Raw genomic sequence first — 137,243 nt, 5'->3', positions numbered from 1 at the left:
GGCGAAATGTCGCGTCCAAAGTCTTTGAACGAATATTAAAATAAAAATTACTATTTTTCGCCGGGGAGGTTGAAACTAATCCCCCAATAACCACCCTCGATTCAACACTGACAAGGACTATTGAATATTAAGCTGTAGCCAGAGGCGGATTTAACGACGGGCGCGCGCCCTGGGCCCCGACTTATTAAGGGCCCACGCAAAACCCCAACAAATTAGTTGAACATTAGTTCAAAACTTTGTGATTATTATTATGCTATTATTAATTATATTATACATATATCATATTCAAATTTTATTGGAAATAAAACATCAATAGTACACAATATTTTTTATTTATTTTAAAAAATGGTTAACATGTATTTTTATTTTCCCTGTCTCTCTTTTTTTTAAGGGGCCCAATATTTTCTTCTGCGCCCGGGGCCTCGACCGATCTTAATCCTCTCCTGGCTGTAGCTATCAAACTACTTTACAAATTTCAATTCAATACAGATACAATACTTTAGCTAGTGAAATTAAACTTAAGCTACCCAACAAAAGTTACGAAGTTTCCGCCAAAATATCGATAGTAAAGGCTATCCGAATTTCAGGCTGTCGTCTTTTGAGTGTGCTGGGCCACCATAACAAATTGAAAACACCTGCAAAATTGATGGATATAGCTGGCCAGCAAATAATTTTCCTGAATGGTGCATATGGTTCATGGTATCTTTGGTTGAACACAGAGGTGTATTGCTAAAAAAAGTAGTACCGGAACGCTCGTTGTCCAGAAGACTATATGATAACGCCACATCGACTGTACAGTAACTGAATCTGACTTTAGACTCACGGTTCATAGAACCAGTTTTAGCTTTCAGCTCATGGCAAATCAAAATGCAGCATTCGCACGCATCACAGTATATCTCATTCATTGGATCTCTTTATCTAACACATTGTACTTTAGTAAGAAACGTTCAAGTTTCATTGCGAAATTTATATTTTTGTTTTTAAATACATCTATTAATATTAAAGATTATTATTAATATATATTTTTAGTAGCAATGGGTAAAATAGATATTTCTCATTCCCCTTTGATTATACCATTGTTTCATAATATTAGGTGTATAAATTTAATGATTTTCTATTATGACATTTAGAAAAAAAGTACCGGAACGTTGTTCTAGCCCAAACACACCACTGGTTGAACATCCAGACTTGAAGCCAAATTGTGTGTCCGGATGGCATTCAGTGTGCTTCTAGGTGAAATACTATTAGTCTAATACCTTGCCCAATACTGGTACCAATGGGTTTGTATGAGTTTGCATCCATAGGCAGTTTTCCAGAATCAGCTTTAGACTAGCATGTTTCAAGATGTGAGCCACCATGAGGTATATGAAATCAGTTTTCAAAGTTGCAATAGAGCTATCTGTTGAGGGAGCGCTTAGTCCTGAAACAGACTGCCATAGCAGTTCTCTTTTAAGAAATAGTCATTAAACTTTTAGCAACGCCATCTGTTAAAAAGTAGTGCAATACCAGTGCAACTTGTTACAAGGGCAAGTTTGTTCTTCTGTGAGAATTAAGGCCATTGCATTATCAATGCAATTTAAATCCTGCAAGCTGCAAAAATAGATGTAAGCACAAGATAATCTTGCTAATATCTTATTTCTCTGAGGCCATATAGCTTTAGCTATAATTTTGAACATCTTTTAGTGCTATCTCTTACCCAACTTATAATCCCTTCCATAAAACCGCAACTTACTGACAAGCACAGAATAGATTTAATTTGGCATGCACAACCAAATTTTTCTGCTGCCACTGCCACATCATACAGCTCCTAAGTACTTAACTAAGACAGGGATTAAAATAACAGGTAGCTCAAAGTCTTGCATTTGTCTTCCCACTTTGTATTAACACTATTGAAAAGAAGGCTTGGTGAGTGACATTGAGTCATCCATTAGGCCTTCTAAGTAACTAGGGGTCAGTGGTGTTCCACAGCCCTCACAGGCTACGTGGCCAGATGAACAATGGACTAACATACTCCACACAAACCAACACTAATGGCCTTCAGAGTACTGCTCACTCCACATTTGTTACTTTTGTATACAGTACTCCAGAAGAGTAACAAATGTGGAGTTAGTATTAGCATTAGCCACAAGGAAGCCTATGGCTTATGGTGCACCACCCAAAAAAAAAATATATATTATAATAAATAAATAAAATAAAATAAAAATAATAAATAAATAACAAATATCAACAGGACAATGCTCTGTGTCTTACTGCTCCTGTCGTGAGACTTGTTTAGGGACATAAGCATCGAAAAGGTGGACTGGACAGCCACCTTTTCGATGCTTATGTCCTGAAATCTCTGGAGCCCTGACCTCAATCCTACAGAGAACCATCTCTGGGTTAATTGGATTGTCGAGTAGATGTGAGAAAACATCTCTCAAAAAAACAGCTGAATTGGGCCACCGCTTTAAAAGTCAAATAGCAAAAAATATCAGAGGACATTTACAAAAAAACTGGTGGACAGTGTTCCACTAAGACTAGTGACTGTCATGAAGGCTAAAGATTTCAGTACACATATTTGGTTCTGTAAAGATTATTTGAAGATATGCAAGTTGATGATATGTAGTGGAGTTTATTATTATTATTAGCCATCATATGAATTTCTCCTGTCCTTACCTTTCTACCCTTTTGGGAGAGGTCAGATCATTTCCATTTGATGCGAGAGAAGCACAGCTATTCATAAGGTAAAATGGGTTGTAGTAAAAATAAACTTTGGGAACCACTAAGAACTGGTTCGGAAGAATAACATAGCACGGTATAGTATGCGCTTTTTACCCATCACGTGAGTGGCTGCCATCCATGAAAAGCACCAATTAAAAATTTTATGAAAAATTGACTGAACACAGGAAAACACTTTTCGTGTTTTGTACCCCCTACGAGGAAGGGTAGAGTGGCAGCCCAAAGCAATGAGATAGTTTTCTCCAGGACCAGTTCTGGCTTTCGACACTCCTGATTGTGGTTTGTAGCCCGTTTAAATAAAAAGGGGGGGGGGGAGATTGTTGATATTGGTGAAGGGTACTTATTAAAAAACTAACTTTATGTATACGTTTCAGAAAGTAATTTTAAAAAAAAGTTTTTGTTTATACTCATGGACAGCCATTATATTATTATTTCTCCCTGATTGGGGGATTCCACTCCGTGACGGGTACTGCTACCAAGTACACAGGGTGGTTGTAATGTCTGGTGTTACTGTTGGTCGAGGAAATCTCTGGACTATCCTACAGGTGTTCAGGATTGTGACTTTCTGGAGTTCCTTGTGTTATCTGGGAGACCTATTGCTGCTAGGCTGCTATGTAGTCTTTGGCACCATACCAGTGGTTGACATGATAATCGGGATGGTTGATACTTGAGAGAAACCTAAGGAGCCACTTGACCCATTACTCTATACGACCTTCTAACGTAATTATCAAATATCACATATTTATTGCATAATTTGAATTACACACACTTCACTAGTGATATCTTTATAAACTGTGCATATTCGCTTTAAAAGATATTTTGTAAATTTAAAACTAATGTAAAATTTTATAAATAAAAAAAAAATACAAAATTTCATGTTGCCAAACATGAAAAAAATCCAATCAAAAAATTTTGATTGGATTTTTTGATTTCCCAATTATCTCTGATTATATCGTTGTAGGTGCATCGGCAACTTAGGTTATATTGTGGAATCTGTGGGCAATTTCCTGTTTGCTGGATGAATATACCAACTGTGCTACACAAGAGGGCAATCATGATGTCATTATTATATAGTGCACTAGTATCTGAGGCATTCTCAAGCTGAAACTGAAAAAGACCATGAATAAGGTTTTCCCTAGATGATTGGATGTAGAAAATATTACAAACGATTATATGCTTGAAACAGGCAATTGTTTTCAAGCTCTATTAGAACTAGATTAGAACTGCCTGAGGAAATGTGGGAAAATACAAAAAGCATTATTAAGGATTCAGCAAATACACATTAGAGAAAAGTCAAAGATCAGGAAGCCTTGGATTACAGAAGACACTTTTTAAACCTACTGAACAGAGAACTGCAAAAGTCCAGGGTGTACAAGAAAACGAAGAGTATCAGGAACTTAGCAAAGTCATCAAGCGCTGTTTAAGCCAGGACAAACAGGATTACATCAATCGAAAGTGTAAAGAAATCGAATACCACAACAAACAAAACACTAAAAAGATGTATGATGTAATTAAGTCCTTAAGACAAAAGTTCCGACCAAAACTTAATGTAATTAAGGACTCCGTAGGGGAAATTTTAACAGAGAACACAATCAAAGGAAGGTGGAAAGAATACTGAGCAGCTCTTCCGAGCACCTGCTGGCACTAATGACCTGCCATTCCCTTTTCAAGAGTGTGATCATGAACCAGTACCACTGAAGGAAGAAGTCGAAAAAGCCATCAGAGAACTAATGTTTGGCAAGTCACCTGGAATTGATGAAATCCCTGCAGAATTGATTAAAGCTACAGATGTGAAGGGAGCAGTTTTTTCATAAAATGATTGTAAAAATTTGGGAAATGGGACAGTGGTCATCAGATTGGAAGAAATCAATTTTCATTCCCCTTACCAAAAAAAATCTGAAAATTTTCTCAAATTACAGGACTAAGCCTAATTTCTCACACTAGAAAGATTCTTCTTAAAATCATATTATGGGTTTCCCAATCCACATAATTCAGCTGACTAAGCTACTGTACCAGGAACAGTGAGAACGAACATGGGCAAAATGGCCTTTTTCACAATTGGCAGTGTCGGGCAGGGCTGTATTTCGTCACACCTTTTTAATCTTTATGCTGAAGATATCATGCGTGAGGCTTTGGAAGATTTAGTGACTGGCATCAAAACTGGAGGACTGAAGATAAACAACCTTCGTTATGCAGATGGATACTGTGCTAATTTGTAATTCTAAGGATCATATTAAAGAAACTATGAGGAGAGTATGTGAAGCATGTAAGAAAAAAAGGATCGTTTCTGAATGTGTGCAAAACTAAAATTATGATTATCTCAGTTCCAGTAAAGTGAAGGTTAATGGGCCAGATATCGAAGAAGTTGACGAATTTGATTACTTAGGGTCAAGAATAAATAAATATAGTGACTGCTCAAAACAATGTAAAGAGATGACAAGGCAATTGCTAAAACGTTGGTTGCTGATCTGATAAAATTATGGAGAGATCATGATCTGCCCCTAAAGACGAAACTGAGAACCATTGATTCGTTAATTTTTCCAGTTGCCACTTACGGATGTGAAGGATGGAACCTGAAAAGAGCTGACAGGAAGAAAATTGAGGCATTTTAAATGTGGTGTTACAGGAGAATACTGCATATTTCTTACTTGTATCAAAGAACAAATGAGTGGGTATTGATTAAATTGGCAGGCCTAAAATTCTTCTTCATAGCATCAAAAGAAAACTCAAGTTTTTTGGTCATACAGTAAGAAGGGAAAACTTTCTGTTGAATATAATGGAAGGAAAAACTGAGGGGAAAAGGTGCAGAGGAAGACCTGCAACTAGGTAGAAGGATGGGATCAGTGAACTTCTGGGCATGACACTTTGCGATGCTGCTCATATAGCACACGATTGATGCAGTTGGAGGAATTTGTTGGTGCCCACAAGCTCCTCAGTGAGCTATGTGATCTGAGGCCCTGTTGCACTTCCAATTATGAAGTTTTTAATAAGTCTTGCAAAATTAGAAATTGAATCAAAACTAAAAAAAAAAATTCAGTACAAAACTGAGTTTTTTAAATGCAGCTTAAAAGAACACTTTGTAGTGCATTTTCTTCAATGGATATTTAAATTATTGTATAATTTAAGAAGCTTACCCATAGATACAAAATTGTCTGCATTTTCATTGTTTACTGTTTATTAAAATTATTTTTACATAGTGTATATTCACATACAGTCCCCTTCAAGGCAATAGATATATTTGTTAATCATATTTAGCAGTCATGCAGTTTTGAACTATGGTTCACTCAAACATGTGTACATTACTGCACTTTCATGACTGACCATGCTATGTCTGGTCACAGATTTCTAATATGAATATAAAAGATTTGCCCTGAATTTTTATGGAGTATGGGTACTTAGACCACCACAAAGTGCCAAGTCCAAGAATAGAAATGTGAGATATATGAAGATATAAAATAGAGTACATAATCAAGAAATATAACAGAGTATATTAAGAAAAAAAAAAAAAAAAAAATCAGTCATATTATAGTCACATGAGAATTATATCCATTTATCTGTAACTTGCATGTGTTTGCTGGCTGATTTGCCTATTTTCTAAATGAAAAAATATCAGTTTTGCAGGGAAAAAATTTGCTATGCTTGCCTGAAAATGACTTACACAATCACAGAGGGGAAGGAAAAAAAAAAGCCGATAAAAGGGTCTAGCAACGTTGACGAATTTAGAACCCAGGAAAAGGCCCTAGTAGGCAGACAGCGATTATAACCACTATTCTGACAGCCAAGACATATTAAGAATATAATTAACAAAAAATAATGGAGTATAAATTAAGAAATTGAATATTTGGGGTTTGAAATCGGGGACTGGAAATTGGGTGGTTACACCCAAGTGAACATAGCCCCCTATTGTGAATTACAACTGTAGCTTTGGCCAATCTGTGTAAATTATACATCATCCAGATCAATGTGGCAGGTAATATTTAGGGTATTAGTTTTCATCTAACTTTTGTCAAGTTTATGCTTCCCCTCTGTTGGAGAGTGAGAGGGATTTAATTCTTGCCATTTCTGCTGACAAGTACAGCAAGCAAAAGGGTATTTTAATCCAATAATACAGCTAAACCCATAAATTACTGATGTCCTACATCTGCACAGCAACTTACCAAAAAATTAATTATATTATGAATGTTCTATTTTTTTTTTCCAATTTGTTTTTTTTTATTTTTCACATTATATATTATAGGTGGTTGGTTGACTTATTTTAATTTAAAGCTAAATTATTACAATTATTTAATTGTAAATAATTTTAAATAACTTTAAATAATTATTACAATTATTTAAAGCTAACCATTATTACAAATTTTCTTAAAACTTTTTTGCTGGTATAAATAATGCAGGTCAGGTTCAGTTCTTGTTACTGTGGGTGCAGTTCTAATACAGAGGACTGCAAAAACTCTAATCCATAGTCCATAGGGAGCTGTGCAATATATATTTTCATAGCAGAACTGGTGCAGCTTATAAGCTCATTACACGATGCATGCCAAATGCAATTCTAGTTCCATTTTTCATGGAACAGTGGAAATAGGTTCTTATGAAGTGACACACTGCATTACAAACTTCAGATCAGATGATCGAGTAGGGGTATGGAGAATGCTAGAAATGTCATTTACTGCAATATACTGTGCCCACAATAAAGTTTATGTAGGTTCATTGTGTATAGCAGTTTTTGGTGCAGATTTTGTTGGTTGTAGTGTCAAAAACTATCAATGCCAAGTTACAGTATCTTGGACAATTCTACTGTTCACTGACAGTTCTTTTAAGACTTCCATGTTCTCTGTGGCATAATAATCTCTATATGGTGAACAGTGCAAAAACCTGGTTTGGGAAAAAGGAAGCCCAACAATTTGCCTGGTTGATCGAGATGATCTTTAGGATGAATCAGATTGCTGGATGAGGACTTGGCTAAAGTGATGACTGCAACGGAGGAGGAATAGGCACATATTCCTACTGCCTGCAACAAGGAACAGATTGAAAGTACTCCATGAGGGATTGTCACTATTACTGGAGTCAAAGGTGAATACATGTTGAGACCAACAAGTCAGGTCTCAACATGTCTATTCACATCTAGTCACGGCTATATCTGCTAGTCAAAAAGGAAGTAGTACACAATGTGTACATGGAATGCACGCATTTCTAAGAAAACAATTCTTACTGCTTGGAAAAAGACTGTGATAGGTAAAGACAGGATTTTTATAATTAGCATTAAAAATACACCCAGGAACACCATGAATTTTGGAAACACCAAAATCTATGGAGACCAATGTTATTAAAATACATAAAGGATTAACTCTCAACTATATACTACATTTCTGCTTTTTTATATTAAAAAACAGTAAAAGAAAACTAACAACAGTGAAGGATAATTATTGAAATTCAACTTAGCAGAATATCAGATTATGTTTATAATCAGTGTTTCAATGTCAGTCTTAGACAGGCAATAAATTATTCTTCCTGTACAAATTATACTTTTGTGATAGTTATTTATGGATAATAACAAAATTCAGATATAATGAAATAAAATTTTATTCCTTTAAATTTTTATTATAATGAATTTATACTGTACCTGAAATATGAATATATAAAATGTGTATAAACTGTAAACTATGATTTCTGGTTGTTCATTGGAAAAACAAAATTATAAAAAAAAAAAAAAAAAGCAGTGCATCACTAGTTTAATACTATAGGAAATAAAATGTCTTCATGTTACAATTTTCCACTTCAGATAAAATATGCAAACTTCAGTATTTTATACACATTAATACACAATCATATTAAACAAAGAGCTTATTTACAAATACAGAAAATGATATACCAGAGTGATATTTTGCTGGTGAGAAAAAAACAGAAGAAATTTCATTCAAGAAAATACAAATTTCACTGTATCTGTGTATATATAAAGAATTTCATTTACATTTTACCTGTAAAATACTAGTATCCACCAACAATCTGAATTACACATAAACTCAGTTTCATGTTTGAGAATCAAGAAACCACAAGGATATACAAATATTCATTGAGCATTAAATTTGACAGACCAAATAATAAGGAAACAGTCTGTCATGTACAACTACATAATGCTGACCAAAGATATATCTCTGTTGCTGCTTCTACTTTTTTTGCTTTCAGTGCGAGTGTAGAGGTATTAAATTCTATGCATAAGCATTAAAATAAATTCATAATATTTAAATAATGTAGTAGTATTACTGAGGTTCTGTGCCATGAAAGTAATGTTTTCAATGCTATCTTTTTGGGAGAATTTGATGTGTAATACTTCATTAATGCATTGCATCTTATTGGACATTCTAAGATACTCTGTAACATGCTTCATTTATATTTCATTGAGAAACATTCAATACTGCACAACAGCAAGATACACTTTAATTTTATAAGTAACCAACCATGGGGGAAGGGGATGAACCCCCTTCTTCAGATGGAAAAGAAGGTATAGCACCAGCCTGTCAATATCAATAACTTTTAACTGGAAGAAACATTACACACAAACACAAACCACAGGAAAATTCAGAGTGTCTAATTATAAAGTAAACCTGAATGATTTGTAATAGCATATAACTGGCTAGTTTATGATGTTTGGTCATAACCATACTCTTTAGTTGTGCATGTGTGTGTGTGTGTTTTCTATTATTTATTTATGTATTTTTATAAAGTTTGCATAGTATTCAGTTAATTTCTAAATGCGGGCAATTCAGGATTGTTCAGAATTCTCTCATAAAAAAATGTAATTCATATTGGTCAAAATTGCTTGTTTTGGTACGAAACAAACAATTTTTTTAATTCTATTCCTGAGCTAAGAATTAAAGATATCTGTGTAAAAAATACTACTACTAATAATAATAATTAATAAAACTAAATGTTATTTGGACATAATGAAAGAGAAACAAATATCAAGATCAAATAAAGCTATTAAAGCCACAAAGTGTAAATTTAAAACTTAATATATATACAGTATATAACTTTCATTATCTGACCAGCAGATTGCAGTTTAAGTGCAGAAAGAGAGAGATCAATTAGGAACATGTATTTTGTGTTCAGCATTAATTTAAAAAAAACAAAACAAAAAGAGCTTTTGAAAATTTATACCAATATAACTGCTGATCACTTCTAGGACAACTTAGAATTTTAAATTTTATATTTTTATAACTGCAAGATAATTCAAATTTAATTAAACAGAATGCATAAGTTCTAACTGTTTAAGTATACTCTCTTACCATTATTAGAACAAATATAAAATTATAAGACTGAAATTAAAATATAAAATCCAAAATTAAATTATTATGCAAACTACTTCCCTAAAAAGGTAAAACCGTGGTCCTCAAGCAGTTTAAAGGAATCATATGAAATCTATATCACAAATGATAAAGAAGGCATGTTGTCTTTCTATCGTATTATATCGCTTTTATATTTTAATTTTATTTATATTTTTCCTATTTTATTTTCTTTTATATTTCATTTATACTTAGTTTCGGAAGTAAAGAGTTCCAGTTTATTTTGCTTCTATCAAAAACTACGATTGTAAAGAAAAATTATGTTTATCAGGTGAATAATTCTGATTGTATTTTATGTATTAGAATTTAACTATGTACACAAAGTTCAACATCAGAATTATTCATTGAAAGACCAGCAGGTGAATCTATATAAAAGAATATTTTGAATCTACAGATTACTCAAAATTAACAACATTTTTAAAAATCAAAATAGTTGGTAGAAGACAAAACAAAACAGACCTTTGCTTCTGAAGTTTTAACAAGTAATTACTATCATATGAAGGCATTGTGTGCTATTCAGCACTGCATACATCTCCAAAGTGAATACCTTTAATTTCCTAGTACTTAGTTCCTATTTGAAATCTACTTAAGGCAAAAAAAAAAAAAATTTTTTTATTACCTTAGTAGGAGTTTGTAAATATGATTTTTGTTAGCATATGCTTATTTCTGCATTCCAATACTTTCACTTTTTGATTCCATTATTTAACCAAACAATATTTCTGATCTTTACTTCTGCAGTTCAGAGTAACATAAAATAAAGTGGAACAAAAAAAAAAGTTTGACTTAATTTTAAAGATTTTTTTCTTGAACAGTATATGTATATTTTTATGATATATTTCAGTTTCCCCTTTCTTTAACTGCTTGAGAATAAGAACTGTTCCCCTTTAGTTAATTAAAGTGTTCATTATACTTTAATCTTCAATTTTGTTTTAATTTTTAACTTATAAGTTCATATTATTTGCAATAGCTTGTGAGAAAGTGCTCTACATAAATGAATCCACTAACTTTAATCACCGAGGCAGCTTAATCTCTAAACTTCTGTAGGAAATAAAACAGGTTAAAATCAACATAGCATTTACAAATATCAACATGAAGAAGCCTCCATATATAATAATAATCTGAATAATAACTTAACTTTTCATAACATTAAAATATATGTCTATATCCCAATGTGAAAATATGAAGTAAAATAAGGAAAAGAACCGCTATTCAAGATGCAGTACAAAATGCCTTCCAATACATTTAAATATTAATTACTGATCAATCAATCAAAAATCTTACAATAAAAGGTGAATCTGAAAGGACAGAAATTTGGCACTATGATACTGACTTTTCAAATTGTATATTTTGTTGAAGCAGCAAGCTACATGAAATATTATAAGAATGTATAGGGATAAATGAGAGGGGAAGAAAGACAGAGAGAGAGAGAATGTATTAGGGGTATATATCGCATAACTGACATTACTTTTAATTTTGTACTACAAAAGGTGGAACTTAAAAGGAACCTTCACAATGCAAAAGCCTAACATCAAGTACTTTTTTGCTATTAAATCAAAATAAGAAGATTAAAAGTGATTTTAAAAATCCTAAAATTATACAAGTAAGAAAAAATAATTTTAAATTATCACACCAATGCAAATAATCTTAATATGTACATGCCAAAACAAAACTAGCATTCTCTTCCACACCATGACTGAAATAAAACCTAAATGTCAACCACCTTACATTTGTATATTAAATTACCAAGCTTTTCAGTTATCTGCAATCTGAAGATAACTCTCATAGAATACCATATTGACTAATGGCATTATATATATCTGTCACATGCAGGAAAGGTTATGAAAGATAGAGAGTCCTCTTTGTATCACTGTTTCACCAAAATGTTGACTTCTTGGTACAACATATTTTACAGAACATGATTAAAAGCATCAAAAAGATGTCATGCACATGATGGGAATGAAATATGACATTGTGGGCAGAGGATAGAGAAAATTAGTGTAGGGAAGTGGAAATATGGAATGTGAGAGGTATTAAACAAAGAGAAAGTGCCTTACAGAAAGATCAGAAGCAACAATAGCCCTACATGGATAAAGTCTAATCATAAGTTACTATTTGTTACATTTATAACTTGAAAAATTTCTTGTTATTTTCAATAAATAAAGTTAAAATTACTACTCTCAGTTTCTAACATTAAGATTAAATTTAAAAATTAAAATTCCTCAGGAGAGTGAAGAAAAAGAAAAAAAAAAAAATTCCATATACAGAGTATAAGCCTAGTCATCCATCATTTATGGAGATGGGGGTGCAGATGTTGGCTGCCGGTTGCACGAGCATTACTCTTATAACCAGTGATAAAACTACAATACTGCTAGGTCAGCCACTATGGGAGGAGGGGGGGGGGGTGTCAGAGGGTCCTGTGACTATACAATGAAAACTATAATGTGTGAAAAAGAAGTGCTTAAAATAACTTATTTCCTGACAGACACCACTTTTTTTTTCTTTTTTAAATTCTGGGAATAAAATCAAATCTTGAAATATACCTTCTCCCAACAATATTCTCTAAATGATAATACAGTACTTTCAATTTTCATTTCAATTTACTCAAGTTTATAAGAGGCTAACTGTTTGTTTGAAATGTGACACAATATACGGCCAAATGTATTTTATGTTTTCAAAATTACCATCAGTGTACAAACAATGCTCATCCAGCAACCTTAATTTGTCCCACCAACATTTGGAGAGCGAATGACGTATGAATTATAGGTAATATAAACAGTGAAAAGCGGGATAAATTATTACACTGGTATAGAATTATAATTTTATTATTATCATCATATTGAAAAGTTTTTAATAAAAATACAATTTTTATTAAAAAAAAAAAAAAGTGCTTTTCACCATTTTGTCAAGTGCTACATAAGCAACTGTTTCTCCATTTAGAGGTGCGAGTGGTTAAGGGTTAAAACTGAAAAATGATCACTGATTGTGCTTTCATATCAGAAATTATTGCAGAGCCAAGATAATACTCCATAAGGTACACTATGATTTTCACCTTTTTCTAGTCTTATATAAATATGCAGTTTCCATTTTAAGTTTAACCAAATGCATCTGTATTTTAAACAAACTTTTTAATCTTTTTAGGGATATGAATAAACTTTGAAGTAACCGATACTTAATGGTGACATCAAGGTGAAGGACAGACTTCCAGTGCCTTTGGTGGTCACTTTTTGATGTAATGTAAACAGCATTTTCCAACTTTCGAAAAAAAAAAAAAAAAATTATTTTTTAATATAAATTTAACAGTACTGCATTTATCATATTTTTCATACGTGCCAGCTGGATGAATAGTTGGACTTTACTGTATAATGTGAAATTATTTATTCTCAAGTGCTATAAAACAAAAATATAAAAGCTCTATCAAATCAAGATTCCGAATTCGTTTACATTTTTAGCTTTATTTATCTTGTTGTTCTCTCTCTCTCTCTCTCTCTCTCTCTCTCTCTCTCTCTCTCTCTCTCTCTCTCTCTCTCTCGCATGCACACACAGAGTATCACATCAACATCTTGTTTGGTGATAAAAACTTACATAACAATATTCATTACACTCCTAATAAGGAAATCATTTAATCATTTTCAAGAGACTCATCAATAAAAAAAAAATGCGACTTTTTTATAATATATGAGATAATAGTAGAAACACACACACAATGTATACATCAGTATGTCAAGTAAATTATTCTTAATGTGTGGATTAATTCTTAACCTCTTTAGGTGTTAGTTTGTGTGTATGTGCACACTATTCCCTCCTATATACAGCCAAACAAATACACACATTCTAGAAATATGTTTTAAGATTATAAAATAACAATAAAATTCTTCAGCATTCAATGGTTTTGCAATTATTCAATTATTCGATTATTCAATGGTTTTCTGTTTTTCTTTTCTTAACAGAATGATACCCAGTGCAGATTTTGTATACTAAAATCACTCCAAAAGATTTTAGAGTGATTTTAGTATATAACATATATCATGTTTAATGATGATCTGTAAGCAAGTTAAAAGTTATTCTAATTTTGAATTATGTTTTGGAAGTAAAGGTAACCCTACATTTTGGTTGAACAGAATTTAGTGATTTAGATTTTTTTTTTTTTTTTTTTTTTTTTTTTTTGCATAATCTAATGTAATGGAAGCTACTATGCATCCTTCTTTGGAGGCAGAAATAAAATTTAAACTTTCTAAGCTATAAACTACATTTGGACCAAACCATACTATACAAAAAATAAAATTGAAATATATATATACTTGCTTATATATATTACAGCTATAGCAGAAAAGGAACATAAGCCTACTGTCCATACTCTTGATTTGCAAAGGAACAGAACAAAAGAACTGCTGGCTTACAAATTCCCTTGTAAGGATAGTAGGCATTTCCACTTTACTTTACTGACTAGTATATTTAAGAGCCAAATGTAGCTCATAGTTTAACTTTATTTCTACCTCTGAAGAAGGTAGTGGACGTAACTTCCATCATGTTATGCTATTTACAAAAAAAAAAAAAAAAAGTGTGAATTCTAAATCAAATTTTGTTCAGCCAGAATGTGAATGTAAAGTTGTCTTTAATTCCTATATAATACTTGTGTTGTCTCAGAAAAATATCCTTTATTCATTATACCAAAAGAATTATGTTTACATGCTACACAGAAGATCAGAGTTGCTTAGGCTTAGATTTTTGTAACAAAAAAATCTACAAATGCTTAGGTTATTTTTGAAAAAACACTTTTCAGAAGGCCAAGATACCACACACAGTGCAACCATTTAATAATAACCAACAATCATTGCAAAATAGCCAACAAATTTCTTTACGTATTCTTCAATGAGGATATGAAACACCAAGTCTAATCCTCTCTGCCAATTCCAAGTGACATTTTATACAGGAAAAGGTGTTAGCATTACTGCAAATTTCATATATCTTTACCAAGGAATCGGTTAAATTACTAAAAGCTTTTAGCATTAAACTTGCTCTACTAGATAAACCTCTTTAAATGCTACTGCTCTGGAAATACTTATAATGATATATAATCTTAATAAATCTTAATGACTAAAAAATTAGTTACATTATTTTACTATTGCAAAACAAAATTCTAACCTGAAATGTTTCAACTGTCTGATTGTCAACTAAATTTATCTGTAAAGTATTATGCCATGTTTGTCTCACATAGCAAGCAAGCCAGAATTTTTTTAAATTAAAGATACAAGTAAATGTTAAAATATTTAAAATAAATTAACAGTACCGATAACAACCACTGATGTATGGAACAATGTTTATTCAAATCCTGCACTCTAAATTCTAATGCATATATAATACGACATTAGGGATGATGTTGAAACAAGGTTTGAATGATTATAGAGGATCTATATGGATTCATTTATGAAAATAACATGATGTCATGCTATTAGTTGCAGGATAAATTTTAAAAATTTTACCCATGTAATATTTAAAGTATTTCATCCACATAAAAAATTATGATTTTTGTCACCAAAGTTGATGACAGTTGAGATTGAAACAGCTTAAACACAAAGGTGTATGCATGCATACACTTCAAAAAGAAAGGGTGGAAAAACATCACTAGTTTGTAAGAATACCAGTTTCCAATGCTTGCACTATGGCATACTGGCAGGTAGGAGATAACCACTGTTTTGGTAACATTTGGACCTCATTCTCAAGGGCTACATGAAGCTTGTCCCAAAGGTGCCAACGCATCATTGCTTTGGTTGCCTCCATTGCCTACAAAAAATAGACAAAAATGTACACCACTGAGGAAAAAAAAATTACCATAATTACGAAACTAATGGTTAAGTAAACTAATAAAACTACATTAGTATGGATAGAATAATTTTATTGTATGTGAAGTTCAAAGGTGAGATTGGAACTATCACAATGGTACCTTAAATAAATGACTACTTTGATGGTCTATGTTGAATCTCATCACCAAGCAGGCCTGACAGTCTTGGTCACATCACTCTGAACCTTTCATCAGTGTTGAGTCTCTCACATCCGATGAGAAGACTCTATACAGAATCCTGAAACGCTGCTAAAATTGTTAGCTTGGGCGGGAGGGGGTTACATTAGCAGTGGTTAAAAGCACAGGTAGATCAGATTCTTGAACAAGTACAGTCTGCTGGAGATTCTTATAACACTAATATAGTATTGATTAATATTTATTAGTTAAAGCAGTCCCAGCCAACCAATGGCAACCCCACTAATATAGTGAGAAACTAATGGAAATTACTGAATAGTTGTGCAAAGTCCCAAGTTAATCTAATAATCTAATGGAAAATTCTTCAAGAAAGCACTGCCATGAGCAACTACATGAGATATATTATATACAAAAAAAAAAAAAAAAAAAAAAAAGAAAGAACCCCATACACAAGACTCTACATGTTTGCATGCTAAGAATAGAGTTAATATATCTGAGGTTATATACTGGTTGTCAAATTTGAATATGGTAAATGAAATGTGTACGTAAGAGACACATAAGATAAAAGTGGTTAGTCATTCTGGAGTGACAAAATGATTAAGTTATAGATGTTTGTGATTTTTACAGACAAATAGAGTGAACCAGAAAATCAGAATGTCTTATTACAGATGAATTTAATGTTTTCCAAAGATTGTCTGGAACTTGTGGGTTCGTCACACAGTTAGCACTTGTAGAAAGACATTTTTTGGATTTGCTAGATACTCTTTTCTTCATCAGCATGATAGAGAAGCTACAAAGGAAATAAATATTCTCAATCTAGTAATCAGTACCATTTCATCAGATGTTAAGAATCATCAAATAAAGGAATCAGTGTTCACAATGTATTAATGTCGGGTCTAATTAAAATAAAATAACCATTGTCAAAATAAAAGGGAAGGGTTTTTTAGTTTTTACAAGGGGAACTGCAATGGTCTCGGAAGCCATCCAAGTTCTTTTCAGTGGAAGAAAGAAAAAAAAAAAAAAAAAAAAAAAATGGTACTTTTAACAAATACAAATAATAAATGGGAAATATTCAAGGAAGTTATTCTGTTAGATATCTGAAGATTTTTATACCAGTAAAAAGGTACCTTTTTCAAGTACCTTTTAACTGGTATAAAGTGAATACAGTAGAACGTCGGTTATCTGGAACATCAGTTATCCGGAATAATTTGAAGGACAATCTTTCTTCTTTTTTTTAATTAACAGTAGTACAGTAAGCTCCGGTTATAGTGATCACGTTTGTAAATTGAATTTTGATAATAATAAGCAAAAGATCAAGTTTACTACCTGTTTATAACAGATTGTACAAAACAAAAAAAAAGCCCAATAAACTGAAAACTGCAAATTGTTTTATGGTTGTGACCTCTAGAATTTTATGTGACCTTCAGAAATATTTGTTTGTTATTTGGTTTTTTTTTTTTAGGAGCATTAGCAACTAAGGCCATATTGCTCCGGGATATACAGTGATCATTTCCTGACCTTTCCGCATGCTCCGTATTTGGAGGTGACGGGCTCGAACCCCAATTTAATCAAGAAGCGTGTGCTACACACTGCTGCTCCTTCCCACCTGGCTACGGAGGCGCCTTTCAGAAATGTGCTTTATAAAAATATCACAAGAGACTACTGGGTTTTCACGGAAACCATGAGTGAATTTCAGATTTGTATATAAAAAAAAAACGGAAATTATTAATAGAATTAGAAAAGGTGAAAATTTAGGAAATCTCCCAAAAGAGTTTAATGTGGGAACTTCAACAATTTATGACATTGAGAAAAATTCCAATGCTATAACAGAATATGTGTCGATTATGGATAGTGAAGGAGGGTCTAGAAGGGAAAAAAATGTTGAAACCTGAAAATGTTGCTTTAGAGAGTGCACCCACTATTTTTTTGTTTTCTTAGAGTGAAGTTTAGGTGAACCAGTGTCTGGCCCAACATTGTGTGAAAAAGCATTACTTATTAATTTTCAATTAAAATCCAATGACGATTTTAAGGCAAGCACAGGTTGGCTGAAAAACATTAAACTGAGACACGGTATACATATAGATATTGAAGCCAAGATACTTTCTGCAGATGAATCGGCAGCAGAAAAGTAAGTTTGCTTCAGTTATAGCAAATTACGAGAAAGAAAACATTTATAATGTTGATGAATCGGGCTTATTACAGAAAGCATTACAGAGAAAAATCCTAGCCACTAAAAGAGAAATGTCTGTACCAGTTTTTAAGATGAGAAAAGAGCAACTTACAATTGCTATGTGTGCAAGTGCTACTAGGACGCACAGATTGTCCGTGCTCATTATCGGTAAGTTGATAAAACCAAGAGCATTTAAAAATATTTCTAATTTTTCTGTTTTGTATAAAAATCATAAAAATGTCTGGATGGATGTTTCTGTTTTCCAAGACTGGTTTATAATTTTTATTTACTTAATTAATCTTATGTAATTTATTTAATCTTACTGGAAAATTTTCCAGTTCGATTGTCCAGAAAATTTTGCTATCCAGAAGAGGTCTGACATCAGTTATTCTGGATAACTGACTCTACTGTATTAAAAGAAGCAATGACCTTAGTGATAGAGAAGAAAAGACACATGAAATGATTATAAATTATCAGGGAACCCTGAACCATACAATAAATATAAATATTCTTCGATTCACACAAAGTCCCTATAATAAAGTTAGTTAGGCATTAGGCATTATGAGAAGTTCTTAGCTAAGAATGCAAAGAACAGTAGCAAGGAAACTTCTTTGCTTGTGTTAGCAGTAAAAGGAAAGTGATCAACCACACTGATTCCCTTTATATTAGTTCAGAATCGTCGATACTGCTATCATGTATGTATTACAGTAACAGCAATAATGATCCTGAACTGGTTGCTGATAAGCTCAATAAATATTTTGCATCCTCATTCACACATGAAGTTTTTATACTTGAGTATACCAGTGGCCTAGCTAATACTGACAGCTGAATGAATGATATTATAATAACTAAATAGAAGCTCATGGAATCTATCCACTTATACTGAAAGAAGCAGCCAAAGAGATAAACTTTTAGATAAAGAGTATACTTGGAAATGCAAAAATGCCTCTCCTATTCACAAATGCAAGTGAAACGAGAAATTACTTGGGGACTCAAATGAACATTATGGAATAAGAATAGAATTATAACAGAATCAGAGCTTAATTCTGTTAAGTGGAGTCGTGCCTGTCTAATTTAATTAATATAATTACCTATTATGAGGTTGTCATCACTTCTGAATGCAGTCCCACATGAACACAACTTTCTATAGCTTGAAGCATTTAACTGTTCTTAGTATAACAAGTTACTAAGTTAACAAGTTCTTAGTAGTAAGAATAATTAAATGGCTACTACCCTGCACAGATTAATGTCACGAATGGAGGTCCTAAAGGGTTTCGTACTACACCCTTTACTGTTACTAATTAACAATAATAATGTAGGCATTTCAAGTTTAATATCTTTTAATATCTCAGTTTGCTGATAATACAAAAGTGGACATGGCAGTTAATGACAATAATTAGTATGCTATTTCAACAAGGACTGCATAAATTATTTGGATCAGTTGAAAAACAGCACCTGAGAAATAACTAAAAAATGCAAGGTACCACTGGGGGGGGAACAATGCAAGGATGGCAAATGTACGACTTTGGCAGCATTCCACTCAAGATAGTATAATGAAAAGAATTTGGGAGTAATTATAGTCTAATATTAAATTATCTGTTATCTTATATACTACAGATAAGCTCTTAGGATTGTGCTGATGATACACAGTAACTTGCCAGTAGAGACAAATAGGTGATATATTTCATTATATAAAGCAATGATTAAACATCTTAAATAATGCATGAAGGCTTAGAAAATACATTTTAGGAAAGATGTGGACCTATTGAAAGGGCATAGAGAAGAGTGAAAAATTGGTTAAGGGCACAAATACAATATTCTAAAGATGCTGTAGTTGAAAGTTTTAATATAATTTCTGTAAACAAAGTTATGAATAAGTCCAGTTTTAACTGGCCTTATTCCTAACCTTGACAATTAAAACGAATGGTCCCATTTTTGAAAGAATATGGGAGAATATTTTTAGGGGAGTAACTTAGTGCTATAATGCATAGGCTAAGGGCAAAGAGCAATATATAGCAGAATCTGTGGTCACTGTAGTAAAAGTGGTCATTCTTATAGTAATCCTCCTTGGTGAGCGAGTCTCTTCTTGTTTTAACTGCAAAAATAAGAAATTTATTGCTACACATTCAGCTGGAGATATGAAGGATCCCCAATATAGCACAACTCTAGAAAATATTTAAAAAAGGATTAGCTATGCTTATTATCTTAAAAAGATTACAGTTAAATGCTCAATGTGCAAAGAATGTAACTGTGCAGTCAAATATGGCAGTGGAGGAAAAAGCTATACATTTTGCACTTTTTCAGGAACCTTATTCCATTGTAAAAAATGTTAGAGGGTACACGAGCAGTTACAGGGTCATTAGTGAGGGCAATAATCTACAAGGTTGAATTGTGGTTAAAAATAGAGATTTGGTGGTCACCAAAGTGGCTTCTCTTTGCAACACATATGGAGTTTGCTTCAAATTTTTCTGCAGTATTGGAACAATATATTTTGTGGCCTAGTACTGCCAGTACAGTGATCCTATTATACCATATGCGCAATATATGGAAAAGGTATATTAAGTGCTAGGTTCTCAGAATATAATTACTGGTATGGATTCAAATGTGACCAGTCCACTCTGGAGAGGTGTGTGATGATAAATGCAGTGAAACTGGACTTTTCTGCTATTGGTTTGGGGGGGGGGGTTAATTAAGTAACCTTAATTATTTAATTAAAGGTTACTTAACAGCTTATTCTTCCATCCATGGGGGATTCATACATAAACCTGACAGCAACTACAGATTTTTGTTTCATGCAGTTAAGAACTAAAATGTAAGGGAAGAATGGATTAAAAGAAACCACAGATGCATCACCCGTAATCTAATAGCAGTACAATCTAAAAGGAATATACAGGCAACCCCCATATAACATGGTAATTCTACAACACAGAGAATTTCGGTAAACCTTGCATAATGGTATTTTTGAGCTTTTGTGTGGGGGAAATCCTGCTATTATGTTGGATGTAATTTTTCAACATTTCCACTCTTTTTGAATCCCCCGCTGTTCACTCACTAGTCAAAAAAAAAAAAAAATAAAATATTGAGAAATCCCTGCATTTTATTTTGTTGGGAAATTCCTGTGTGACATTCTGTGCTATTGAACTTGTACTTGTTGAACTTGTGGAAAAATCTAGATTTCAAAATGTTATTACTATTGGATAGCACACAAGGCCATCCAAAAGATTTGTCATCCAAATGTTGAAATTATGTTCCTACTGCCACAGTTGTACTGGGTTAATACAACTTCTTTCATTCAGCTGTTAGATCAAGGTTTATCTACCTTTAAAACTCATTCCATCAGAAAATCGTTACAATCGACTTTGGAAAAAATTGATTCCGAATCTATTGAAGTAATGGAGGCATGGAAACATTTCTCAACTGTGGACTGTATTAGAATCATAGCTTTATTGTTGAAAGAAGTAAAACTGTCAACGTTAAATGCATGTGGAAAAATGTATGGATAGAGTCAGTTCATTCAGGAAATATCATCGAACGGGCAGAAAATGGAATTGGTGCGATAGTAGAACTTGCTACGTCGGTAGGAGGGGAAAGTTTTGATGATATGACTACTGAAGCCCTCGTGGGTAGCATAGTTCATAGAATCGCCCTCCTCCCCACACTGGCTGGAAAAGACCAGAGTTCAAATCCTGTCGATGAAGGGAGGAATTTTTATGGATTTTTTTCACAACGTGGCTGAGTTAGTCAGGCTCCGGTAGCATGGTTTATTCTCCTGGAAGCTTGGGTTTTTCTTCCAGCAGAACAGAAAATCGACCTCAGGACACGCACAATTTACAGATAATATACACAGAGTAACATGGCCTTAGTCGTCGATGCTCCTAAAAAAATAAAAAAGATATGATTACTGAAGGCAGTCATGAATTACTGGTAGAAAAAGAAGCCAGTGTAGCAGATTTGGTGAAAATGGCATCGGAGGTAAAATAAATTCAGATGATGATATCGCAGATAAATTCTAAACTTCCAAATTTTACACTAAAAAGCATAGGGGAAGGCATAAAGTTAGCAGAGCAATTAGAATCTTATTTTTTGAATGCAGATTCTTGAATTAAATTAGCCCAAAGTTCAAAAGGGAGCTTCCAAAATGCTTAGTTCCATATGATGAAATTCACAAAGATTTATCGAGCAAAAGCAAACAAACCAGATTACTGATTTTTTAAAGAACAGAAGATACACGAAATCTAGAATGGTGTATTTTTGTTAACATTTTGTTAATGAAATAGTGCATTTTTGTTAGCTTTTGGAACGTAACCCCCCTTTGTACTTTTTCTTAGTCCTGTATAACACAGTTTCGCACAACACATTTTACAGGAACCTAATAACCATGTTATATGAGGGTTACCTGTATATATATTTATTAAACTGTTAGATATATTGTCAAGTCTGCCAGGTGTGATCAGTTATTAATAGTTTCTCTGATTTAACTCTGGGAATTTCATAATGCATCACAAAAGACTGAATTTGTGCAAAATGTTTTAAAGGATGCTTGTTTGATATTACTATAAGACACCAACAAGCTCTACAATGGAGCAGAAGGATCTACCATATGTCAACGTAACTAATAAGGCAAGGATGAATGCTTGGCAAGAATATGTTAGAGATAATGGAAATGTAGGCCCTTGGAATTAAATCTTTTATAATAATAAGAGAAATACAGAGATGAAAATGTTAACTTTAGAGCAAATAGTGGTTCCGAGAAAACTAAGCTGACTTCACTCTGTGAATGCTAAACCGAGTTGTGCCCTCAAAATCAAAGGGAAACAATAATGAGAAACAAGAAAGAACACCTGTGAAGAATCAGAGTCACAATGCTGAAGAGAGTAGACTGAGCTCCCTTTACCTCTGCTGAGCTGTCTGAGGCTGTGGGCCTGGTCACAGATGAAAAAAAATAAATAAATAAAAATAAATAAAAATACTGGACTGCACTTTTAGAAGCTCAGGTTGATAAAAGATTTTGTCAAATTAACCTGAAGTAGCTCTTGATGTTTTTAACTCATGTTTACAAGGGATTTTCCGTCATATGTGTAAATGTGCCCTGCTAAAGGTTATTTGGAAGAGTCCTGATATGCCTTCAAACTCATATCAACTAACTGCTTACTGCCAATTTTAGCAAGCGTATATAAGCACCTCTTTATAAAGAGATTTTTGAGCAGATACAATGAGAAAAATCGCTCATCTAGAAAGCAAAATAGGTTTAAAAAAAAAAGGAAAATCTGCTAAGGATGCCATATGCAATGTAATGAAATATGTTGATTATCAGAGCCGTATGTGCTAGGATTGTTTGCTGACATTAGAGCGTTTGACCCAATATATTGGGATGAATTTAAAGAGGATTCATGAAGTAGAATGTTCCAGAAATTTATACAATGTTTTCAAGAGCTACATCAGTAGCTCTTGAAAACATTGTATAAATTTCTGGAATAGGAACATTAACTTTAGAATATTTGCTGATGCTATCGAGGCAGTGTTAGGTGGTTAGAAAAACACTAGCTTTGGTGGTAGTGAGGGGATGCACAGACTAATACATTAACAGCTGCCACATGCAAAGGTGAAAGTAACTCTTGTGCTGTTTCTAGTAGGACACACAACAACATGGAAAGCAAGATGTCAGGGATTACAAAGCCTGCTTGTGAGTTTTCGTGGTAGAAGCAAATAAATGGGCTGTGTTAGGATTATCAAGAGTATAAACGTGCATGCATATTGCATATACACCAATGCTAGAGTATAGTAAACAATTTGATGAATTTGAAGTACTTGTTAAGTCATCAAATGCAGGCACTGTAGGGATATCATGGTTCCTGGGATGTGACCTATACCACTGTATGCCTTTATATCAAATAAATAGCCATTTTGTTATTAAATACATATGATGTTTACTGTACACACATATTTTTGCTAGTCAAACACGTTGATTAACAATATAGTGTAACTAAAACTTACATGTGAAGGATGTTTCGTTAGGGCCTGCACCTTAGGTAATAACTGTTCCAATAATTGCTTATTTCCTAAAACTTCTGATACAAGTCCATGGCTTTGAGCCTGCCTTGCTGTTAATTTACGACCTCTTAAAAGCATGTCTGTTGCCTACAAAGGATGATTAAATTATCACATGATAATGAAATTAAAAAAAAACATTGAATTTATGAGAGCATTTGTAAATAATGTACACTGAAAATGAATCCCAACCATTCATGGTGGTATTTGATTTAGTCTCATAAAAATAGTCTGATATTTTGAACTATTCATCATATAAAGTGAAAAAAGGTCTTTAAAAATATTAATTATAATACAATATTTATTAATTTGAAAATAGAGTTAAAAGAAAAAATTACCTATCTAACACGACATCATGTATTATCTTACATGAGCTGGTAAGTGCATAAAAATTAAATTGATACTTTTAAACTAATACGAAACAAATATAAATAAAAAAACTGATCTTCCATTATAATATGAAACATAAAAAGTAAACAACCCATGAAACTCGACTTGAATGAACTTGTGAGTAACATATGTTTTTAAAACGTTTTGCAATATTTACTCTGTAGAAAGTGTTTATTGCATCACAGAATTGAACATAATTTACTAAGGGTTCGGCTTAATAAAAGCAGGTTTATTCTATACTAGATGCTACACAAACAAGCAGCTTACTTTAAGTGATTTCTAACAAAGAACATAAAGGAAATAGAGCACAGAATGTCAAGCTAAAATCCTAGTTCTTGTACTAGGAACTTTGGGTGGGGTAAAGTTATGTTGGTTTCTGTGAATTCTCTTCTACTCTGTTAAGTGTCACTGGAGAAGTGGGTGCCTCCGTAGCCAGGTGGGCAGGAGCAGCAGTGCATAGCACACACTTCTTGAATTAGACCGGGGTTCGAGCTCGTGACCACCAAATATGGAGGATGTGGAAAGGTCAGGGAATGACCACCGCATATCCCCTGGAGCAATATGGCCTTAGTTGCTAATGCTCCTAAGAACCAAATAACAACAACAACTGGAGTTTTCATCAGAGCCAGCCTCCTGCTGATCCCTATGAGTGTACAGTAAACTGTAAAATCTGGCTCTTCACAATCCAAATTCTTTAAAATCCAGAAATATGAAAAAAGCAATCCAGCAGCAACAATTGCATTTGTCTTAAAGAATTCATGCAAAAAGGCAACATTTTATAGAGGATGCTTGCAGGATTACCTTGTCCTTTAAATTGTTTTTGCAGCCAACAAGATTTAAACTGCACAGATACACCAAAGTCTTAATTCTCACAATAGAACAAACCTACTTTTCCAATGAGTTGCACTGGTATTATGCTACTTTCAAACAGATGACAGGTTAATCAGCCATTTGTTTAAAAGATCAGATTGCTATGACATTAGATGGTCTCTAGTTAAAATGTAGACACAATTGTAGAGAAGTTGTTAAATGTGAATTATCATGAGGCAGACGAAATCAGATTTCAAAGTTGTGTAAATTAAGGCCAATGCATTATCCATGCAGTTTAATCCTGCTGCCTGCAAAAACAGGTACAGTAAACCCCCGCTATTCGCGGTATCTGTATTCGCGGTTTCGCGTATTCGCGATCGCCGATTTAATATAAAATGAAACCTAAAAAAATGTGAATTTTAAAGCGCTGTGAATATTTTCCGCCATAAAAAACATGGGCGTGGCTAAAATTATCTTTCCCGGTCAAAACAGCACTCAGTGGGTGGGGGAGAGGGGTGACAAAATCGCGAGCGTGGATGTTTCTCGCTAATCCTTGTTCAGTATGTGTTATGCGTTTATCATAGAAGGTTTCGTCGTTTGCTTTTAATTTATATGTTTATAAATCGAATAAATTTATCAATTTATAAATTGATATGCTTACAAAAATGATAAATCTACCGTTTTGCAGTGTAAAACCGACTTTTTCGAGTGTGTTAATGGAAGAAAGTGACTTTATTGTGGACAAGTTCTTTCTAACCCCTACAAAAATATGGCTACGAATAAAAAGAGAAATGTGAAAATATCAAAGAAGGTGATGACATTAGCGAATAAAATTGAGTTATTAGACAAAATTTCTAATGGTGAAAGTGTCTCCTCAGTGGCAAAACATTATAAAATCAATGAGTCAACGGTACGATCAATCAAAAAATCGGAAGAAAAAATCCGCCGTAGTTTCCGTGAAAACGCGCTAATTGCTTCAAAAATTTGCTCTGTAACTCGTGATGTTAAATTATAAAAAAGGAAAAAGCTTTAAATCTGTGGACAGAAGACCGAACTCAAAATAAAATTCCGTTAAGTTCACTCATCATTCGCGAAAAGGCAAAACTCCTTTATCAACACGTTAGCGAAACTAGTTGATAGCACTGGCGTGATGTTTTTTTTTTTGCTAGCAAGCAAAGGCGCTGGTTTGAAAGATTTGTTTGAAATTTCTAATAAATATTACATTTAATATTAAATTGTTTCTTATTTTCATTTCGATGCCATATGCTTGCATTTCACATAGTCATATTATGAAGGTACATATAATACATACATAGACAAAATTTTAGACTAGTTTTTCTTATATATTTCATACTTTGGAACGGAACCCCTTTATTACTATGGGAGCCATAACTCAGTATTCGCGTTTTCGGTATTCGCGACATTTCTCAGGAACGTAACCCCCGCGAATAGCGGGGGTTTACTGTAATTGTTATTGTTATTTGGTTTTTAGGAGCATTAGCAACTAAGGCCATATTGCTCCGGGGATATACGGTGGTCATTCCCTGACCTTTCCGCCTCCTCCGTATTTGGTGGACACGGGCTCGAACCCCGGTCTAATCAAGAAGCGTGTGCTACGCACTGCTGCTCCTGCCCACCTGGCTACGGAGGCGCCAAAAAAAAAAAAAAAAAAAACAGGTAAAAGGAGATGATAGTCAATATAAATGTTTATAGATGTAAATAAATTCAGTTGTTTCTGTTTAATATTTTTTTGAAATGTGCTTCTCTGAAACTGCCTGCTCAACCACTAAGAATATCTTTCGAAAATCCGACACCTCTTAATCCCCAATGGTGCACATCTCTCCTACAAATGAAAATACACTTTTTTTTTAATAAAGATTTTTTTACCTTCTTTACTTATAAAGTATAACTTGTTCCGTGTTCATGCATGAGAAAAACATTTCTCCAATTAACAGTTGGAAGGTTAAATGAAATTAATACAGATTTTTCTGAAGTCTGAAGCCATTAAGACTTATTGTTGTTTTTAGAATTTAACTGATTTTTTTTTTTGTTGTTTCTAAAAGTACTGTAGAGTTTCAGTCAGGATATCTTATTTTCATAGCTGCCAACTTCTGACTGTCAAAAAGTCAGAAGTTGGCAGCCAGTGTGCCTTCCAAAAAACAGGAGAAAAACAGATTTTTTGGGAAAAGGAGGTTTTTCTTAAAGTCCACTTAAACTTTATCTAATAGTCCACTATAAATTAAATTTCACTGGAAAAATGCACATTTTATATTACAATATAGCTATAGAATTGTTTATCCAATATAATATACTTTTAAACAATAGCTAACCCAACATTTTTCTGTCTGTGGGTTTCTGTTTGGATATTGTATTAGACAAACTTATTTTGATTGCTTCAAGAAATATATACTGTTACAGACTTTGCCTTCTTCAGAAATGTTGAGTCAAAGTTTTCTTCAGAACAATGGCACTGCTGTTCAGACTTAACTGTTATCAGCATTTCAAAAGCTTCACCAGGAAGAGATGAACTGCATTTAATTATTTTTTTCAGTTAAATATTCTCTCTCACTCAGTACTACTATGAGGAATTGTTAAAATGCCAAATATGACATGGCATAATTCGTTATATATTGTAAGCTTCCTTCCTTGTGTACTTGCCAGTTCCCAACCAAGGACCACTTTACATCTATTCTCTCTTCTATCATAATAGAGTCTGGATCATTCTCAGTGAAACTGACAGAACTGATGCTGCAAAACATCTATTGCTTCATTTATTGTTATTTTTAACAACACCAAGAAGTAGTAGAATCTATTCCACAAAAAATTTCAAATTTAAAAATGATACCCTGCCAACTGATGGAAATCTGTACACCATGTAATTACATGCAGCTATAAGGTACTTCCTCACTGAGCAAAAGAGCAGAATCTTTTCCTCTTGCTTTAGACTCTCCATGATCTCGGCAGCAGAAATGCCAATGACTAAGTTAGAGCCATCCTTCTGTTTAGTCTACTTTGTAAGCAATTTCCAAAATGGAAGTGGATGATTTGAAAGCTGTGTTTCAAATAACTATCCAGTTGGCCTTTGAATTTATTTAAACTGTCAGCCTCAATTACCTGTGAAGGCAACCTGTTCCAGCAATCAGTAACTTGCTGGCTAAAATAAAATTTCCTACAATCTAGTCTAAACCTCTTCCCCTATAATTTGAATATATGCCCACTAGTTCTGGAATTCTTTATAACAGTGACAATTCACATTCACTCATTTTACTAACCCCTCTCAGAGCCTTATAAGCCTCAATCAGGTCACCTCTGAGGTTCGGTGCCTGGTTGCCAAGCTCTGTAGCCCACATAATCAGAGTCTTTCCTCGTATTATAGTCATCCTTTTGCCATTCCCACAATACAAGTTGCCCATCTTTGGGCAATTTCAAGAAGCTCAATGTCTTTTTTTTTTTTTCAAATGACTTGTTGATAAATCATCGATAGGACACCACAGGCTTTCCCAGCTGCCTGATTATAATGCACAAAAAAGTTAATATCTACCTGCATTATAACTCCCAGATCCTGTCTTCCTTTATTGTTTTTAATTCAACCCCACCAAGTGTATAATTTATTTTGGAGTTGCTGTTTCCCAAGTGTAAGACCTTGCATTTTGCTGCATTAAAACATAGCTGCCGCTTTTCCAACCATTCTTGCAGCCTGTTCAAGTCTTCCTGAAGAAGTGCTGCCTAGTACTGATTATTAACTCTCTACCAATCTTTACACTGTCTGCAAATTTTGACATCATACCTTCAATCCTTTCGTTGATGTTGTTTATGAAAATCAGAAACAATAGTCATCCAAGAACCAATCCTTGACCCCACTTTTGACTTTACAGCAATCTGAAGAATATTCATTAATCATAACCTCTGCCTTCTGTCCTGCAGCCACCCAGCAATCCATCTTAGAATATTTCCAGTAATCCCAACATCTTCCAGCTTATATAGTAACTTCTCATGAGAAACCAAGTCAAATGCCTCACTAAAATCCAAAAAAAAACTATGTTGAAATTGTTCCCTACATCCAGCTCATGAGTCACTGTGTCAAAATAGCCTACTAAATTAGTTAAACCTGATTTACCCTTAAAAAAAAAAAAAAAAAAAAAAAAAAAACTGTTGTGTGTTATTCAGAATGCTTTATCTATCTAAATGTTCCTGGATTGCAATCTTAATCATTACCTCTAAGATTTTCCCTACCACTGAAGTTAGACACTGGTCTGTAGTTACCAAATTCACTCTTAGAACTGCCTTTTAAGTAGCAAGAGTATTGAAAGAGGAGATTGAGCTCTTGGTGGTAATAGGCTATCCTTGTTATCTTATTAATTTGTTTGCTGAAAAGCAAGGATTGATGTCTTCCTGTGAAAGTGAACGAATACTTAGTGGAAATTTACTACTATTTAGAAAGAAGTGCTAAAAGAAAAGATAGATTTAGAAAGTTTAACTGATGCACACCACTGAAAGTAAAAAAGATTCTGAAGCCTATGTCTACATGCTGGCTCTCTTTGGTTAACCAGACTGCTACAACACTGGCAAACTTCAACAAGTCTATTTTAAAGAAGAGGCTAGAAGTGGTGAGAAAAGCAATATGAGCACAGTTCAGGTGAGTGGCACTGACTTTTTTGCAATCCAATTCACAATCTAAAAGTTTTGAAAGAAGACAACTAATGAACTCAAGAAATAGAACTTTCAAATTGCAAACTTCTGGTAAAAGCAAACCTAACCAGACCAAGCAAGCTGATAATTCTACATGTTATCATCTTCACTTGTGAAGAAAGTCTGTTCGTGTTTCTCTCTTCTGGCTTGGAAAAAGGAGTTTAGCTTTTTTCTTTTAAATGTTTTCCTAACATTTTAAAATCCAAATATAGCTCTTCAATCCAGAGTACCTCACATCCATGTACCAGGCCATTACTCCGTGGCACTTGGGCTGGTATTTTATGGCACGATTCTTTAAAAACATCAGATATACTGTCTTCACTGCAACAAGAATAGGACAGAGTCAACCTTGACACACCTTTCAAGCACTGGTGAATTCAAAATTACAATAGCATATTCTGCATAGCTGTTATTGTGCACCAGGTTTCTAATATTCTGGCCAATAAATGTATGCATGTATTGTCCAATAAGTGTACATATTGGCCAGAATATTAAAAACCTGGTGAAAATCATTCAAGTGGATCAATGTCAGTTATGAATACAGTCAGGAAGGTTGTAGTGCCTCAATGTACTATCCTACTGTCAGTGTTCCCTCTCTAGATTTGTCATAGGAACTGAGATTGGACATTTGAGGAGGGGAAAAAATTCACTAAATGCAACTAATAAGAAAATACCTATTAATGTAAGAATTTTAAATGGCATATCTCAAAACATTATTTAACATTCAGTACTGTTAATAACGTAATACTCACTACTGTTGATCCAACAACTTGAGGTAGAGTAAGAGTGCCTGCACCCTCTGGCATATAACCCAGTTGTGCATAAGGAGTATGAAATGTGGCAGTGTCACTAGCCAAAACAATATCGCTGTATGTAAGCAGTGTAACCCCAAACCCTACAGCACAACCACCTACAGCTGCAACAAGGGGTTTATGGAAGGATGCTAAGGCCTCTGTTAATTCCCTGTAAAAAAAAAAAAAAAATTGCAGAGAATTGGTATTCCTTATAGAACTTTTGACATGAACTATTGGATTTATACAAAGCAATTGTACTTTTAAATATATATCTACGCCGTAAAAAAATTCATCATTGCATTAATTTTTACATTAAATTCACAATGAAAACAAGAAAAATTTCTGCAAACTGTTCATTATATTACATATTAAGTAGGTACTTTATTAGGCTCCCTTCCCTCATCATTCAAGGGATCAACCACTCAGAGTGTCATGTGTCTGTACCACTTTATATAAAGCAGGTGATCAGATAACTGAGGGAGAATGTGCCTATACAATTCACTGAGAGAATGAGCCAACAGTTCAACCTAATTGACTTGAGTGCAGTACAATAGTCAGCACCTGACTTGCCAGTGCAAGAAACACAGATGCTATCACCTTCTGGGGCATTCAAGCACAATAGCATCTAGCATGCAATGAAAATGGCCCAACAACTATCAAACATCAAGCTAAATATGATCCCGTGGCAAGAGACAGCTCTCTCTATGATAAGCCACTCTATGATTAGCATTGCTCTGGCAAAGGACCAGTTCATTACTTTAGCAGGTAGTTAAGTTATGTGTTAGTTTCCCATAGACATCTGTTTAAAGGTTCTTTTCTTTCTTTTTTTTTTTTTTCCACTTTGCATTTTCTTTCATTTGACATATCACTAATATTTCTTTTGTAAGGGGTGTTTATCTAAATTTTACCATTTTCGTGGGATATCTACATCCAAGAAATTTAAGACATGTTACTCCCTCCAAAGCTTGAATCTTCAGAACAGTATTTTAGCTGACAACAGAATTTTTTTTATTAATGATTTTTTTTTTCTACCAAGTGACAAAAATTAAATCAGAGAGAGAATTTTTTTCCTTTTCTTCAATATGGGTAGCAGCTTCTACACTGATGGAAGTATTTTCTTTGAAACATAACAATTATTGTTTGTGTCATAGATCACACATTTATTAAAATCATCTAGAAAAGTACTGCCTGCCCTTGATGTTTGCTGTCAAAGGAAGCAATGCTTTTCATCATTCTAAATCCAGCCCTGCACTAGATTTAGACATGATGAGATCCTAAGCCAAAGCATGTGAAGAGGCCCTAAAATATGCAATTAAAATTTTTATCTGCACAAAAGGAAATGGCTATGCCTCATCATATAACAGGACCCCAAGCCATGGCTCATTTATGACAAAATCTTGCACTGACTGAGAATTAACTTTTCACAACTAATGTTAAACAGATGTTTCTGCTATGGGCCAAGAGTTACATCTGTAACTACTGAAGCACACTTTTTATTCTGATCAATTAGAACTAACTGCTTTTTCTTAACTTCATAAAATTCAATCACTGAATTAATTACTCCACAAACATGGGAATGATACTTTTTGTCCTTGGAAGTCAGCATCTGATGAAAATAATAACATTTAGATATAATGAAATGTCAAGTGAAAGCAAGCACAAAGCAAAATAACTTTTGAACAAATGTTTGTGGGAAGGTAACATATCTTCAGAACTTAACTATCTACTAGTGTAATTAACCAGTCTGTTGCTAGATCAACAGAAATCACATCAAGTGTATTCTCCTGGGAGGAGAACTACACAAGGTAAAGAAAGTTGAAGGCAACCTACATTGGAAGCCAGCACTAACATGGTATTATGGTGTATATTCATTTATTTAATAAAAGATGTTCTAAAAGAGACAAAATCAGACCATACAGTAACTGCTGGAGTATAACTTAAATTAATAAGTATATTGCTCACTTCCCAAAAGGAAAACTTTTGCTCCATGTGAGTCTCACCACCAACCTGACCTGCTTTCAGAACTCAGTGGTGACTTAGTAGACTACCAACAGATAATCTTGGTTGATGATAGGTGCTTAAAGTACCTGAGTGGTTAGTGCTGTTGTTGTACTAGGGTTTTAGGAGCACCAGTGACTAAGGCCACATTGCTCTGTGTATATTGACTGTAAATTGAATGTCTAGTTAGTGAAGGAATGCACATGTTTCAGTTAACCATGGTTCAAGCCCACATAACTGCTAAATGCAGAATTTATTGTATTGTCAAAATCAAATACAGTAGAGTCCCGATTATCTGAACTAATGTGGACCAAGAACAGCTTGGATAGGGTCAAACTCAGTTAATATGGAAAATTTTCATATACTGAACTTGTGACAATGTTCCCCTCCCCCCCTAGGATCTCCCTCATTCCTGCCATTAAGGAAGTGCATGTACATACATATGTACTGTAAGAAAAAGAATGCATGTACATACAATGTACTGTAAGAAAAAGAATACATGTACGTGTATATATGTAATTGTGTTTATGGCGAAGGTAAAAAAAAAAGCCCAAACAACAAGTTCAGAAAATTTCAGAGTGGTTTAGTGGTCTAGTTTGCTAAACCACTCCGAAGTTTTCTGTGACAGCAACTGTATTGTTGCGCACTCGGTAAACAGACAGTGGGTGTTATTGGTCAGGAGTAGAAATTAAATCCCATGGGAGCTTAAACCCCTCCCAAAGTGGAGGGGGTAACCTAACATTATTTCCATAGAAGGGTGGACTAGAGGATAATTTTCTTATTATTACTGTATTTTTATTTTGTAATTTTTTTTTTATTTTTAAAGACACTAGTGCACGCAGAACATATTTTACAATGCCAGTTGTTGTTGGAAGTTTTATGGCACAACGACAGCTAAAGGCCATCATGCGCCAAACAATGGTAGGAGATAACAGGCATTATTAAAAGTGAGATATGTGTATTATGTGAGATTTAAGCATTATATCCTTTTTAGGAAAGTGAAAACTGCATCAATATCAGATCTGTTGTCTAATATTTGCTGCAAAGTAGGTGTGATTTGAACTGCATGGTTTGATAAAAAAGGTGGTTTGCCGTACTCCATTATAGAGAGGGCAGTCAACTATGATGTGCTGGACTGTGATTTGAGCGTGGCAGTTCAGACAAGAAGGTGGGTCTGAGGAAGAAAGAATATAAAAGTGAGTAAGGCGTGTATGTCCTATTCATAATCTTGCAAGTGTGACTTTTTCCTTTCAGTTAGAGCGGAAACTAGATGGCCAAGACTGGATTTCTGGTTTAATCCGAAGGAGTTTGTTGCCTTCTTGGTTTTGCCTTATTATAAGACTTTTATAGTCAGTAAAAGGAATTTTGAGAGTCATCAATTGGTTGCACAGTAGATTTGGCTGCATGGTCAGCACTCTCATTGCCAGGTATGCCAACACGGCTAGCGATCCAACAAAATTTTAGATGAGCCAGCAAGTTTTGAATATTACCAAGTAGGTAGTTGTGATGCTTTCTTGGTTGCTGTAAAGCGAGAAGAGCGCTGAGACAGTTGGTAAAAATAATCCTATTGGTAAACTGGCACAATTTTATAGTTTCTAGGGCCATTTGCATGGCATGTAGTTCAGCAGTAAAGATACTGCATTCTAAAGGTAACTGACTAGAGATTATGGATGATGGAAGAACAACAGCAACACCGACATGATGGTCAGTTTTGGAGCTGTCTGTGTATATCCTGGTATAAGATTCATATTTCTCAAATAGAGATTTATGAAGCTGATTTATATTCTGTGGAGAAAGAGTAGTTTTCCCCCATTCTTGAAGGGACAGATCACAGGTAGCAGAACAAAAAGCCTATGGAGGGGTAATGAAACTAGTGGTGGCTATTTTAGAAAGGTCAAGATGCCAATTATCAAGTAGTGAGCAAAGGAGTAGTCCAGCAGGTCGATTTATTGATGGATAAACGGCATACAAGTTCTCCCAAAATGGTGTAAGTAGATGTTTCCACGATGGATGCAGGAGTTGGCTTTTTATTTTGACAGCATAATTTAGCAGCAAAATTTGTCTTCGTAGAGAGAGTTGGAAATCGTGAGCATCAACGTAGAGGCTCTGCACAGGAGATGTGCAGTAGGCTCCAAGAGCAATGTATAGGCCACTGTGGTGAATAGGGTCCAAAGACCTCAAAATGCTAGGTCTAGCAGAGTTGTAAACTGGTGATCCATAGTCTAACCTTGATCTTCCAATAGCATAATATAAATGGAGTGTATGACGGTCAGCACCCCATGATGTAGCTGATAATACTCTCAAAATGTTTAATTTCTTGAAACAGGTGGTTCTAAGTTATTTAATATGGTCAAGAAAGGTCAATTTTTTATCTAAAGTTAATCCAAGGAATCGAATGGAAGGCACAACAGGTATATTGTGGTTTCACAGCTTTAGAAGTGGGTCAGGGTGGAGATTACGTCTTCTACAGAAATGAACTGCAACAGTTTTTTAGGTGATATGCGAAAACCGTTATCTGCAGCCCACGTTGTAATCTTATTAAGAGTTCCTTGCAGTTGTCTCTCAATCATTCTCATGTTCTGGGAGTGACAAGATATACTAAAATCATCTGCATATAAAGTAGTAAATACAGTGGCTGGAATGACCTTAGTAATTGATTTGATTTTTATAATGAATAGAGTGGCACTTAAAACTGAGCCCTGTGGAACACCTTCTTGGATGAATTTTCGGGAGAGAGTGGATTGAATGAAGACCTGAAAGGATCGCTGCTTCAAAAAGTTCTGTATAAACCTTGGCATATTACCCCTGAAGCCTAATGTATATAGTTCATGGAGAATTCCGTATTGCCAAGCTGTGTCAAAAGCTTTCTCAACGTCTAAATCAACTGTAGTCAAATGTTCCTTCCTTAAGAAGGCATTGCGAATCTGGTTTTCCATTTGTATCAAGAGGTCTAAAGTTGATCTACCTGTATGAAATCCATACTGCGATGAACTGATAACGTTGTATTTGCTCAGCAACCAGGCAAGACGAGAGTTTACCATTTTTTCCATTATTCTGCCCATACAGCTGATGAGGGCAATAGGTCGATAGTGATGTGGGTTCGTTGAGTCCTTGCCAGGTTTTAATAATGCTATGACATACGAGTGTTGCCAGGTATCAGGGAAGGTATTTTCTGTGAAAACCCGGTTATATGGCTGGAGTAAGACATGAAGCGACTTTTCGCTCAGCTCTTTTAACAAGAAATAGTGAATTCCATCAGGTCCAGCAGCACTAGGTTTTGAGCTGTTAAGAGCAAGCTGTAGTTCAATTATGGTAAAGGGACAGTTGTACGTCTGGTGGTGGACCGTGTTAAAATTTAGTGTCTGCTTTTCAGCAAGGGACTTTAATTTCTGAAAGTCTGGTGAGTATGAGGATACGGCAGAGGTTTGAGCAAAGGATTCTCCACGAGTGTTAGCTATGTCTTGAGGTAGTGAAACATCATTCCCGTTTACATTCAGTATTGATAAATGCAAAGGAGGATATTTATTATACATTTTTATAATATTTTTCCAGATGGTTTGTGTTTTGGTGGACAGTATAATAGTTGAAGCAAAGTGTTTCCACGATTCTCTTTTACTTGGAAAGTGAATGCGTCTAGCATTGGCTCTAGCTTTCTTAAAGTGTACTAGATTAGCAGCAGTAGGGATTTTGTGAAATTTATTCCAGGCTTTATTTTTCTCTCGTTTGGCTTGATTGCATTCATTGTTCCACCAGGGTTTTTGATCTTATTCTTCGGTGGCCAGCAATATTTGGTTTGTTACATAATCAACAGCATTATTTATTGACACATTTTAAACAGCTGTTTTTTGTAGGATTGCTAGCTGCCTGTATTTTACTCAGTCAGCTTTGGAAAAGTTCCATTTGGCTGTCTGATTATGACAAGGTGGTGAATTTGACTCTATATGACAGACTATTGGATAGTGGTCACTACCCAGTAGACTATCATGACCAGACCAGTCAAACAGAGGAAAAAGGGCTGGTGAGCAAATGGAGAGATCAATTGCTGAGCTTGACCCAGAAGGTAGATGAAAATAAGTGGGTAAACCAGTATTCAGTAGTGTAAGATTAAATTTATCTAGAAGCTTTTCTAGTATTTTTCCTCATTTATCATGTATTCTATCACCTCATAGGGAATTATGTGCGTTAAAATCTCCCATGATGCAAAAGGGGGGAAGGAGCTGAGATACAACAGTTTCAAGATCAGTGTAAGAAATGTCTTGGTTAAAGGGAAGATATAAGGAGACAATGGTAAAAGAAAAACAAAAGAATATTCGAGCAGCTACTGCTTCTAGATTTGTTTGTAACATTAATGGACGGGAAGGGATATTGGAGCTGACTACAAGTGCAACCCCTCCATGAGCCGAATTGCTTACATGAGAAACTATCTTTCTGTAGATAACATGATGTTTAAGTGAGGTAGTAACAGAAGCTATTAAGTTAGTTTCTTGGAGGCAAAAGGTAACTGGGTTATACTGGAGGAGGTGGTCCCGAATGTCATCAAGGTTGCTGCTGCGATACCCTCTACAATTCCACTGAAGAAAACTGGGCATTGTTTTGGTGAAGTGTGGTCCTCAGTTTCTGTCCAAGGGGCTGTTGGCTTATGTTGACCAGATTTTCTTTTCGGGAAGTACAGTCTTCCTGTTTCCATCTCTTCTTCTGGGAAGAGATCGAGAACGGGTTCTTCGTGGTCAGTGTTTCCTTCCATTTCCATTGAATCAGTTTTAGTAATATCATTACTTTTTGAGTACATTGGGTTATTAGTAGCATGCAGAACAGTGATTGGTGTGTTAACAGCCAGCCTTGTTTGTCTTACATGGTTACAATGCCAGATCTCCTACAGTCACTTCACCTACACCTAACTCTCTAGCCAGCTTTTTAATTGTTTTTCCCTTGTCTACTCGTTTGATGGCATCAAACTTAGTCTCTAATGAAACCACGACATGTTTCCATTTACACTCATTGTACATAAAATAAAAATAAAGAAGCCACACAGAACCGATAAACTAATTGTTGGCCTGACGTAGCCAAGTGGTCAGGAGCGAGAGTGCATAGCACACAGTCCTTGAGTGGACCGGGATTCAAGCGAGTGACTACTAAATACGATAAATATAGGTATTGATGAGATATCGTAAACTCTACAGACCTAGTTGTTGTGCCAGAGTATAAACAGAAAATTTTAATTTTTTTTAGTCACAAGCGAAATTACCTGAGTGAGATGTCAAACTGAACCTGACATATAAAACTGTTGAAGTTAGTGGGTGGGGGAGATGAGTCATTGAAATCCCGTGAATCAGCAAAGCACAGTCTGTTCTCATCACAGTCTTACTCATCATACATACGAACACAAACAACTCGTTAAGGCATCACTTAGCCTTTATGTAAAAATTGAGCCAAGAGCTAGCTCGGATAACATGGAACCACGGAAAATCGGGTCTCCATAATCAGGACTCTACTGTAGTTGTAAATCCCCCCCCGACTTTGTGGTCATGCCAGCAGAATTTTTTTATTATTATTTTTTAAAGGTATAACAAACTAGGTAATGTGTACATAACATTTGATTTCAGGTGTGTTCAATTACCAAATAATGGAACTAAGGGGTTATCTGATGAAAATAATAACATTTAGACGTTGATAGAAATTTCTATACTGTACTCAAGAAGCTTGTTTGTTTGTTTGTTTATTTTGGTTTTTAGGAGCATTAGCAACTGAGGCCATATTGCTCCGGGAATATGCGGTAGCCATTCCCTGACCTTTTTGCATTCTCCGTATTTGGTGGTGGCAGGCTCGAACCCCGGTCTAATCAAGTACCGTGTGCTACGCACTGCTACTCCTTCCCACCTGGCTACGGAGGCGCACTCAAGAAGCATTTACCAAAGCCTCACCATGTGATGTTAGCTATGAGAGGAGATTTGCATATCAGTTTATTTTTGGAGGTGGGAGGAAGTGCATAGGGGATATAAGTTAACCTATTAAATGGGACCTATTAACCTACATATTAGGTTAATATACACTGAGTGATCATTGAATTATGACCACCTACCTAATACTTCGTAGGTCCTCCTTTTGCCCTCAGTACAGCAGCTATCTGATGTGCCATTGAGTCAACAAGATGTCAGAAGTGTTCAGGAGGTATGGCCAACCAAGCTGTGTGTAAGGCAGTCAGCAATGCAGGTGACTGGTGTATCTAGATGCCTGATATGCCTTTCCATAGTGTCCCACAAGTGCTCTATGGGATTGATATCAGTGGAGTTCAGAGGCCAATCGATATGCTGGAAGTCAGAACTGTGTTCCTCAAACCATTCCTGCACATCAAGAGCCCGATGGCTCGGCGCATTGTCATCTTGGAAGACACCATTGCCATTAGGGAAAAAGTGTAACATAGCGGGGTGTACACGGTCAGCAAGCAGTTGACAATAGCGGAGACCAGTGATACGTTGTTCCACGTGCATCAGGTGTCCAAGTTCCTGCCACTGAAACATGGCTCACAACATACAACCACCTCCACCGGCCTGCACTTTTGATACCATGCCTGATGGATCAAGAGCCACATGTTGTTGATGCCAAATAGGTATACGACCATCCACAGTGTAGAGTAAATAACGTGACTCATCCGACCAGCACACCTTCTCCCAGTCTTCTAATGTCCAACTTGCATGCTTGCTCTTTGCACCAGGAAAGTCTTTTATGCCAATGAACATTGGTTAGGAGAGGATGCCGTAGGGGTCGTCTGTTGGTATAGCCCATACCTGCGAGCATGCGACGCATGGTCATGCCAGATATTGTTCTGGGTTGGCCCATGTTGTATTGGGTAGTCAACTCTTGAACAGTGCTGCACCTGTTAACCTGTATGAGTCATCACACCAGGCGCTCACCTCTAACATCAACCTGTACCTGGCGAGTACAGTTGTCTCCAACAGTTTTTAAATTCTGTACAGTGGGACCAACTGACGATGTTACCAACAGTAAATTCTAAGTGGGAAGCATTCAAGGAATTAATCGTGGAAGCTACTAAAAGTTTCATACCTATTAAGAAATATTGTTCAAGGTTTAGGCCTAAATGGTTATCTAATGAACTAATGAGACTTGTAACAGAGAAGAAAAATGCATGGGATGCATATAAATTATCAAGTGACTCAGAAGCCTATGGCAGATATAAGCTAGTCTGTAATCAGGTGACAAAGGAGGTTAGGCAGGCGAAGGCAGATTACGAGAAATCTTTGGCAAAAGATGCTAAGAAAAACAGCAAGGATTTCTTTACTTATATAAACTCTAAAAGGAAGGGGATGAATCTGATTGGTCCACTTCATATCGATGGTTCGACTGTTGATGATCCTGCTCAGATAGCAAACAAACTGAATGAGTATTTTGCATCTACATTCACACATGAGGAATTATTAAGGTTTGAAAATGGCAGAAGGTTATCAAATTGTAGCAGGATACTTAATGATTTTGCAATAACTGAAAGCAAAGTGGAGGAGAAATTGTTGAAGTTAAACATAAGAAAAGCACCTGGTGTGGATGGGATCTATCCAGTTATATTAAAGGAGGCGGCAAAGAAACTAAGCAAACCCTTAGCCATAATTATGAGAGCGTCCTTCGGCTCAGGGGAGGTTCCCACGGACTGGAGATGTGCAAATGTATCCCCAATTCACAAAGGGGGATCGAAGGGTAACAAGAGTAATTACAGACCAGTTAGTTTAACTTCTGTTCCGAGTAAAATAATGGAGTCACTGGTTAAAGATGCATTTCAGGATCATCTAGACAAGACTGCAGCGATAATTCAAGACACGGCATGGGTTTGATAAGGGAAAGTCTTGTCTGACAAATTTGATAGGATATTATGATGTGGTTACAAAGGAACTGGATGCAAAAAATAATTTTGATATCATATATTTGGATTTCAGGAAAGCTTTTGACACTGTTGCGCATGGAAGACTATTGTACAAATTGGAGCAGAATGGTATTAAGGGTAAGTTGCTACAATGGATAAAAGGATGGTTAAGTGGGAGAAGACAGAGGGTGGTAATCAATGGGTGCTGCTCTTCTTGGACTAATGTTATTAGTGGAATCACACAGGGTTCGGTGTTAGGTCCACTGTTGTTTTGTATATTTATCAATGATATTGATGAAGGTATATCAGGCTTAATGTCGAAGTTTGCAGATGATACAAAGGTTGGCAGGGTTGTTAATGACAGTAATGGCAGTGTGCTACTGCAACAGGATCTAGATAATTTGGGCAGATGGACTAAGAAGTGGCTGTTGTTTTGGTTTTTTAAGGAGCATTAGCAACTAAGGCCATATTGCTCCGGGATATGCGGTGGTCATTCCCTGACCTTTCCGCATCCTCCGTATTTGGTGGTGACGGGCTCGAACCCCGGTCTAATCAAGAAGCGTGTGCTATGCACTGCTGCTGCTCCTTCCCACCTGGCTACGCAGGCGCCACTAAGAAGTGGCAACTGAAGTTTAACCTTGACAAATGCAAAGTACTGCATATGGGTAGAAGTAACCCCAGAGAAACGTACCAACTGTGTGGTACTACACTTAAGGTGGTAGAAAATGAAAAAGACCTGGGAGTAATTGTGCAGTCAGATATGAAGTTTTCTGAGCAATGCAGACAGGCTGCCAGTGCAGGTCATGGGGTTTTGTCAATGATATATAGGAATTTTGCTAGCAGAGAAAAGGAGGTGATTATCCCTCTGTATAAGGCAATGGTCAGGCCACGCCTTGAGTACTGCGTACAGGTCTGGAGGCCTCATTTTAGGAAGGCTGTAGATTTACTTGAGCGTGTACAGAGAAGGGAAACAAGATTGGTGAGGGGAATGAAGGGATCCTCTTACCAAGAGAGGCTTAAGTTCTGCAAATTGCAGTGGCTGGAGACTAGGCACCTGCGCGGTGATCTGATTGAAGTGTATAAGGCCTTGAATGGGTTGAGCACGCTGAATTCTAATGGGATCCTTCCACTTGTTCAGATTACGAACCTAAGGGGGCATAAATTCAAATTAAGAAAAGACAGATGTAAAATAGATGTACGGAAATTTGCCTTTAGCCAGCGGGTGGTTAATTGCTGGAACAAACTTCCATCTGTCGTTGTGGAAGTTGATAGGTTGAATAAATTTAAGGAGGAACTGGACAGGCATTTGGAGGGAATGGTGTGATTTTTTTTTTTGGCTGATGCAACATAAGCTCATACACTTGCTTTCTTGCATCACATGCCACTACTACTACTACTACTACCTTTCGCTGATCTTTGCAGTTTTGCCGCCGGGTCGTTGTTTGACCATTTTGACTCCAGTACTGGTACACTTTAACTACAGCGGCTCTCGAATACCCCACTAGTTCAGCTGTTTGGGAAATCGAGGCACCAGCTTGTCGAGCACCCACAATCTGTCCTTTATCAACGTCCAATAACTCCTTCCTTTTACCCATCACGCTTGAAATTTTACTACCTACTGAACCACTGACACCTTATCTATGCTACGTAGGTCAACTAACTCTGCACTCTTGTACCTCATGTGGTCAACGGGTTGCATTCAGTTTTCATAGGGGTGGTCATAATTCAGTAAGCACTCAGTGTATAGGTTAACCTATTAAACCTATTCAGTACAGAAATTCAAGAAGAATGTACTAATTACTGTAGGTGGTGAAATTCTGAAGAGGATCAGAACTACTGGTCCAGATTTATTGCAGTGTTTCTGTAGGAGGGAGATGGAATCTATGAAATCACAACTGGTCCTAAAACCTCCACAGGGCCCAACAAATGTGATTAAAATTTGATATTTATATAACTTTTTTTTCTAGAGTGATGCTCAAACATCTGAAATTAATATAGGATGGTGTGTGGAGGGGGAATAGTGAATTGGAATAGATCCTAAAATCTTCCCAGGGACTAACAGAAGCTATGCTGAAAATATGGTGACAGTCTGACGTTTCCTCATCAAGTATCGGTATACAGATAACAAAATATATTTTAATTCCTCATACAGAAAAAAAAAAAAAAAAAAGCAAGCCAAATCGTCTTTTGGTCTGATTTTAATGAAATTTAGAATTCTTTGACAAATCTTCATAAGAGATCCAAATATAAAATTTCATCAAAATCTATCTACTGGAAGGAGATAAAACTTAATGCAGCTATAAATAATTTTTAGCCAGATTAAGAAAAGTTGTATTTCATTCAAACCAATGTGTAAAAAACCCTTCATTTTTTTATATTTCAAATTTTTAATTAAAAAATATAAAAGAGCATTGGTAGTTATATGTAAATGGACAGAAGACTAACATGCTGAAATATGGTGAAGACAGTAGGTTCTTTAAACTTAATGAAATATCAGTTTACTATAGGTTAATGGAACTAGATCATCAAACTAGAGATAAATAATATCTATAGTTAGAGGCTATAAACTATTATATCTTTAGCCAATACTAGGATTAAAATTAACCAAGCGAGGATCAAACGAATCTGACAAAGTGTTGCTCGGAAATTACTGGTTCTAGGTTAATCACTCAAATTTTCTGTACCTTTCTAAATATAGCCAGACTATTATTTGAGTAATTTTGGAAGTGAACAGTGATTGTTTACCTGAAATTATATGTGGAAAGAATGTATCAGGTCCAGCATGACCTGAATGGCACTAACTGATTACGCTAGTTTACAAATTTAAGTTTGTTCACTGGGGTTTGAATTTCAAAAGATCCTACCGCCAAAATATGTTGCTGTGATTTCAAATATAACTTAGATTTTTTTCTATCACATACAGATACATCACAATTTAAGAAATAATAAAAAAGTATTGTTTTTTTTATGAAAGTATATAACTTTATTGTATTTAGTAATAACAAATTAATAGGATTACATTTCCGTATATCAAAAAATACGTAAATACTAACAAGTATTAATCAAAATTCTGAAACTATCATTAATCAGATCTTCGTCTCTTTGTTTGAAAAGAATGTTTAATCATTTTTCTTTTATGTACAGTGCCAGGTTTCTCTCTTTTTAAACACCAACAGTAGTTGGCCATCATGCTTGAATTCCACCTTCTTGGGTACCTCTGCTCCATTTCCTTTATGTCCTGATGGAATCTCTCCCATTGTTCTTCACTCATCTGTGCAAGATTTTCGGAGGGAAAAAATCAAGATGGGCATGTAAAAAGTGAATTTTGATGCTCATATTGCAAACTAAATTGCGATGCTTTTCAAGCATATTTTGAACAATTTTCTCATAATTCTGTGATTTATGATTTCCTAGAAAATTTTCCATTACACTTTTAAAAGCAATCCAGGATTCCCTTTCAACGTCAGTCATAGCCGTTTCAAACTGACCGTCTAAAACCAATTTTCTAATTTGGGGACCAATGAAGATACCCTCCTTAAGCTTTGCGTCAGATAAACTGGGAAATTTACTGCACAGGCACTTAAAGCAGTTGCCATCCTTATTCAATGCTTTAACAAATTGCTTCATTATGCCTAACTTGATATGCAGTGGTGGAGGTAAAAGTATTTTATCTGGCTTCACCAAACTTTCGTGCACAATATTTTTTGACCCCGGTGTAAGATTGTGCCTCCGAGGCCATTGCTTCTTTGTCCAATGCAGTGCTTTAGCTCTGCTATCCCATTCACAAATAAAGCATGGCATTTTAGTGTACCCACCCTGTTGCCCCAACAACATACATAGCTTGTTATTTGGTTTTTAGGAGCATTAGCAACCAAGGCCATATTGCTCCGGGAATATATGGTGGTCATTCTGTGACCTTTCCGCATCCTCCGTATCCAACAACATACATAACACTTTTAAGTCTCCACATAGTTGCCATTTGTGATCTTGATATTTAATTTTATCCAGAAGATTGTCATAAGTTTCTTTTAAGTAGACTGAATGGGCAACTGGCACAGATGTGTACTTATCTCCATTATACAAGAGAACACCTTTTAAACTAGTCTTAGAAGATTCTATAAATAGTCTCCATTCACTAGGAACATAAGATGGAGCTCCTAAGGCACACTTATTAAACCAGTGATATCACTGCAATATACGAGAGGACCTTCCTGTGAAAAATACTGTATAAACTCCCTTTCGCGATTTCTGTACCAGGAAAATGATGTAAATGGAGCAAGTAAGTTCTTCACTTGAAGTCTGGATCCCAGAACTTTAGCAGCATACTTTGGAAGACCTAAGTCTCTTACTAAATCGTTCAGTTCAATGTGTGAATTGCTGTGGCATTAAAATATTTTCTGGTTGATAACATTCCTCTTCACTAACCTCTTTAGCTTCTGCTTCTGTGGAAGAAGATGTGGACTCCAAAGTTTCTGGTGGAGGTTTTACAGACAGATCAGGTCCATGCGGAACCGGTTTTAGGGCTGATGGTAGATCTGGATATTTGAGGTCCTTTTTATTTTTTGAATTGTAACCTACCTTTAACGTCACATACACAAAAGTAACATTCGACATAGCTTACTGACTCGCACCACACCATAGGAACAGCAAATGGCAAGTACACCTTTTTTCCTTGACTCCATTTTCTAAGATGTTCAACACATGTATGGCATACTTTATGTGGTGCCCACTTATCCTGATTGCCTAGTTTTATGTCAAAGTATACATAATACAATTTTTTTACAAAATCGGTAATATTTTGCCTCTGCTTTACAGGAACAAAACAACCACATACATTGGGACTGTTTATACACTTTCTGGTTGCCATACTAAAAGAAAACTAACACACAATGAGAGCTCACGACGGTTTTTACAGGAGTACTGTGACCTCATAAGGGATGTGCCACTTATATAGGCTCTGTGGTTGAGTGGATTGTACAGACAAGTTTAACCCGTAACTACACACAGGAGTCTCCCAGACTCCACTTGGAAAATAAAATTCTGGGAATCACAGATGGGCCAGAAGAGCGGGAATGGCTACCTTGCAGTATGACCTTGCAGTGTGCGTAGCATGCACAATCTGTTGTATTTGAGGCACATATTTGATACTGATTACGAATATAGTGGTATAAAACTTGTAAACCATTGCAGAAACTATAGTTATGTACACATTTGCGTATAATACCTAGGTAATATTTTGTTAACGAATTGTGAAAAATCTTTACGTGATAGAAACAAACGGACTTCAGTTTAGTAATCAGTAAACATGCATAAATAACTGCCACATACTTTTACTCAAACCCCAGATACACTGTAAACCAGTGTTAGTCACCATTCTTCCAAGCTTGACATCATCTGCAAATTATGACATCAATGGATACATGCCATGTGTCCATTCACCGATGCCATTCTAGAAAATCAAAAACAGTTGTCCCAGTACTTATTCTTGAGGGATCACATTTCTAATCACAACCTTCTGTCTGGCAACTACTCTGTGATCCATCTAAGAATCTTACCATGATCCAAACATGTTCAACTTATACAATAACCTCTCTTGCAGGACTCTGTCAAATGCTTTGGAAAAAATCTAAATTAACAACGTTGAAATTATTTTCCACATCCAGCTCATGAGTGACTTAGCTAATCAGGATAGGTACATGATTTTTCCTTTAGAAAAAAAAAATTTGTTTCTTAAAGAGTACCATCTCTAAGATTCTAATTTTATCTCCTTGCATTCTTGTTCACTGCCCCCATGATTTTTCTCTACCACTTAAGTAAAACTGACTTCAGTTACACACTTGGCTCTTAGGACTGCTTTTATGTATTGGCAATAGTGTCACTTCTGCAATCCAATAATACTCTCAATTATTTCTAATGGTTCGGTGTATTCTCTTGCCACTTTCCTCAAAATCACTGGGTATCCAGTGATTTTGAGGGATGCCCATTCCAGGGCATCCCTTTCTTTGCCTTTAGGCTAAAAGTTTTTCTAATAAACAATCTTTTGTAATTTTAATATAGCTAATTTCATGGTGCTCAGCTTTAATCACATAGTTTCTCCTCACTGTGAAGTCTTTCTTAGAGATCGATGTGAAGTACTCAATCAATTTATTAGCAATGTTAGCTGGATTATTTCTGATTTTCCTGCATCCATTATGGAATCATCTGATTTGATCTGCATATGTGAAAAACTAAGAAATATCAACTCAGAGTCAAATCAATAGGAAGAGATGCTGAGAGAGAGAGAGAACTGGGCTGTAGCTAGTGAAGCTACTATTTCTCAAACCTGTGGTTTGTGGTCCCCTGATTTTTCTTAGCATCACAACAGTAGATGGCAACATTAAAATGGAAATTATCTGCAAGATCACCAAGCTCATGGTCAGAAATAAAACAAGTTCCCAAAATGGCTAAAATGGTGTATAGCAGATCTACAAACAAAGAGATTTTATTTCTAATATTAAACAGGCTTTGGTAGAACAGTACAAAGTCTAACTGATATACTTTAGTAATAATGTGAAGTGCATAACTTCCTGTAGGAAAAAATTTTAGCTTCAGTGATTGAGCTTACCTTTTCTACCACTATGTTTTACAAAAAACTAAGTGCTTTCAACTTGTATATGACTAGTAGTATAAAACAGAGATTATTTAATTAATCTATTTAATTTATTTAACTGAGATTAGGCAATTGTCTATCAGCACATACACTCTATATACTTGTGACACACCACGTGTTATACTAGATGGCATCAGGCTTACAGTTATAATTCAAGGTTGTTGCTGAACAGGATAGTGTGGCTAAATTCATAGTAAAACAATCTCCACCTACTTATGCACTATAGATCAATGTCAGGTAATTAAAGGAAATAATGATATAGAAAGGACTGACTTGTGCATACACACAGTACGGCAATTGGAAAACAAGGCTGATGTTATGACACAAGCGCTGGTGCTGCCAGCTACTAGAAGTAAACACGAAATAAGAGTGATTGTTCCTCAAGTACCACAGTCAAGGTCAACAGAAATTGTTGCCATTTTAGAAGTAGTGTCAGCTGAACTGCACATCTCTCCTATATCTGTGTTATGGAGGAACAATGGAATAAAGGGCAAACCGAGTTGTGTGTTTGACTGTGCAAAAGTGCCATGGAAACATTTCAAAAATGAAGCAAGTGTATGGAGAGAATCACTAGATGATGATCAGCATTCAGGCCCACCCAGCAAAAATGGTTCGAATGGCAGAGATGATTGAAAAGATGTGGAAAATCACTATCAATGAACTGATGTGCAATGCTCCAACTAATTTCAGAAGATCTGTGCATTAATAAGGTACCATTTGGCAAATAATTTAGGATTTGAAGAAAACAAAGGTCTGTGCGTGGTTTTTTCCACATTTGTTAATAGATGGTGGATGACAGATGTGAGTTGAACATTGCACATTGAGGCCGTTGAAAACAAACTCAACTTCCTGAATTCGAACGTTATGAGTAACGAAACATGGTATTTTCAGTAGGACCCCACAATAAAGCGATAAAGTGTGAAGTGGATGCCAGCAAGTTCTCCTGAAGCCAAAAACGTTTGTCAACAATGGTCAAAAATCAAAACCACACTCATCACATTCTATGAAAGCAAGGGAAATAAATGTGCACAAAGAGTTCGAGCCCAATGGCCAAAGTGTTACTGCTGCCTACTACCTGGATGTTTTGAAATGTCTGTTGGAGAGAATCCAATATGTATAGCCTCAGTATGGGCAGTTGGTTCCTCTTGCACGACAACACACTCGATGTTCGGGAGTTTTTGGCTAGCAAAAACAGTCTACGTACTGCCGCACCCACCCGTATTTACCAGATTTAACCCTGTGCAACTTCGTTTTGTTCCTGAAGCCCAAGGCAACACTAAAAGGCTATTTTTTCATGATGTCAACACCATTCAAAGAACATTGAACATATACCAGTCATGGCCTTCCACTAGTCATTCCAGTTGCTTCGTGATCATTGCATGCAGTGTGATGCGGGAGGAAGTGGAAGTTACTTTAATAAATCAAGGTTAGTTTACTCATATGCGGGATCATTATTATTTTTTTTTTTTTTTGCATCAGTCTCATTTTCCACTTGCTGCATTATGTAATAAACATGCATTAAATTCCCATAATATTAAATACACTAGACACAAATGATGGACAAATGACCATCTTTCACAAGCAATGCCACCTAGATTATCTAGAAAAGGAAAAGTAAATGCCAAAAAACCATTTAAAAGACACAATACCAGAAAATGTCTGGCAAAAACCAGACATTTGCAGATATGAATAACATATATTTGGAAATATCTGGAATACAAATTAGATTATTCCTCTTTTATCACTATTAGTTATTGCTATCAATCATTATGTAATTTTTGTATAATAACCACATACAAAACTTAAAACAGGTTTATTTCAGCTATAAAAGCTGTATGGATTCATGCTCATATGAACCATTTATTTGTTTTTGACCAAAGAAGGCCAAGGAGGATTAAAAGGTTTACTTTGAGGCTTATAACTCTCCTTGGATATGCCACTGTTTAATATAATGTAAGAAATAATCTATCAAACTAATGATATCATAATAATAACTAAAGACTATTCCTTGCTTCTAAATACTGGCAAATATACTTACTTTACAGCAACTGCCATTTCATCTGCAATCTCTTCCCGTTTAGGCCCAAGCAAGGGTTTTAGATCTAGTCCTGAGCAGAAATTATTGCCACTCCCATTAAGAATCAGAACATGACAACTAGAATCTTTCACAGCTGATAAAAGAGTTTCTTTCAATTCTGTCATTGTCTGAAAGTTAATCAGAATATTTATTATATTCTTTTATAACCCCACACTAGTCTATAGTTACTTCATAGCAACATATTGGAAGGCGATTCAAGAACATATATTTCTAGAAATAATACAGGAACATTTAACTGAGAGAAGAAATAAGATATTCCTAAGTGAAAAATATAGTTAGTTTTGCCAAACATTTGTATGCATTTAGAGAAAATAATATTTACAGAAAAGAAGTCAATTCTCAAGCAAGTTGCATAGTTTTTAAAAATATTTTTAACAGCAAATAATTGAGAGAATTAATCATTTACAAGTGAACATATTACACAAAATTTGCAAACACTGCATTAAGTATGTGCTCTGCATTGACAGTAGGGCATATACTAAGCACACATACACTAGTTCTGGCAAGCAATTTCAGGGTGTTCCTAGAGGTTTGCTAATGATGATTGCAAGAGTTCTATAGTAAGATGCCTTCTGATGGCAACAACTGCAAAAATAATGAATATTATCATAGCCTAATATGAGGGTCATTCAAAAAAAAAAAAAAAAGTTATCTATCTCAGTAATAAATGAACAATATGACCTAATTTTTCTTCCTCAATACATATTCCCTTGAGAACAATACATGTCCTCCATTTTAAGGCCAAAGAAAAAAATATCAGAAAAAAAAAAGAAGTCTTTGTTGTGATCACTGAAAATACCATTTAGAGATCAGCATTATATTAAACAGTGGCATATCTGAAGAGCCCATAAGCTCCAAAAGAAAACTTTTAATCCTTCTTGGCCTTCAGTTGTTTGGTAAACTTAAAAACAGATACCCTCAAAGATGTTTCTTCAGATTTCTGAAAAAGGAAATAATTTCTGGGGAACAGGTCTGGTCTGTAGGGTGGGTTATTTAACTTCTGGAATCTGCCATCTCTCACAGCAGCAATTGCTTTATGAGACTTGCACACAGGAGTACTGCCATAAAGAAACAAGACACCTCATGTCAATTTCCCTTATCACTGTTCCCAGCAGCATAGATGTCTTCAGGGTTTTTTTTGGCATATAACCTATCAAAAGAATTTCTTTCATATCTTCAAATGGTGGTCATGATCTCCCTGAATTCCAAAATTTTTTGGGTGGTAGTGACCCATGGTTTACTATTGCATGGACACCTGTTTTGTTTCTGGTTTCTAGTGAATTCCCATTTCATCACCAGTTACAGTATTTGAAAGAAATACTCTATATCTGCATCATGCATGTGTAAATTTTCCACACAGATTTGTGCCCTACGCTGTTTCTGAAGAGGTGCGAGAATGAATCTTTCACCCAGTCAAGTGTTCCGGAAATCATCAATACTGATCCCTCAAAAATATTACATTCTCTAGAAATTACAGACACTTTAGTATGTTTATTGTACATAACCAGTCTTCAATTTTTTGGCACATCTCTGGAGTTGTCACTCCTGTTGGTTGTCTCAAGCAAGGGGTCATCTTTTATGGATTCTTGACTTCATTTAAACTGCTTAGACCAAAATTTTATCTGTCATTCAGAAGAGGTAGCAACACCATCTACAGCTTTCAGTTATTCATGAATAATTCTGCTTCATTCATGAATAATTCCCATCTTTTTTCAAAAATTTGATGATGGTTCCAGTGCACCAATTTCATGACATCCATGTTTTCCTTTGGGTTGGCTATTTTAAATCTCCTCTGTTCTTCCATACTTCACAGTTGGACCTGTACAATAAGATACAGAAATTTATTAGATTAGTTTCTTATATATCAAGTACATTTATAGCCAAGGTAGATAACTTACTGAACATCCCTCATATGTATATAATCAGACCCTTCTTAACATAATAGTTGTGTTCCTCAAAAGAAGGACTGGCCAATCCGGGGCCCGCATGCGGCCCACCACATTATTTTTTGCAGCCCACCAGATGATTTTTATATACCGACTACATCAGTGGGAAATCATTCACTAGCTGCACTAGGCATGATAAATAATGACTTCATCTTAACTTCTCAAAGAATGCCAATGAGATAAAAGAAATTTCAGCAGCATTTGATCATCGTTTCTCAGAACTCGCAAAATATGATAAAATGTTTGGGATATTTTGTTCTCCATTGCATGTTGACGTTTCCACTGTCCTGGAAACTCTGCAGATGGAAGTAACTGATTTACAGTGCAACAATAAATTAAAACACATTCACGTCATTACATCAAAAATCAACTTTTACAACACATTGTTGTTGTTGTTATTTTGGTTTTTTAGGAGCATTAGCAACTAAGCCCATATTGCTCCAGGATATGCAGTGGTCATTCCCTGACCTTTCCACATCCTCCGTATTTGGTGGTGATGGGCTCGAACCCTGGTTTAATCAAGAAGCATGTGCTACGCACTACTGCTGCTTCCTCCCACCTGGCTATGGAGGCGCTTTACAACACGTATGTGACAGCAGGAAGTATCACAAATTAAGATTTTTTACAAAAAAAAAAAAAAAAAAAAAATTGTGAGCGACTTCAGAGCCACATACATTTGTGACACTTTCTTTTCAAAAAAAAATTTATTAAACGTAAATCTCGAGCTTCAATAACAGATGAAAATCTGGAAAATCAATTAAGATGTGCAACTACGCAACTACCAATACTGAAGTAGATTTTAAAAAAACTGAGTGATCGCAAAGAATAGCAAATGTCTCATTGATGTAAATATATAATAAAAATAAATTTTTATGACATTTTATTTTTTATTTTTAAAAGATTGTTTTATTTTGTGTGGCCCGCGGAAAATTGTAGTTCGTCAAGGTGGCCTGCAGAATGATTTGGGTTGGCCAGGCCTGCTCAAAAGTGTTACATTAAGCAAAATGATGATGAGTACATGTTTAAAGACTAAAGATTAATGCATGTAATTTTAATGAGCTTTTACATTAGTCCTTCACACAAACAGGTCTTTATATTGTCAATTTGATAGTTGAATCATTTCCTTTTTATCACAAATACAAAGGAACATTTATGAATAGTTTAATGGGACATGGAAATAATTAAATGAATAAAACTTTTTTTTAAAAAAAATGTAATTATGGTACCACAGCCATGTCTGTCATGCATTTGAGATAACAAGTGGGTAGTAATGAAACTTTCCAGTAAATATGTGGTGTTAGTGCAGGTGTTTTCCAAGATTATGGTTGCTTTACAGTATTTTCAAAATTCATCACCTCTAAAAGCAGCATCAGGATATAAACAGCATCAGCTGTTAGTCATGTGAATAATGTGGGGGAAAAAAAATGGTAGCAATAATGGTAAGTGGTTTATCAATGAATTTAACTAGCTGCATGTCAAACCCTTTGATTGAAAAAATGCCATAAGATTCAATGCCATTAAATTTTAGTCCCATTCAGCAGAAAGAACTGAGAATATATATTATATATGAAAAGAAGTGAAATTTCACTTGTTAAGAATTTTTCAAGCTTGACTGTGACTGCTGCGCTATCGTCGGGTTTTCATTAAATATCACAGACCACACGTGCTGTCATATCTATGTCAATGGAGAGCGTTATAGCTTACGCGGCCGCCAATAGATAGCGCAGAAGTTACGGTGGCTATAACAGAAAAGTGCCACAGTATGCACTATCGCAGAAAAAACATCGATAATATCAAAGTATTGTTTTATGTTTTTGTCCCTGGCAAGTAGTTGCTACTGTTTTTCAAAAGAAAGCAATGTATGGTATGCAGTATTTCTGAGAAATTATAAAAGAGAAAATCTCTCTTCATGACATCCATCAACATACACTGATTGTATGGATGTGGTTGACTTTCCCAAAGAAAACATCTCTAATGAGAAGTAAATTAATGCTGTTTATGGATGCTATTCATAGACTAAAAGAAATTTTTTGTGGATGAAAGGTGGACTACATCCTCTTATTTCCCACTGAAACAGCAGTTCACTAATGCTGATTTCACTAACTGTAAGATTTTGTAAGACAGCATCTGTCAGTATTCATCCATTACAAGAGGCCAAGAAAAGCAGTAAGTGCGGAATTTTCTCAGATGCAGCACTGTTATTCTATTTTTTTATGTATGTTATCAACAGAGATAGGGTGTCTGGAAAATGCATATGTACATGTACAATGCATTTTTTTAAAAAGAATAATTTGAAAAAAAAAAAAAAAAACATAACTCAGCAAATTTTTCAAATTATGCTTCCAAAGGGGACAAACAATTGTCTATACACACACACTTCATTCACTAGGAAGAATAAATTGAAATCAAGGAAGGATGCACATAGGATAGATGTGCAGAAATTTGGTTTCAGCCAGCAGGCAGTGGATTGTTGGAACAAAACTTCCACCTAGTATTGGAAGTAGGTAGTTTGAATAAATTTAAAGTAGAATGAGACAGATTATTAGAGGTGTTGGGCAGGTAACGTAAGAAGGTATTTTGAGTACGCTTGCTTTCTTGCATCATTTGTCACTACTAATACTAAAATAGAAATTAGGCAAACGATAAAATTAGTTATTTATAACACAGTTTTAACCTATGTAGCTGCTAGATGAGTAAGAAAAAAAAAGGAATTGAACAAAAATTAGAATAATCTGAAATGAAAGTTTTAAGAAAAATAAATGGAACACATGAAGTAATGGCAAAACCATATTACAAACAAGGAATTAAGGGATAAAAAATGTCTAATCGAATGTCTAATTATCTAATCATGGAGTTAACAAATATCTAATCAAAGGTAAGAGAAACAAACTTATGGATATGTAGAAAGGATGGGAGAAGGGAGATTAATTATACAGACAGTGGAAGCTAAAGTGTAATATGCCTAAAGACAGATCAAGAGGCAGGTTGATTGATGGTGTGAAGTAAGCATTAAAGGAAAGAGGGCATACTCTTTCTAGGGCTAAAGCAGGATATATAGTACAGCACAGAGGAAAATAGTAAATGGTCCAAGAGGACTCATTCATACTATAACAGTGAACTCTATATAACTGGATGTGATAGATTTGAATGACGAAAGTGTCTGTTACTGCTTATGAAGTTGTTACAAAATTTCCTTGGAAGCTGATAATTTTATTGTAGCTTTCATAGGATTCAAATAGTTTTCATGAATTTCAATTGCACTCCCATTAGTCTGCTAATGGCAAAACACATATCAAATTATTTGTAAAAGTGGACAGAAAGCTCTTTTCAAACATAGCATTATTTTTTGTTAAATAAGCTTTATTGATAATATTTTTATTTTTTCAATTCTCATTGAAAAAATAAAAATGAGATCTTAACACCAGCATATTAAGATGATTTAATATGCTGGAATATACTGTAATTCCTGACTTGATGTATTAGCTGATCTCTAGTTTTTGCCTTGAAATTTCGTGTTTAGTCATAAATTCATTGTATAAGATGACCCAGCTTTTTCATCATATTTTTTTTTCCCTCACAGAGTTAAATTACAGTAAAATTTTTAATCCAATTATTTCTGCTCCTTCTTTCTTTTAAATGTTTATGCTGTGACATTTTATTACTCTGAACAGTAAACTGTAAAGAGAATGATAAGATAGCTCTATGTTTAGTCATATATTGGTCCTATGTAGCAGGTCCATGAAACCAAATTCGGAGACATAGATACAATATAGCATTGCTTTTATTGATGCTATATGTGTAAATGGGGGGCTCTGATTATGTAGCTGGCGGTGAGGGCACTCAACTCGCTGAGAACGATCCCTGGCTGGAAGAGATATATCCCAGCATCTGCAGAAACCCCACTCTTGGGCATACAGGAGTCAGCAAAGGTCTCTCATGATGTGGAGAAGTTCTACACCGTCCACAGAAGAGAGACGTAGATCCTATGTGCAGCCACCAGATCCAATGCTGGAAAAGCAGTAGGGTCTGAATAGTTGCTACGACAGGAGGTTGAATCCCACACATGAAGGAAGTTGAGGCATCATCAGCATATCCCACTTAGAGGCAGGGCATGTCCAGGTCAACAAGAAGGAGCCAAGCAGTGTAGCTTCCTGAATAGGCAAATCCCAAAGCAAGGGGAGAGGCCATTGCCATCAGCAGATCCCACCTGGATGGTGGGATCTGCTGATGGCAATGTTGACTTGGAAAGAGCATCAAGATCAACAAGAGCACGCCAGACAAGTGAAAGAGCAATGCCCGGTGCAGTCATCCACAATGATGTCCACTGAATCACCGTTGGCATATCCCACCCAGGTCAACAATATGAGATCATGGTAGGGTGACCATACGTCTGGGTTTCCGAGGACATGTCCTCTTTTTTTAAGGGGTCCTCGGACGTCCTCGCAGGTTTTTAAAATTTGTCCTCGTTTGTCCTAGTTTTTCTATTTACAACTCGAGATTTACATTCACTTTAAATTTTTACACCCTCTGTATTAATTTAAGCATCACTTATAAGAATGTGAGTGATACCCAAACAAATTATGGTACATACAGTACGGGTACTTTTCTGTTATATCCACCGTGACTGCTGCGCTTTCGTCGGGTTTTCATTAAATATCACAGACCACACGTGCTGTCATATCTACGTCAATGGAGAGCGTTATAGCTTACGCGGCCGCCAATAGATAGCGCAGAAGTTACGGTGGCTATAACAGAAAAGTGCCACAGTACGCACTATCGCAGAAAAAACATTGATAATATCAAAGTATTGTTTTATGTTTTTGTCCCTGGCAAGTAGTTGCTACTGTTTTTCAAAAGAAAGCAATGTATGGTATGCAGTATTTCTGCAAAAACATGGGAAAAAGGAAGTGCATAGTAACTAATGAAATGCTTCAAGAACATCCTTCATTCAAGAAAGGTAAAACTAAACATGATGTAATCTGTATCATTTGCAATAGTGTTATTTCTGTTGCCAATAAAGAAAAACTTGATTTGAAAGAACATCTGAACAGTGAAAAACATAAGCGTAACACCAGATGTGCATCGGCTTCATCAAATGTTTTGGAAAAATTTATTGTACCTAACAAGGATGTTAAACTCATCAGAGTTTCTGAAGGCATGGCAGCATATACGGTAATGCATCACTAATCATACCGCTTGCTGGATTGCGCTAATGAAAAGAATGTTTCCTGATTCACATATTTGTCAAAAAATGTTGTGTGGCAGGGCTAAGGTAATCATAAATAATATTTTTGGACCACATACAATTGATCTTGTAATGAATGATTTAAAGAACGTACCATATATAAGCATTTCAACAGATGCTAGCAATGGTTCACTGAAAATATTCCCAATTTTAATTCAGTACTTTGACTATGAAAACGGTGGAACTAAATGTAAATTATTAGATATAATTAATCAACCAAATGAGCAGTCACACACAACTGCAAATATGATATGTGATGTTTTAACCAAAAAGAACATTATAACTAAATGTATCTCTTTTTCTGGTGATACCTGTAATACTAACACTTTTGTGGAGAAACTTCTTCTGTTCAAGCGGAATCTAGGCCAAGGGGAATATAGCCACTTTTCAAATTTATCAGCAGTGTCTCTCAAAAAGGAAGATTTCCTTACATACTGCCAACACTTGGAGGTTCTTCATGCTGATTTTAATGAGCGATTCAAGGATATTCTAAACACGAATATACCAAATTGGGTTCTAGACCCTTTCTCACATGTAAACACAGCAAGATCATCAAATTTAGAAGAGGAACTCATAGAACTCACAACAAATGAAGAACTAAAAATAAAATTCAAAAGTGGATACCAAGAGTTCTGGCTTCAGAAATCAATACCGACACTGTACCCTGGATTATGGGAAATAGTGCATAAATTTTTAATTGCATTTCCATCTTCTTATTTGGCTGACCGTGGGTTTAGTGCTGTAGCGAATTTCCAATCTAAGAAAAGGAACCGACTGCATATAACTGAGCGTGGCGATTTATGACTGTTTTTAACGAAAGTTGAACCCGATATTAACAAACTTTTAAAAATGCATCAGACTCATCCTTCACATTAATTTGTTATTTTTGCTTTGTATTTTTACTTTATAAGTTCAAAATAAACAATTTTGTAATATATTTGATGGCGTTTTAATTATTACAATAAGATTCTTACTAATGCATTTTCAATCTCTTAATATGTATTCCGAATTTTCATATTTAAACCATTGTATGAAACTGTGCATAATGTTATTCGAGCATACACTTTACAATCTTTACATATGGGCTATGTTTCATCAAAATCTGTATAGCAATAACTGTGTTCACGATGAAGCACATATTGGCCACTACTTTTTAAATAAATTAACGGCACAAGCAGTAATGTATCATTAGTTGCTATTTACGTCGAAAATATCAAACAGCTTGAACGTGGAAAACTGTTATAATGGGGGGGCGTTACAAAATTTATGTCTTGCAAAGTGGGCGGTGGCCCGAAAAAGTTTGGGAACCTAAGCCCTAGATCATGGTCATACAAACACAGTAAAATAGATCATGGTCATACAAACACAGTAAAATAGATCATGGTCATACAAACACAGTAAAATAGATCATGGTCATACAAACACAGTAAAATGGGTATACTGTATTCGGTTTAGGCAACTTGGCAGCAAGGTACTGAAAAATAAAATGCTTTGTAATTATCAGGCTGCTGAGATCTTTTATAAACAATTTATACTTATTTTCAGTATGCATAAAAAATAAAATTATTTTTATCATTCCTCGTATAACACGTGTTTACACTACACAAATTCAGTCATACAAGATAAATAGGGGTACGACATCACAAAAAACATGAACTGAATTTGCTTAAGAAATGGCAGTTGAACACGGCAGAATCACCCAACTGCTGAATGCAACACACTTACTGCGTTTTTTACTCAGTTGCGGCACGTGCGCTGCTTTGTTTGTGCATATCAAGCGTGTCTCCTCATTTGTTTTTTTATACTGTAATTGTGCTTTATTCCCTAAAAATTAGTAAAATACTTTAAAAAAGTGTGAAAAGGAAGTGTGCTGGTGAAGATACTGCAGGTTCAGAGAGAAAAAGAAAATATTTTCATAAAATACAAAATTGTGAAACATTTTAACCAGAATGAAAGAATGTGTGAAATTGTGCAAGCTACAGGCCTAAATGAGGCAATGCTGAGAACAATTAGAAAGAATGCAGAGAAAATAAAAGCAACTTTTATAGCAGGAACTACTCAAAGTGTAACAAAATCCATTAGATCAAGACAAAGAATTGGAAGAGATGGGACGTCTGTTATCTGTTTGGATAGAAGATCAAACAAAGAAGAGATCACAAACAAGTTTGCATACGATAAAAGCAAAAGCATTAGCAATATTTTATTATATAATAACTGTAATAAAATACGTAAGTATTTTATTATGATTATTAATTGTTTGGTATTGTTTTGGTTATAAATGTGTGTTCAGTCTTCAGTGGTCAACACCTAGCCCTATTTTTCCTATAAGGCCTGTTATTTATATTACATGAGAGCTTCTAGGAACACAACTACTGCGTTATATGAGGACTGACTGTATTAGCCACATAGTGCAAGGAAGAAACAGGCTTTTGCTGTGCTGACCCAAAAAAATTAAGTAAATAACAAAAAAAAAAATATATATATATATAAAAATAGATAATAAAAATAAGGAATACATAAAAATTGATAATAATAAAAAATATATATATAAAAAAATAAAAAAGAACAAACAACCTATTTGTTTCTCTCCTCACATAGGTAACTATGTTGACCTTTAAATTTGCTCAAGCTGTCAACCTCAATTATCCATGGAGGTAACTTATTCCAATAATTAACAACCAACTGGTTAAAAGAAAATTTTCTACAATTATCTAAATCTTTTTCTCAATAATTTGAATTTATGGCCTCTGCTTTTGCAATCACTTCACTCATTTTACTAACCTCTCTCAAAACCTTATATACATTAATGAGGGCTCTTCTTGGGTAACTGGTTATCAAATTCTGTAGCACAAATATTCAATCTTTCCTCACACAGATACCTTTTGCAGATCTCACGAAGCAGGTTGGCAACCTTTGGACCCTTTCAAGAAGCTTGATATCTTTTTTTAGACACAATCTCCATACTTGGACACAGTATTCCAAGTTGTGGTCTTACAATTGCCCTATACAATGAGACTGTCTTATACTTTCCTATCTCTGCAAGAAAATGTCTGATAAATCATCAACAGAACAGAGCCTTCCTTGCCATCTAGACTGCTTGGAGAACTTCATGTCCAACTGTATTGTAACTCCCAAATCCCTTTCTTCCTCTACTTTTTTTTTTTTTTTTTTTTTTTTTTTTAACTCCACCAAATGTAGGCCTACACTTGGGAAACAGAAACTTATGTCTTAATAGAAGTAAACAGTCTTCATTTCATCAGGCAAGCTGTTGTTCTGTTCCACATTTATAAATTTTAATAACAAGACGTAGTCTATATCACGTTTTGGAATTTTAAATATTAAGTTAAAATTAATTTACAAAATATTATCTTTAATACCTCACTTAAGTATTGTGCAACTTTTAAACAAATAACATTTTTATTTTTATTCCAATTCTGTAAATTTTAAAACAGAATTAACAAAATGGGTTCAGAAACACCATCAACAAATAGCAAGTTAATTTAGTGTATTAAATATACAGGGTGTCCAAAAAGTCTGGGACCAATGATAAAAATATGTTTTCTTTACAGGTGAAAAATGGCATTACCACTGGATGAAAGGGTCCTTAGCGGTTGTCAGGAATGGATCTAGAGGGAAGTGGAAGATGAATCATGCTAGACATCCTGAAAGGAATCCAATAACACACAGTGCAGTTGGGAAACTGGTGAAGAAATTTAAAGACACTGGATCTGTCACTGAAAAGCCTTGATGTGGTCACCTCTCTGTAAGTGAAGACACTTGAATTGGAGTGATTGCTGTTTCATGCCAGCCCACAGAAATACGTCAGACAGACCAAAGCTGAAATTGGAGTGCCCAAGAGCGCACAGTGCATGACATTCTGAAAAAAAGAAAGTTTCACCTGTACAAACTTCAAATCCTGCATCATCTGATCAAGGACGATCCTGATCGATGACTCGAAATGTGCAAATGGTTTCTGCGCCAAATTGAAGCACACGAGAATTTGATGATTTGATTTGAGGTTTGATGTTCTTTTACGAGGCAAACTTTTATATAAATGGAGAAGTGAATAAGCAGAATTTCAGATACTGGTTGGCCAAAAACCCTCATTGGTTCTCTCGTAGCAAAGAACAAGGGGCAGACAGATTAATGGTGTAGTGTATGGGACACACATATCATCGGACCAGTCTTCTACGAAAAAACAGTGGATGGCAAAAAATACCTGAAAATGTTGGGTGATGAAATGGTACCAGAACTTGATTTAATTGGGGAACAACCCAAATGGTTTATGCAAGATGGACATTACACAATTGGAGTGCGTCATTGGTTCAATGAAGTGTTTCCTCATCAACGGATCGGGAGGAGAGGACCAGTGGAGTGGGCATTACAATAACCTGATTTTAACCCACTGGACTTTGCATTTTGGGATTCCTGAGGGCACAGGTGTAGGCTGTAAAAATCCGAGATCTTCGTCATCTTAGGGAGAGAATTACCAAAGCTTGTGTTACTATCAATCTCAATATGCTGAGAAGAATTCAAACAAATATGGTACACTGGCTGAGAAAATGCATGGAGAGTCAGGGTGGACACATTGAACACATATTGTAAATGAGAGTAAGCATATGTAATGTAAATCCCATTGTTCCAGAATTTTCGAACACTCTGTACTTGGTGTGTGAAAATTTGTTTCCTGCAATTAGAAATCTATAAATTTATTTTAAGTGGAGTATTTTCATAATTTAAAAATTTCTGATCACCACTCATGTATTCTCATTAAAGCTGAAATTGAACTGATAAATATATTGAAGTAAAAGGTATAAATACAAACCTCAATTGTCAAAAAGATGTCTTTGTTGTCACTTAATTTCAAAACAACCTCAGTAAAATTATCACTCTTTTTAACAGTAATGCCTTTATAATGAAAGGTAAATCCATGATATGCAAATTTTGACCTTGGTGGTTGAGTCTCAAAATTTCCTATTTTTGATGCAACTCTGCTTCTTTCACGAGGGGGGTGTTGATAAAGAATCACGTGATTAGGTCCTAAAAGGAAAATAGAGAAAAGACAAATATTAAATATAATCAATGAGGGAGAGGGGAAGATTTAACACCATAATAAACATTTACTTCCTTTTTTTTTCTCTCCCTATATCTAATTTCACAAATACTCTATAAATAAAATATCATATGCAAAACACTGTACTTTTGTGTGTGGCTAATTAATTATATCTCAACACTTAGAAGTATATAACAAGGCCATCAACTGAGATCGTCCACTGATATTTTTCCCTTAGAAAAATAATATACAAATATCAAAATAGTTGCCATAATCACAAGGTTTGTGTTTTTTTTTTTTTTTTTTTTTTTTTTTTTAACTTTCATAAGTAGACATATGGGATGGTTCACAAACAAAAATACTCATAGTGCAGTCACGTATTGAGATTTACAATTTGTTTTCTTATTATAGCCAATAACAAATATCTAAATAACCTAAATAAAAAATCTAAATGATTTTCATTTTGTCAGTATCTATTACAAAAAAAAAAGCTTAGAAACTGGTAACCTGATTCTTTCTGAACCAGGTTACACACTAATTAACTAACTGCAGATATGCACTAATTAACTATCTCACTGTGAGAAGTTGAGTACCACTACCTGTACTGCTGTAAATAGAGATAACATGCCTTATTAGTCTGTTCTCATGAACTCATTTGCATAGTGTATTCATGTGTGATCACAGTGTATTCACGTGTGACTTATTTAAAGATATAACCAGTCAAGATTAAATGAAGGGTGTACCCTGTATTTTCCAAAGGTGGTTACAATGGTCTTACAATTTTTAATTCTTTATGGTTTGACCCACTGACGTTGTTGGAAGTTACTAAGTCTTTTCATATGGAAGGACATTCGAATGAAAACCAGAAAATTTAAATAAAAGTCGTATTTCACAAACAAGGAAACTATGCATGTGTCAATCATCAGTGTGGTCCCCATTATGTTTAACACACTTCCTCCAATGCTGTATTAACGCACAGATTCCTTGAGAGAATCAGTTCTGTGTTGGTGTTGAAGCCACTTGTGCACTTCCATCTAGACCACTTCATTTGAAAAAAAAAAGTGATGTCCTCTTAGTGCATATTTTAGTGGCCTAAAAATGTGATAATCACATGTAGCTAAGTCTAGTGAATATAGAGGATGGGTATTATCTCAAATTTATCCCATGTATCTGATTTGCTGAAGAAACGTCAGCGTGAGAATGGGTATTACCATACTACAGGCACACACACCCACACACCCACCCACACACCCACCCACCCAAGGACACACGTCTCCTGAGGTATGTTTAATTTCTGGCTTTAAATGGTTGTCAGAAGCACATACAGTATTTGTCGCTGTTTCTCTTCTCTCCAGATAATCAATTCGATAATCAGTTCGAGAATCAATTTTTTATGATCCCAAAACCAGTAAATAACACTTTCCTGGCTGATGATCAAGTACAAACTTTCCAGAGTCAAGCTGAGCTCATATGGTGTCACTCTAAACTTGCGTACTTGCATTATGGTGTGCAATTCAGTCATTCATCAACTGGATCTTCCTTGTGCTCATACCATAAGTATGGCACACACTCACAATGTCATTGTTTCTTCAGTTCTGGTGTTCTAGGGTTGAATGTGAAAGTGTCTGCAATTCTGCCCAGATACGATAGGAGGGAGTATATGGTGAGAGGCTTGTCGATCAATTTGGCCCTGGAGAGATTGTGCAAGGCTAAAGGGATAGAATTTTTTTCAGCCTGGTCTGTGCTTGTTGACAGGACAGACTGCTACTATAGGGATGGGGTAACACTTAAATAGAAAGAGTGCAAGAATATTTGCTGATGCTATCAAGGCAGTGTTAGGTGGGTCAGAAAACTGCTAGCTTGGGGGGGGATACACAGACTAAAAGATTAACAGTGGCTGCAGGCAGAGGCAAAAGTGATTCTTGCACTGCTTCTATTAAAAAGAGCAGCAGCCTGGAAAGGAAGGTAATGGAGATTTCCAGGACTGCCAGGAGTCATAGTGGAACAAGTAAATACATAGGCTGTGTTAGGGTAACTAAGAGTAGGAACAGGTGCATTACTTGGTTAAAGAATGCACTACTGACAAAATAAGCACAATCAAGTATGAGAGTTGCTGCATCATTATCCCTAGTATACCTAGACATGACAGTGAATTCGTTAAACAAGGTGGAAATACTTGTCTACCACACTTCTACTTAGAATTGATGCCACAGTTTTCTCCCTTTGCTTATGTTGGTTTACACCAGGATGGTCATTTGCAGTATATCAGGCATTTGGAGTACCTATAAGCCTTTTACACAGGATGACATATCCAGGATGAGGCAAAAGCAGGTCTGTTTGCTGCAAAACAACCAGACTATGCCAAAAGTTCTGTAGATATTTGAATCACACAGCTGCTATAAGTATGAGGACTATTAATCCCATCAGAATTTTAGACTTCCAGGTGGCAGTATAGTAAGTCAATGAAACATGTTAAATCCTCCCTGGCAATCACTGGACAAATTTCAATTCATTTCAGCATTGTGAAAAGAAATGAAAAAAAATTCTCCTCCCTATAAACTAGCCCAAAAACTTTAAGAGTGAAACGTTGCAACTAGTGGAGACCATGAAAATTTTTAAAACTGAAAGCAGGATTGAAAATGTTGTACCAGTACTGAACAAAGACACTAATTCTCAAAAAAACCAGGCAGTACAATACGATCAACAATTTAACAGTTTTTAAACAAAACTCAGGAAAGGAATTAAGAAGTATGCATTTTATGTATTTCACCGAGCTACAAAAGCCTCTATGAATATTTATTTTACTTAAATATTAAATAAATCTAATTTTACTGTGAATATAAAATTTTAACTTACTTCTTTCTTGCATACACTTACTACCTCTCTTTTTTTTTTTTTTTAGAATCAGATAATTGTTGAAACAAATGAGAAAAAACAGATGTGATCATAAATACATCTCCAATACTTTTGTGTTTTATGACTTTGTGCCGTCAATAAAAAATTTTAAATACTAGGCCTGCTTTAGAACTAAATTACGGTTAAGAGGGTTATGTGCTTTAATCAGGATTAAAAAATTATATTAAATATGGCATAGTATAACTTGATAATTTAAATATTATTTGTATTGAAAAAACTGAGCTTAATACATAAATACATATTCTATTTAAACTTATGGATAGCAAATATTTACTTGCCTTCAAAATTTGTTTGTGTTGTCTTTTCACAAAGTAAGGGGGAAACATGGATGCACTTTTTTTCCACATTACATTTATCAATAGTATTTTCAGAACTGTCCTTATCTTCCTTGGTTATGCTGATATCGGATATTCTGTGATTGTTACCGTCTATGCTTTCACTATACAGCATATGCTGCTGTAGTACACAGTTAGAAATGGGCACTATTTTTTCCAAGTCAGTATTAAAAACAGAATTTGCACTGGTGTTATTCATGCTGTTTTCTAGATTATGGCTACTTTGTTCATTATCCATTACTGTTTCTAATGTTCCTTGAAAATTATTTGTTTTACCAGATTCATTGTTTTGAGAAACTTTTTGTATCACAGATTCTGCAGTTTCAAATTCTACTACACTAATTTCTAAATTTTTTGTTTGAGAGCCAGATTTATTAACAGGTTTTAATTTACCAGTCACTTTATTTTTTATGTATTTTTTTAGAATCTGTTTTCCAGTGATATTACAGCTCTTTTGTAATGGTAATTTTGTGACATTTTTGTCCATTTTAAATTTTATAGGAGGCTTAATTTGATTTTGGTGAATTGGATTAAAAAGGGTTTCTTCTTTTTCCACAGAGGGTATCACACAATTAGACTGAACAACTGAAATCTGGGACTTTTCTGAAGTACAAGACTTATGTACAGTTTTCTTTGGTACTAGAAATTTTTCTAAAGATTTTATCCTCCTACTTTCATGTTTATGTGTCTGTTTAGAAGGAAGGGGCTTTTTATACAGAGATGCAACATTTCTTGAATTACTTTTGCTTTGTGTTAACTTACAACTATCTCGAATTCGAGATGAATGGCGCCTCACATCAGTTTGTAATAGCATATTTTCTGGAGAAAACTTTCTTGCCCATGGAATTTCTTTCAAAGATGCATATAATTTATCAATTTCAGATTTTCTTTTTCTAACCTTTTTTGTCCCAGCATCTTTAACTGGCTTTGTTGAAATGCCTTGTTTTAAATCTGGTGAACTTTCTGGTGTTTTTAACCTAGTGTGATTAAAAGACTTGGCATACCTGTGAACACTTAGAGTTAAATGCTCTCTGCACTGATCATGATTACAAGCAACTTTTAATTTTATATTTTTTCTTAAATTATGAAAAGTAAACTGTTCGACAGGTTGTTCTGGCTTCACACAGGATGGATATTTAATGATTTCATTGTTATGTTTGGGTGAATTGAGCTGCATTTTCATTAAGCTGCAATCCTGAGGAGACCTTTGGATATTAGTTACTGAACTGGAAGACTCTTGTATGCATAAAGAAGGCACTAAAAGTTTACAGTTGGAACTTTCCTCTGATTTTCTTATTTCAAGTGCCTGAATGCTCTGTATATGGTTGTTAGATGTATATATGTGCTTAGGATGATCTTTGCAACTGAAATCTGAAACAGCACTTATTGCAGAGGAATTTGATGAATGTCTTTGTCTCTTTGCAGTTAAGGAACAGGATTTACTCAATTCAGCATCCCACGAATTGTCCTTTGTTGTTTCTGAGACAGTAGTTTTTGTCTGAATATGTCGACTACTGCAAAATACAGCAGAATCACTTGAACATGATGAAAATGAGTCTCTTCTTTGCCATGCATGCTGTCTAGACTCCACAAAAATATCACTATAATTATGATCTAATTCACTAGCAGAGAGTATCTTTTGATGTTCTATATCATTAACTTTTGTCTCTTTATGTGGCATCATATTTTCAACTTCTTTATTGAACACTATAGAGCATCCCCTCTTAGTGTCATATTTATTCTCTTGATTATACTTTAATTGCTGAAGATCAAGAGAATTATGTCTTGCTTCTCTTTCAGTAACATTTATACATGATTTCAGCTCATTCTTGGAGGCATTCTGTAGAGAAGCAATAGGTTTTAACAAACTGCTTTTAAATGCAAGTTTCTGATTATTTGGCTTTGAAGTAAATGATACAGTAGGTATTAAATAATTTGGTTCACAGATTTTTAGTGTTGTTTCTGCAATATCACTATTTTTTTTCATACACTTTTCGAGCATAGCATTATACTTTTGAGGATATATTCCAGAAGAATGAGGTTCTATGTGATTTTCATCAGAGTGAACAATGTGCTTAACACAAGGCTTTAATGATTCAGATTCTACTAATTTACTTGACAATTCTTGAACAAAATCTTCTATCCCGCAATCAAGATATATTATTTCCTCTTCTTCTGAATGAAACTCTACGGACATGATTTCATTTGCTCATCCCCATGTCTTTTCACCTATAAATAGCAATACATTAGAAATCAGTATTTCCATAATATAAAAACCATAAACCTGAAAACAAAAACACAATTACTCTGAGTTTCAAAACATATTTCAACACACACACAAACTTAACTTCATACTGCTATTAAATTATACAGTATAATACAATGGTCTAATTTATTATTTATTCTATTAAGATTATCAATTCAGCATGTTTCAATTCTGAAATATTTGTGCGTTTTATTCAACAGAACAGGGTTTAACATCTAGATTCCATGCAGCTACTCTATAAAAAGTAGTGAAATATATATCTATTCAGTGCAAACAAAGTCAGTTACTACTAGTACCAGAGAAAAGTATTATCAGCTTTAGTAACAACAAAGCAAAACTAAAAGAAGTGTGCATTTCAAATATAAAATGTTAATTTGAAGTAAAAATTACTGTGTATGCATGCCCACAACAATGCAGGACAATCAAGTAGAAGTTTGCTATTTAGTCCCATACAAAAAATAGAATTGTAAATATTCAAGTGAATTTTTATATAAAGTTAACTGATGAAACAGATCCATGCAACATTAATTAGTTTCTGCAACAGTAAATTCTGAAAACTGAATGAGTGATTTTAGCGATGGCCAAAAACAATGGTTGCAACTCAAATTATTGTCACCTTGGATGATAGCATGTTGAACGAAATCACTAAGTGGTGCCACTGAAGCACAATTTAGCAATAGCATTAGCTGAGGCATATGATGAGAAAAAGCAAGCTTATACAGCATCAGACAAAAAAAAAAAAAAACCTTCCCATTTCACCCATCTAGTCACTCCAAATGTCTGGCTAGTTTAGCATTAAATTTATTTAATGTTTTCAACTTCCACAACAACAGATGAAAGTCTGTTCCATCAATCAACTACCTGCTGACTAAAGGCAAACTTCCTCACATCTATTCCACAACTGTCCTTCCTCAATTTGAATCTATGCGCACTCAGGTTCTTAATCTTAGCAAGCGGAAATATCCAATTAGCATTGAGCCTGCTCAAACCACTCAAGGCCTTATACAACTCGATCAGATCACCTCGCAGGTGCCTAGTCTCCAGATGCTGCAACTTGCAGAACTTAAACCATTCTTCATAAGTGCAGCCCTTTGTTTCTCTCACCAATCCTGTTGCCCTTCTCCGTACTCATTCTAGCAACTCTATATCCTTCCTAAAATGAGACCTCCAGACCTGTACACAGTACTCAAGGTGTGGCCTGTCCATTGCATTATACAAAAGGATAATCACCTCCTTGTCTCTGCTAGCAAAATTCCTATATATCGACAAAACTCTATGGCCTGCTCTGGCAGCACGTCTGACTGCACAATTATCCCCAGGTCTTTTTCACTTTCCACTTCCCTGAGTGTAGTACCACACAGTTGGTACATTTCCTCTTGGGTTATTGTTACTGCATTTATCAATGTTAGTTGCCACTTCTCAGCCTTCCCAACTTATCTAGATCCAGTTGGAGTAGCATACTCTCTTTACTGTTGTTAACAACCCTGCCAACCTTTGTATCATCTGCAAACTTGAACATTAAACCTGATATACCTTCATCAATATTAAATATACAAAACAACAATAGACCCAACACCGAACCCTGGGGAACTCCACTAATAACATTTGTCTATGAAGAGCAGTGTCCATTGATTACCACTCTCTGTGGTCTCCCATTCAATCATCCCTTTATCCATTGTAGCAACTTACCTTTAATGCCATACCTCTCCAATTTCTATAGCAGTCTTCCATGTGCAACAGTATCAAAGGCTTTCCTAAAAAAGGTAAACCAAAGAATGTATTTTCATAAAGAAAATTCAATTAATTAATATAGCTGCTGTTTCTTCATCATTAATATTTTTGAATCTTATTTAATCTTCTAATTATTAAGAGTAGAAGACCAGCAGAATTACTTAACAAGTACAGGTCAATGTTGAAAAAAGCTGCGAGCTGGGGTTGAATTTGAAAGTATCTGCAATTCTGTCCAGACACGATAGGAGAGAGTATATAATGAGATCCTTGTTGATCAATTCGCCCCTGGAGAGATTGTGCAAGGCTCAAGTGATAGATTTTTCTCAGCCTGGTCTGTGCTTGTTAACAGGAGAGACTGCTTCTACAGGGATGGGATACATTTACCGTATTTCCCCATGTATACGACGCACCTTTTTTCGAAAAATTTGGGGTCTAAAAACTGGGGGGGTCTTATACAGTGGTTGTAGATTTTTTTACTTGCATTTCCCGCTTTTTCGCGCTTGTTGTCTTTGCGCTAATTGTTTCACACTTGTTACCTGGTATATTACGTTACGTTTTGCCACGTTCTGCCCAGAAATGGCTCAGAAACGATTTTCGTACAGTGCTGAATTCAAATTAAAAGTGATCCAGTTTGCAAAAGTGAATGGAAATCGTGCTGCTGAACGCAAGCTCGGTCCTCCTCCAACTGAGAAAACAATCCGAGACTGGCTACGGGAAGAAGAAACCCTACTGAAAATGCCACGGCAGAAGAAGGCCATTAGAGGCAAGTCAGCAAAATGGCCTGATTTAGAGAGGGAATTGAAGAGCAAAGGGCAATTGGAATTCCTGTGTCCACAAAGATGGTTCAGCATGAGGCAAGAAGAATTGCTGATGAAAAAGAAGTTACTGATTTCAAAGGAGGACACAATTGGTGCTTCAGGTTCGTGAAACGGAATGGACTAAGCATGCGTACACACACCAGACTTGCCCAAAAGATGCCTGAAAGCTATGAGTAGAAGGTCCTTGAATTTCATCGTTTTGTCATTCAATGTCAGAAGACACATCAGTTTGAGTTGGGACAGATTGCAAATATGGACAAAGTCCCCCTTGGATTTGATGTCCCAAGTAATAGAACTGTTGATAAGAAGGGGGTGAAAACTGTAACTGTGAAGACAAGTGGACATGAAAAGAGCCATTATACAGTTATTCTAGCTTGTTGTGCCGACGGAACCAAGCTGCCTCCTATGCTGATTTTCAAACGCAAAACAATGCCAAAAGAAGACATTCCTCAAGGAGTGATTGTCCACTTTCATGACAAGGGTTGGATGGATCAGGATGGGATGAAGATCTGGTTTGAGAAAGTTTGGAGCAGGAGACCAGGTGGGCTCTTACGCAAACCTGCCCTATTGGTGCTTGATCAGTTCAGGGCACACATAACAAAAAATACAAAGAAGATTGCAGCAGAGCAAAAAACAAAACTTGCCGTCATACCTGGAGGCTTGACATCCCAGCTCCAACCACTTGATGTCAGCATTAACAAACCCTTCAAAGCTGCCATGAGAGACGAATGGACCCAATGGATGAAGTCTTCTGGGGACAATTTGACACCAACAAGAAGAGTGAAGAAACCAACTATAGGAGAAGTTTGTACCTGGGTGAAAATATTCTGGGATAATATCAAGATTGAGATCGTTGTCAAGTCATTTAAGAAGTGTAGCATTTCAAATGCCATAGATGGAACTGAGGACGAGGCAATATATGAAGACAGAAATTCGTCATCAGAAACAGATGAGGACAAGTTAATGGATGGGAGTTTTGACAGTAATGAGGAGTTGTATGAATTTTATGATGAATAAAACTTGAGTTCAATAACTTTATGTAATACATTTTTTTTTCAAATTTCAGGCCCCAAAATTAAGGTGTGTCTTATACATGGGGAAATACGGTATATAGAAAGGGTGCAAGAATATTTGCTGATGCTATCAAGGTAGTGTTAGGTGAGTTGGGAAACTGCTAGCTTGGGGGGGGGGATACATGGGCTAATAGATTAACAGTAGCCGCTGGCAGAAGTGAGAGCGATTCTTGCACTGCTTATATTGGAATGAGCAGCAGCCTGGAAAACAAGGTGCAGCGGATTCCAGAGACTGCTGGGAGTCACTGTGGAACAGGTAAATACATGGGCTGTGTTAGGGAGCTAAGAATAGGGACAGGTGCATGTATACTTGGGTGTACACTAATCCTAGGAGTTTGGTAAATAAATTTGATGAATTTGAGGTGTTGTTGGTTAAAACACCAAATGGAGATATTGTTGGGATATCAGAGACATGGCATTACACAGATATAAGGAATGCAGAACTGGAATTTGGGAAGTATAATGTGTACAGGAAGGATAGACCGGATAGGAAGGGAGGAGGGGTTATGCTATTAGTTAAGAAACCAATAAAATGAAAGGAAGTACAGCCAGTCGACATCACTGGACAGTGCAGTGTCGAGTTAGTTTGGTGTGACATAAGCACTGGGAAAGCAAAATTGAGAGCAGGAGTGTGTTATAGGCCTAATGACTCTGATGGGTATAATGAGCAATAGCGCAGAGAAATACAGTGGGCCAGTAAATCAGAATGTTTTATAATGGAGGATTTTAATTTCCAGATATTGACTGGAATTTGTGGGTTGGTCACTCACACACTAGCAAGACTTTTGTGGATTTATTGGATGATTGTTTTCTACAGCATGTTTGGGAAGCAAATAGAGGGAGTAATACTCCTGATCTGATTATCAGTAGTGATTCTTCATGCACTAAGAGTCTACAGATAAAGGAACCACAAGATGGCAGTGATCACAGTGTGCTGAAGTGGGATTTACTCAAAGAGGTAACTACCATCAGGGGTAAAGGGAAGGGTTTTTGCTTTCATAAAGGTGACTACGGTGGGCTGAGACAGTAGTTAAATTCCATACGGTGGGACCAACTGATGATGTTACCAACGGCAAATTGAAAATGACAAGCATGCAAAGAATTAATCTTGGAAGCTACTAGGATTTTCATACCAAATAAGAAATATTGTTCAAGGTTTAGGCCTAAATGGATATAAGATGAACTAATGAGACATGTGGCAGAGAAGAAAAATGCATGGGATACATATAAATTAACATGTGACACGGAAGCCTATAATAGATATGAGCTGGTCTGTAACCAAGTCACAAAGAAGGTTAGGCAGGCAAAGGCAGATTATGAGAAATCTTTGGCAAAGGATGCAAAGAAAAACAGCAAAGAGTTCTTTACTAATGTAAACTCTAGAAGGAAAGGGATGAATCAGATTGGTCCACTTGATATCGATAGTTCAACTGTTGATGATCCTGCTCAGGTAGCTAAAAAACTAAATGAGTATTCTGCGTCTACTTTCACACATGAGGAGTAATTCATGGAGGGGAATGCCAGAGATGAATTAAACTCTGGCAGTGAGCTAGATGATTTTGTAATAACTGAGAGCAAAGTGGAGGAGAAATTGTTGACGATAAACGTAAGAAAGCCACCTGGTGTGGACGGGATCTATCCAGTTATATTAAAGGAGGCAGCAAAGGAAGTAAGCAAACCCTTAGCCATAATTATGAGAGCTGCCGTGAACTCAGGGGAGGTACCCATGGACTGGAGATGTGCAAATGTGACCCCAATTCGCAGAGGATGATCAAAGGGCGACAAGTAATTACAGACCTGTTAGTTTAACTTCTGTTCCAGGGAAATTAATGGAGGCACTGGTTAAAGAAGCACTGCAGGATAATCTAGACAAGACTTCAGTTATAGCTCAGACACAGCATGGTTTTGTTAAGGGGAAGTCTTGTCTGACCAATTTGATTGGATACTATGATGTGGTCACAAAGGAACTGGATGCAAAGAATAATTTTGATATCATATATTTGGATCTTAGAAAGGCTTTTGATACTGTTGCACAAATTGGAGCAGTCTGGCGGAGGCAAATTGCTGTTATGGATAAAGGGATGGTTGGGTGGGAGAAGATGGAGTGGTAATCAATGCCCACTGCTCTTCGTGGACTAATTTTTCTGTTTATACTCCAGCACGACAACCAAGTCAGTAGAGTTTACAATAAATCGTCAATACAAATATTTATCGTATTTAGTAGTCACAGGCTTGAACCCCGGTCTGCTCAAAGAACGCATGCTATGCACTCCCGCTCCTGACCACTAGGCTACGTCAGGCTTAGTGGAGTCCCCCAGGGTTCAGTGTTGGGTCCATTGTTGTTTCCTGTATTTATTAATGATACTGATGATGGTATATCAGGCTTAATATCCAAGTTTACAGACAATACAAAAGTCGGTATGGTTGTTAATGACACTAATGACAGTACGCTGCTGCAACAGGATTTAGAAAAGTTGAGTGATGGGCTGAGAAGTGTCAAATGAAGTACTGCATATGGGAAGCAGTAACCCCAGAGTGATGTATCAACTCTGTGGTACTACACGGACAGTGGTAGAGAATGAAAAGGACCAGGGGGTAATTGTGCAGGCAGATATGACATTTTCTGAGCAATGCAGACAGTCTGCAAGAGTAGCTCATAGTGTCTTGTCAATGATATACAGGAATTTTTCTAGCAGGGATAAGGAGGTGATTATCCCCTTGTATAAGCAATGGTCAGGCCTACTGTATACAGGTCTGAAGGCCTCATTTTAAGAAGGATGTAGAGTTAGAGGGGCTAACAAGATTGGTAAGGAGAACAAAGGGTTGCTCTTACCAAGAACGACTTAAGTTCTGCAAACTGCATTGTCTGGAGAAGGCATCTGCAAGGTTTGTTTGTTTGTTTGTTAGTTGCTTTTTAGGAGCATTAGCAACTAAGGCCATATTGCTCCGGGATATGCGGTGGTCATTCCCTGACCTTTCCGCATCCACCGTATTTGGTGGTGACGGGCTCGAACCGCGGTTTAATCAAGAAGCGTGTGCTACGCACTGCTGCTCCTTCCCACCTGGCTACGGAGGCGCCATCTGCAAGGTGATTTGATTGTGGTATGTAATGTCTTGAATGGTTTGAGCATTCTCAATGCTAATGGGACTCTTCCTCTTGCTCAGAATAATCGCCTGAGAGGACATAAATTCAAATTGAGGAAAGACAGTTGTAGGATAGATGTGCGAAGTTTGCCACCAGCCAGTGGGTGGTTGATTGCTGGAACAAACTTCTATCTGTCCTTCTAGAAGTTAATAGCTTAAATAGATTCAAGGCAGAACTAGACAAACATTAGGAGCGAGTGGATGGGTGAAACGAGAAGGTTGTGTGTGTTTTTTTTTTTGGCTGATGCTATATAAGCTTGCTTTCTTGCATCATGTGACTTTGCTAATGCTAATTCTAAGCTTTTGGTTAAGAATGCAAAGAAAAATAGCAAAGAATTCTTTGCTTTTTTTTGAACTTGATCGAGCAATAAATAAGAATAATTGGTCCAATAAATAAGAATGGCATAACTACTGATGATCCACTTCAGGTTGCTGACAAACTTAATAAATAGCTTTCATCTACATTCACGTATGAAGAAGTTTTTAAAGAGAGCTACATGATTTTGTGATAACTGAGAGGAAATCGGAAGAGAAATTGTTGAAGCTAAAAGTAAATAAGGCACTTGTTGCTTACAGAATCTAGCCAATTATATTAAAAGCAGCAGCAAGAGGTAAGGAAATCTTTGGCCATAATTATGAAAGAATCCATCTATAGTCTATAGGGTAGGTCCCTCTAGACTCGCACATCTGTGTAAATGTCTCTCCTATTCATAAAGGGGCAGGGGAATCAAAGGGCAAAGTGACTAGTCACAAACCTACAAATTTGACTTCTGTTCCACGGAAAATAATGAAATCAGTGGTTAAAGAATTAATGCAGAATCATTTTGACAGAAACATATGTGGCAATTGCACCATGAATTTATTAGGGGGAGATCTTATACCAATTAATTAGCTAGTACACACAAGAACAAAGGAACTCAATGCAAAAAATAATTCTGATTTAGATTTAATCACATATTTAGATTTCAGTAAAGTTTTTGATGCTGTTCCACATCAAAGACTACTGTACAAATAGGACTAGTGTGGCCTTAGGGGCCAGTTATTGCTATGGATAAAAGTAGTTTTAAGTGGCAGATGACAGGGGAGTCATTATTGTTGGAGACTGCTTTCCTTGAACTAATTTTATTAGTGAAGTTTCTCAGGGTTCAGTGGTGGGATCCTTACTGTTTTCAATATTTATTGATGATACTTATACAGTCATATCATGCTTACTGTCTAAGTCTGCGGACAATATAAAGGTTGGCAGGGTGGTTAATGAAAGGAATCACTAAAACAAGACCTAGAAATATTGAGCAAATGGACTGAGGAGGTTTAACATTGATAAATGCAAAGTACTATATATGGGCAGCAGTAAACCCACATAACATAACAACTGGTGGGTTGTTGTTTGTTATTTGGTTTTTAGGAGCATTAGCAACTAAGGCCATATTGCTCCGTGGATATGTGGTGGTCATTCCCTGACCTTTCCGCATCTTCCGTATTTGGTGGTCACGGGCTCGAACCCCGGTCTAATCAAGAAGTGCGTGCTACACACTGCTGCTCCTGCCCACCTGGCTAGGGAGGCGCACACAACTGGTTGGTACCACATTGAAGGTGGTACAGAATGAAAATTACCTAGGAGTAAATGTACAGTCCAATATGAAGTTCTCTGAGCAGATAGATAGGCTGGTAGGACAACCCATGGGGTTTCGTCAATGATTGATTGGAATTTTTCCAGCAGTGGTAAGGAAGTGGTCATCTCATTCTTCTACAAAGCAATAGTTTGGCTTTAGAGAACACTAGTAATGCATATAGGTATGGAAGCTTCATTTTAAGAAGTACAGTGGATTCCAGTTATTTGAGACACCGGTTAATTGGGGCAGCCGTTTATTTGGGACAAATCTTAAGGAACAGAACCAAATTGAGAAAATAGCCAGGGTTTTCTTTGCTTAATAGGAACTACATGCTGTTTAATTGTGGCAGGAGATCACAGCACCCAAGATTACCCTACGATTGTCTCCGTCCTTACCAGGTGGTCTGGTCAGATTTCTGAAGGTCACAACCATCAAACAATTAGCAGTTTCCGATTTACTGGGCTTTTCTGTTAATATAATCTATTATAAATGGATAGTAAACTCTCTTACTGAATTTACAATAATACCGACAACTGGAATTCTGTGTGTTTTTACATTATTATGGTGAAATGTGTTTCCCCTTCCATGAAATCTTCAATCATATAAAAAATATAAATTTTCAGAATCTTCTCTTCATTCCTATTTTTTAAGCTTCTTAACTTGTTACTCCTTATCTCACTTGCATGTATTGTATTAGTTGCAATTTGTGTGTGCCATGTTCTTTGTTATTGATTGCATATTGTTTTTACTGTTTTAAATTTTAAACCTCCCCCAAATGTCAGTGAACAGAAATATCAACTAGTTAGTATGTACATATTACAGTACGTATTAATTAAGCTATGCACATAAGAGTAAATTTATTTTTATTTTTGCTAATCTGTGGAAAATATTCTTCCAATTTTCACGTATCATTTAATTTTTTAATTAGTAAGGTAATCAAGTCAAATTTGTGCTTAATATATCTTTACTTTTATAGCCTGTGGATAATATTCCTCCTATTTTTGCTTATGAGAATCGCTGTTTAATAGAATTAAAATTCAATTCACAAACGTGATCACAATGACCAGTGCTTACTGCATATCGTATAGCGAACAGTACTTTACTATGGTGAATCCATTGTAACGTGATTTGATCATACAGAGAATCAATTGTTATGGTTGATACGGTATTTTTAACTATTTACGTGAAACTTCGCATAATTGAGGCAACTGCTTAATTGGGCCAAAATGCACCAGTCCCAATGTGTCCCAATTAACCGGAATCCACTGTATTTAGATCTGTCAAAATGGATGCACTGAAGAGCAACAAGATTAGCCAGGGGCACAAAAGGCTATTCTTACCAAGAATTTGGTTCTTTTTTACTTTGGTTCTGCAAACTAGGCACCTGCAACAAGACCCAATTGAAGGGTTTAACTTTTTAAATGAATTGGGTGAATTAAATGCCAATGACATCCTTACTCTTGCTTGGTTGACACACATTAAATGGCCATAAATAACGGTGGCTGTGAGGGCAGATGTATGAAAATTTCCTTTCACACAGAGAATAATTGATTGTTGGAATAAATTTCCACCTGGTGTTGTGGAAGTTCATATAATTTTAAAGAAGGATTAGACAAATGATAGAGGGCATGTATAGCTGAGGTAGATACTTTTTTTGTCTAATGCTGTATAATCCTGCTTCCTTGGATTATTTTCCACTACTAATAATTAGTTAATATAACTGCTACTTCTTTTTCATTAATACTTTTGCATCTTATTTCATCATTTATTCTTCTAATTATAATTTTATACTGTTTGAAAAGCTACACATCCTACAGCTAAATATACTTGGTTGTTTTTTGGTGTAATAATGCTTATACAAATCATTTTACATGATAAATCTTCTTTAATTAAGCATTCATCTTTCTGATCTGGCCATTAACTAACAGAAGAATTTTTTCTTCAGTCAAATCTAAAGAATAAATGTGTTTGACACAGTTCTTGACATGAGCTGATGCATTTTACCATAGGAACTTGCACCCTGGAAGACATTTGGTAGCATACATTTTTTCAATTTCCTTGAAAATTTTGGAACCAAATTTACTACCTGTTTCTTGGAAGCAAAAAAAATTTTCTTTGTCAACAAAGCAACATGAATCTGCACTATATAAGAATGGATTATACCACTGGCTGATTGCATAAGTGTCCTTATCTCCACAGAAGTTTTAAGTTTCTTCCAAATCATTTCATAATCAAATCTGCTTTGAACTTGATTATCTGAAAGTAATTTATTAATTTCACAGAAATTCTTCAGAATTTTTTCAATTCCATCTTCACCAGCTTTCTGTGTCTTTCAACCATTGATCTACAAGATTGAAACAGTGTAGTTTCCTCAGAATTCACTTGTTTCATGTTTGTATGAATGTGTTTTTCCTCCTCTACTATAAATTCATATTTTTTCAAGCTACACTTGCATGAATTTGTCACAAATAGACTCTTGCCATGATTTTGGCTTTTTCTCTGGAGACAGTGTATGATCACTGGAAGAACTTCCATCTGTTCTCCTTGGACTTTCTTCTGCTAAATTCTCCTTACTTGCAATCATTTCTTCCCCTGTAAACTGCAAACTAATTTAACATGCTTCTTCTTCTTGAAATTTGATTAAATTATTGTATTTTTGTTTTATCTCAAATAAGAAATATCATTAAAATATCAAATAAGAAATCAGAAAACTAATAGCATCCTCTTTTTTAGTGTTTGGAGTACATGATATGTTGTTTCAACTCTACTCCTAATTTTGCATATACATTTGTAGGATTAACTGTTGACTTCATTGCTGAACTGAAAATAGATGAAAATAATTAGAATTTTATTCAATAAAATGTAAATTCTACGATAAATTATTAATCTGAAAACAGCAGCAGCATCTACTGCAGCTGACTTATATGTATAACACAAAAAAATTATTGAAATCATGTTAGCAACCTGTGGATGCTCAACACTGGAAGACAATACTATTTTATGTTTTGTCAAAATAAAGAGGAATTACCCTTTAAAATAAGAGAATTATCACAACAAAATATTTTCAGTTCTTAAAATTGCTTTATTCAACAACATAAACAGAAGAATATAATTTTTTGCTTTGACAATCGACGGGCAAATGGCACTGTTAGAGACGATTGCTTCTTCCCAAATGGCTTGGAGGCTAAACTACTTTTGGACAGATAGATAATCTCAAAATATTTTAAGACCCAAAGCTTTAAGGAACATCAGAGGTAAACACATAAAACATGCAATTCTGGGATTAGAAATCCTCACACTGTCTGGTGTGGTCTGTTTTGTGGCTAACCCTTTCTTCTTTGTGGAAAGGATTATGAATTCCAAAAAATTCACTGAACATCCTAGATCATGTTCAACAAAGCAAAAAGCTACAACCTGATGTCTTTTCCAAAACAAAATAGGGAACCAATAAACTGCTTTTTGTCAATATCTAGTTGGCAAACAAACACATGAAGGCACTTGTTATTGTCATTATGAAGACTGTCAATTTAGAAATATTAACATAAATTTGATCTATCATCGACTATCAATTACAGGTGTTATGCACAGTTCAGGCTGGCATGTTAATTTAACAGTCCCATGGTGCCTTAACATGATTTACAACAATATGTAACATTGATATTATTTATTTAATACCTAATAGTAACAATAACATTTAAAAAGCCAATAAAAGTATCTCTCTTCATCTTGTTAAACTTTTTTTTTTTTTTTTTAAATTTAGGAATGAAGTCATAAAAGAAATTTATTTTCAGCACATACCTCATACAGTACGCTGACTGTAATATGCAAAATCATCAATATGCGGTACCTTCAGAATTTACTATTAGCTATGACATATCATCCTATATGATATATCATCCTCCATCTCCATTTTCAAATGATCTATATGAAAACTTGCAGCTTTTTTTCATTATGGTTCTTTCCAAATGACACTGCCTGTGACCAGCAAGTATTTTGTAAGGAAATGTGAACTCCTCACCTGCTGCGTTTGTTTATTATGATTCTTTGTGGAAATATTAACATCAACATTTACCAAGTTTTGTATTATTATTATTATTGCTCTTTATATGATTTCTCCCTGATTGGGGGTTCCACCTTGTGATGGGTATTGCTACCAAGTACACAGGTGATTGTTGGTCAAGGAACTCTGACTATCCTACAGGTGTTTAGGATTACAACTTTCTGGAGTTCCTTGTAGGTGTTCTCTGGGAGACCTATTGCTGCTAGGCTGCTATGTACGATCTTTGGCACCATACCGGTGGTTGACACGATGATCGGGATGGTCGTTCCCTGTTGCATGTGCCACATCTCTTTGATCTCCTGTCTTAGGTTCATGTACTTCCTGATTTTTTCACCATGGGTTTTCTGCGAGTTGCCAGTGTTGGGTACCGCTATGTCAATCAGATAGGTGGCCTTTTCCTTCTTGTCCATAAGGGTTATGTCCGGTTTGTTGTGCGGTATTGTCTTATCTGTTATTATGGCGCTATCCCAGTACAGCTTGTGGTCTCTAGTACTGCCTGGGGTTTGTACTTGGTAGTACTGTACAATTTCTATGATCAACTGGCATTTCCTTGCTAGATTCTGATGTATTATCCTGGCTACCTGGTCATGTCTGCGAGTGTACTTAGTCTGGGTGATCTTGCACCCGTGGTGATGTGTTGGATTATTTCTGAGGCCACGGGGCATCGTTAACATGTGTCGTCAGACACTCCTGGCTCCTTGGTGATGCATTTTTCTATAGTTTCTGGTGTTGATTACCTGGTCTTGGATGGCGAGCATAAATCCTTCAGTCTCAGGGAAGAGTATCCCGCTCATGAGCCATGCATTGGAAGCAATTTTATCTATGTGATCTTGGTGGAGGTCATTGTACTGTCTGCCATGGAGTGTCTTCTTTGCCCATCTTCCTAGCTTTGATTGTGCCTTCTGGATGGGAAGGGACTCCTCGCTTAGGTTGAGTGGGGTATATCACTTGTGTATCTTCCTTATGGCGTGGTGGAGTGCTGCTGTGTGTTTCTGGAAGTAATCCTTCAGGTTAGCAATCACTGTTTTCTGTTGCTCGATGAGATCCATCAGGCCCCTTCCTCCTCCATTCTGAGCAATTGTCAGTCTCTCCATGGCTAACTTCAGGTGATGTTGGCAACTCTTGGTCATCATTGTCCTTGTCTTTCTCATGATATCCTCCAGCTCGGTGTTAGTCCAATCTATAACCCCGAAGAAGTATGTTAGCACTAGGACTGCATAGTTGTTTATGGCTTACATTATTATTATTAGATTTGATAATTGAGAGCTATTAAGTGCTCGATAATGCCTATATTCTATTATATTATAAATCAACAGGGATTACCTTTATTTTAGATATAGGAAGCTTCTTTTCTAACTCTCCTAGTCCAACTTGCTAATAATTCTTGATCTTCACACTGTCTTACATTCTCTTTCAAGAAAAAATATACAGACAGATTTTCGGCCTCCCAATGGGCCTAAACATCAGTGGACTCATTGCCGAACTATACTTAGACAAATTAGAAAAGATCCATCTTGATCCATTTATACCACAGATCACATATTACTGATGATATCTGGATGACATCCTAATTATCACAGATCATTTGACCATAAACAGTATTCTTCAGGTTTTTAATAACATCCATCAGAGATTAAAATTTGAATTAGAAATTGAAGTAGAAACCCACTCCATAAACTTCCTTAATTTTACCATACACAGATTAGGACAAAAACTAAATTTCAGCATATATAGAAAACCCACTAATAGGGGGATGCTTTTGCATTTCCACAGTTATCATCCCCAACCATACAAAAAACGGTCACGCTGAACCAATTTCTTAACGCCTTTAAATATTCTTCCACCCAAATTTCTCTAAGCACTGAAATAAATGAATTAACTATAAAATTCTCAAATAGGGGTTACCCGCTAACCTATATAAACAAAGTCAAAACAATAGCCCGTGATAAAATAAATAACAACAACCTTGCAACAAACATTGCACAAAAATCTGACAAGACCAAAATACATTTCATCACCATTCCATATGTCGAGTACTGGCACAATAAACTTAATCAAATATGCAAGGGAACCGACATGAAAATCATAGCAAAACCCATGAACAAATTATACACATTCTTCAAAAATCGACCTTCAAACACCACATTCCAATCACAGCATGACCTCGTATACAGCATCCCATGCAAAAATTGCGATGCTGTTTATGTAGGATCTACCATGGGAGTGGCACAGCTTCGAGCAAAACAACACGAAGCTTCTGTGCAGGCGGGTCGTTCAAATGCATCGGAACTTTCATTCCACGCAATAAATGAACGACATTCATTCAGCTTTAATGAAAAAAAATATATAAATATTCAACACAACTATCACAAACTACTTATTGCAGAAACCTTAGAGATGAAACTACATGAAACTTCAATCAATATCCGTAGGCCATTCCTATTGTCCGACGATTGGTCACTTATACGCATGCGTGAAGAACAAACACTACAACATAAGACAAAAGTTTCGGATTAATTGTGAGTTGCTCCGTTCCTGTGAACATGACGCCTGAAAGGTTATAGTCCGACTTAAGGAATATAGAGAATAATCACCCCCCCCCCCCATATCCAATTTTATTAGACCCCTAAATTTAACTCTAAAGTCCAGCTATAGGACCGAAAGAAATAATCGGTCCATATTTATTAAACAGTTTAGACCTCAAAAATCTAATTTTATCCCAATCCAAGTAATGGTTTCCATGCTGCCAGAAGTATGGTGTTTGTAGACAGCAGTCATGAGCGCTCATTGTTGAGACCGCACGGTCTGAAAACTACGGTTCTGACAGTGGGGAAGATGTCCCACCTGCTTTACAAAATAGATATCGCCATCCTCAAGAATTATTAGCAAGTTGGACTAGGAGAGTTGGAAAAGAAGCTTCCTATATCTAAAATAAAGGTAATCCCTGTTGGTTTATTATTATTATCATTAGCTACATGGTGTGAGAAAGCCTAAGGCTTATGCTGCACCAGCCAAAAAGAAAAAAAAAAAAGAATTTTCTGAATTATCCTAAGAGAGAAAACAAGAGCCAGAAGTAGTAGTCGTAGTAGTGGCATGTGATGCAAGAAAGCATGTGTATGAGCTTATGCAGCATCAGCCAAAAAAAAAAAAAAAAACACACCATTCCCTCCAAATGCCTGTCCAGTTCCTCCTTAAATTTATTCAACGTATCAACTTCCACAACGACAGATGGAAGTTTGTTCCAACTATTAACCACCTGCTGGCTAAAAGCAAATTTCCCCACATCTATTCTACATCTGTCTTTTCTTAATTTGAATTTATGCCCCCTTAGGTTTGTAATCTGAACAAGTGGAAGGATCCCATCAGAATTCAGCGTGCTTAACCCATTTAAGGCCTTATATACCTCAATCAGATCACCGCACAGGTGCCTAGTCTCCAGCCACTAGGCGTCTCCGTAGCCAGGTGGGAAGGAGCAGCAGTGCGTACCACACGCTTCTTGATTAGACCGGGGTTCGAGCCCGTCACCACCAAATATGGAGGATGCGGAAAGGTCAAGGAATGACCACCGCATATTCCGGAGCAATATGGCCTTAGTTGCTAATGCTCCTAAAAAAAACCAAACAAACAAACAATCTCCAGCCACTGCAATTTGCAGAACTTAAGCCTCTTTTGGTAAGAGGATCCCTTCATTCCCCTCACCAATCTTATTGCCCTTCTCTGTACACGCTCAAGTAAATCTACACCCTTCCTAAAATGAGGCCTCCAGACCTGTATGCAGTACTCAAGGCGTGGCCTGACCACTGCCTTATACAGAGGGATAATCACCTCCTTTTCCCTACTAGCAAAATTCCTATATATCATTGACAAAACCCCATGACCTGCCCTGGCAGCCTGTCTGCATTGCTCGGAAAACTTCATATCTGCCTGCACAATTACTCCCAGGTGTTTTTCATTTTCTACCACCTTAAGTGTAGTACCACACAGTTGGTACATTTCTCTGGGATTACTTTTACCCATATGCAGTACTTTGCATTTGTCAAGGTTAAACTTCAGTTGCCACTTCTTAGCCCATCTGCCCAAATTATCTAGTTCCTGTTGCAGTGGCACACTGCCATTACTGTCATTAACAACCCTGCCAAACTTTGTATCATCTGCAAACTTCAACATTAAGCCTGATATACCTTCATCAATATCATTGATAAATATACAAAACAACAGTGGACCCAACACCGAACCCTGTGGGACTCCACTAATAACATTAGTCCATGAAGAGCAGCACCCATTGATTACCACCCTCTGTCTTCTCCCACTTAACCATCCTTTTATCCATTGTAGCAACTTACCCTTAATACCATTCTGCTCCAATTTGTACAATAGTCTTTCATGAGCAACAGTGTCAAAAGCTTTCCTGAAATCCAAATAGATGATATCAAAATTATTTTTTGCATCCAGTTCCTTTGTAATCACATCATAATATCCTATCAAATTTGTCAGACAAGACTTTCCCTTAACAAACCCATGCTGTGTCTGAATTATTGCTGCAGTCTTGTCTAGATGATCCTGCAATGCATCTTTAACCAGTGACTGCATTATTTTACTCGGAACAGAAGTTAAACTAACTGGTCTGTAATTACTCGTGTCACCCTTCGATCCCCCTTTGTGAATTTTGGTACATTTGCACATCTCCAGTCCGTGGGAACCTCCCCTGAGTCCAAGGATGCTCTCATAATTATGGCTAAGGGTTTGCTTAGTTGCTTTGCCGCCTCCTTTAATATAACTGGATAGATCCCATCCACCCCAGGTGCTTTTCTTATGTTTAACTTCAACAATTTCTCCTCCACTTTGCTCTCAGTTATTACAAAATCATTAAGTATCCTGCTACAATTTGATAACCTTCTGCCATTTCCAAACCTTAATAACTCCTCGTGTATGAATGTAGATGCAAAATACTCATTCAGTTTGTTTTCTATCTGGGCAGGCTCATCAACAGTCGATCCATCGATATCAAGTGGACCAATCAGATTCATTCCCTTCCTTTTAGAGTTTATATAAGTAAAGAAATCCTTGCTGTTTTTCTTAGCATCTTTTGCCAAGGATTTCTCGTAATCTGCCCTCACCTGCCTAACCTCCTTTGTCACCTGATTACAGACTAGCTTATATCTGCCATAGGCTTCTGAGTCACTTGATAATTTATATGCATCCCATGCATTTTTCTTCTCTGTTACGAGTCTCAATAGTTCATTTGATAACCATTTAGGCCTAAACCTTGAACAATATTTCTTAATAGGTATGAAACTTTTAGTAGCTTCTACAATTAATTCCTTGAATGCTTCCCACTTGAATTTGCTGTTGGTAACAACATCGTCAGTTTATTCCACTGTACAGAATTTAAAAACTTTCTGAGATCACTGTACTTAGAAGGGGATCTAAATTTTTTTTAGATCACAAAGAAAGAGAAGAATGATGATATCTAGCTCAGGAACATGGGTGTATTAATTTTATGTTGTCATGAAGCTACTGAAGAGGTTGACTGCATTCTTATTTTTGTATTTCAACTGTGAATTATAATTTTAAAACAGTTTCCTTTTATTAAAGTTTGTAGAATTTTACGTATATCCAATACAGGTAAAAAGGTTTTATAAACACTTTTACCTGTATTGCAATAATTTAAAGTATTTCATTACTATAATATTAATGCTCTTTGGAATAAAATTACACTGATATCCCTGATGGAATTTTGTAAAATCTTTTGTGGAATACTATTATTATAAGATTCAATTAAACTGAGTTGAAAAAAAATATGTTTATAATTTCAAGGATCATAGTTACAAGATCATGACTAGCCAAGACTGAGGGGGGTCAATCCTACATAATTCAGGTGTATATAGAGATTGTGATCACCTGACAGTCAAACAACTTTCAATCATGAGTGCTCCAATTACCAGATCACGACTAGCCAAAACTGAGAGGTCAATCCTATACAATTCAGGTGTATATAAGGATTGTGATCACTTGAGTCAAACAACCCTTAATTACAAGTGCTAATGACGTTTAGACAGTTGAGCCTTATAGCAATAAATCCTAATCTACAAAACAGAGCATAGTATGTGGTGAATTCAGGGATGGGGGGGGGGGGAGGTAAACATGTCTCTTTTCTCCTTAAAGCATCCCAGACATGCTCTATTGGATTCTGGTCTGAAGATAATAATGAGTGCCCACACTATAGTGATCCCTTTTCCTGAAGTTAGTGGAATGAGAGCAAGTTCCATGTTATCTCCAGATGAGAATATTATTATTATTAGCCACATGGTGCAAGGAAGCCTAAGGCTTATGCTGCACCAGCCAAAAAAATCCTGAGTTACTCTGAGAGAGAGAGAGAGAGAGAGAGAGAGAGAGAGAGAGAGAGAGAGAGAGAGAGAGAGAGAGAGAGAGAGAGAGATAGAAAGGAATCCCAAGATTGTGCCAAGCCCATAGTCACCAGATGTGAGCCCCTGGGGTGAATGTCAAGAATCAGTTAAATCTCATCTATAAGGAGAACACTGGTCCACTGTTCTTGCTGCCAGAAACTGTGTTGTCTGCAGCAAGTTGGTCAGACTATCTTGGGGGGGGGGGAGAGGCACACCATGAAATTTTTCCTGAAGCTTTCTTGAAGCAATTGCTGTGGCTGCTGAAAGTTCAAGAGAATGAGCTGGCTGTCTTGCTATCGTGTCTTATGGTCAGAGCTAGATAGTGGGACGTTGTAACTCTTGGCTTACCCTCAAAGACACCTCTCCAAGCTGCTAATATTGTTGCTGGGAGAGGTGTCTTGGGGGTAAGCAACAAAGCAATGATGCCCACTGCTACTTCTTCCTGATGGAGGTTGCTTGCAAAAATGAAGGTGAAACCATTTGGGGAGGGGGTTGCCTTCTTCCTTTCTGATGGCAATAAAACACTAAACTTTTTTAATAGCAAAGTTTAGTTATTGTTTCACCTAAACTTTATTTCATTTTTGTTAGAGAAGGTTGGCTGTGCATGTTGCTCATTTTATTTGAAGTCATTGTTTTCAAATAGTGATTAAGAGTGGGAAAATAGTATACACAGATAAAAAAAAACAAAATTTTTTTTAAATCGTTTTCTCAGAAATCCAAAAACATGAACATGACAAATTATTTTCAAAGTAGTCATATCATTAACAAACAGGGGGGAGAGGGAAAAATATCATTATCTCATGTGACCAAATTACAAGCTTCTGACACTTGGATTATAAAAAAAAACATAGCCATTACAATGATATTGAAATGTTAAAAGGCAAAGAACTGTACTGGCTAGGGATGGAAAGGGGAAAAAAAAGAAGCTAGCAGTATATGAGCATTTTTAGATGTCAATTCTCTCACCCCAATATCAATACTCTCATTTCAAATTTCTTTCATGCACTACCCTCATGGGTAGCAGAGTGAATATAATCATTATCCTCCCCTCACTGGGTGGAAAAGGTATCAGTTTGAATCCCATCAATGACAAAAGGAATTTTTGTGGACTTCCCTTGCACTCACTCCATATATGAGGTGTGGCTATTATATAACAAGACTGTTGCCACAAAATAAATATAATGAAATATTTCATACACCTTACAATTTATCCCTCTCAATATAATTGCCTTGAGCTTACCTACACTGTTCCACACATTTCTTCCAAGCACAGAAACATTTCTGGGTCATCTTCCATAATCTCTTTTAACACTTGGGTCATTTTTTTCCTGAATGTTTGCAATGGACTGAAAATGGGTTCCCTTAAGTACACTTTTCAGTTTATGGAAGGGAAAAAAAGTCATAAGGGATTAGCTCCGGCAAGTAGGGTGCATGTTCACATACAGGGATTTGGTTTTTGGTGAGAAACTGTAGAACAGTGAGCACATTGTGTGCTGGAGCATCCAACAATTTCCACAATTCGAGTCTCTGCCTTTGAATTTTTGCATGCAGGCTTGTTAGAACTTCAATGTAGTATGTTTGATTGACAGTCTGATTTGGTGTATCGAATTCAGCCATAATAATTCCTTTAATATCAAAGAAAACAAGAAGCATGGTTTTCATTTTTGCTTTGTTTTTGTCTGGGGGATTCTTTTACTGCATTGACTGTCTTTTAGTTTCTGGGTCATATTGAAACAGCCAACTTTCGTCGCAAGCAATTACAGTACTCAGAAAGTCTGGATCTTCAATTTTTTTTCAAAACATCTTCACAAACTTGGAGTCTTCTCATTCTTTGATCTTCATTCAAAATTTTTGGCACCATCTTGGCACACACTTTTCTCATGCCTAAATTTTCAGTTAAAATTCATCTAACTCTTTCTTTGTCCATAATGAGTTCTGATGCAACCATTTTAATGCTTAAACGATGATCACTTCTAATCAAAGTCCTTACCCAGTCCACATTTTCATGGACTATGGATGGTCTGGTCATTCATCATCTTCCATTCTCCCTTTCTTCAAAAAAATCTTATGCCATTCAAACATATGAACTCTTGACATAGTATCTTCCCCATAAACTTGACATAACTTATAGCTTTCAGCTGGTGTTTTCTTTATTTTTTTAAAAATTTGAAGTTGATTCATTGTTGAATTCTTGTGTCTGTCATTTTTCTGGCAAACTGCAAAAACAGAAGGCACTGAAAACCTCACTCACTGCAAAGTGAATAAGCATGTTGGAATGTGAATGGCAGACAACTAGGGAAAGGTTCAAGGTCAATTCATGCAGCTCACAATTTCATAAGCTAAAATGCTGACAATCTAAAAATTTTCTTAAGTGTAAAAACAGAGAAACAAGTAACAATACAGAAAACTGATAGCATTTGACAATCTTTAACCTTTAACCAAATTGGTGATTGATTGGAATGAAGAGAAAAGAGTTTATTTGTATAGAATAATGATTGGGGGGGGGTGGAAAGAACAATGTGTCAAAGTAAACACAAAGGCTTTAATATAAATGTACTGGAAAGCAGCATCAGCCACAACTAAAATAATAAATAATGTTATTTTGCATGCTATCTAATATATTTTCTTCCAGTTTTGAAGTAAAGATTCACAAACCAGTCATGGATATTCAACTTTAGAAATACCATTAATCTATTTTCAAATATATCATATTACACATACCAGTAACATACAACTGATGTACCTATCGATTTTACAGAGGTTAATCAGTAAAAATACAGACTGGAAGAAAGATAAAAAAACTAAATATATAATAAGACCAATAATACAATAAACAGAATGATTTCAAATTAAAGCAATAATTTTTTAAAGGAAAAATCAAAAATTTCTTCAGTTCCATACTGGTGCTAAAGTATTATAAGCCAATTTTGGTAATTATAAAACAATTTAGAGAATCACAGTACACAGAAACACAGAAATTATGCTTGCATAAATATGATAACATGCCAGTGCATAAATATTCAAAGCAACTCCAGAGTGAGCAGCAATTGTAGTTTCACTGGAGCATGCCATATCACAAGCAAAGTAATGTACATATGCTTGAAGATTGTTATGTACTGCACATCCAATGAATTCAGAATGGTATATGGCCCCCATATACTGACAGATATGTTTCGCATGCGTGATACATGATAAAATCAAGGAACCAAATGAGTTGTTGCACAGTCAGTCACCAGCTTTGTGTAAGTGCTGGACAGTCTGGATGAGCTGCAAATACCACCCCAAACATGCACGTGCACACACAAAATACTCTTACCTTCCAACGTACTGCTGACCAGCTATGTGCTCTATGGAGTTGAATTGTGTTATCTATCAAAACAAACTCTTCACCTACAGCACCAGCAAAGGAAGGACCAGAGGTTGCAGAATATGATATCTATACCTGCTTGCAGCCAGTGTCTCATTCTTCCTGATGATGTGAAGGTATATACAACCAGGGCTGTAGTGGAGAGTATACGCGAGTATATGCCGTATACTCTCCGGATTTTTTTTAGGTGAATAGCGTATACCTTCTGGTTTTTGAAAGACTTGAAAAAACAAATATTATTAAAATATTTACTGAAAATTAAAAAATAAATTTATGTACACACACACACACACACACAGGTATATGTCATATATCCTCTGGAATTCTATTAATATGCACAGTATACGCTCTGCTTTTCATAACATTCATAGAGTATACCTTCTGCTAATTTTATGACTAAAGCATTATGTACAACCACAATGACTAATGCCACTCCATATTAGCAATCCACCTGCAGCAAACCAGCTATTCAATGTATGGTAACTCATTATGCCACACGAGGACCCAATGAAAATCTAACTGCATGCTGTACTTAGACTCATCTGCAAAGAGCCAGCGACTTCATTCTTCATCAGTCCAATTACAATTTTCAAATTGCCATATTCCTCTGGTCCTACAATGTTAGCCACTTAGTAGAACGTACACCATACTGTGTGTCTGCAGATAGATTTTGGATAGTTTGTATTGATACCCGCCTCTGTCTCTGCTACAAAGAGCCCAAATAGCATTCAAGCGTTGATTGCAATACACAAAAGTAGGGAGGGAGGGGGGAAGAAAGACCTTGCAATGGAATTGTTGATGCCTACAACTCTGAAATGAATGTCTATGAGAGGTTTTGATTTCTTGGAACCACATTCCACAAACTACTGATGAAACATCAAGCTATGACACGACTTGGCACTTTGGCTGTGTTGCCACCATTTCCTGATAACACTACACAATATTGAGGAAAATCCATCTGAAATAATATTTCCAAATGCATCACCATGACTTGACAGGTGTGTCGTCTTTTGCAGCTGTAGTTCACAGATGAGATGTGTCTGCGGTATAGTCAAGTATTCCTGAATTTGCAATTTTACAGTCTGTATTTGTTGGAAAACTTAGTAATTTACATCTGCATGTCAGCTTGTGAATGTATTGTGTGCTGTCACCATAGCCACAATGCATACTGATACTGTTCAACTGATTGTGCAGTGAATTACTACTCCATACTTTTCAGTCCGCTGCTCATTCAAGTATGCACCATGCATGATACATTTTGTTTCTTTTGGAAAAATAAATCAAAAAGGATTTCACTACCTTTCACAGGTTTCACAATAGAGTAAACGCTGTAAAATCTAGTGCAGTTTACAACCAGAAATATTAAGAAAGTAATCTAGCATTTGTATCAGTGATCACATTTCTCATTAAGAATTGTTGCAAAAAAGTGAGTGACACTTCTATCTTTGTTCAAATTGCCATATTCCTCTGGTCCTACAATGTTCGGCACTTAGCAGAGGTTTTGATTTCTTGGAACCACATTCCACAAACTACTGATGAAACATCAAGCTATGACACGACTTGGCACTTTGGCTGTGTTGCCACCATTTCCTGATAACACTACACAATATTGAAGAAAATCCATCTGAAATAACATTTCCAGGTGCATAATCATGACTTTTGAGAGGTGTGTCGTCTTTTGCAGTTGTATTTCATAGATAAGATGTCTGCAATATAGTCAAGTATGTCCGAATTTACACTTTTACAGTCTATATTTGTTGGAAAACTTAGTAATTTACATCTACATATCAGCTTGTGATCACTATAGCCACAAAAGGATACTGATAAGGTAGGCTGTTCAATAGATCGTGCAGTGAATTACTACTCCACACTTTTCAGTCCACTACTCATTTAAGTATGTGCCAGGCATGATACTTTTTGTTTCTTTTGGAAAAAATAAATCAAAAAGGAATTCACTTTTACAATAGAGAAAAAACTATAACATCTAGTGCAGTTTACAACCAGAAATATTAAGAAAGTAATCTAGCATTCGTATCATTGATCACATTTCCCTTTAAGAATCCATGCAAAAAAAAGTGAGTGATGCTTCTATCTTTATAATATGCTTACAGGACTGTTGTGTCCTTTAATCTGTTTTTTGATCAACAGGATTTAAACTATATAAATAATAAATTGGTCTTAATACTCACTATGGTATTGCACTACTTTTAAAAGGATGATCTTGCCAAAAGGTTAATTGGCCATTTGTTTCAAAGATGAAACTGCTATGAAGCCTGTTTCGGGACTAACTGGTCCCTGATCAGATAGAGGTGGTCTCTAATAACAACAAACAAACAAAACAGTTAAGAAGTCATACAATGTGAGCTGCAATAGTATTCGCCATATAGTGCAAGGAAGCCACTGGCTTTTGCTGTGTTGGCAAAAAAAGTAGATAAGAAAATACAAATTATATGCTTCCTTCCTCATATAGGTAACTATCCAACTGATGTTGTTGTTGTTATTTGGTTTTTAGAGCATTAGCAACTAAGGCCATATTGCTCCGGGGATATGCGGTGGTCATTCCCTGACCTTTCCGCATCCTCCGTATTTGGTGGGATCACAGGCTCGAACCCCAGTCTAATCAAGAAGAGTGTGCTATGCACTGCTGCTCCTGCCCACCTGGCTACGGAGGCACCTATATCCAACTGAACTTTGAATTTATTCAAACTGTCAGCCACAACTACCTGTGGGGGCAACTTGTTGCCCCCACAGGTAGTCCAGCAATCAATGACTTTCTGGCTAAAAAACAACTTCCTAAAAGCTAATCTAAACCCTAACCTATGAAATTTGAATTTATGTTCCCTAGTTCTGGAATTCTTTACAACAGTGGAAATCTACCTTCATTCATTTTACTATCCCCTCTCAGAGCCTTATAAACCTCAATCAGATCTCCATTGAGTTGAAATTTAAAATTGAAAAATGCAAGGTAGTGCATATGGGTAACAGTAATTTCAGAGTAACTTATCAACTGTGTGGTACTACACTCAGGGTAGTGGAAAATAAAAAAAAGACCTGGGAGTAATTGTTTTGTCAATGATATACAGAAACTCTGCTAGCAGGGATAAGGAGCTGATTATCCCTTTGTACAAGGCCATGGTTAGGCTGCATCTTGAGTATTGTATACAGGTCTGGAGGCTTCACTTTAGGAAGGATGTAGATTTGTTGGAACAGGTGCAGAGAAAGGCAACCAGATTAGTGAAGGGAACAAAAGGGTACTCTTACCTAGAAAGACTTCAGTCCTGCAAATTTCAGCTTCTGGAGACTAGGCACTTGCAGGGGTGATCTGATTGAAGTGTTTAAGGCGTTCAATGGATTGAGTATGCTGAATGTGAATGGCATTCTTCCTCTTGCTGAGACTACACACACACACACACACACACAAGGAGGCATAAATTTAAGTTGAATAAGGATGGTTGTAGGATAGATGTGCAGAAGTATGCCTTCACCTAGCAGGTGGTTGATTGTTGGAACAGGCTTCCATCTGTTGTTTTTGGAAGTGAATGGTTTGAATAAATTCAAGGAAGAAAAAGCAAATTCTTGGAGGGTATAGATGGGAGAAGTGTGTAGTGTTTTTTTGGCTGATGCTATATAAGCTTGCTTTCTTGCATCATTTGCTACTATTACTACTAAAAATTGGTGCATGCTTTCATATCCATTACAACTGGGACTGAGGCCTAAGGTATATCTAACTTCAAGATACACTTCAAGTAATGTGGTTATCCCTTCCTGAATGCTTACTCATTATACACTGCTTGCTACTGGTTTGATGGAACGGGATGCGGCTCGAACCAGTAATGTGGTTATCCCTTGCCCAATGCTTACTCAGCATCTTGGACCACTTCTTTTGTAATATAGTCTTAGAACTTTTAAATCAGACCTCATATGTCAGCTTCTATGTTAATCCATATATTTTTCTCTTTCAATTTTTCTCTTTCTATTAATCTTATTTCATTTGATTATATAATATACATTAAATTTTCCTATTTTCTATTAATCCTATTTTACCTTATCACACACACACAAAATTGAACATCGCACCATGAATATGATGAACATAGCCAGAAGTCCCTTGTATGTGTATCCAGGGCCATGCCGTGCTATGACGCAGAGAGGCGGCACCGTAAGGGGGGGGGGGGCATAAGCAGCGAAATCAAAATAGGGGCAGCATTTCGAAGACGGGGCTTAGAGGGGAACAGGTATCCTGTGTGTTATCAGACACTCAGCCTAAAACACTAATGGATCCTATATCTCTCTATTACAGAAGATTTAGGAGAAGTTCGGTTGGCCTGCCTCCCTAAAATCCACTCATTCACACCTTCTCGATGGTAAGCCCTGTTACGTCACTTAGGTGGCAACAAACGTATAGAGTAGTTCTCTTCAAGATGCCTGGTCAGCGTGAAGAGGAAAAGACCAAACCCTCCAGCATATGACAGCACAACAAAGCAAATGGCCCTCAGTCCCCAGAAGCTTTCACTCTCCCTCTTACGGCAGCGAGAGGATCAGAGTGGAAGCAGAGGGTGCTAAGAATCTCTAGGTACGACCAGGCTGCCATGCACGGAAAGTGAACTTGGTCTGTTATAACGTAAGATCACTCATCGGTGAAGACAGAATATTAGAGCTGGAAAAGGAATATCATCGGTTTGGCTGAAACAAGAAGAAGAAATGAATCACTTATAAGTTTATCAAGTGGAAATCTGCTGTACACCAATGGAAACAGTGAAAGAAGTGAAGGTGGAGTTGGGTTTCTGGTCCATAAAGATTTTAAAAACAACATTTTGGAATTCAAAAGTACATCACCAAGGGTGTCAAGACTAATACTCAAGATTTCTAATAAGCTAAAGGTTATAATGATTTATGCACCAACATCGAGCCATGATGATGAATAGGTTGAAGAAATGTACACCGAAATTGAGAGTCTTCTAGATGAGCAGAAAACCCACTACACTATTATTATGGGGGACTTCTGTGCTAAGGTTGGAAAAAGGCAAAACAGCGCAGAAAGAGGAACTGTACGAAATTTTGGAATTGGTGAAAGAAATAAAAGAGGTGAAAGACTTGTGGAATTTGCAGAATCTCAAGGATTGTCAGTAATGAACACTTTCAAGCAAAGGGTGAACAGAAAGTGGACATGGAAGAGTCCAAATGGATTAACAACTAATGAAATCGACTTCATCCTCACTAACAGAAGATATATTGTGAATGATGTTACCGTCTTGAATAAGGTAAATGTTGGAAGTGATCACAGAATGGTAAGATGTACACTTCATATAGATGTAGGAAAGGAAAGGAAAAAAACTGACTCGAGTAAATAATACAAAGGTCTTTGAGATAACAGAGGAGGAGAAAAAAGCAGTATGTACTGGAACTTAAGAACAAGTTTGAGCTTCTGCAGACTGCTCAGGACCAAGATATTGACGAGGAATATTACAACTTTCTGAAAGTGATAAAGTCCAAGAAACCTACAGGGAAAAGGAAATCCAAAGAAGAAAAAATTAGTCAAGAAACACTTGTCATGATGAACCGAAGACGACAAATGAAGAGCAAGAGAAACACTGACAGGGAGAAAATTGAGTATGCTGAGTTATGCAAAGCCATTAGAAAGAGACTCAGAGAGGACATAAGAAGATTTAACACAAGAAAAGTAGAACAAGCATTAAGGGAAAACAAAGGATTTAAATCAGCAGCCATGAGCAGTAATACAGAAAGACAAATGATACTGAAACTGAAGAATAGCGATGGTATACTTATAAACAGCAGAGAAGGCATAATTCAAATAGCAGAAGACTACTATAGAGAATTATACAAAGGAGCGAGGGAATGATGCCAGCAGTGGGGAAGATGGATTGCAAAGTAGCAACACATACGACATACCCGATAATATTCTTCCTGATGAGGTAGAACATGCATTGAAGAAAATGAAGAATCAGAAAGCCCCGGGGGAAGATGAAGTTACTGTAGAGTTGTTAAAATTGGGAGGAAGAGACATAATACAAAAACTGGCAAGGCTCTTCACAAAGTGCATTAGAAAAGGTGTGACGCCTAAGCAGTGGAATAATGCAATCATAGTTTTGCTGCATAAGAAAGGAGATAAATCAGAAATTGGAAATTATAGACCAATTAGCTTGTTATCCCACATCTACAAGTTGTTCACAAGGGTCATTACTAACAGATTAGAAAGAATACTTGATGAGAATCAACCGAAAGAGCAAGCTGGCTTTAGGAGAGGATTCCCAACTATGGATCACCTACACGTAATATCACAGCTAATGGAGAAAGCAAATGAATACAAAACACCATTATGCCTGGCATTTGTGGATTATGAAAAGGCATTTGACTCCATACAGCATAAGGCAATGTTTCGGGCACTGAAAAGACAAGGCATAGATACCCCATATATTATGATTTTGAAGAAAATATATGAGAGTGCTACCTCCTTTATTAGACTAGACAAAGACAGTAGGAAATTTAAAATCGAGAAAGGAGTTCGACAAGGAGACACAATATCTCCAAAGCTGTTTACTGCTGCCCTTGAGGAAGCTTTCAGAAGATTACACTGGTCGCAGAAAGGAGTCAATGTGAGCAGAGAGTACCTAAACCATTTACGATTTGCAGATGACATTGTGGTCATAAGCCACGATCCCAAAGAATTAGAGGAAAATCTTAATCAGTTATGCACAGTTAGTAAGGATTTTGGACTAAAGATGAATATGGCAAAACAAAAGTAATGATGAACAAGTATGCCACAGAAAGGGAAATAATGATTGAAGGAGCAGTAATTGAAAAGGTGGAGTCATATATTTATCTGGGACAAGTTATTAGCTGTAATAATGATAAATGGCTAGAAGTCAAGAGAAGAATAAATTTTGGATGGACAGCATTCAGGAAATATAGTCACATACTGAAGAGCAATATCCCAGTTTGTCTGAAACGTAAAATAATGAACCAATGTATACTCCCCACCATTGACTTATGGAAGTGAAACTTGGGCACTCACCAAAAGAATGGAAGAGAAGCTGAGAACTACACAGTGAAGAATGGAACGAATTATATTGGGAATCAGGCTGTTAGATAAGAAGAGAAACACATGGATTAGGCAGCAAACTCAAGTAAAGGACATTCTTATCAAAACTAAAGAACTAAAATGGTCTTGGGCAGGACACATAGCTCGAAGACATGATGACAGATGGACTAAGAAAATAACAGAATGGTACCCAAGAGGAGCTAGAAGAAAACCTGGAAGACAAAGGCAGAGGTGGATAGATGAAATTCATGAGTTTTTGGGTAGTAAATGGATGGCCAGTGCTCAAAACAGAAGGAACTGGAAAGGTGATGGAGAGGCCTTCATCCTGCAGTGGATTGAAAATGGCTGATGATGATGATTTTGAAGACTTGCATCATACTGAGAAAATCTACCGCACGGTCCTGTGTGTATCTATACAGACGTATCAATATAAATCTGCCTGTACAGCTGCAGTAGATTAGAAGCCAGTATAGGTCATGGAGTGAAACTTACAACGTGAGATGACTGGATGCCACGTCAGTAATATCTTTCTGTGCATGAAACTACGACTTGTCCGAACCTCCCAAAATCCACTGTAGCAAATGCCATTCAAAGGCAAACACTGTAGGTGATATCTGAATGAAAAAAAAAAAAAAAAAAAAAAATCTTGACAGCCTCAGAAATTCATGTAATGCGTTTGGAAACCCATAAAGAGAGTAGTTCATGGTTTGCACTACTTGTCTTTGGAAACATCACTGAACAGGTTCTAAAGGTCATAGAAATATCTGCCAATACATTAACCAACTGTAGGGAACTGCATAGAATTTGGCTCAACAGTAGGATAGCTGCACATAAGCCCAGTATAAAGTTGGCAATGCAAAAGGGCATTTGAGTGAAGTCATTCTTGACATTCACACACTTCAGAATAGTGGCAGGTGATATGTAGTTTCAAATCTTGCTACACAATGTTTCATTCCAATGGATGTGTTTGAATGTGGAGATTACTCAGGGAATGCTTCTTGCTGGGGCATACATTTAAACTTGTGCAACACATTTTTATACATTTAAACTTATGCAACACTTTACTATAACATCTGCATGAGTGATGTTATGTTTAACTGTTGCTCTGCAATGGCATAAGTGCTTCATTTATTATCTAATTTAGCTTAATACAATTCAAATTTTAATTAACAGGAGCAATGGTACATTTTAATGATTGTGTGTACATACACATTCTAGAACCAAAAGTATTTGGACCTATGCAGTAGTTACAAAAGGGGCTTTTAATTAAACATTAATACATAATAGGGCCACCTTTGGCCTGTATGATGGCCTCAACCATCCCGAGCATACTTTATATCAAATATATCCTCTTGCAAAGCAGCAGCTAGAGTCAGTCTGTAAGAAGGCTGTTTTGGCATCACAGCCTAAGCCACTGGCATATATTATCTTATGCTGGGATCCAGGGACCCAACATAAGATCATATATTATCTTATGTTGGGATCCAGGCTCTTGCACCCTCATTATCCACGACCTGTGTTGTATGACATGGAGCACTGTTGTGCTGATACTGAAAAACCTGCTTCTGTGCTACCTATACTGTTACAGTATAGGTAGCACATAACTCCAAAAGTAGGTAATAGACATCATGATTTTGGGAACTACTACTAATGGATGAAGGTAAACCAGTGAAGCAGCCCCATACATCACACTGCCTCCCCTGAAATGAATGGCCAAGACGAATATGCTTCAACAGGAAGCACTCTCCAACCAAAGTCCAAACATCTCTCAGAACAAAATGCTGTGTGTCAAACTTTGTTACTCAGTATCACCTTCTGCCACTCTTCCGGGGTCTGTGAATGTCTGCAGCCTATTCCAATTCCTGAATCAATTCATCCCACAAGTGTCTAGTGGGATTGGAGATATTTTCATTGACAACACATGTTGGCATATGTTGTTACTGACAATGAAAAAAGCATATCTCAATCACTGCTATCCTGGTTGATGGCAGTCCTGACTGTTGGCCACCCAAAATTTCCTGACTTTAGATATCTCTAGGTGCATATAAAAGATCTGGTATGTCAGCAAATAGTGGGAACATTAGATTCATTGGTTCACCACATTTTAGATGCAAGCAGGATAAAGAACAATTTCTGTGAACTAATATGACCTGTGTTCAATTCACAAACAAGTTAGGATGGTCATTTTCAACATTATTTGGAGATTATTAACAAAATTTTAATTCAAAACTTAATACACAATATGGCCACCTATTGGACTGTATGATAGTCAGTCCTCTTGGACATACTTTATACCAAATATATATCCTTTTACAAAAGGTGGCCAGAGCCAGTTTGGAAGACAGCTGTTTTGGCTGCAGACCAATCCAATGCACCAATTTTATTCTACAGGTGTTCAATTGGGTTGGAGTCTAGGCTCTGGGGTGGCCAGTCCAACTTTTTGTTGCCATTTTCCATGAACCAGTTCTGTATGACTCTTGCAGTATGATATGAAGCACTGTTGTCCCGATACTTACGGACCTGCTTCCGTAGTACTGTCACAGTATAGATAGTGAATTAACAGTTATTATAAATTCAGCAATAAAATTTAAGTAAATATTTTTTGTTTATTCTTATTTTTATCATTTGGGTAGTGATATATATATATATATATATCACTGAAGTTTAACTTTGACAAATGCAAAGTACTGCATATGGGTAGCAATAACCGAAGAGAAACGTACCAACTGTGCGGTACTACACTCAGGGAAATGGAAAGTGAAAAAGACCTGGAGGTAATTGTGCAGTCAAATATGAAGTTTGCTGAGCAGTGCAGATGGGCTGTCAGGGCAGGTCATGGAGGTGATTATCCCGTTATACAAGGCAATGGTCAGGCCACACCTAGAGTACCGTGTACAGGTCTGGAGGCCTCATTTTAGGAAGAATGTAGAGTTGCTAGAACAAGTACAAAGAAGGGCAACAAGATTGGTCAGAGGAACAAAGGGGTGCTCTTACCAAGAAAGGCTTAAGTTCTGCAAATTGCAGCACTTGGAGAGTAGGCACCTGCGAGGTGATCTGATTGAGGTGTATAAGGTCTTGAATGGGTTGAGCAAGCTGAATGTAAATGGGATTCTTCCTCTTTCTCAGACTAAGAGAACCTGAGGGGACACAATTTCAAATTGAGGAAAGATAGTTGTAGAATAGATGTGTGGAAATTTGCTTTAATCAGCGGGTAGTTGATTGGTGGAACAGGCTTCCATCTTTTGTTGTGGAAGCTATATAAATTTAATAAATAAATAAATTTAAGGCTGAGCTGGACAGGCAGTTGGAACGAATGGAGGGGGTGAAATGGGAGGGTTTTTTGTTTTTTTTTTGGCTGATGCTGCATAAGCTTGCTTTTTGCTTCATATGCCTCTACTAAAGCTTATGCTAATATCATTTAAGGTAAAATAGACAATGCATAAACATGTCAGCACAGTTAATGCTAACGTGTTTAGTGTTAATAATCATTTAAAATATGCATTTAAAAACATAATTAGTCACACCAGCAACAAAAGTGGGGAAGGACTATTATGCAGCAAATGTTGAAAATGTCATGACCTAGTAAATTTGCTAAAAAGGCAAAAATAGCTAAGTATAGGACAGAAGAAATCACCCATTCCCTTAAGCACTCTGCACTTTAGGATGAACAAAAAACAAAAATCAGATAGTAGAAAGTATGTTAAAGAAGATGAAAGAATAATTACAAAAAAAAAGTTACTCGGCTATATCTTGGTCATAAAGGACCCTGAATAGAAACGATTAAGGGTAGGGTTGGGGGGGGATTATTAAGTATAAATGTATATACAAATAAATATAAAATTACAGGTAAACAAACTATAAATATTCATTTTTCCTGGTTTTGCAAATGTATAGGCAAAACCATAAATATTCAATTATTCCTGTGCAAATATTCAATTATTTTTGTGTAAGCAACTATAAATAATTAAGTATAAAAATAATAAAGGCACAGTAAAAAATAACATAAGGAGATAACTAAATCAATAAAAATAAAATTTTATAAACATGTGCACAAGCAATTATCAACCATCTTTTCAATAAGCTGTGGCTGGAAATTCCCCACACAAGTTCATAATATTTAAATTTTCAGACTTTGTAGAGACATGATGAGGTATACTGTTAATTAACAATTAATGTCAACAGAGTAATGCTAACACAATACCTATAAAGAAGAGAGAACATGTTGGTTTGTTAGTTTTTATGATGTATTAGCATTGCATGATAGCATGAGAGTATTACACCTGTACAAGCATGTGTCAATGAGCTGATCTACGTGATGTGTCAGTGCTGAAAAATCCTAAAATAAGTTATGGAGAAGAATACACATAAACATAAAAGATACTCTCTTGGAATTCTATTTTATGCTGCTTATCATTGAGATCATATATTATCTTATATTATTACTGTATTACTTACTTACATTATTACTGTATCAAATATATATTAAAATAACTTGGGGAGAAAGGATGACATATAAGGGACAATGCTTACATGGCATCTTGGGTATGCATAGAGGCCTCATTTTCAGGAAGGTAGATCTGTTGGAACAGGTGCAGAGAAGGACAATGAGATTGTGAGGGGAACAAAAGGATGCTCTTATCAAGGAAGGCTTCAATCTGGCAAATTTCAGCATCTGGAGGCCAGGTACCTGTGAGGTGATCTTATTAAGACTTTGAATGAATTGAGCTAAATGCTGATGGCATTTTTCCTTTTTGCTCAGACTATGTACACATATGAGGGGGCATAAATTCAAATTGGGAAAGGATGGTTGCAAAACATATGTGCTAAAGTTTGCCCTAAGGCTTCTATCTGTTGTTGTTGTGGAAAGTGGGTAGTTTAAATAAATAAATTGAAGGAAGAAGATAAACTATTGGAGAGGATGGACAGGTGATGTGGGATTTTTTTTTTTTTTTTTTGGCTGATGTTATATAAGTGTGCTTTTTTGCATTTGCCACTACTAATACCATAACACCTGAGACATAAGCAGAGGTCTAAAATTTCTTATTTTGTTAAATCTTTATACTGTCACAATTTATATACTTAATACTTACATATCACAATTAATAACTTGACTATAATAAAGGTATAAGTGGAATTTTAAATAGCACATACCTCATCGATCTGAAGAGTGCACACATTTCTTTGGTCCTTTTTTCTCCTTCTCTTTTCTCAATCACTGGGAATTCATGAATTCATAAATCCAGTATTTTCTGAAAAACAAAAGCTTTTTAGCTGAACAACACAAAACATTTTTATTTACAAAAATAACTTCAATGTATTTATATGGACCTCATGGTACCAAAGGTCCATATATGTAAATGAGAACATTTTTGGCCCTTATTCTCTAAAAAGCATGCTTTAAAAAAAATAATAACAATTGACTGCACGATAATTTTTCATTTTCCGATGAATTATACTACTAATTTCCATCTGCATATATTAATAAAAAAATTTAAATGTCAGGTTACTCCGAAAAAATCTCAACAAATGTTGAAAATGTATAAGCTAATATTTATATAGTCATGAGACACTACCAATGAAATCTAAACATTTGCTTTCAACGACAGTCAAACAGAGAAAAAAAGTGAATACAAAACGGGACCAATCCAAAGTTAAATCATATCATGCACTGCAACAAAATTCGAAATAATGGCTCTACACATAACGCACCCATCTTGTAATATTACCACTCATAATTGTCAGTTTATATACATGTGTGTGTGTGGATATATACATATATATAATTTAAAGAATAATAACTGAGAAATAATAAATTAAAGTAAGCAGAAAACGTCTATAGACCACATATTTAAAAACTATGGCGTGTACCATTACTGACAAGCACCAAGCACACACAAGGGTAGCCAATCCACAACTTAAGGTATATAGCAATACGATAGTTTCGTACAACATTGTAAGCAATTCTGAATATTGGGGACAAAATGGATAAAGCACCACTAAACAATAAATTTTGTACAGTTTGTTAAAACAGGGAGTGTTTGAAACCATTCTTACATCTTATTCATCTTCAAACATTAATAATTAGTAAATATATTTACTTCACACACTGAAGCCATTCCGTTTTTAAACATTACTCTTCCATGTGAACTGTGTGCTTCTGTATAGTTAATACACATCTCACTTTCGCAATTGTATTAAAATTTACTTCAAAGGTTTTTTTTTTTTTTTGTCCAGTCGAATGATTTAGGAATTAATTAAATTAAAAACAATCCTCTTTAGCAAAAGAAAAATGGTAAACATTACGGCTGTAATATTAAAAACCAATATGTTTACAATGATATTCTATGTAATCCCTTAAGTAGATGTATAGAAACCACACACTAAAAGTGACAAATAAAAACAACAATTTAGTAGCCACTCGAGTTCACCTTTAAACCCTTCGATATCCAGCTGCTTAACAAAATCCAAATGTATATACAAAATAAATTTATTACTCTCGTTTTCAAATATATATGCAATGATGTTACTGCCATTTGTCCTATTATGTAGCACATCCAATTTCAAAAATAAAATAAAATAACACCGCTCTTGATTTTCTCATCGAACTATTATTATACGTTTTGATCAGCTCATTTGTTTAGAATGAGTTCTTAAATCACAGCGGATTCAAAGGGTGGTAACTAGAACAATTATCCCAAAGATTATTTCAAAAGCATGTTCTTGCATATAAGGATTCTGGACCACCCATAAACAGGACATCTCCTTTGCTGTTCTATGTTTTTCCTACCCCTTCTTAAAAAATGCAAAATGCAAAGTACTGCATATGGATAGAAATAACCCCAGAGAAACGTACCATTTGTGTGGTAATACACTCAGGGTGGTACAGAATGAAAAATAACTGGGGGTAAATATGCAGTCAGATATGAAGTTTTCGGAGCAGGGCAGCAGACTACCAGAACAGGTCATGGGGTATTGTCAATGATATTTTGTGGCAGAGAAGAAAATCTCGTGGGATGCATATAAATTATCAGCTGACATAAAAGCCTGTGAAAAATATAAACAAGTCGGTAATCAAGTTACAAAGAAGGTTAGGCAAGCGAAAGTAGATTATGAGAAATCTTTGGCGAAGGATGCAAAGAAAAACAGGAAGGAATTCTTTACTTAAGTAAACACTGACGGAAGGGAATGAATCAAATTGGTCCATTTGATATGGGTGGTTCGACTGTCGATGATCCTGCTCAGGTTGCTGACAATCTGAATGACTATTTTGTGTCTACATTCACACATTAGGAATTTTTTAGGGAAGGGGATACCAGAAGTTTCTTAAACTCCAACAGAGAGCTAAATGACTTTGTAATAACCAAGAGGAAAGTGGAAGAGAAATTGTTAAAGTTAAACATAAGAAAGGCACCAGGATTCAATGGGAGCTATCCAATTATATTAAGGGAGGCAGCGAAGGAAGTAAGCAAACCTTTAGCCTTAATTATGAGTGCACCCTTGGATTCGGGGACAAGCTTCTATCGACCGGATATGCGAGAGTGTATCCCAAATTCATAAAGGGGGATCAAAAGGCAACGTAAATAATTACATAACTATTAATTTAACGCCTGTTCCAGGGAAAATAATGGAAAATCTGGTTAAAGAAGTAATGCAGAACCATCAAGACAGGAAAGCAATTACAATGCAGTCACAGCGTGGATTTTTTAAGCAGCGGCCTTATTTTACCAATTTGATTGGACATCATGATGCAGTGGATACCAAGGAACTGGATGCAAAAATAATTTTCATATCGTATACTTGAATATCACGCAGTCTCAGGCGTAGATTGCAAGGTTCCCCCCCACCCCAAGAATCTGGGGTTTTTCGTCCAGCAAAACAGATAAATCGACCATAGAACTCACGCAATTAACAGACATATGGCACACAGCATGGCAGATTAATTTAATTATTCGGGTGGCCTAAAAATAATAGTTTGGTTTTTGAATATCAGGCAGTCTGCCCTGGTAGCGCAGTGGTATCATCACCGTCCTCCCCACACCGGGTGGAAAAGGCGCGGGATCGATAATCTTTCGATGACGCGAGGAACTTTTCTGGGCATTTTTCAATTTGTGGCTGAGTTAGTCGGTCCCAAGAGTAGATATCAAGGTTTTTCCCTCCACCAATTGGAGTTTTCGTCCAGAAAAACAGACAAATCGCCCAGAGAACACACACAATTTACAGACATATGGCACACAGCATGGCAGATTAATTTAATTATTCGGGTGGCCTAAAAATAATAGTTTGGTTTTTGAATATCAGGCAGTCTGCCCTGGTAGCGCAGTGGTATCATCACCGTCCTCCCCACACCGGGTGGAAAAGGCGCGGGATCGATAATCTTTCGATGACGCGAGGAACTTTTCTGGGCATTTTTCAATTTGTGGCTGAGTTAGTCGGTCCCAAGAGTAGATATCAAGGTTTTTCCCTCCACCAATTGGAGTTTTCGTCCAGAAAAACAGACAAATCGCCCAGAGAACACACACAATTTACAGACTCAAACACATGAGTAGATGAAGAAACTTTCCGGGTGATCCTAATAAAGAGTTTATTTTATTTTATTATTATTTTTTAAATATCAGGCAGGCTTTTGATACTTTGTACATACAATTCTGCTGTATAAACTGGAGCAGTATGGCATTAAGGTAATACACTCAGGGTGGTACAGAATGAAAAATAACTGGGGGTAAATATGCAGTCAGATATGAAGTTTTCGGAGCAGGGCAGCAGACTACCAGAACAGGTCATGGGGTATTGTCAATGATATTTTGTGGCAGAGAAGAAAATCTCGTGGGATGGATAAAGGGATGGTTGAGTGGGAGAAGACAGAGAGGGCTTATCAATGAGCACTGCTCTTCGTGGACTAATGTTACCAGAGTCCCCCACGGTTCAGTGCTGGGCCCAATGTTGTTTCTATATTTATTAATGATATCGATGAAGCTATATTAGTCCTAGTGTCTAAGTTTGCAGTTCATACAAACGTTGACACAACAGTTAATGACAGTATTCTGGGAGAGCTATTATAGCAAGATCTAGTAAAATTAAGTCGGTGAGCTGAGAAATAGCAGTTTCAGTTTAACATTGACAAATGTCAGGCACTTGATATGGGCAGTAGTAGTCTTAGAGTAACTTATCGCCTTTGTGGTACTACACTTTTTTAGAAAATGAAGAAAATGAGAAGCAACTGGAGATAAAAGAATAGATTATACAGTAATAACTTGGTGGAGGAGCATTTCAATATAATTAAATTTCAGGATACAATGAAGACAATGAAAAATAATAAAGCACCAGGATATGACGGTGTTTTAGTGCAAGTTCTTAAAACGAAGTATTTGGCTTCAAATGTTCTTGAGTTTATATAACAAATATGAATGAAGAAAGCTATTCACATTGGTGGAAGTGTTCATTGATTAAGATACTATTGAAGAATGAGGATAAAGTAGTTGAAGCTACTAAATTGTATAGGCTTGTGGAGTTATTATCTGTGATGATTAAATTGTTGGAGAGATTTATGATAAAAAGTTTGAATAAAATATATCAAGAAAAACGATTAGATTCGAACCGGTAGTATGGTTTTAAGAATGGACAGTCGGCTGAGGATGCGGTTTGTGTTATAATGAATAAAGTGAGAAATACAACTTGTAAGTAATAACGATATTTTTTTAGTTCAAGTGTACCTTTCATTACTTATTGTGGTTGTAAAGTATACTGAGAAGTTGACGACAGTTTGAGTGTCTAGGGAATTTATGTAGACTGATAAGTAACTACTTTGCCAATAAGAAAGTTGTTGCTGTAATAGGGTTTTAGGAGTATCAGCGAAAGCCATATTGCTCTCTGTATACTGCCTGTAAATTGTGAGTGTTCTGAGGTCGATTTTCTGTTTGCTGGACGAAAAACTATTCACCCTCGACTTTCTGTTCCACCCAGACTTCAGTCTCTTCCCCCTATGCACACTTAACTTACCGAGTATGCCCATAAAATAACATAATTGAACTAGTGCAAAATTTAACCCATCTCACTTAAACCTATACCCCAATTCGGCTGTAAATTCAACGCAATGTCCCCCCCCCTTTTATATAGGTCCTTGCCACCGAAATCTTCGGAAACTAGGTGGCAAGGAGTGCTAGAGTACTTAAAAACTTACTAGGTGCCTGATCTGCCTCCTCGTGGCAAAGTGTGGGCAACAGTGAGTCCCACTAGGGGATCAACGGCTGAGGGGTCAGAAGAACAACAGAACCTAACATTACACGACATTTAAATCTACACATACTTTTAAATCTCTGGTCGCCACAGAATACTGTGATATACAAACAGAGTATATGAAGTAGAGATGGCGGAGACCCCTAGTGCCGTCAGATAGCTAACACATTTTACACTTACACTTTACCCTCTGCTGAGACCAATTAACTAAGCCACGTTGTGAAAAGAGCCCATAAAAATTTCCCCTGTCATCGATGGGACAAGAACTCAGATCTTTTCCGCCGTGTGTTGGGAGCAAGACGATCCTACCAACACTGTTACCTACGAGAGCAAACAGGAAAGTTGAAGTAAGAACTAAGTATACAAGATTTAGTAAACAGGTAAAGAAGGGAGTTCTACATGGTTCTGTATTATGCTGCTATATGTGGAACTTTGCAATAGATGAATTATTAGAAAAACATTGGAATGGCAATGATATAGGAACTTTCGCAGATTAGCATTAGTAGAAGAATACGATGCAAGAAAGCAAGCTTAGGCAGCATCAGCAAAAAAAGAAAAAAAAAACTCCAATTTCACAAAACCATTTCTCCAAATGCCTGTCCAGCTCAGCCTTAAATTTATTTAGGCTATCAACTTCCACAACAAAAGATGGAAGTCTATTCCACAAATCAACTACCCGGTGACTAAAGGCAAATTTCCGCACATCTATTCTGCAACTATCTTTCCCCCATTTGAATCTGTGCCTCCTCAGATTCTTAATCTGAGCAAGAGAAAGAATCTCATCAGCATACAGCTTGCTCAACCTATTCAAGGCGTTTGAGCACGAGGGTTTCCTGTGCGGACGTGCCTTTCTGCCGCTCTTGGAACAGAGAAGTTTTTTTCTGATTTATTTTCTGCTTTATTAGTTTAAATTGACATATTAACTTATTTCTAGAGTAGCTTTATATTCCTATTTACGGTACTTAAAGTTAAAGTAACTTAGATAGAGATTTGTAGGTATTACTTAGTATCGGAAAGGGTATCAAATCCACGTGTTTACCGTTCATAAGCAGCCGCCATTGTCACGTGAAAATTAATCAGTAAAATCTATTAATCTTGTCGAACTTCATTGGCAATTAAATTGTACTTTTAACTATACATATAACCACTTAGGTTACGGAACATAAATAATTAGTAAAAATAAAGGTAATACTCCAGAACACGGTGCCCCTTTGACAATTACGTCGAGAAGAGGAGGGGGAAAGCAGTGACGTACGGTTCGTAACTCCGCCCACTCACTGCGTTCCCCCTCTTCTTCTCGACAACTGCACGTGGCGAATGTCACGCGACATAACAGTATGGCGGAACCGAAAAATAACGAAATTATCGGCAACAGTAATTTTTTCGGAGCAGCAGCCAAAATAATTGCAAATTAAACACACTAATTTCGTTCTTCAAAACGAAAAAAAATAATGAGACACAGCAAACGACCAATTTTCGACAAATAACTGGCGAAGTCCAGCAAAAAGGTAACCTACCATTTTTAATTAAAAATGGTAGGTTACCTTTTTGCGGGACTTCGTAACCTACCATTTTTAATTAAAAATGGTAGGTTACGAAAGACAATTAAAAACGTAATTCCAATTGAAAAACGTTCTTCAAAACGAAAAAGAAATAATGAGACGCAGCAAACGACCAATTTTCGACAAATAACTGGCATAGTCCCGCAAAAAGGTAACCTACCATTTTTAATTAAACACAAACGAAAGACAATTAAAAACGTAATTCCCAATTGAAAAACGTTCTTCAAAACGAAAAAATATATAATGAGACGCAGCAAACGACCAATTTTCGATAAATAACTGGCGAAGTCCCGCAAAAAGGTAACCTACCATTTTTAATTAAACACAAACGAAAGACAATTAAAAACTTAATTCCCAATATACATTTTTTTTGTATGGCCACTAATACATCTGAATTAACAGGTGCAACGAACAATAAAATTGCTCTTTGCATAAGCACAAAACGGCAACATAGAATTTTTTCTTTTTTTAAAAAAAAAACCGCAACGGACACAATACTACTTTAATAATACGTGAAAATAACACAGAAATACAAGACAAACTAAACTCACCTCACAGCAGCAATAAACAAAGAAACAGTTTACCAGCAGGATGGAACGGGATAACGACAAACTGAAAACCACGAGGCAATAACCAGAAAATCAAGAAGTAACAACTCAGCACCGTACACACTAAAAACCAACATTCAAAAGAAAGAATATACGCAACGAATTTCGCATTTAGCGCTCCAGTGACGTCGTGTCACGTGACATCCACGTGAAACGAAGAGGGAACTCAGTCAGTAGGCGGGATCAAAACCTGTCAATCACTGCTTTCCCCCCGTTCTGACAGCCAATTACAAGGGGGCACCGTATATTGGAGTATGGCCAAAATAAATAATTAATACATAACTTGATACTGAAGTTATATAAAGGGATTTCGTAGATAACACTCGTTACTGAAACGCGATACAGCATATCCGGAATTCGAGAGCATTAGCTTTGTATAGTATAGTGCATAATATAATATTGTCAATTAATCAGTAGATCTATTAATCTTGTTAAACTTCATTATCAATTAAATTGTACTTTTAACTATATATATATAACGACTTAGAGCAAACGTAACAAATAATTAATACATACTTGATACGGAAGTTATATAAAGGGAACTCGTAGATAACACTCGATACTGAAAAATAAATATAGCGTTATAACTGTGTTATAATACAAGTTTAAGGTTTTAATTTTGTTCTGAAATTGTAATTTTATTGACATTTAAATCGAAATCATGACTCTGACCAGAGCAGCAAAGCAAAAGGTTCAAGCTAATGGGAGTGCTGTGACTCAGGGGAGAACTGAGGGGGGCAGTTGCCCTCTAAATCACAGCCTTTTAAGATGCACTGTTTGCTTGATGTTTGCGGACAATCGGGTACGGGACATGATACTGCCATGGGGGATGTCTTTGTGTGTGCACGATGCAAGGAGTGCAAGGAAATTAGGCGACAACTCGGCATTGTTATGGGCCTATATGAGACCTTGAAGGACAGGGTGGATGCCCTCGAAGGAAATAAATTGAGGGGCCCATCAAGCTCTCAGCTGCCCACATCAACGCCAGAGCTTGCACTTGGTCATCTTGCAACACAGAGGCAGCCCCCAAGGCAGAATGCGCTGGTCCCACAGGAACTAGTAGTTGTTGGTGACTCTATTGTCAGGGAAACGGGGAACATGCTTTGTAAAAAGGATAGGTGGAGCAGGACCAGGGTATGTCTGCCAGGGGCAAAGGTTGATGACGTTGTAGAGCAGATATCGTCTTTTAAGGGCACAAAAGGTGAAATAGTTGTACACGTTTGCACTAATGATATTAAGAGTAGGAGACCAGCGGAATTACTTAACAAGTACAGGTCACTGTTGAAAAATAGCCGTGAAGTAGGGTTGAATTTGAAAGTGTCTGCAATTCTGCCCAGACACGATAGGAGGGAGTATATGATGAGAGCCTTGTCGATCAATTCGGTCCTGGAAAGATTGTGCAAGGCTCAAATGGTAGAATTTTTTTCAGCCTGGAATGTACTTGTTAACAGGAGAGATTGCTTCTACAGGGATGGGATACACTTAAATAGAAAGGGTGCAAGAATATTTGCTGATGCTATCGAGGCAGTGTTAGGTGGGTCGGAAAACTGCTAGCTTGGGGGGAAACAAAGACTAATGGATTAACAGTAGCCACTGGCAGAGGTGAAAGAGATTCTTGCACTGCTTCTATTGGAATGAGCAGAAGCCCGAAAAACAAGATGCAGGATATTTCAGAGACTGCTGGAAGTCATTGCGGTACAAGTAAACACATGGGTTCTGTTAGGGTAGCTAAGAATAGAAACAGGTGCATGTATACTTGCGTGTACACCAATGCTAGGAGTTTAGTAAATAAATTTGATGAATTTGAGGTATTGCTCAAAACATCAAAGGCAGATATTGTTGGGATATCAGAGACGTGGTGTCACACAGATATAAGGAATGCAGAACTGGAATTTGGGGAGTACAATGTGTATAGAAAGGATAGACAGGACAGGAGGGGAGGAGGGGTTATGCTATTAGTTAAAAAACACATAAAATCCAAGGAAGTGAAGCTAGTCGACATTGATGGACAGGGCAGTGTCGAGTCAGTTTGGTGTGACATAAGCATAGGTAAATCAAAATTGAGAGTAGGAGTGTGCTATAGGCCTAATGACTCTGATGAGTATAATAAGATACTGTACAGGGAAATAGAATGGGCCAGTAAATCAGAGAGTCTTATAATGGGGGATTTTAATTTCCCAGATATTGACTGGAATTTGTGGGTTGGTCACTCACACACTAGCAAGGCTTTTGTGGATTTATTGGATGATTGTTTTCTAAACCAGCATGTTCGGGAGGCAACTAGAGGGAGTAATACTCTTGATCTGATTATCAGTAGTGATTCTTCAGGCATTAGGAATCTGCAGATAAAGGAACCACTGGGTGGCAGTGATCACAGTGTGCTGAAGTGGGATTTACTCAAGGAGGTAACTACCATCAGAGGTAAAGGGAAGGGTTTTTGCTTTCGTAAAGGCGACTATGATGGTCTGAGACAGTATTTAAATTCTATACAGTGGGACCAACTGATGATGTTACCAACAGCAAATTCAAAATGGGAAGCATTCAAGGAACTAATATTGGAAGCTACCAGGCTTTACATACCAACTAAGAAATATTGTTCAAGGTTCCGGCCTAAATGGTTGTCAGATGAACTAATGAGACATATGGCAGAGAAGAAAAATGCATGGGATACATACAAATTAATGGGTGACATGGAAGCCTATGATAGATATAAGTTGGTCTGTAACCAAGTCACAAAGGAGATTAGGCAGGCAAAGGCAGATTATGAGAAATCCTTGGCAAAGGACTCAAAGAAAAACAGAAAAGAGTTCTTTACCTATTTAAACTCAAGAAGGAAAGGGATGAATCAGATTGGTCCACTGGATGTTGATGGTTCAACAGTTGAGGATCCAGCTCAGGTGGCTAACCATCTAAACGAGTATTTTGCATCTACATTCACACATGAGGAGTTATTCAGGAAGGGGAATGTCGTAGGTGAAGTAAACATTGGCAGTGAGCTAGATTATTTTCTAATAACTGAGAGGAAAGTGGAGGAGAAATTGTTGATGATAAACATAAAAAAGGCACCCGGGGTGGATGGGATCTATCCAGTTATATTATAGGAGGCAGCAAAGGAAGTAAGCAAACCCCTAGCCATAATTATGAGAGCTTCTTTGGACTCAGGGGAGGTACCCATGGACGGGAGATGTGCAAATGTAACCCCAATTCACAAAGGAGGATCAAAGGCTGACACAAGTAATTATAGACCTGTTAGTTTAACTTCGGTTCCAGGAAAATTAATGGAGGCACTGGTTAAAGAAGCACTGCAGGATCATCTGGACAAGAATTCAGTTATAGCTCAGACACAGCATGGTTTTGTTAAGGGCAGGTCTTGTCTGACCAATTTGATTGGATATTATGATGTAGTCACAAAAGAACTGGACGCAGGGAATAACTTTGATTTTATATATTTGGATCTTAGAAAGGCTTTTGATACTGTTGTGCATGGAAGACTGCTGCACAAATTGGAGAAGTGTGGCATTGGAGGCAAATTGCTGCTATGGATAAAGGGATGGTTGAGTGGCAGAAGACAGAGAGTGGTAATCAGTGGATACTGCTCAACGTGGACTAATGTTATTAGTGGAGTTCCTCAGGGTTCAGTGTTGGGTCCATTGTTGTTTTCTGTATTTATAAATGATATTGATGATGGTGTATCAGGCTTAATGTCCAAGTTTGCAGACGATACCAAGGTTGGCAGGGTTGTTAAGGACACTACTGATACTATGCTGCTGCAACAGGATCTGGAAAGGTTGAGCAGATGGGCTGAGAGGTGGCAAATGAAGTTTAACATTGACAAATGTAAAGTACTACATATGGGAAACAGTAACCCCAGATCAACGTATCAACTCTGTGGTACTACGCTGACAGTGGTAGAGAATGAAAAGTACCTGGGGGTAATTGTGCAGACAGATATGAAGTCTCTGAGCAGTGCAGACGACCTGCAAGAGTAGCTCATGGTGTCTTGTCAATGATATACAGGACTTTTTCTAGCAGGGACAGGGATGTGATTATTCCCTTGTATATGGCATTGGTCAGGCCACACCTTGAGTACTGTATACAGGTCTGGAGGCCTCATTTCAAGAAGGATGTAGAGCTGCTGGAACGAGTACAGAGAAGGGCAACAAGATTAGTGAATGGAACAAAGGGTTGCTGTTACGAAGAAAGGCTTAAGTTTTGCAAATTACAGAGCCTGGAGACTAGGCATCGGCGAGGTGATCTGATAGAGGTGTGTAAGGCTTTGAATGGCTTGAGCATGCTCAATGCCGATGGGATTCTTCTTCTTGCTCAGAATAATCACCTGAGAGGGCATAAATTCAAATTGAGGAAGGACGGATGTCGGATAGATGTGCGGAAATTTGCCTTTAGTCAGCGGGCAGTTGGTTTGTGGAATAGACTTCCATCGATTGTTGTTGAAGTTGATAGCCTAAACAAATTTAAGGCTCAGCTGGACAGGTATTTCGAACGAACGGAGGGGTGAAATGGGAGTAGTGGTTGTTTTTTTTTTTTTTTTTTTTTTTTGTCTGATGCTGAATAAGCTTGCTTTCTTGCATCATATGCCTCTACTAATGCTAAATGCTAATGCTAATGCTAATTATACACCTCAATCAGATCACCTCGAAGGTGTTTACTCCCCAGGCACAGCAATTTGCAGAACTTGATAAGAGCACTCGTTTGTTCCCGTCACCAATCTTGTTGCCCTTCTCTGTACTCGTTCTAGCAACTCTACATCCTTCCTAAAATGAAGATTCCAGACCTGTACACAGTACTCTAGATAAGGCCTGACCATTGCCTTGAATAGTGTAAAGTGTAAAGTGTGTTTAGGGTCAAGCGGCGCCAGGGGTTTCCCCCATCTCCGCGTAATTTACATTGTGGGTGAACCAGTTGACTGGAAAAGCCTGAGATTTAAAAGTGTATGGACTTTGTATATATTTGATGCCTTGTACCGTTGTTCATCTGGCCATTTAGCCGCCAGATCCCTACTGAGGCCCGACGTTGTCCCTTAGACCCGTGGAGGCAGACCAGGTACTCACTAGTATATAGTTCACTCTGGCAGGTCCTGCCACCTAATTTCCTAAGATTTCAGTGGCTAGGACCTTAAAAAAAAAAAAAAAAAAATCGCGTACGCGTCGCGGGGAGCGCTAGAAGTCCAAAATGTTGGGCAAAATTAATTTAGATTGGTCATTTTAGATTGTGTGGGGCGTGTTCACGTTGCTATCAGATAGAGCGGGGTGAAGGCTGAAGACTGGGGGGCAAATAGACAGAAATATGGAGCCGAAAGGGAAGGCAACTCCAGTTTACAGTGGGGCATGCCCATGCCCCACCAGAGGGAAGGGGACAGTTTACTGTCCCCTCCCCACCTGTCAGGAAGAGGTGAGACAGTGAGCCAGACAAGAGAGCTGGCTCAGGTTGCCAATGTGGCCTCTGTGCATGGGTGGGAGCAAACCAGACCGCAGGGTCAGGTCCGCACCATCCAGAAAAACTTGAGGCCCAGCAGAGGCGATCCAGTGTTGGTTTGGCTGAACAGGTTGTGCAAAATGTCACAGTTGGAAGTCATTCATGGGACTGTTGTCCCATCCGGTAGTCAATGTTCTGGGAAGTGGAGTTTTCTCACTTCTCATAAGAGTTCCAGTTTTGTCTTGCATGAAAGATCAAGCAGTCAAACCTGACATCTGGTTGGGGGTCTCTGAGAAGCTTTGTTTGACACATCTATTCGAAGTTTGCAGGCAGAGGAATGGTCAAGCGTCTAGCATACAGGTTCTGGGCAAACCTGGTGAACGCTATATATGAGGCTTCATCTTCCAATAAGTAGTGTTCCCGGTTTTTGGGATTAAGGCGCACTTGGATGATTAATTCAACACGAAGATCTTCATAAAATTCGCAGTCATACATCTGGTGTCCCCAGGTCTCCACAGAGCCACATGCACACATTGGGTTGTTTTCGAGTCCGAGAAGGTGTAATTTGTGGCGGATCGCTCCATGTCCTGTTAGGAGATACGTGCTGTACAATCCAGAGCAAAGCCATACCGGATACTGTGGGTATATTTGTTGTAGATCGGGGAGGAACCTCCGCGTGACTTCCCCTTTTGTGGAGGTCGTCCAGCGCTGCTGCCATATCGATCGCAAATAGATCTGGAGTCTTTTCTTCTCCACTGTCCGATTTGCAGTTGGGTCTGTGGTGTGATCCTGGAAGGTAGTTGGATTTCCGCGTCTAAGCTGCTGTAACATGCCTAGGCGAATCACTTCAAGATCAAGATGGAGGGGCCCAGTGAGTACTTGCAGTGCATGAGTAGATACAGTGCGGCACGCTCTGGTGAGGGTTAATAAAATCGGTCGGTGAATGATGTTGAGTAGCCGATGATTTACCGCCGTAGAGGCCTTATGGTGCCAGACGCCAGAAGCATATGCAATCGCAGGGATGATGGTTGCTTTGTAAAGTATTGCAAAGGTTCTTCTTTTCAGCCTCCAGTCGCGGCGGGTAATCCTGGCAAGCATGGCAGCATAGTTTTTCATTTTCTTCTGGATGTATTTTAAGTGCGGTGTAAATGATAAATTTCGGTCCAGGATCACTCCTAGGTATTTGAGTTCTGTGGCCAACTTGATCGTTCTGTTGTAGATTTTTATCTGCGGTGGTCTGGTAGGAGTTAGATATCCCTTTAGTAGGATAGATTGGGTTTTGGTGGCAGAGATATTAAGGTGATGAGTTTCGGTCCACTCTTTTAGTGTAGAAAGTGCTGAGTTGGCAAGCGTTTCCAGTTGTGCTCTTGAATCAGCAGAGAGGATTAAGGAGAGGTCATCTGCGTATGCGAGCGCTTGCACACCCCCCCAGTTCCAGGGAGAGGAACTCATCCAGCACGTAGTTCCAAAGGAGGGGATACAGTACAGAGCTCTGAGGGCAGCCCCTGTGTACCTGACGTTCAACCTTGCAGTAGGGAGCCTGCACTAGGACCTTCCTATTGTTCAGGTAGCTCTGAATGCATCCATATAGGTTTGATGGCAGGTTGGCAGCTCTTAGTCTTGCGAGGATGCTCTGCCACCAGAGGGCGTCGAACGCTCCTGCAAAGTCCACAGACATGAGAAGAAGGTACTTTCGTTGGCAGTTTGACGCGGCATTCATGATATATTCTAGTGCATCCAGAGTGGATTTCCCAGTTTTGAATCCGAATTGTTTGTCTGTTGTTAAATTTGCTGCGGTGTAATGTACTTCAAGCCTCTGTCTAAGAAGTTGTTCCAGGACTTTTCTGAGTACAGACAGGAGAGATATAGGTCGGTAGGACTCCGGTATATGTTGCTGCTTTGATGGGTTTTTTATGATTAAGCAGCAAATTTAACAACAGACAAAAAATTCGGATTCAAAACGGGGAAATCCACTCTGGATGCACTAGTATATATCATGAATGTCGCGTCAAACTGCCAACGAAAGTACCTTCTTCTCATCTCTGTGGACTTTGCAGGGGCGTTCGACGCCCTCTGGTGGCAGAGCATCCTCGCAAGACTAAGAGCTGCCAACCTGACCAGAACTGGTAAAAAAGGTGGCCGAGTATGTCCCGAACTTGCTGTTAGACTTATATAACCACTGTCTTCGTCAGGGCTGGTTCCCCTCGGACTGGAAGGTAGCCAGCATAAAATTAATCATTGCCTTGAATAACAGGATAATTACCTCCCTGTCCCTGCTAGCAAAATTTCTATATGTCATTGACAAGACTCCATGACCTGCCCTGATATGAAGTTCGCTGAGCAGCCACTCTGCACTGCTCAGCGAACTACATATTTGGCTGCACATTTACCCCCAGGTCTTTTTCACTTTCCACTTCCGTTAGTGTAGAAAAACGCAGTTAGTACGTTTCTCTTCGGCGATAACCAGTTGCAGAGGAAGAAGGATGATCCTGTCATCATTTACTTGCAGGAGGAGGAGGAGGACATCCCATCCGGGCTCACCCCAATGAAGCGGAAAAACCGCAAAGAAAATGTCCCAATACCTGAACGGGAAATGCGCTCCAAGACGGAGAACAGGGAGCTGCCAGAAGCTACTTCGCTGCAAAAGAACACCAATGAGGACAAGCAGCAGGACTCACCCCTCGATTCTGCCCTACCACAGGGAACTGTTTACGAGAAGACCCTCTTCCTTAAAACGGCATTAGAAAATATATTTAAGGAGAATTCAAACAGAGTGTCCTCGGGACTTAGATCTCAAATTGTGACAATTTTCCACAAGATGGAAACAATACTACATGACCAGTACCTTGAAAGTGAGCGAGCCACCACTCGACTTCATGCTTACATAGAATGCGGGGCAAGTAAAATGCCACAGCGCGCCCCGACATATTCTGAAGCGCTGAGGCATAAAGGCGTCACTGCTGCCGATACCATGACCACTACAACTACAAAATCAGAAACTAGGAAGACGCTGCTCCCCACTCCACATCTCGTGCTACTCAAACCGACCAACTCAGATACGCTGAAAACAAGTGAAGATGTCAAATAAACAAGTTATTGACTCGCTAACGCAGGAATTTAAAACAGCCAGAATCCGCTCCATACGGAAAACTAGAAACACTGGTGTGATAATCGAAACGGAAAATAAAGAAGACGCTAAATTGATTATCAACAACACCAAGATCCCTACACTCGGTCTCATGGCGGAAACTCCTAAAGAAAAAGGTCCCTCAGTCATCATATTTGGCGTAGACCCGAATCTGACTCCGGAGACAATCTGTAAAGAAATCTTCATGCGAAATCTGCAACAAGACTTCCCCGACGGAGACTACAAAAGTTTAGTAGTGCCCAAACATCAAACCAGGACCAGGGATGGCAGCTCGAACAACTGGGTGGTCGGATTGACCCCTGAAGCGTGGAGAGTCATCACAAAACAAGAAAGGATCTACATATGTTGGAGCTCCCACCGCTTTAGGGAACACATCGCGGTGCCAAAATGCTTCCGATGTTGCCGATTCGGTCACACCACCCACACATGCGCCCAACAGGAACCAACCTGCGGACACTGTGCCTAGAAGGGGCACAACTATGCTAACTGCCCGAACAAAGGAAAAGAACCAGCCTGCGCAAACTGCAAGTGGCAGAAGCTTCCCCACACGCACTCTGTTCGAGACAACAAATGCCCGGTATACGTAAAAGCAAGAAGTGCACAACAAATAAGAATAAATTATAAGAACTCTCCCTAAAAGATACAATAACAACTGTATCAAATTTCTTCAACTGAATGCGCAGCGGGCTATTGCTGTAGCTGGTCAAATTAGACAAAAAGCTGAAGAAGAGAACCTGGACATCCTTCTGCTGCAGGAGCCCTACACCTGCGCGGGTGCTGTCCGGGGTTACCCACTCAGCTACAAAATTGTTCAGGTAGAGGGAGCCACCCCCTGGGCTGCAGTGGCTGTCAGGAATCCCGACATAACTGTGACAAGAATAACACACCTGTGCTTGGAGTGGGCGGCCTGCGCTCACATTGTTACTCCACTGGGAGAGCTATATATCATCTCTCTGTACTGCCGCCCAGGAGCAGACATCCAACCAGCCATCCAATACCTAAATCAAGTACAAACAGAACTTGTGGGTTCTAGGATCCTCGTATCTGCGGACCTAAACTGTCGATCGCCATTATGGCATAGTGAGACTCCTGAACGTCAAGGAACTAGGAATGGCCAATATATGGAGGAATTCCTGGCTAACAGCAGCTTCGTTGTCCTAAATCGACCAAACAATCTCCCCACATTTAGTTCCACTGTTTGGGAGGTCACTATAGATGCAACAATGGCTACCAGATCCCTTGCTGGGCACCTAAATGATTGGAAGGTACAGGAAGACTGGACCTCCTCAGACCATAGGGCTATCACCTTCACGATGCACAGATCGCTTCACCGGGCTCCAACAAACAGCTACAAACTCAACAGATATGCCGTTGATAAGGCCAACTGGAACAACTTTAAAGAAGCCATAATTAGGAATACAGAGACCCTGTCTTCCAATAACCTCCACAACCAAACCCCCGATCAACACCAGCGTGCTGTCACTAATGCCATCCTACAAGCAGCGGACCAGTCGATCCGGAGAAGGGCCCCCGGCCAGGCGCTGTGCCCTGGTGGTCGCAGGAACTTGACCTACTTAGGAGAGATATGAACAGGAAAAGACGTGCCTTCCAAAGAGCCAGACGGTCCTGGCCTCCTCTTGAGGTTGAACCCCTCAGACAACAATACAGGGAGGCCAGGAATAACTACACTGCGATGATCAGGCAGCGGAAAGAAACTGTCCTGGGAGCATCTGGTTTCCACAGTCGGCAATACAGACCCATGGAGCATCATATATAGAATAACCACAAACAAGTTACCAAGGGGAGAGGTCACGCCCTCCACCATCACCCCACAAGGCACCAAGACAAAAAACTGGCACGACACCGTCAACAACATTCTCAATGCCACCTTCAAACCCATCGAAGAGGACAACACACCTCAACAGCATCAGCTGTGCCACGCCAATAAAACCTACCAATCGGCCCGAGTGGAACAACCATTCACCCTGCAAGATTTACAAACTGCCATACAAAAAATAAAAAACAAAAGAACCCCAGGACTGGACATGCTTGAACCAGAACTGGGAAAAAAGGTGGCCGAGTATGTCCCGAACTTGCTGTTAGACTTATATAACCACTGTCTTCGTCAGGGCTGGTTCCCCTCGGACTGGAAGGTAGCCAGCATAAAATTAATCATAAAAAACCCATCAAAGCAGCAACATATACCGGAGTCCTACCGACCTATATCTCTCCTGTCTGTACTCAGCAAAGTCCTGGAACAACTTCTTAGACAGAGGCTTGAAGTACATTACACCGCAGCAAATTTAACAACAGACAAACAATTCGGATTCAAAACTGGGAAATCCACTCTGGATGCACTAGAATATATCATGAATGCCGCGTCAAACTGCCAACGAAAGTACCTTCTTCTCATGTCTGTGGACTTTGCAGGAGCGTTCGACGCCCTCTGGTGGCAGAGTATCCTCGCAAGACTAAGAGCTGCCAACCTGCCATCAAACCTATATGGATGCATTCAGAGCTACCTGAACAATAGGAAGGTCCTAGTGCAGGCTCCCTACTGCAAGGTTGAACGTCAGGTACACAGGGGCTGCCCTCAGGGCTCTGTACTATTGGGTCCCCTCCTTTGGAACTACGTGCTGGATGAGTTCCTCTCCCTGGAACTGGGGGGGTGTGCAAGCGCTCGCATACGCAGATGACCTCTCCCTAATCCTCTCTGCTGATTCAAGAGCACAACTGGAAACACTTGCCAACTTAGCACTTTCTACACTAAAACTTATCACCTTAATATCTCTGCCACCAAAACCCAATCTCTCCTACTAAAGGGATATCTAACTCCTACCAGACCACCGCAGATAAAAATCTACAACAGAACGATCAAGTTAGCCACAGAACTCAAGTACCTGGGAGTGATCCTGGACCGAAATTTATCATTTACACCCCACTTAAAATACATCCAGAAGAAAATGAAAAACTATGCTGCCATGCTTGCCAGGATTACCCGCCGCGACTGGGGGCTGAAAAGAAGAACCCTTGCAATACTTTACAAAGCAGCCATCATCCCTGCGATTGCATATGCTTCCTTATGGCCTGGTGGCATGCTGCTGTGGGTTTCTGGAAGTAATCCTTCAGGTTAGCAATCATTGTTTTCTGTTGCTCAATGAGGTCTCTCAGGCCCTTTCCTCCTTCTTTCCGGGCAATTGTCAGTCTCTCCCGGCAGATTTCGAGTGGTGATAGCGGCTCTTGGGCATCATTATCCTTGTCTTTCTTATGACATCCTCCAGCTCGGTGCTAGTCCAATCTATGACCCCGAAGGAGTATGTTAGCACTGGGACTGCATAGGTGTTTATGGCTTTAACTGTGTTTCTTCCATTCAGCTGGCTTATGAGTCTCTGATGGTAGTTTTTGGTCAGGCAAGCCTTAATTTCCTTGTGCTCTAACTGCTGAGCCTGCATCATCCCCAAGTATTTGTTGGCCTCTCCCTCTGTAATGACTTCGATCTCCTTATCAGTCTGCAGCTGGTAGTTTTGGTTGACCAAATTCCGCTGGTGCAATCCACGGGTCTTGCATTTGTCCAGAGCAAATTCCATCCTAATATCATTGCTGAATTCTTCTGTGATCTCGAGTAGTTGCTGGAGGTGCTACTCGGTTCCCGCGATAGAGCTCGATGTCTTCTATGTACATCAGGTAGGTGAGGGTGTACAGGTTCTTCCTTCCTTCTTTGAGGTTATATCCATACTTGTTACTGTGGCGCATGGTGGATAGTGGGTTTAAGTGCTACATAGAACCACAATGTGCTCAGGGTATCTCCCTGAAAGATTCCTGTCCTGATGGGGGATTGGCCTGGTTGTGATGTTTTCGACCTTAATGGGGGTACTGCATTTCGCCATCGTTTCTCCTAGGACGTTTGTCACTATCGGATTGACTTTATGCTTGGGGTTCGTACTTTTAGTATGGTACACTTTCTTTGGTCAACTGCTGTTTCCTCGCTAGCTTCTGATGTATTCTCCTTGCTACCTGGTCGTGTCTATGAGTGTACTCAGTCTGTGTTAGGGCTTGCATAAAACCGAGAAATTTCAAAACCGATTTTAACCGAAGTTTACTCTTAAAACCGGTTTTAAAACCGATTTTCTCAGACTTAGGGAAAATAATTAAAAGCTTATAACACAGGTATTTATTTTACCTTGGGTAGATTGTACAAATCGTAATCAAATCTTTTAAACAAAATCTATCACCTCTTATAGTAAAAAAAAATAAAAAAACTAAAATGCTCCAAAAAAAGTAACCATTAGCATTAGCATTAGCATTAGCAGAGGCATATGATGCAAGAAAGCAAGCTTATTCAGCATCAGCCAAAAAAAAAAAAAAAAAAAAACACACCACTCCCATTTCACCCCTCCGTTCGTTCGAAATACCTGTCCAGTTGAGCTTTAAATTTGTTTAGGCTATCAACTTCAACAACAAGTGATGGAAGTCGGTTCCACCAACCAACCACCCGCTGGCCAAAGGCAAATTTCCGCACATCTATCCGACATCCGTCCTTCCTCAATTTGAATTTATGCCCTCTGAGGTGATTATTCTGAGAAAGATGAAGAATCCCATTGGCATTGAGCATGCTCAAACCATTCAAAGCCTTATACACCTCTATCAGATCACCTCGCCGGTGCCTAGTCTCCAGACTCTGTAATTTGCAAAACTTAAGCCTTTCTTCGTAAGAGCAACCCTTTGTTCCATTTACTAATCTTGTTGCCCTTCTCTGTACCCGTTCCAGCAGCTCTACATCCTTCTTGAAATGAGGCCTCCAGACCTGTATACAGTACTCAAGATGTGGCCTTACCATTGCCTTATACAAGGGAATAATCACCTCCTTATCCCTGCTAGAAAAATTCCTGTATATCATTGACAAGACACCATGCGCTACTCTTGCAGCTCGTCTGCACTGCTCAGAGAACTTCATATCTGCCTGCACAATTACCCCCAGGTCCTTTTCATTCTCCACCACTGTCAGTGTAGTACCGCAGAGTTGATACGTTGCTCTGGGGTTACTGTTTCCCATATGCAGCACTTTACATTTGTCGATGTTAAACCTCATTTGCCACCTCTCAGCCCATCTGTTCAACCTTTCCAGATCCTGTTGCAGCAGCATAGCGTCAGTATTGTCCTTAACGACCCTGCCAACCTTTGTATCATCTGCAAACTTGGACATTAAACTTGATATCCCATCATCAATATCATTCATAAACACCGAAAACAACAACGGACCCAACACTGAACCTTGAGGAACTCCACTAATAACATTAGTCCACGTTGAGCAGTGTCCATTGATTACCACTCTCTGTCTTCTGCCACTCAACCGCCCCCTTATCCATAGCAGCAATTTGCCTCCAATGCCACACTGCTCCAATTTGTGCAGCAGTCTTCCATGTGCAACAGTATCAAAAGCCTTTCTAAGATCCAAATATATAATATCAAAGTTATTCCCTGCATCCAGTTCTTTTGTGACTACATCATAGTATCCAATCAAATTGGTCAGGCAAGACCTGCCCTTAACAAAACCATGCTGCGTCTGAGCTATAACTGAATTCTTGTCTAGATGATCCTGCAGTGCTTCTTTAACCAGTGCCTCCATTAATTTACCTGGAACAGAAGTTAAACTAACAGGTCTATAATTACTTGTGTCAGCCTTTGATCCTCCTTTGTGAATTGGGGTTACATTTGCACATCTCCAGTCTATGGGCACCTCCCCTGAGTCCAAAGAAGCTCTCATAATTATGGCTAGGGGTTTGCATACTTCCTTTGCTGCCTCCTTTAATATAACTGGATAGATCCCATCCACCCCAGGTGCCTTTTTTATGTTTATCCTCAACAATCTCTCCTCCACTTTCCTCTCAGTTATTACAAAATCATCCAGCTCACTGCCAATGTTTACTTTACCTACATCATTCTCCTTCCTGAATAACTCCTCATGCGTGAATGTAGAACCAGCTTGAGATTATACAAAATTACAAATTGTATTCAATTCCTTTGAATAAAAACTATCTTCTCGTATAGTAAACAAAAAAATAATAAGCCCTATAATAATAAATAAATAAAAATAATGTGAAAAAAAACAGCTTGGGAAAATTACTTTACTATTTATTGCTCAGCTTTTTTCTGAAAATGATCCTTTAAAAAACACAGTATATTAAGCATTTTTCCTGATATACTTGACTTTATTTTTGTGTTAAAGAGACCAGTGATCGAAAACACTCTCTCAAATTGGACACTTGGTTTAATGGTCAGCAGTGCTCTATAAACTTTCTCCAGTTTTTCACTTCTACTGCGAGTTGCCTCCAAAATTTTAAATTCTTTGCTGATTTCCAATTCACTCGGATATTTTGAAGGCTCTTGAGTTCCTAATCTCTTTATTACACTATCATACTCTCGCATGAGTGTATCTCAACATCGGAACTAGACGAGTCTTTGTTTTCTTCTAAAAGAACAGTTCGTTTATTTTCAGTTTCTTCATTCAACGCTAAGACTCCTTCGGAATGTTTTGCTAATAATCTCTGATAAATCTCTTCAGGATGCTTTTTCAAAACTTGCTTACTTGGAAAATCAAAAGTTCTTGAACCTGGATCTTCTTTCCTAAACTTTTTGGGGTTGTGTAGATAGCTCAGCAAAGCCACAGTTTGGCAATTTCGCCTTGCATTGTAACGCTGCAAAAGGTTTTGGTGAAACTTTAAAGCAAATGGGTTTTCTGCTGTATCAAGTTTAGCAAGCAGAAATTCTATTGAAGACTCTGCTTTAAGTAAGTTTGTATCTTCTGAGGTTATAGCCTTCAGAATCATTTCAAATGGTCGCAAAATTTCACATAGCAATTCAAGTGTTTTCCAGTCATCGTCAGACACAGCTTCAGTTGACAGTACTGCACATAGAGCATTTGGAATAAAATTTTTCAATTTCAAAAATCTCTCAATCATATAGAATGTGCTGTCCCATTTTGCAATCTAATATAAGTTTATATTCTTTCCCATTAAATTTTGCTTTAACAAAATTTTGTAATATGTCATTTTTGGTAGGCGATTTTCGAAAAAGCTTGCAAATTTTTCTGACTTTGTTAATAGTTTGTGCAATATTGGCCACTGGATTGAAGAAATTAATGAGCTCATCGGTAAAGTCGGTTTGATAAAGCATGCCTTGCTGTCTTTCTTCAACTTCTTCATTGTCCTACTTTCTTCATTATTTTCATTTTCTTCATTGTCACTACTTTCTTCATTATTTTCATTTTCTTCATTGTCACTACTTTCTTCATTATTTTCATTTTCTTCATTGCCACTACTTTCTTCATTATTTTCATTTTCTTCATTGTCTTTGGGAGACTCAGAGACTGTGGCACCACAATTGATTGCTTTTTCATAAAGTACATCTATAACTGACAGATATATACATTGGGCTATACATTGTTGATGATTAGGCGTAATTTGCTTGTCAAACTTAATCATCATTGCTGCTCCATTGGTGGTGCAGGCAACAATATCCTCATCCAAGTTCAAACCGAATTCCTTCAAGTGTCCATTCACAATTTGCTCAGTTCTTCTGCTATCAAGTGAATCATTAATCTCAATAAGACGTAACGACCAATGATTGTCTTTTGAATGCACATTTATATTCATATACCTTTTATTTTGTATAGACGTATATTCGTCTAGAGTCAATGAATACCGTGGCCCCAAAACCAATGAATTTTTGAAATGCTGAATGAGTTCTTCTTTCTTAGTTTTATAATAATTCAGAACCATATTTTTAATTCCATTCACTGAGGCTGGTGGTAATTTATCGCATTTATTTCTCTGAAGGTGAAGGCTTGATTGTATAACCTCACTCTTGGCAATTGAATTAAAAGAAAATCCATCTAAAGCAGCTAATTTTGAAATCTCTTCTTCCATAGATTTTTTAACGATAAAGTTTTCTAATGTTCTTACAATTTTTACGGGAGGTTCACTGTTATCTTGTTTAATGTCAATCTGATGCATTTTCTTTAAATGCAACATCAAAGATGGTGTAAATCCTCCAGACGACTTCATTATCTTCTGACATTTCGAACATTGTGCTTCATCTTTGCTTTTTCGAGCAAAATAATTCCATACATTTGATTTCATCTTAGACATATTAAGAGTAATAAATATTAATTAGTAGGAATTTATATCACCGACAATTTTAAATAAAAATATTGAAGATAACAAAGGCACAGTACTATGCGTCACTCCCGCAAGCACTGAATGAAGAGGAGTCTAAACGAGGTAAGTTTCAAAATTTTCACGAAAGAAATTTTTTATTTATTTACTTGCAATTTTTTTCCCCAATTAAATCTATTGTATTTTCAAAATTACATAAAAGCTAAATTTGGTGAAGCTGCTTTTTGGAGAACATTTGATCGCAAATTTAATAGGAATAAAGAAGCAAAAAACTTTCTACGATTGAAATTTGATGCAATATTCAGCGAATCTGTTTCTAGTGGTAACCATCAATAAGGGCGTTCCATAACTCCCTGCGAACAAGATAGAGGGAACGGAGAAATGTTGAGCATTTTCATTTACGCTATTGCTCCGACTCACTCAGTCGTAAATGAGTACACCTGCATCATGCCATGATACAGGTGGGAACATAAAATAAAATAAAATAAAATAAAAAACATGTTTAAAACATAAAGCAGTTGAACGATCCAGAAAAACCAACAAACAAAAGAAAATGTGCGTAACAAAAAACTATATTCGAGGGCTTCGAATCCGGATTTAGAAGCTCGGTTTCGGTTTTGACAACTCAATATGAAAACCGATTTAACCGGTTTTATAAAACCGGTTTGCAAGCCCTAGTCTGGGTGATCACCTTGATAAAAATAAATTGTATTGTATTGTAAAAAATTGTATCATTATTATTATTATTATTATTGTTGTTGTTGCTCATATTATTTCTCCCTGATTGGGAAATTCCACTCCGTAACGGGTACTGCTACCAAGTACACAGGGTGGTTATAACGTCTGCCGTTACTGTTGGTGGAGAAAATCTCTAATTATCCTACAGGTGTTCAGGATTCCGACTTTCTAGAGTTTCTTGTAGGTGTTCTGTATTGTCGCTAGGCTGCTATGTGGAGTCTTTGGTACCATACCGGTGGTTGACACGATGATCAGGATGGTCGATACTTCTTAAATATGCCACATCTCCTTGACCTCATGTCTCAGATTCGAGTACTTCCTAATTTTTTCTTCATGGGTTTTCTGGACATTGCTAGTGTTGGGCACTGCTATGTCAATCAGGTAGGTAGCCTTTTCCATTTATTAGCTTAAATTGGCATATTATTTTCTAGAGTAGCTTTATATTCCTAGTTACGATACTTAGTTTAAAGTTTAACTTAGATAGAGATTTTGTAGGTTATTACTTAGTATAGGTAAGGGTATCCAATCGACGTGTTACAAGTTTTGCAGCTCCGCTGAACGAAATGTTTTTTAGCCATATTTAGCCGCTTTATTGACCAATTGTTATATTAAATTATTTTCTGTAAGTAGCTTATAGACCTAGTCTAGATCCTTAGTTTATTCTGAATTTAGACAGCGAGATTTTGGAAGTTAATTAATACTTAAGTGTCCGTAGATGTACCGTTTGTAACTTGCCGCCATTGTTATACGATACAACGTTATATCTCGAACTAGATAGCGTTAGCTTAGTATAGTATAATATATTATATAATGTTGTCAATTAATCAGTAAAATCTATTAATCTTGTTAAACTTCATTGTCAATTAAATTGTACTTTTTAACTAAATACATATAACGACTTAGATTTTACAAACGTAACATAATTAATTAACACATAACTTGATACGGAAGTTATATAAACGGGACTCGTAGATAATACTCGATACTGAAAAATATATATAAATATATAGTGGTATAACTGTGTTGGGATACGAGTTTAGGGTTATAATTTTGTACCGAAATTGAAATTTTATTGAAATTAAATCGAAATCATGACTCAGACCAGAGCAGCAAAGCAAAAGGCTCAAGCTAATGGGAGCTGTAGCTCAGGGGAGAACTGAGGGAGCAGTTTCCCTCTGAATCACAGCCTTTTAAGATGCACTGCTTGCTTGATGTTTGTGGAGGGTACAGGACATGATATTGCCATGGGGGATGTCTTTGTGTGTGCGCAATGTAAGGAGTGTAAGGAAATCAGGCGACAACTCAGCGTTGTTATGGGCCTATATGAGAGCTTGAAGGACAGGGTGGATACCCTAGAAAGATCTAATTTGAGAGGCCCATCAAGCTCTCAGTTGCCCACATCAACGCCAGAGCCTGCACTTGATCATCACGCAACACAGCGGCAACCCCCACGGCAGAATCCGCTGGTCCCACAGGAACTAGTAGTTGTTGGTGACTCAATTGTCAGGGAAACTGGAAACATGGTATGTAAAAAGGATAGATGGAACAGGACCAGGGTACTGTAAGATACAAAATCTTACAGAATAAAATCTTTATAAAAACTTTGGAAATTAGTTTTATTAACTAATAGATTCTTGTCGCAAGTTGAATAAAGTAGTAATATCGCGTAAGATAAATAATAAAAATTATTCGGCGAATAGATAGGTTCGTGAGGGATAAGAAATAAAGGCAGCGTCCGAGCCATTAACTTTCGTTATACGAGAATAAACGAAGAAAACTACTGTAAAGCAGCATGAGTCCAAGCACAAACAGACGAATTAAGATTTATGCGGGGTCAAACTTAGAAGTGAAAGTTATTTCAAACAGGATAGTCAGGCGCAAACAGGAAGTGGTTTCTTGACCAGCATTTAAGTTTCCTTAAATAGATGTGGTGGTTACTAGATGTGAGTTTCGTATTTTTAAAACGTTACAGGGTCAAGGCATTAGATGAGAGGGGAGTGTTTTTATTTGAGATAATCGGCAAACATCAAAGGACACGCCGTATGGGAGCAGATCTGGTAGAATAGTAAAAGGGGGAGTATTGAAACACGTGCTACTGGGCAGGCTGAGTAAGGGTCTTCTAATAAATAAAAGGAAAAGAAATCCGAGGATGAGTATAAGATTGGAGGGAGTCACTGGTAACAGGCGTGGCGAACTCGGGAGTTTGATGTGGGAGGAGTAGAACAAAAAGGGAATGTAGGAGTAAAGAGGAGTCAGAGAGTTGGAAAGAAAAAAAGTAAAAGAAAGTTTTTTTTGAGATAGAGTAGCCAGTGGAGAAAAAGTGGCTAAGTTTTAATGTGTAGCCAGTTAGTTGAGAGAGGGTAGATACGTATTAAATGCAGTCAGTTAGTGGTGAAAGGGGTAGATAAGTTTTATGATGAAGGCGAACTAGTTAAGTCGTTGATTTAATAAGTTTAGTGAGAGGGGCAGCCTAGTAAGTTGAAAGACGAAGTTGAGATGCAGAAGGTGAGACAGTTAGTCAGCCAGACAGGGGCAGACAGAGCTTTTCTTGAAGTGAAGGAGGGAAAGAGATGAAGAACAAGTGTAGTGGAGAAAGGGCGAAATTGCAAGATCCCTTAAAGTAGATGAGAAGGAATCAACTCCATTACCAAGGAACGAGATTGCCCGATATTCAGAAGAGCAATTATGCTGAAGCTGATGAAATCCGAAGCCGGACAAAAAGGAGTACAGCTATTCTGACCAGATGAAAATAATTCTTTCTTAAGAAATAAAGGTACCCGAGACCCAAGAAGGAATCCTATAACTCATGCCGAACTCCCCCAATGATTGTGAGATGCGAATCAGATGGAAAAGACCCACTATTCGCTTAGAGAAGGATGAAGGATGTACCGCAAAATCCGCCAAGTTAAATAAGTAAGTGAATTGTTTTACTTAAGTACTCTCACCATCACACAAAAGACTATAGACACCCCGATAACCGATTTAACAGAACTTTTGACTAAACACTGTGACACATGTATAAGATGTACTATATTGTAATGATAAGTAGTGAAAGGTATGAATTGAAGGATATTAACCAGAGCAATTTAATAGATATATAAATAATTTTGGAAGGGAAGAGGGAAGTGAGTAATACCTTGTTAATAATAGTTTTAATAGGTGAATGATTAATGAATTTTGGAAGGGAATTAGAGGGAATAGATAGATGATGGTAGCCTTCAAATGTTCAAGTATTAAATTGTAGAAATTGGCAGAGGTATGATTATATGGATTAGTGAAAGTTGCAAATTATAATGTGTTGGAAAAGAGGGTAACAATTTATACAGAAATTAAAAGTATAGAAGATTAATCAAATTATTGGAGTAAGAAATTGATTTTGTAATGAAAGGAGAATGTTAACAGATTCTTTTTACAGTTAATTGAGCTCAGCAGTAAGGAAGTTGAAACTTTATTATTCTCTTAGTTTAAAAGAAGAGGAGAATTTATTATGATATATATATATATGTATGTAAAAGAGATAGCCGTATTTGAGTATACTCAATAGGCTAATTTACCATGCTCATATACATATACTGTAGTACTAAGTAGGCGAAATTAGATTATTTTGTAATGTGTTTAATCAATTTCTTTTGTGTCGATGTATCATTGTAAATATCTACAATAAACTATTTTTATCTAATATGTGTGTAGTTTTTGTTAGTCTGAACACAAGCCTATTTTATTATTATTATTATTATTATTATTATTATTAATAGCCACATGATGCAAGGCAGCCTGAGGCTCGTGCTCCACCAGGAAAAAACAATTCCCAAGTACCCTGAGAGAGAGAGTCAAAAGTAGAAGGGAATCACCAAGAAAGAGAAGAATGATGATATCCAGCTCAGGACCCCGGGTGTGCCAAGCCCATACAGGGTGATTCACTACCAGTGCGACAAACTTGCAGGAGGTGTAGGGGGCACGAAGACGAATCGGAATCACATAGCATTGCAGGGTTCGAAATGCCTTCGTCATGCGGTAGAGGACGTTGAACGGGAGGTCGCGTGAACAGCGATCTCGCTGGAAGTTAGCATTTGCGAACCGGTTCCCGAGGCAGTAGGATGGACGAATATTCAAACATTGAACTGGCCGATATGCACCTCGCGTATGGAGCTGCGGACTGTAACGGGCGCGCCGCTCTGCGCTTGTACCAGGAACGTTTCCTGCATAGGCGTGCTCCTCATCATACGATTTTCGCACGTGTGCACAGAAGGTTACATGAGACTGTTGTTTCACGAGAGGTACCATGAATCGAGAGCGAACGATGAGGACGCCAGACAATGAGGAGGATGTCCTACGTCTTGCAGAAGGCAATCCGAGTACGAGTACTCGAGCGATAGGCCAACGATTGGGTATTTCCCAATCCATACAGTGAATTGGGAGTTAATTAATGAAAAGCTTTGTTACCGTTGGATCATATTTCGCCTGATGTCCTGAAATCGAAAGATCGCAAGATGAGAGTTACGTTTCTGCCAATGAACACAACTGCCCTAATTCAGTCCATGGTTCAGGGAATTATTCGAGTCTTCAAAGTCTACTATCATGGTAAGCTACTTCCTGGTGTTGTGAACTGAGAAATTCATGTTCTAACATTTTTGAAAACATTTAAACTAAAAGACTTTGCATACAATATTTGAATAGCGTGGGAGAAAGTAAGCTCAACAACATTTGAAAACTGCAGGAAAAAAAATGTACTGGAAAAGACAAGATCATTAAAAGTAACCTTGAATTGGAAGCATTTTCAGAAGAAGAAGCAACGGCTGCTCGTAATGTACTTGGTGGCAGTTTTGGAGAAAATATCCTGGCTGCTTGGATTGAGGTGGATTTGGAAGCTCCATTTACGCATTACCTGAACAAGGAAGAAATTGCAGCATCTGTGAACAGGGGGAAGGAAACCGACAAACAGAAGGCCAGTGATATAGAGAAATACTGAGAAGATAATCTAGATGACTCATGTAAGGAAAAAGAACCAGAAATTAGCAGAGTGCTTGAAAAAATTAATGAGGTAATGGCTCCTCAGAATGTCAGAGTGGACACGAACGTCTTCGTTTATTGCATCTAACAGCTATTAAGAATAATGTACTAAAGTTGCTGTTATCAGTTCTGGCAAACTAAATTATATGATTATTTCAGAACGGATGCGTAAAATGTAAATCCATAACATCATTGTGTATTAATAGAATGCAAAGGAAATGATATGACTTTAACACTCTATGTCTTTTAGTAAGTATACCCAAAAATCATTAGAAGATAAAGTATTTATTTACTAAGTAAAGTGTATTTATGTTAAAAAAAATGGGGTAAATGGTAAAATTATTTCGGCTATAATGGCCTTCGCTTATAACACGGTATTAAAGTTGTTGCCAGACACCTGCGTTATATCGAGTTTGCACTGTACCTATTCAGTTTGTTAGCATCCTGAGCAGGACCATCAACAGAGCATGGATATTAAGGTGCCTAAAGTGATTCAATACCACTGATGCCAAGAAAATTTTTTATCATTATGTCATGTGACATATACAAGAAGGCATATATATAAATTGAAATTGGAGGGGATAATTATAGACTAGATTCCTGAAAATTTTAGTTTAGTAAAAAAGTGATTTACTGTTTTTATCCGGGAAGTATTTAAATAATACTTCCAACCTCAGCAAAAAAACTTTGCTGAGGTTGGAAGTATTATTTAAATGTAAAGAGAGATCGGATAAATACTTTAAAGAAGTAATTAAATGATGTGAGGTTAAGTGATGTGTGTGGTTACTTCATTTTAATTAATTTTATTTTTTTTTGCTAGTGTTACCTAAGTTTGCTTCCTCGCATCATTTGCCAATGCTAATACTCATACTTCTCCTTCTTCTTCAAGAGGAGTGGTTCCATTTACAATGGGTTTCGTCAACCAACAAGTTATATTTGGTAGGAATTTTTTCCCAATAAATGGCGAGCGCATTCTTTGTTGTACCTGTTCCAAATTTCTCTTCAGTACGAGCCTTAGAACTCACTCCAGAGCCCTCTACATAGGGATACTTTAATTTTAATAACCCTGTTTATATTTAATAAAAAGTTGCGCATGTAAGAATTCCAGTGTATATGTGAAACATAAAAATGCAGATTTTGTCCCCACAAAACGGCACCGTTTTGTGGAGATTGCTGACACACACTTATACATGTGGTAACCCTTATATATCAGTGCTCTTTGAATTCTTTTACATTGAAATTTACAGTGCTACCTAACTATGCTCTTCTCAGATATAGCAGTGGTTACTGCTATCTGAGAGTAGTGGTTCACTTTACTTGAACCTAATAGAAGTACAGCAGACTCTTGATTAACCGGGATCGGATTAACCGGTGAGCGGATTAACTGGGACACTTCAAGACTCCAAATTAAAAAATAAAATAAATAAATAATCAACCAGAAATCAAAAAATTCAAGTAATAACTAGAATAGGTATAAACAGATATTTTGCAAGTCGTAAATAAGCGACAAGCGGCATTATAAGTCGTCATTATGAGATTAGTGTACCTATTATCTTGCAATCCCCGCTGTCTTGACACTCCGCCGCTCAAAAAAAAGAGACAAATGTTTAGTTTGTTTTAGTGAATCGCGTCGATTGTTGTGTTCCGTTGCAGCACAAAAGGACAAATTTTGTTTCGTTATTTATGTCGGGTGTCGGAATGTTTTTTATAGTAGGTTTTTTTTTTTTTTTTTTTTTTTATTTAAAAATCGCGAAAATGATGGGTAAACGCAAAAGAGTTGCGTTTTCAGTTAAACAAAAACTTGAAATTATTCAAAAGTTTGAAAACGGTGCATATGTTAAATCTCTAAGGAATTATTATATTAAGGATGTATCAAAATGGCCAACCATTAACAAGTATCGCGCGGAATTCAGATTTGTCAATAAGTATACAGTAGCAATATGTTATTAGGCATTCCCGAGTTACGTAAAACTCGACGAAGTAAGAAGTCCTGGAACGTATCTCTTACGTATGTCGGGGACTTTTGTATTTTTGTTTAACCGGGAAATCGATTATCCGGGATTTGTTAACTGTATTTCTTGCGTGCTTTAGTGATAGAAGGTATTATTTACATTACGGCGGTCCAGATCTCTGTATAAAACGACAGCGGTTCTTGATAGATAAAACAACTCGTGCATGAACAACTCTTCATACAGAATTTGTCTTAAAGCTGTATAGTGGAAGGAAGTATAAGTTCTGGGTTCCCACTAGATTACCAAAAGCGGCCTTCCACGTGATCTTTTACAACCGTATCAAATCACCCGTCGGGTCTCTAACTTCTACTTAGGTACCCTGATGAATCAAACCTGGTAGTTTGGTATTCAGCACTGAAGTATCAGCCGTAATAGTAGTAGTGGTAAAGAAGGCATGTGATGCAAGAAAGCAAGCGTATGAGCTTATGTAGCCCACAAAAAAAAAAAAGAAACAATTTCACACATCCATTCCATCTAAAATTTTCTCCAGTTCCTTCTTAAATTTATTTAAGCTATCAATTTCCACAACGACAGGTGGACGTTTGTTCCAGAAATTAACCACCCGCTGGATAAAACCAAATTTTCGCACATATATTCTACAACTGTCTTTCCTCAATTTGAATTTATGCGCCCTCAGATTCGTAATCTGAGCAAGCGGAAGAATCCCATTAGAATTCAGTGTGCTCAACCCATTCAAGGCCTTGTACATCTCAATCAGGTCACCTCGCAGGTGCCTAGTCTCCAGCTGCTGCAATTTGCAGAACTTAAGCCTTTCTAGGTAAGAGGACCCCTTCGTTCCCCTCACCAATTTCGTTGCCCATATCTGTACGGGCTCTAGCAACTCTACATCCTTCTTAAAATGAGGCTTCCAGACCTGTATGCAGTACTCAAGGCGTGGGCAGACCATTGCCTTATACAAAGGGATAATCACCACTTTTCCGTACTAGCAAAATTCCTGTATATCATTGACAATGTCTCATGACCTGCTTTGGCAGCGTGTCTGCAACCCTCAGAAAACTTCATATCTGACTGCACAATTACTCCCAGATCTTTTTCATTATCTACCAACCTAAGGGTAATACCACATAGTTTGTACATTTCTCTGGGGCTATTTCTGTCCATATGCAGTACTTTGTATTTGTCAATGTTAAACTTCAGTTGCGACTTCTCAGCCCATCTGCTTAAATTTTCTAGATCCTGTCGTAGTAGCGCACTGCCATTATTGTTATTAACAAACCTCGCAATCATTAAGCCTGATATACCTTGATCAATACCATTGATAAATATACAAAACAACAGTGGGCCCAACACCGAACCCTGGGGAGGGGGGTATTCCGCTAATAACATTACTCAACAAAGAGCAGCGTCCATTGATTACCACTCTCTGTCTTCTCCCACTCAACCACCCTTTTATCCATTGTAGCAATTTACCCTTAATGCCTTACTGCTCCAATTTGTACAGTGGTCTTTCATACGCAACACTCGTATTAAGCAAAGAACTTCTGTGCGAACGCTCTTTACTGGAGTTTCATCATTTGTTCCTACGATTTTACGGTTTTTCAGATTTTCTATCGTAATAAGTGTGCCTCATCCTTTCAATTAGCTCTTTTTGCCTACTATGCTAGGGTGTGAGGATGGCAGTCATAGCACCTTTATCGGGTGCAAGCGTACCCGAGGTTTTGAGGATTTAACCAGGGGAAATCCCAGGATATTCTAAGGGGTGGAACTTAAACAGTGTTCTGGGAATTCAATAAAATTTCACTGTCATGTAGCAATAAACTATCCACATTATTTTGATCATAAGGTGGGATTTATAGCCCTTTTAGCTTTTTCTTGGATTATTTCCCCGGTTTAACAATGCGTTGCTTTATATCATATAGTTGACTATAGGTATTTTTGTATTTGTAACAAAATAAATATGAGCTATCCACTGTGATTATATAATGCTACTATTTTTTTTTTTTTTTTTTTTTTTTTGTACAGATTTTTATGTCTCTAACTTTATCGCACCTCGGGCACCTGCCTGGGTTCCGTGAAATTTTTCTGGAACTGTTAACTGTGAGGAAGGGGGAAGTACCCTGAATACTAACTGCCTCAGGCACAGAAGACGGAAGTCTGAGTAGCAGCTTAGACCACTTATATATATATATATAATGTTTGTTTGTTTTTTATGTATACCATAGTATCAAATATAGAGAACTTTTCAAATTCGTTGTACCCGTTTTATTTCAGCTGAGATATATGAATGCAGTTAACAGTGGACTATCAATTTTGGTGGCAGCATACAGTTCATTCTCGCAGAGTGCGTACTGGCGTCTTTGTAGGTTGCTCGAGGACCACAGCTCATCCCCCCCCCTGTTCTTTTTTTACCCTAGCGTTAAAGTAGAACGGAATGGAATAGTAAGAGGGAATTTGAATAATCCCCTATCACTCAAGCTCTCTGTTTGGATCCGTTTCCTTCTCCTTAAGGAAAAAAACACGCTGCATTGATATTTTATACAAGTTCATTTTGTACTAAAAATATGGATATTTCAACATACATAAAAACGCATATTTGTGACAAAACCCTGTTCGAGATCATGCCAATGAGACCAGCTAACTCAACTGTTGTTTAAAAGAGAAAAGAAAAGAAATGGTTAAATAAAACAAAGTGATACATAAGAAGTCCTCCCATCTTGATGAGAAGCACGGTCTGACTTTGATGGCCAGAGAAGAAAAGTGAACCTAATCATTGTTTTCTTTAAAGGCGGGAGATCATTAGAAAATTCCAAAAACCAGTTGGAATTTTGTTCCGTTTAAGTTTCCGCTGAAATTGATATGTACAGCTGCCATGATCATTTTTCACTGGTACTGAGAAGCATTTGAAAACGTTTTTTAACTTCGCCTGTGAAAAAAAAAAAAAAAAAAGAAGAAGAAGAAAGGATGATATGAAGAACTAAAAATAAAAGAAACACAAAAATTTATCCAATCCTGACGATCTTATTTCATTGAGATGCCCATGTGAGGGCGTAGTTGTTCAAGATGGTGCATGTTTGGAATTCTATTTGTTTGCTACTTTTTAATCTGGTTGTTTATTTTTCATATTTCTTACATTCCCGGATATTGCCTTATCTTTGCGTTAATGCATTCCTAGAGCTAAAGGAACAAACAAATTAATCATGAATTACTCTTTGTGTGTCAGGTAGTAATAGCAAAATTCGACATTGAATATGCTGCCAGGCGTAGGAGTATTTGGTACAGGAAAGATCGTCCGAATTTTAGTTCCATGTTTACGAGCCCGTGGGTTTAGAGTGGAAGCAATTTGGGGACGCACCAGTGAAGCAGCTGAAAAGATTGCCAAAGAGTTGGATATTCCATTTAGTACAAGTAAGGTTGATGAACTTTTGCTCCGTAAAGATGTTGACCTTGTTTGCATCATTTGCCCGCCGCATCTTCATTCCCAGATTGCTGTAAAAGCTTTAGGCATTGGGAAACATGTATTATGTGATAGGCCAGCAGGTTTGTGCCAAGCAGAAGTGCTTAAAATGGTCCATGCAGCTCAGTACTACCCATCTTTGATATCCATCTTGTGTCATAGCCTCAGGTTTTTGCCAGCATTTGTTCATATGAAAAAAGCAATACAGGATGGATACATAGGAGAAATAACCGTATGTGATATTCGTGTGCACTGTGGCAGCTTGCTACGTGATCACTATGATTGGATGTGTGATGAAATAATGGGTGGAGGATTATTAACAAATATTGGT

At 37.0% G+C, this 137,243-nt stretch overlaps 2 protein-coding genes and 1 long non-coding RNA gene across 3 annotated transcripts in view; 1 reads left to right on the top strand and 2 right to left on the bottom strand.

The window, feature by feature from the left end:
* Positions 1 to 15,609: 15,609 nt before the first annotated feature.
* On the bottom strand, positions 15,610 to 65,290 carry LOC150080575 (enoyl-CoA delta isomerase 3, peroxisomal-like). The gene is made up of 6 exons (XM_090381494.1): positions 64,984 to 65,290; positions 61,562 to 61,776; positions 49,486 to 49,652; positions 30,889 to 31,099; positions 24,194 to 24,337; positions 15,610 to 15,836 (listed from the first exon to the last, which is right to left on the bottom strand). Exons 1-6 carry the CDS (start codon positions 65,276 to 65,278, stop codon positions 15,678 to 15,680), a joined length of 1,191 nt encoding a protein of 396 aa, XP_090237620.1. The 5' UTR covers positions 65,279 to 65,290; the 3' UTR covers positions 15,610 to 15,677.
* Positions 65,291 to 66,974: 1,684 nt separating this feature from the next.
* LOC150080574 (uncharacterized) lies at positions 66,975 to 102,754 on the bottom strand. Its single transcript, XR_016547432.1, has 3 exons — positions 102,678 to 102,754; positions 101,731 to 101,828; positions 66,975 to 67,269 (listed from the first exon to the last, which is right to left on the bottom strand). It is a non-coding gene; the product is annotated as an uncharacterized LOC150080574 (long non-coding RNA).
* A 33,806-nt stretch (positions 102,755 to 136,560) lies between these two features.
* LOC150080573 (glucose-fructose oxidoreductase domain-containing protein 1) overlaps positions 136,561 to 137,243 on the top strand; it is a 1,524-nt gene continuing 841 nt past the window's right edge. Inside the window, exon 1 of the mRNA XM_090381039.1 lies at positions 136,561 to 137,243. This exon is cut by the window's right edge and continues 841 nt beyond it. Within this exon, the coding sequence (XP_090237165.1) occupies positions 136,707 to 137,243 (537 nt within the window). The 5' untranslated portion in view covers positions 136,561 to 136,706.

This window comes from Mastigoproctus giganteus, chromosome 9 (assembly GCF_048544385.1).
Source record: "Mastigoproctus giganteus isolate SK-2022 chromosome 9, ASM4854438v1, whole genome shotgun sequence".
In the NCBI taxonomy this organism is placed as follows: domain Eukaryota; kingdom Metazoa; phylum Arthropoda; class Arachnida; order Uropygi; family Thelyphonidae; genus Mastigoproctus; species Mastigoproctus giganteus.
This window is presented reverse-complemented; position numbering and strand designations above follow the sequence as displayed.

Coding starts and splice junctions, on each gene's coding strand:
- LOC150080575 (XM_090381494.1), bottom strand. CDS start 65,278: ATGGATAATGAACAAAGTAGCCATAATCTAGAAAACAGCATGAATAAC. Junction 61,777..64,983: donor AACACAAACAAATTTTGAAG/GCAAGTAAATAT, acceptor TTTTCCTTTTAG/GACCTAATCACGTGATTCTT. Junction 24,338..30,888: donor AAGTTGTTGGATCAACAGTA/GTGAGTATTACG, acceptor CATCCTTTGTAG/GCAACAGACATGCTTTTAAG.